General features: G+C 38.7%; 2 protein-coding genes across 3 annotated transcripts; both read right to left on the bottom strand.

Moving 5' to 3' along the window:
- Positions 1–66621: 66621 nt before the first annotated feature.
- On the bottom strand, positions 66622–78571 carry ALDH8A1 (aldehyde dehydrogenase 8 family member A1). The gene is made up of 7 exons (XM_014061832.2): positions 77217–78571; positions 74845–74992; positions 73756–73911; positions 71713–71862; positions 70866–71122; positions 69783–69944; positions 66622–68980 (listed from the first exon to the last, which is right to left on the bottom strand). The coding sequence occupies exons 1-7, from the start codon at positions 77352–77354 to the stop codon at positions 68516–68518; spliced, it is 1476 nt and encodes a 491-aa protein (XP_013917307.2). The 5' UTR covers positions 77355–78571; the 3' UTR covers positions 66622–68515.
- Positions 78572–79098: 527 nt separating this feature from the next.
- Positions 79099–131705, bottom strand: HBS1L (HBS1 like translational GTPase). 2 transcript variants are annotated; one of them, XM_087718429.1, is made up of 18 exons: positions 131489–131683; positions 129520–129585; positions 126997–127125; positions 121292–121486; positions 98377–98485; positions 95686–95945; positions 95406–95571; positions 94077–94194; positions 93577–93723; positions 92797–92871; positions 90404–90521; positions 90200–90268; positions 86911–87015; positions 85283–85373; positions 83501–83609; positions 81438–81538; positions 80682–80826; positions 79099–79733 (listed from the first exon to the last, which is right to left on the bottom strand). In XM_087718429.1, exons 1-18 carry the CDS (start codon positions 131529–131531, stop codon positions 79722–79724), a joined length of 2058 nt encoding a protein of 685 aa, XP_087574555.1. In that variant the 5' UTR covers positions 131532–131683; the 3' UTR covers positions 79099–79721. The 2 variants fall into 2 exon arrangements, with proteins under 2 accessions (XP_087574555.1, XP_087574556.1); XM_087718430.1 differs by lacking the exons at positions 79099–79733; positions 80682–80826; positions 81438–81538; ... (9 more) ...; positions 95686–95945; positions 98377–98485 and adding an exon at positions 116951–120656 and having other exon boundaries at positions 131489–131705.
- Positions 131706–144179: the final 12474 nt, after the last annotated feature.

Raw genomic sequence — 144179 nt, 5'->3', positions numbered from 1 at the left:
TCACCTTTCTGCCATAAAATGTCCTGAAGCAAGATAAGCATTTATTTCAGTGAGAGCTTCATCCTAAGAAGCTGAACATTGTCCTCTCTGACTACCACATGTACTATTTGTTTCATCGTTTAAATTTTGGGGGACCAGGTATAATTATTTCTGATTAAATGTAGTTTAAGTCTTCCTGCTTATGCAGAGTAACACATGGAATTGCATCTGAGACATCTCATTTGTTATCAACTTAAGCACAGTTGCATGTGACACTCCAATGCTGTTTAGCAAATAAATAATCATGTTCCTATTTGATTTGGCTGGGTTTTGGAAGGAAGTGTTCTAGCAGCCTAGCTTTCGTAACAATCCAAAGCAAATAAAAACCAGAAGATGACAGAAAAGGCTGTGGTGTGAATAAGAAACAAACAATGAGACAAAGAAGAATTGGCTACAAAAGATCACTGATATTGATGGTTTTGTTCATCTCACATTAACTATGAAGGGAGGGTCCATAACTGATTAACAGCCAAGGCCTATCTCTCCTGCAGGCTGATTTTGGTTCAATCACTGGCAATTTAAAAAAGAAACAGATAGCTATGAAATGCCTTGAAGGTGCTTCTGCCTTAGACTCTGGAATACCACTGTCATATAAAGCCCAGCCAAAAATGTGAGCTAGGTGGGACCAATTGATTGGCTCCATCAGGGACATCTTGTTATATGAAAAATCTCTGCTGGAATTTCCTGACAGTACTGTAGTAAATTATTATAGCCACTCCCTGCCTTCAGATGCTACTGAAGTCAGTAACAAATGTGAAACAAATATGACTAAGTACATATTTAGTGGGTTTCCAATTAATTTGACAAAGGCCGATCTCCAAAGGTTACAGAATGACAGCCAAGCTTCGGCAGAGATGCAGATAAGAATAAATGTGAGAGAGGGCAAAATATGATGAAATATGAAAAACCCTTCTCAAATTTCCAATCCTTTACCAGATGCTACACAGATAATAATCATGAAAAATTATAGCCTCTCTCTCACTCTCTTTTTCCTTTCCATTCTGTTTTCTTCTTTAAAACATCTGAGTTCTAATTCTCAGGTCACCCAGTTCTTTGCCATTCTCGTGTAATCAACCTGGGAGGGAATGGAACATCAAACCAAAATTTCGTGCAAAGACAGGGTAAACACAATACCTGTTCTTGATTATTCAGAAATAAATCTCCAGTTCTTTCTGGACCAAACTCTAGGTCAATATGCTTGGGATTGTAGTTTGGATTAAAATCCCTGCATGAGGAAGTGTCTCTTGAGTAGAATTCAGCAGATGATTCGGAATTTGACTTTCAATTTAAGCAAATGTCTTTCCTATTTTAAGTCAAGCTGCCAATGTTTTAATGCAAGAAAAGAATTTCTCAGCCTAGAGACCACACAGTGATGGTTCTCTGTCAGAAGGCCACTTGCGATATAGTTTTGTGTAAATTAAGGAGTAGAATTGAGGGTGTGGGAGGTTTTGCAAATCTAAAGACAATGTTCACATTTCCTCTTAAAATTTCCTCAGTGTCTCTGACATATTTGAAAAATTATGGCCTTCTCTGCAAGGTGGGGTGAGTGGGAACTTGGGTATCAGAGATGTTTTTCAGAAGTGAGGCATTGGACCATAGACTGGAGAAATCCAGATTTAAGTCTTCTTTCAGCCTGGGTGATTTCTTCTCCTCGCTGGGGGACTTTGGGCAGTCACTCACTTTCAGGCCAATCTTTTTCACAAGTTGGTAGTTGTGGCGAAAAATGGAGGAAGGTGTGCTGCGGATACCACTTGGAGTTTTTGAGAACAGAGTATACATCTACCAACAAATGGAGTCCTGGGAGCCTATGGAGGGATAAGGGAATGGCCTTGAGGAACAGGAGGAAAATCCGCTGCCAAGGGAACAGTCAGATACAAGAGTCTTGATTGCAGGCTAAGAAAGTAAGACCCTTCCTAGTTCACATAAAGATACAGGGAGGGAAGAGAAAGAACTATAAATTGTGCAAGATTTTGTTGCTATTACTTCACAATAAAAGCAATACTGCTCTATGTAGCATTAGTTTCCTTGTCTAATCTACCTTGAAGGGCTGACAGAGCCATATGCAATTTGCAAGGCTCACAGTGTCCACTTTGATTTAATAGCTGAAAGCAAAGATAATTAAAAACAAGGGGTAAAGTGAAATGTTGTGCATTTATTAATGATTGAGAGCTTCTTCTTTCTGCACTTATCATATCCAAAATGCCATTTCTTTACTTTCTTAAAATTCTTATTTACCACCTTTCTACATACATCAAACTATATGCCACCACATGTGACAGCTCTTTATCCTAATTTTAACTCTATAGATTTTATTCATGGCTATTTGCCTGGCAACGTAATGGAAACCATAAGAGCATCGATTTCCCCCATTCCTACGCAACTTTATCTCAAATTTGCTTTAGGGGCTGGGGATTACCCAGAGCCCATTGGATACCGAGAGAAGGAAGGCTTCCTTTAAGACCTGTGAGTAGAGATGGTTATTATGCAACTATGCAGTGTGGTTCAATATCTATCACACTAATTGTGATGATGAGACAGGACAGTGAGGGACATTGGAAATACAAAGCCATAGTACAGCAGTGCCTAACCACAGCATCCCTGACAGATGACTGCCCAGCTACTGTTTGAAGGCATCCATTGAAATGAGTCCCAGGACTTCCCTAGGTAACTGTAGGGCAGCCCTTAATCTGACAAGGCAATGTGTGTTTGTCTTGTGGCATTCACACAGGGAGAATAGGTTTGCTTACAGAATATTAAGTGAATGGGAGGAATCTAAAGGCTTCCCCCTTCTCTGTCATTTGCAATCAATTTTTTTTCACAGTTGGGCTCTAAGAATACAAATTACCACAACTGGGTGAAAACAGCAGGGTACAGCATTTACATAGGAGAACCAGTATGGTATAAATATAAATTGTATCACTCAATCCATCGTATATCTCTCTTAGTTACACCCCTTCATTTACACATGCGTAAGAACATACTGCACACTTGCAATTTAAAAGTACAACAAACATAGAAGCATGTCCCATACAGTGCAACTGTATGTTTATATTTTATTTTATAAGCTTATATTACTTCTGGTTCCCAGAAAGAAACCTGAAAGCAATTACTGATTACCCTCATTTAATTTAATAGAATCTTATTTACATTTTACATTTCTGTCACTTCTTAGCAGGGAAGATCTCATTTCCAGCAGAGAAAGTATATTTTCAAGAATTCGGTGAAATGAAATCAAAAGCAAAACTCCAATCCAATCAATGTTAAATTGAGTCATAATGCGAGATGTATAAATATACTGTATGTAGAGATGATAGATAGATAGATAGATAGATAGATAGATAGATAGATAGATAGATAGATAGATAGATAGATAGATAGATAGATAGATAGATAAAAAGAAAGAAAAAAGAAAAAAAGAAAAAAGAAAGAAAGATTCCTGCTTATCTCATGTCAGAATAGTTGGTTTTCAATAAACCTGTTTACATAGTTAGAATATTAAGTGAACAGAGTGATGGAAGATAATCTGTAAGCAACTCCAAGATTTATTATTCAGTTTAATGACAACAGTTTCATTCAAATGTTGGAATTTGCTTAGGAGCTGCTCCACATAGTAATTTATAGCAACCCCCTTTCGAGAAACAGATGGAGAAAGATCAATAGCAGCAATTTCTGGTGACCTCTTCCTTTGCAGCTGGGTTGTAATTTTCTTCAATTGCTAGTAAAATCCAGGAATAAATTAATGTAACCATTATCAGAAGAGAGAAAAAGAAAAAACCTGCATACCCAGGAACAACAAATAGAAATATAAATTATCAGCACCTAGGTATAATGGTGGGAGCCATTGGCTTGGTTATGGGTTCATATGAATAGCCCATTCATATAGGTCCACCAAAGGGAAATGCTCACCCTTTGGGGGACCTTATATGAGTGATCCCAAGGGGCAAAAAGGGAAGGAAGTAACCACATTGTGGCATCTTCAACCAGATGATAGAAAATACATGCGTGCAATCAGATCACATGACACAATTACATAATTAAGCCATTTGTGCCATGAAATCTTGAGGTCCATATCATCATTTTACACCACCGAGACTTGATGTAGATAGCTATGATTATGTGCTGAGGACTACTTTTTTGAAACTGAGGAAGATGAGGGAAACGGGACAGATCAGGACCAAATTAGAATGTTATCCCATGTTATGTGTATCATAAAAATTCCATTAAATGAAAATTATATTAACACAACCCTTCTTTCATATTAGCGAGGGGCAGCATCTAACTAGCATTGGCTGATCTAGGAAAATTAAGCAGTTTACCTTAGCAGTTAGATGAGAGACTTTCAGGAAACCTCAGGACTGCCACTCTGAGGTACTGAAGATTGAGAAGTTTTTATTTTTTAAAAAAGTAGGAGAAGCTGGTGGTAAACAATTTCTGTGCCTGGAGGTGTCCATTAAGTCACTAGGAGTTTAACTCCACTTGAAAGTGATATTATCTCTACTTCTGCCATGTTAAACATTACAGCAACTTTTTGAAATAGTTCTAAGAGCCACAGGTTGAGCTTTAATGGAAGAGTCTGAAGTACATCGGCAGTATCCTTCTCTTTTAAAAAAAACAGTTTTTCATGGAACAAACTAGAATCTTCCAGTATGTACCAGAAAGATTAAATAGGGACCTACAGAGGAGACCAAAGGAATCCAAGAAAGTACCAGACAATGCACAGCTTTTGAAATCTTTTGAAATGAAGCACATATTTCAATATTATTTCCTCAGAGTTCAAGCGATCTCATCATGCATAAAACTTGCTACATTGTGCCTAGTGAGGTGTAAGGATCATGTTGTTTTGTCACCAAAGGTGTTCAGTAGTTTAAGATTAGGTGGTACATTCCAGGTTTGTAATGTCTGGTTATGCACGTTTGGGATGTGCTAAAAAGTGTTTTTTACTCTGCTTATTCCATGATCATAACAAGAAGGAAGGAAGGAAGGAAGGAAGGAAGGAAGGAAGGAAGGAAGGAAGGAAGGAAGGAAGGAAGGAAGGAAGGAAGGAAGGAAGGAAGAGGGTGGGAGGGAGGAAAGAAAGAAAGAGGGAGGGAGGGAGGGAGAGGGGGGAGGGAGGAAAATTATCATAACACATAACTCTTCTGCAGCTTCCTAACATGTTTTAGGAAAATAGGAAAAGGCCAGAAATTATTCTCAAATATTCCCAAGAACATACATTTCCCTTCTAAATGTGCTACTGATACAAATAACCAAAATTCTTCTTTGCTACTAGACATTGAGGAAAATATAGGAACATACCTTGAATGCATTTTCAGGTCATGCATTATGTAAAAGCAAACTAAACATTAAAGCTACACAAGCCACTTGTTAGCATATAGGTCAGCCTGAATTAATGTAGTGGCACAGAATTGAATGAGAGCACAGAATATAACATAGGTAAGTAAGAAGAATGTAGTAGATAGTGTAGCAAATATTTCCAGCCCCTCATCTTCCTAGTGGGAAAATATAATCCCTGTCTTGGAGACAACTGGAGAGAGGAAAGTGATGAATATCATTCAGGCAGATTCATCCATCATTCCCTTTTTGCAGCCTTTAGAGTCCTTTAGGAACCATGATTCTTAAAATTCGAAGACACATTTTCTCACCATTTTAAAACAGGAAGCAAAGGAAAATTCTAAAATACTGTAGGCATGTCACAGATAAAAAGAACAAGTTCTCAAGTTCTAAATGCACAAGTGGTGCCCACCTACCCAATTTACAGTCCTCATCTTTCCCACACTCCATAACCCTTAACAAAAACATAGCCTGTTTTATTCCCATTCTGAACTCCATTTCTTTTCAGAGACAGTAAACTTTTCCCCTGGTACAATATTTCTGCACTTCCCATATTTTCCAAAGAGTAAGTAATTTGTGCCATATGGTTTTTAAACAGAAAACTGATTCACATCTTTGTTATGTTTAGATTTAATTGAAGTTACCAGCACTGCATGTGGGCTTGCCCTCAGCATGTGCTGCTGCTGTTTTGCAATCCATCTCTGTGGCTTCTTACGAAGTAACTTAAGGGGGAAATGAAGGCTGACCTTTCTCTTCTGGCAACTTTCTTCACAAGCGACAAAGCTGTAATAGGAGGTGGGGGAAATGTGACTACAATACATTGGGAGACAAAGCCAAAGACAAGCAAATTTCAGGTTCCACAGTGTCAACTTTGCTAAAATGTCAGGTGGTTTCATTATGTTCACTTCGTATGATTTTAATCTTTTTTTAAAAAACCTGTAATTGGGGGATTCTACACATAACATAGATGATATAGGGACACGGTGGCTCAGTGGCTAAGACGCTGAGCTTGTCGATCAGAAAGGTCAGCAGTTCGGTGGTTCGAATCCCTAGCACTGAGTAACAGAGTGAGCTCCCATTACTTGTCCCAGCTTCTGCCAACCTAGCAGTTCGAAAGCATGTAAAGATTCAAGTAGAAAAATAAGGACCACTTTTGGTGGGAAGGTAACAGTGTTCCATGCGCCTTCGGCATTTAGTCATCCCGGCCACATGACCACAGAGACACCTTCAGACAGCACTGGCTCTTCAGCTTTGAAACACAGATGAGCACCCTAGAATCAGGAACAACTAGCACTTATGTGCGAGGGAAACCTTTACCTTTACCTTACAGATAACATGCGGGAGATCAAAGGCTATCTTGTCACCCATGTAGGTTTTGTATCTAGCTCCTTTTTGTTAAAGTCAGATGAGCAGTCAGATGAGGAGACTTGAACTCATTGATAGCCTCACATTGTAATGAACAAGGACACACATTCAATTTTGAAGCTACTAAAATTGTTGGATGAGCAGACATAAAAAACAGCCAGGGAAGTGATTGAAGCCTGGGGAACAACAGGCCCCTTGCCAGTCAACAGGAGTGCTGATTTACCAACAGCCTATCAAGTACTTATAAGGCAAGGGCTGGGCAGTACAAGCAAATGATAGCTAATGACTTAAAAGCCAGCCATCAACACACTCCAATCAACATCTAAAAAAGCCACTTACAACAGGCACTATAAATATCACACACAGAACAGCACACACTCTGCTAGAGAGAAGTTTCCTGAAGAGGGACTCCAGCACAAGTCTGAAAGCTCAGAAGAAAAAACTTCTGGTCCCAGTGACTGAGCCAGTATTGAATCCTGCAACATTATCCTGAGACATGTATATTCACCTTCATCCATAAAGTCCCTGACCTCAGGGTGGGAGATCCAAGAAATATCATAGATAGAATTAGTCATTCTTGTAGAGAATAAATAGCCCAAATTATAATTGTCCTTGGTGAAGGTCTTCTTTTATAGAAGACTCTTTGATAGAGTCTTCTATCTCCTGAAAATGTATGAATGATATAGCCTGGATGAAAATAGTACACCCAAGACCCAAGGCCCTTGTGCAGTGCCCCCCTCCCCACTGCAGTTTTCTGGGGAAAGTTATGTTCTGTGAGAAATACAGAAGTTTCTAACAGATTACTTCTCAAAGGTTATGTTCCATGAGAAACTTATTTTATGAGAGTTCTGAGAGAAAGAAAAAGAAAATCCCTACCTTTCTGTACATCATTCATAGATGGCATAGTAGCTTCCTTTCTTAGAAATTGTTAGCTCTGAACTGCACTTAGTCAAGGGTTATAAGATCTGAGATACGGAACTCCATCTGAGTACCAGATTCCTTTATTGTCATCTAATGGTTGTTCAGATTTTTGCAAGCCAAAAATGATCGCCCTACTTCTGACAGAAAGGATACCCCTTTATTTGTTCTGATCTTATGACATTTTCAAAAGCTAGTCGAAACTGCATGCTAGAGAGCAGAATTCGAAGCTTTCTGACAAGAACTGAAAGAATAAGCATGGGAAAGTCAATTCTTATAGGCAATAGCCTTTTCAGTATTTCAGTTCTTCACCCTCTCCCCGTAGTCATTGGAGCCCTGTACAATTCTACACAAATGTAGCAATAGCAATGGCACTTAGATTTATATGCCACTTCATAATGCTTTATAGCCCTCTCTAAGCAGTTTACAAAGTCATATTGTGCCCAACAAGCTGGGTCCTCATTTTATCAACTTCTGAAGGATGGAAGTTTAAGTCAATCTTGAGCCAGTCAGGATCGAACTGCTGGCAGTCAGCATAGTTAGCCTGCAATACTGCATTCTAACCACTGCACCACCAGAGCAAAAGTAGAGGGAGTTGTGATGCCAGCTCAGTCCTTTTCCCTTATCATTCATTACTGTCTATTGCATCCAGTAGAGCAATGTCAAGATTCTGGAATCTCAGGGAGAATTTCCATGGAAAGAATTCTCCTCTGCAGGCAGCGGAAAAGAGAAAAAGGAAAAGGAAAGTGGGTAGGTCCACAAACTCTTTCAAACATGTTCTTCCTCCTTGGAAGTGAAGCTTATCTACAAAGAGATAGATAGAGCTTTTGTACAGGTTTGCCTTGTGCTCTCTTCTACATCTGAAAGCACAAGACCTCTCCTTCTTCAATGTGGCTTCTTCCCATTTTTTTAAACAGAAATAAGAGACTAAGCATAGTGAGGATTCCAAAACAATTTGCTTCGTTGCTAACATAAAGAAGGCTTTTAAAATAACAACAAGAAAACTATTGGTATTAGTTCAGGCAGCTCTAATTCAAAGGGAGACTCACAGCTGAAATCTTACAGAATGCCCCTATTCATTTATTTTCAATAAGCATACAACACATACAGCTGGAAAATAATTTAAATTACAGCATTCTTTGTTCAAAGGAAACAAGCTTTAGAATGATAATTTTCCAAAAGCTATTTGTGTAGCATTTGAAGTCCATCATAGACTGTGTACAGACTACAGAGTTTTTTTCAGAGAGTTCAAGGCTCCTTCTCTTTCTTTCTTTCTTTCTTTCTTCCTTTCTTTCTTTCTTTCTTTCTTTCAAATAGATTGTAGAAGCTAATGAAAGTGTTTCTTTTCTATAGTTTTTTTCTTAAAGATCTTTTCTATTACTGTGATTTGATATTTCTATGTCTGAAGAATTCTAAATTTTTGGAGAAGAAGATTGCAGGAAAGTAAACCTGGTAGAAGAAAATGTTGAGCAATATTGGTGGGCCTATTTTGTTTTAAAATTTTGAAATTTTCTTCTCCCCTTTACTTTCAAAATGATTAGGATAATCACTGTGTTTGAAAACAGTTCTGATAATCATTGCATATGTTTTCCTTTCATGATTATCTTAACCTTAGCAACCAACTATCTATCAGCAACTTTATCTCTACAAAGACAATTGAAAGAATCTGTTTGCTTGTGGTTATATAAACAAAGTATATGTTATGAAATGTTTTAATGAGAGAGAGAGAGAGAGAGAGAGAGAGAGAGAGAGAGAGAGAGAGAGAGAGAGAGAAGAAGAAGAAGAAGAAGAAGAAGAAGAAGAAGAAGAGGAGGAGGAGGAGGAGGAGGAGGAGGAGGAGGAGGAGGAGGAGGAGGAGGAGGAGGAGGAGGAGGAGGAGGAGGAGGAGGAGCATAGGGATTCTTTAGCATTTCTATGGGGCAATTGTATTTATTATTTCATACAACGTCTTCATAGTGCAATATCCTGCATGGGATATGCTTGATACCAAACAGCATCAGTAGGCTGCTGGATTGTATGTACTGTATGTGTGTAAGAGAATATGCCTTAGAAAGACTTGGGTATTGAAATTGTAATTTTTAACCAGTGTCCCATCCACTTCATTTGAACCTCTATGCAAGACTCTAGGCTGAGCGACCCAGGTTGAAATCAATAATTCTGAAATTTGTTCCAAGTGGATCAGTTGCGTAAGTGTGTTCTCTGTCTAAAGTTCCTTTGCCTGTTTCCTCCTCCCACTCTTGGTGATGTTTTCTCCACTGACCCACTTCTTTTCATTCAGTAAATCTGCTTGCTTCATCATGTGAATGAGAAGGCTTAGTTTATATAAATCCAGTAACAGATCTGGGGACAGCTTAGGAAAAGGTGCCTTGCATAGAGTGCACTTGCATGGCTTAATCTTCCAGAAAAGAAAGCTGGAATACAAAGCCATCTTGGATATTTTTATCTCTAAGGTATCAGTAAAGGACACTTAGAGCTCACAGGCAGCCTGATTGGTTGAGCCCTGTTCTATGTTCATGACTCCATCTCTGTTGCATCCAGCAAGTTCAACAGGAGGAAATAGAGGATAGGTAGAATGATGACAACAGCATTGTAGGCCTCAAGGGACACTGTGGCTCAGTGGCTAAGATGCTGGGCTTGTAGATCAGAAAGATCGGCAGTTCAGTGGTTCAAATCCCTAGTGCCGCATAATGGAATGAGTTCCCGTTACTTGTCCCAGGCAACCCAGCAGTTCGAAAGCATGTAAAAATGCATTTAAAAAATAGAGACCACTTTTGTTGGAATGGTAACAGAATTCTGTGCGCCTTCAGCATTTAATCATACCGGCCATAATACCACCAAGACGTCTTCAGACAGCACTGGCTTTGAAACGGAGATAATCGGGAACAACTAGCACATATGTGCAAGAGGAACCTTTACCTTTTAACACATGCCTCACCCTTCTTGCTCATGTGCTATGATGTCAAATGCATGCATAAAAGGGTTCAGAATTTGCAGGACAACACCCCAATGCTGCTTTTTGTCATTCTGAGAAAAGCACAATCTGTTACAGACAACATCACTTGTTTCCTGAATTCATGAAACAAGAACATATTCGCCATGTATGTTTGCCATCTTGATTTACCTTTAAAGTAAGGTGGGATAAAAATTGACTAAAGAAAAATATTTTTTCCTCTCTCACACATCCAGTACTACAGTACATTTCTAAACTAAGAGCTTAAATGGTATTGAGCTTTTCTAGGGACTCCAAATAAATATTCCCCATTGCTTTCATTCATCTATTCCTGTTCTGTCCAGGAAGGTATGATGAGCCTGTTCCATCTACTAACCTTGTCCCAAAGGTGTTTTTTCAAGAGGCAACTGGTTTTTCTTTGAAGACATTTCGGTTCTCACAACAACATCTATCCCTAGTCTACAAAACAGTATTTTTAACAGTTCCAAGAAGGCTGCACACTCATTTGCACCACTCAGGTAACCCTGGTGACACAGATAAGCCGCCCCCCACCGGTTGGCCTAAATGAATTGTTAAAGCAATGCAAATGACCAGCTGTCTGCAAGGAGTATAAATCCTTCCATTCGCCACCATCCAGCCAGAGCTGAAGAAGCTTCTTGGATGAGCAGCAAAACATTTTCAAAGAAAAACCAGAAAGTCCAGTTGCCTCTTGAAAAAGCACCTTTGGGACAACCATGACCTGGATGACTGAGAATCTCCATAAACATTCTACTTCCCTTGGTGAACCTCAGGCTGCTTTCTCCCCTTGACTTTAATTTCTTTCATTCAAAAATAATGAAATGGAAATAAGATGTGCTACTAGAAAGCTGAAGAGACCAGAGACACGGGAGAGGGCCGGGGTATTACGGTCGTAACAGGGAGGGGCAGATATGGCGGGGACTTTAGGGCAGGCCATTACCGGGGAAGGAGGGTTCGCTACATCACAGAGATCCCTCCTTCCGGCCCTATGAGTCCCACTCCGAGACCAGATGGCGCAAGTAGTCAGGACCCTGGACTCAGGCTGCTGTCGCTAAATGCCAGGTCTGTGGTACATAAAGCTCCTCTCGTCCGGGACTTAATTTTAGACGAGAGGGCAGACCTGGCATGTATTACTGAAACCTGGCTGGGCCCAGAGGGAGGAGTCCCCCTTGTAGAGCTGTGCCCAGAAGGATTTCAGGTGCTGCACCAGCCGAGAGCCCGGAGAAGGGGTGGGGTGTGGCCATTGTTATCCGGGAGTCGTTAGTTCCTCGTAGGGTCCCTGCTCCGGAGCTTGTCGGGTGTGAGTCTCTGCTGATAAAGTTGGACCTCAAGGGTCAAGTGGGTCTGCTGTTAATGTACCTGCCTCCCAACAGCGTTGCAGCAGCCCTCCCCTCGCTCCTCGAGTCGGTAGCCGAGCTGGCAATTGAGTTCCCTAGGTTGATGGTCCTGGGGGACTTTAATTTGCCGTCGCTCGGTGAAAACTCTGATGGGGCGCAGGAGTTCATGGCTTCCATGACAGCCATGGGCTTGACCCAAGTAATCCGGGGCCCAACCCATTCGGCGGGTCACATGCTCGACCTCGTATTCCTCTCGGAGCAGTGGATTGGTGATCTTGGTCTGAGGGGTAACGACATCATACCCCTGTCGTAGTCAGACCACTTCCTACTGAGGCTCGACTTCCGGAGACCAAACCCCCACTGTAGGGAGGAGGAACCGACCAGGTGGTTCCGCCCCAGGCGACTTATGGAACCGTTAAAGTTCCAGATGGAGCTTGGGGTTATTCCTGATACTTTCGCCCACAGTCCGGTAGAGACTCTGGTTGCTGCTTGGCACTCGGCAGCATCGGAGGCCCTCGACCGGATTGCGCCACTACGGCCCCTCCGAGGCGGCGGATCCCGGAGACCTCCTTGGTTTACCGAGGAACTCCGGGAGATGAAGCGCCGGAGGAGATGCCTAGAGCACCGATGGAGGTCCGATAAGTCCGAATCGAACCGAGCAATGGTAACCACCAGCACCAAGGAATACACCAGGGCACTTAGGGCAGCGAAAAGATCTCACATAGCCACCTTGGTTGCGTCCGCTGAGTCCCGCCCAGCCGCCCTGTTTAGGATAACCCGCTCCCTACTAAATAAGAGGGAAGCGGGGGAACCCTTGCAGGGTAGAGCTGAGGATTATGCCCAATTCCTAGCGGACAAAATTGCTCGGTTTCGGTCGGACTTGGACTCCATCCCTGCAGTTCCAGCCGAGGCACAAGAGGATCAAGTAGACCATCTCTGGGTTGAGTTTCAGGATGTTGCCCCCAGGGATGTGGACAAGGCCATGAGGGCTGTAAGCACCTCCACCTGTGTACTGGACCCGTGTCCCTCATGGCTGGTTACTAACAGCAGTGGGGTGACACGAGGCTGGATCCAGGCGGTTGTTACCGCCTCTCTTCGGGAGGGGAACTTCCCCGCCACACTGAAAGCGGCGGTGGTGAGACCCCTCCTAAAGAAGCCATCTCTGGATCCAGCTGTTCTTAATAACTATCGCCCAGTCTCCAACCTTCCCTTCCTTGGGAAGGTTGTTGAGAAGGTGGTGGCCTTCCAGCTCCAGCGGTCCTTGGAGGAAGCAAACTATCTCGACCCCTTCCAGTCAGGCTTCAGACCCGGTTACAGCACAGAAACCGCTTTGGTCGCATTGACCGATGATCTTTGGAGAGCCAGAGATGGAGGACATCCCTCCATCCTGGTTCTCCTTGACCTCTCAGCGGCGTTCGATACCATCGACCATGGTATCCTTCTGCGACGACTGCGGGAGGTGGGAGTGGGAGGCACCGTGTTGTGGTGGTTCCCCTCCTACCTCTCGGACAGGTCGCAGTCGGTGTTAGTGGGGGGGCAGAGATCGTCCCCTAGGCCCCTAACATATGGGGTGCCTCAGGGTTCGGTCTTATCCCCCCTACTATTCAACATCTACATGAAACCGCTGGGAGAGATCATCCGAAGGCACGGGATAAGATACCATCAATATGCGGACGATACCCAGTTGTATCTGTCCGCCCCGTGCCAACTCAATGAAGCGGCAGACGTGATGAACCGAGGCCTTGAGGCCGTTATGGACTGGATGAGGGCTAACAAGCTTGTACTCAACCCAGAAAAGACCGAGTGGCTGTTGTGCTTCCCTCCCAAAGATTCGACCAATATTCCATCACTCAGGCTGGGGGGTCAAATTTTACACCCCTCAGAGAGGGTTCGCAACTTGGGAGTCCTCCTGGATCCACAGCTATCTTTCGACCACCAACTGACGGCTGTGACCAGGGGGGCATTCGCCCAGGTTCGCCTGGTGCGCCAGTTGCGACCCTACCTGAATCGGGAGGCTCTCACAACAGTCAATCGGGCCCTTGTGACCTCTAGGCTGGAATACTGCAATGTGCTCTACATGGGGCTGCCCTTGAAGAGCATCCGGCGACTTCAGCTAGTCCAGAACGCGGCCGCGCAAGTGATTGTGGGTGCACCTCGGTTCACCCACATAACACCTATCCTCCGCGAGCTGCGCTGGCTACCTGTCGATCTCCGGATGCGCTTCAAGGTGCTATTAGTCACCCATAAAGCCCTGCATGGTAGTGGATCTGTGTACTTGAGAGACTGCCTTCTGCCAATTACCTCCCTGCGACCAATTAGATCTCATAGATTGGGCCTCCTCCGAACTCCATCGGCCAGCCAGTGTCGGCTGGCAACTACAAGGAGGAGGGCCTTCTCAGTAGTAGCCCCGACCCTTTGGAACGAACTCCCCGTGGAGATTCGTACCCTCACCACCGTCCAGGCCTTCCGCACAGCCCTTAAGAACTGGCTAGCCCGTCAGGCCTGGGGACAAAGATAGCCGCCCCTCCCGAATGATGAATGAATGTTGCTTATTATTTTTATTATATGTGTCTGCGTCATTGTCTGTATCCCCCTTCCTGATTTTATGTGAGCCGCCCTGAGTCCCCTCAGGGAAAAGGGCGGCCTACAAATGTTAATAAACATTCCAAACAAACATTCCAAACAAGAGCTGCTTCTAGTGCCTTCTGTCTTTTCAAGAACATCTCTAGGTCTCCAGGAATTCTTTTGTGACAGCGAGTAGCTGCCCAGTGATTTGTTTGAAGCTGCCTAGGAAAAGCTAATTGAATTAGAGGGGGGAAGTGAATGTTTTGGGAATCCAAAGGAGTTGGACCACTTATCAGTGTAAAAATTTAGAATGAAGATCCTACATATTTAGGAAGCCTGAAAAATTCACAGAGAATGGAGTATATAGTCAGTGGGTGAGGAACTGGACTGGAGTAAAAAGAATCAAAATCTTCATTGTAGCTGCCATAGCTGTGAAAAAAAATTAGGAATGAAGCAAGTTGCTTTCTGTCTTAGCAGTTCCATAACAGTATTTTGTTGTGCTAAATACTACACTCATAATCGGGGGGGGGGGGAGAGAACCCTGGCTGCCTGAGAAAAGTTGTGGCCATCACCTGACTTACTACAAACCTGGTAATGAATCTAAGTAGTGGGTTATAATAAACTGCCAACATTTAGAGCTGCTGTATATTTTGTCTTGTAATTGCTATGGATGTTTCTAAGGCCCAAATAGGCCCCATATGCTTCCTTAGAAAATAAAATATGGGTATCACAGGACTGCTTCAAAGTGTTCTAACCTACCCATGAAAAGGACAGCTATAAGTATGGTTCAGGGGTGGATTCTGCCTGACTTTACTTCTGGTTTGCTCGTGTTTATGCTGCGTGCATGCATCCCTTGGCACGCGCGCACACAGTTCAATTAAACTTGCTCTGTGTATGCGCAGAACTAAAAACACGATAGCAGTGACTAGGGAACCGGTTCAGGGGCATGGCAAGCCTGGGTCACTGCCAGTTCCAGCGATCCAGGCCGCCATGCCGCTACCAGTTCGACCTGGCCAAACCAGACCGAACCGGTAGGAATCCAACATTGGCATGGTTAGCATAGAGCCTTCAGTGGGGATAAAGGGACATAAATATGCCAGCAGAGGCTTCATTTCTAATTCCTTCCTAGTAACCATTATGTGAATGATTGAGCCCTTGTCAATCATTTCACAAGCACATAGAGAACCTTGTTCTCTGCATACCAAATGAGCCACAGCCGTTCCTTACAAAATTATTACTCTCAAATTTAGTTTGTAAATGAAGATGGTTTTCAAAGGTTAGAGGGAATAATGGATTATGCAATGAACCAAATATTAGTTTGTTTGATATCTGTGGGATATTACTGTAGGTTAGAACCTCACAGTTTTGAAAGGAAGAATTTGGGTTTCATCTTTATCTCTCATTTTCTGTATTAAAATATGAATCATATTCATCATCATAAAAAATCGTATACTGTATATTTTTTGCTTTATCACATGTCCAACTTAGATGATAAAAAGTCCCTTCTTTACTTTTACACTTCCAACATTCATTTGACATACCTTTATACATCTTAGATAGCTTATCTGCTGTTAAATATCAACGATACATCATCTTCCTTTTGGGTCTAATGGAAAAAGACCTGGAGGAAAAATTTGAAACTTTGTTACTATATATGTTGACAGCTGCAAGACTACTGTATGCACAAAAATGGAAGGACACTTCAATTCCTAACATGGACAAATGATTGCAGAATTTGATGGAGTTTGTAGAAATGGCAAAATTGAATATTTTAATTAAAGAAAAGAATACAAATACTTTTATTTCCACATAGAGACCGCTTCTGAACTTTGTGCTTGAAGTGGAAAAGAATGAAACTTGGATTTTGGATTTTATCGATTAGATTCAGAGATCTTTACAGAAATGGCTTGTTCATATTATTATGAAAAAATAAAAAGTTGTGATTTGATGTTAATGCCTTATTCTACAACAATAGAGAACGTCGAAGTCAATGTTTCCTTTTCTTTTTTTCCCTTATCCTCCCTCACTTCTCTTCCCCATCTTCCTCCCCACCGATTTCCTATTTACTTTCATATTTTGTATCTTATTTTATTTTATAACCCAATAAAAATGTTAAACATAGAACTTCACTGTTTTAACAAGAGCTACATATAGCCAATGAATGTGGCACTTTTAAATGTGTGGCCATGCTCATAACACTCCAAAGGGGTTTATTCTAAACAGATGAATGGAAAATGGTGAAGGATAAAACTTTGGTTCAAATTAAACCTAATAATTCATCCTCAAATGTTTTTTTAACTATTTTACTTAACAAACGTTACAGATTTTCCTTGTATGAGCTGTAGATAAAAATGGGAGGAGGACAATGGAAAATTAACATCAGTAACTGTTTTAAAATGTGCTGAATAATGTAGAAGTGTTCCCTGTTTTTTTAAAGTGACTTTTGTTTCCTTCAGTTTTCCATTTGGTTTTAGTGTTATTCATTAGAAGGCATACAGTTTTCCACTTTAATACTTAGTAATATTTGGACAAACATTTACGGTTACCAAATAGTCCAGATTATTTTTAAGGATGATATTGCATATCCTTTCCAGGACATATCCTGGAAACCAGTAAATGTACTCGCCCAAATAATAACATATTTCCAGATGCAATTAAATGAGGATAACTTCTAATCCATATTAGATCAGATCCCTGTTTACTCACTTGTCTGCATTTCCTTTCTGCCAATTAGTAGCCTGCCCACATGAACAGCTCTACAGAAGAATGTGAGATGGCTGATGGCATAGTCATCCATATTTGGTTTCAAGTTAACTCCAACATGGTATTATGAATTGAAAAAGGAGAGTTAAAGTAGCTGTGCTTCTTCCCCTACTTCCTTTTATAGAAGTGAAGTTTGTGTGTTCCTCTAGGAGGGGAAGAAACCACAAAAGGGTAGGTGAAGTCTACCAAAGATTAAGTAAACAACCGTTCATTCTCAAAATGGAGGAGCAAATCAAAGCCTCAGCAACCATACAGCATAAAGCAAAATGGCAGGCATATCCTTACTTGGAGTGTAGCAAAAATATGCTAGTTGAAGCTTACCTTAGTATTTAGTTTGTTGTTTGTCCACCTGTGTGCTGTCCTTATTGGAAACAACATGCCTTATGTCAGCTTTCAACTTTGTTGAAAAAAAATGTGCCTCTTTCTGTGAAGGGCCCCTTTTCCTGGCTATAGTGACGTCTATGATGACCATTTTTCTCAGCTGCTATAATATCTACTTTTGTATTGTATTGTCATCGTTTTTAATTAATTTTCTGGCTGACTTCCAGTTTGGGCGTTGTCTGTGGGGAGTTATTTTTTTTAACAGCTCCGGATCCTTGGCTGCGTTAAGCTGTCTAAACAGCATCCATCAACTGTTTGACAGTTTGATTACCTCTCCTCCGGGCATAGGAAGAGAGGTGAGAAAGCTGTGTTTGGGAAGTGCTCCATTCAAACCCCCCCCAGAACATAAATCTGGGGGTGGAAGGTGTGAGCCACCCTGCAACTCAGTGAACTCTCCGCACCAAGGACTTTTTCTGCATTTTTGCAGAATGAAGGCATACGTCCACCCTCAGCTCAATGATTGATTTATTACTGATTCCAACATGGGCAGACTGATACTGGAGAATTTCTAATTGTATGTATTACAGACTTTAACTCCATTTCTTAAAAACATCCTTCTGATAAACTACCTGCCAGAAAGACAAAGAAGATGGCGCCGAACAGCTTTGTAGGCAGGGTTATGCTCTGATGTTACAGATTTTCACAGAGCTTAGACCATTTAAAGATCATTAATTCAGTAGTGATTTATTACTAAACTAAATAGTAATTGCTGGACAAGCGGCTTGCCTGGATTTAGTAATTGGGTGTAGGAGAAGATCAACTCAGAAATGGCCTTTAAGCAAAAAAACTCAAAAAGTGCTGGCAGTTCACCCGCTCCGGCATTTAAATTACAGTCACTACTCCCCCCCCCAACCCCCTCCTACTCCTGCAGGGGAACCTTTGACTTGAGAAATACTGCAAAAAGAACTAAGTGTGGCCTTAGCTGAGGCTTTAAAAAATCATGCAGCTGCGATGGAAACTAAAATAGAGGAAAAGATATCTGTTGCCCTTAAGGAATTGTTAGAAGAAGTTATGAATTCGGTCCAGATTCGTAATCAACAAATTAGAGACGATATTTTAGAGGCTTTTAAATGCTTATCGGGCTATGTATCAGGAATGGAGGATAAGTTGGAAGATCTTAGTGATTCCAATATTAACCTGGTAACGAAAATGGATGTGGTCCAACGCAAGGCTGATGATGCAGAAAATGAAATTATAATGTTGCAGTACAGACAGATGGAATTTGCTTTAAGGATAAGAGGCCTCAAAGAGAAAAACCAAGAAAATCTGAAGCAGATCTTCTCAGAAGCTTTTGATCAATTGATGGGACGGTCAGGAGGGGATCTTGACTGGCAGATTTACAAGATATACTATGTTAATTCCTGGCTTGCCAGACAAAAACAAAGATACCAAGAGACATTGTGGTGTATTTTGCCATGAGAAATATGAGGAATTTGATATTGCAAGAGTCTTATAAAACAAGTTACAAATTGGGGGTCAGGAAGTGACTGTTTTGAAGGAAATACCACCCAAAATGTTGAAATCAAGGAAAGACTATGCCTTTTTAGTCGATGAGCTCAAAAACCATCAGTTACAGTTCAGATGGGAAGCTCCAGCTGGGTTAGAAGTTACTTACCAGAGGCAAAGATATTATCTTAATTCAGTATGGAAGGCTCAAGATTTTTATAATAATATACTGAAGGCTGGACAACCCCCCCTCCAGGACACAGAGAAAGAGAACAAGAAGGACAGGACAGACAGCAAGATACCCAAGGATTATTAAGCCTGGATCAACTTCCTCTCTCAGAACTAGAAGGAGCAAAGGAGCAAAGACAAACCCGCGTGATTACTAGGCGAATGGAATAAGAGTTTAAAAAGCAACAAGCTTTGCAACAAACACATGCAACCGTCCAAGAACTTACAGGTTTTAGCACAGAAGCAGTGGGAGGAGCCAGGCTGAAAGTCAAACTACAGGATTTTCAGATGGCTCTTAAAAAGCTTCAGGGAGCTAAAGATGATAACTAAGTTCTTAACCTGGAATGTTAATGGCTTAAACTCTCCACAGAAAAGGAAGAAAATAAATCATTATTTGAAACAATTTAAGAACGACATAATTTGCCTGCAAGAGACACATATCAGATTAACTGACCAGAAATATCTGATCAATACAAGACTTGGACAACACTTTGTAGCCTCTGCCCCAGAGAAGAAAAATGGTATAGTTATTTACTTAAGAAAGGACATGAAAGCCGAATTAATTGAAGCAGACTCTCAAGGAAGATATATTGCAATAGAATTGGTATTAGAAGGGGAAAAGATGCTTCTAATGGGAATATATGTTCCCAATCAACAACAAGATAAATTTTACAAAACGCTGTATACTAAGTTAATACACTGGGACTATAGATCTTGCATATTAATGGGTGATTGGAACGGTGTTCTGGATACCAAGAAAGACAAGAAGGGTCTCCTGCAAAATACCCAAACGCGAGTGAAATTACCTAAGTCTTTTTTCGATATGTTGGATGATTTCGAACTGAGGGACATCTGGCGAGAAAGGAATGCAAAAGAACAAGACTTTACATTTTTCTCTGATAGACATCAATCCTTTTCTAGGATTGATTTTATATTAACAACAAATGATTTGCTTTCTAGGGTAAAGAAGATGAAGATATGTTCCAGAGCTTTAACAGATTATAATCCGGTTTGGATGGATCTGGAATTTGGGAAGGAAGCTAGAAGGACTTGGAGATTAAATGAAAATTTATTTAGCTATGAGAAAAATATTAATGAATGTAAAAAATTGTTGAGAGAATATTTTGTTTTTAATATGAATAAGGGCACATCTATGGAAATAATCTGGGACGCAAGTAAAGCGTACATGCGAGGAGTCCTAATAAACTTAAATAGGTTACATAGACGTAAACAGGGGGAAAAAAGAATTGAACTAGAGGAAGAGATCAGGAAGAGAGAACAGGAGTTAATATTAAACCCAGGAGATAAAAAGATTAAAGAAGCAATTACTTTATTAAGAGCACAATTTAATATGCTGATGTCAGACCAGGTGGCTACTAATTTGTTATATGCAAAACATACTTTTTGTAACACAAATAAATCTGGTAGATAATTAGCATATTTGACTAGGAAGAAACAGAAATCTCGCAATATATCGAAAATACATTATAAAGGGAAGGAAGTGTATCAACAGGATGAGATTCAAAAGGCCTTTCGTGAATTTTTTACAGGATTGTACACAAATGACAAAATACAAGGTTTAGATATAGATAGATACCTGGACAAAGAAAAAATACCCATAATTAAAGACGAGCAGAGGGAAAGATTGAATCAACCAATAACTTCGGGGGAAATTTTCCAGGTAATTAAACAGCTAAAGGCATGGAAAGCACCGGGTACAGATGGTTTGACAGCGGCTTATTACAAAAATTTACAATTAGAAATGGTAGAACCCCTTAAGGAATTATTTAATAAGATCCAAATGGAAGGGAAGGTACCCCCATCTTGGAAGACAGCCTTCATATCCCTGATACCTAAAGAAGATCAAGATCTTAGTCAACCAAAAAATTACAGACCTATATCATTACTTAATATAGATTATAAAATTTTCACCAAAATATTAGCAAATAGGTTAATGTTGGTTATTCAGCAATTGATTCATAATGATCAAACCGGTTTTATACAAGGGAGACAAATGAGAAGTAATGTAAGACAAATTGTTAATATACTGGAATACTTGGGAAAGAATAATCAAATCCCTGTAGCGCTTATATTTTTAGATGCTGAGAAAGCCTTTGATCGAGAGAACTGGCAATTTTTAATGAAAACAATGCAAAAGATACAAATAGGAGAGTATTTTCTACAATCAATTAAAGCAATATATCAGGAACAAACAGCACAAATTATAATCAATGGAAGTTTAACAGAATCATTTAAAATCAAGAAAGGTACAAGACAGGGTTGCCCCCTATCGCCATTATTGTTTATTATAACTCTGGAATTATTGTTGAATAAAATACAGGGATCAGATGATTTACAGGGAATCAAGATGTTATTGGTTATAACATTAACAGGAATCTAGCAAGGTTTTAATGAATATGATTAATCAATATGGCCATTTTAAATCTGGATTTAAAATAAATGTAGGGAAAACAAAGATGCTAGTTAAAAACATGAACACTAATCAAAGGGAAGATTTAGAAGGAATGACAGGATGTGAAATAGTTAAAAAGGTTAAATATCTAGGAGTCTACATCCCAATCTCAAACAGGAAACTATATAAGTATAATTATGAGCCACTAGCATACAGCATACAGATAGAGATGAAAAATTGGGGAAAATTACAATTATCCTTGTTGGGAAGAATAGCAGCAGTGAAAAGGAATGTCTTGCCTAAATTCTTATTTCTTTTTCAAATGATACCAATACTTTAAAAAGATGCAAACTTGCTAGAATGGCAGAAGGGTATTAACAAATTTGTTTTGGGCAGGGAAGAAGCCAAGAATAAAACTTAAAATAATGCAAGATGTACGTGAGAGAGGAGGTTTGAAATTGCCAAATCTAAAACTATATTATGAAGCAGTAGTTTTATCAGTAATCAGTGATTGGATTAACTCAACAGATGATAGAATACTTAATATCGAAGGGCATGATTTGGTATATGGTTGGCATGCTTACTTGCTATATGACAAAAAGGTGGATAAGAATTTTAAAAGTCATATTTTAAGGACTGTTCTATTGCGGGTCTGGAAAAAATATCAATATAAACTAAATGATAAGATACTTATGTGGGCAATTTCTAGACATGCAATAGAGAACATAAATGTAGTACAAAAACAGGATGTAACTACATACAGACAGCTTCTCACTTTAGAAGGAGGTGTATTACAATTAAAACCCTTGAATGTACTAAAAGAGGAAAAGGTAATTCAAACATGGTTTCAGTATGGACAATTACAGGCCAGATGGAAAAAAGATTTTTTTAAAAATGGTTTTACGCAAAATGAGGATAATTTACTAAAACAAATTAGGGATCAAAGTCAAATGCATATAAAGAGACTATATAATGTATTAATAGAAATGGATTCGGAAACAGAATTAGTCAAAGACTGTATGATAAAGTGGGCACAAAATTTTGAAGAACCAATAATGTTGGATACATGGGAAAAGATATGGGTAAGAAATGTAAAATTCACACAAGCCCAGAATTTGAGAGAAAACTTTTATAAGATGTTTTATAGATGGCATTTAGATCCTAAAAAAACTGGCCTGTATGTATCCGAATTTACAACCTAAATGCTGGAGATGTGATTGTCTCGATGCTACATATTACGATATATGGTGGACTTGTAAAAAGGTAAAAGCATTTTGGATAAAAATATGGTGGATTATGCAAAATGTTCTTTAAAAAAGGATAAAGTTTACCCCTCAGTTATTCTTGTTAGATATAACTACTAATTGTACTGTTATAGAGACTAACTTGATTTTGTATTTAATAACGGCAGCAAGACTGTTGGTGACGCAATACTGGAAGAAGGAAGATTTGCCTACTATTCAAGAATGGACATTAAAAGTAACAAACCTAGCAGAGATGGCTAAAATATCAGCATATCTCAAGGATCACTCAAATGAGAGATATAAACTGGAGTGGAGAAGATGGATTGACTATATTCAAAATAAATATGGGACTAAGAAATTTCAGATAGTTTATGACTGAAGAAACAAGGAATGATATAATCTGTTTAGAGTTAGCCTAGCAAAGAGGAGTTAAAGCTCAAATGGAAGATGATACTAACTTTCTTTAAGTTTATTTTAGAACATCTTTGTTAAAGATTTATACCCTGTATTTGTTCTGGGAAGTTGGGGGGGGGAAGGTTGGGGTGGTTCAGGGGGAGGGCAGGGGGGAGGTAAACATTTGCAAAAGTTTTTTTTTCTAAACATTTTCAATTTAAAAAAAATAATTTTCTGGCTGTTCACTACCCAGAGTCACTTGTTTGACATTTTTTGGGGGTGGGGGGAGGGTTATAGAAAGTAAGTAAATAAATATGCTATAATATAATTCTATTCTTTTATCTCCTAAAGAAATCTATAAATGGGGGAACAGAAATACATTCTTACCTCACGGATGCAAAGCCTGCAGGCTCCAAATGGCCCCTCCCCAACTTTTGAACCCTCCCCCAAAGCAGCCTCATACCTGTCTTGCATTCTAAGAGTGGACAGGTAGAGTGGAGAAAAATAGGTGCCTTATATCTTGCAGAGGCTTAAGGCATTCATTTCATCCTTTAAAAACTTCTCACGCTGGACTAATGTTTCTTATCTGGCAATCTATGGTGCCTTGATTCTCTGAAATATTTCCCACATAATAAATATTAGTTTCACCTGTACTAATGATATCATAGCATCACTAGCTACATCTCCCTCCTTGGATTTTTTTTTTTAAGTTTAGTCTCAACTGCAAGAAAGTTGCATCCTATGGATGACATTTTCCACAACTCTAATAAAAGACAAATACAAATAATATAATTTTATATCAGCCAAATTTGATTCATTGATTATTTGATTCAGTAAGCCCATCTAATAGCTTCAGGGTGAAAGGCTAGAGAGAAGAAGATCCATTTTTCAGATATGGTACAGGCCAGGAACATCGCTGAGCAACTGCTTCTATGTCTATATCAGAGATGGCAAACCTTTTTTGGCTCGCGTGCCATAAGCAGGGGGAGCGCAGGGTGTGTGTGCATGGATTTGCCTCACCCATAATTCAATGTGCGAACTCCCCAGTGGGCATTCGTGCATGACAGGTGCAACCCCCCATTTTTTGCATGCTTTTTTAGCCCCCCCCCCAGGCTCCAGAGGCTTTATAGGAGCCTTGGGAGGGCGGAAACAGCCCCTCCTGCCCCCCCCCAAGGCCCTCTGGAAGCTTCAGGAGCTTCTCTGAAGCCTCCAGAGCGCAAAAAACTGGCCCTACAGGCAAACCAGAAGTTCGGGAATGGACTTCCAGTTTGCTCATAGGGCCAGTTTAAGCCCTCCGGAGCCTTCAGGGCCAATTTTTTGCACTCCGGAGGCTTGGGAGGGTGAAAAATGGCCTCAAAAAAAGGCTAAAGTCAGCTGGCCAGTGCGTGCATGGTTTTTTTTTTTCTAGAAGCTGACATCAAGATTAGTGTGAGAATTGGCTTTACAATTGAAAGTAATGAAATGAAACTTTATGTTCACAAATAAATCTGTATTGATTTGCCTTTTGGTTATTTGTATTTTGTCATCTACATGCCAGTTTTTCTACTTGTACAGAAGCTCATTCCATATCTATCCATTTTTGAAATAATCAGTGTGTTGGCCAGTTTCCAGTTTCTCACTCTCGCCAACCTTGTGCTACCAATAAAAAAAACCCTTCATTATTACGAAAATACATTTAACTTCTTTAATGACAGAGAGAAATAAAAAAACTCTGCCAAAGGAACCATCTAATGTGTGCTTTCAGAAAATGAAACATTTGACCCAGAAGTCTTGAATTGTAGGACAACCAAATCATACAGGAAAAATCATCTTTAAGATGCTTTCTTTAATACGGCATGGTAACTGGAAAAACGGATAATGGCTCAATGTAATTTTATATGCAGATTTCCTTTCCAGACCCAGCTCATAGTTAACAGCATACCCAGTAACATCAACTATTATTATATTTTCTGAGACCCAGACTTATGTCCCTCCAAAGACTTTCATGTTATTAGGGAGTTTGGCATTTCCCTTGGAAATATTATTTTAGGATTAGCCCCCAAATCTATACAATTTGGGAATAAAAGTATAAAATAGATACAGTTCGGGATTTTCTATGCTATAGTCTGAAAGCGACTTAACAAGTAACACCCCAAATGAACGCCAGGGTGATTGAGGTTAAGAATCTCTAAGAGGGGATCATGCTAAACGACATTTCCCAAGATTCTTAGAAGTATAGGTATATTTTGCAAAACTGAAAATGAACCTAAGAGCTGTGGTTGCACAGTGGTTAGAGTGTAGTACTGCAGACTACTTCTGCTGACTGCTGATTGCCAGCAACTTGGCAGTTCAAGTCCCACCAGCTCAAGGTCGACTCAGCCGCCCAGCCTTCCGAGGTCGGTAAAATGAGATTGTTGGGGGCAATATGCTAAATCTATAAACCTCTTAGGGAGGGCTGCAAAGCACTGTGAAGCAGTGTGTAAGTCTAAGTGCCATTGCTATTAGTGTTTACTAAATAGAAACGCATTAAGGACACTACATCTAATCTCTTTGCTCAATAATTCAGAGTAAAGCATGCAGGCAGAAGGTTTCTAGTGCTAACAACAGTGTTGTATAACAGATGGGCTTGGAGCAAGTTTTTCATTCTCTTCCCAACCCTGACAACCAGCCTCCTAATTTTGTTTTCAGGATCAGTTTACATGATGTATGCCCATGCCTTGGGCTGTATGTGAAAAGTTCTCATATTTTTCAGTAACTGTCATACCATGTTTTGGAAATTCAAACTGAGTTCAGCAACTAGCCAGAACTCTAAAGCACATTTTCTTATTATGATATCTGTCCTGAAAGCAATGGTGTCATCAGGGCAGAAGTCCAGGGCCTAACTTGCTGAATGAATGGGTGATTCATCAAATCTAAGAAGGCTAGTTTATCACCTTTTGGAAAAATGAACTCACATTTTCTAGAGAGCCCTCTCCCTATAAACCCAAAGTGTAATGTTGCTGAACTGTTCCACTGACTAAAAGTGTTTTGCCATTTACTATGTGGACAATTTTAGACAACTCCTGTATTATGTGGTACAATAGATAATAAGAATTATGCCATGCAGTTAATGGAGTTAAATGCTCTGTAAATACAGCCATCAACTTGTACACTGAATCTAATCTGGGTCCTCTCTTTCTCCATGATAGCCTTAAGTCTGCTGGAAGTGTGACTTCAATACCACTACTCTACAATCTAATGGCCACAAGAGTGTAGAAAGAGAATGAGGTGTTTACTCCGTATTCCCTCTTTGTTTTCCAGTCTACTTACTATTTCACAAACTCCTTAGCATCTGCTTAAAGCCAGGAGTAATTATTTCCAAGCATGATTCTCCCAGAGTTTCTTTAGCAAGATTTATGAAGAAGAAAAAGGTGGGATTATCAGAATTCAAACAACTGACTCATTTCCCATCTATAACTAATATATACCACAAAGTACATAAGGTTAGAAGTTTTTCTCATTTTTTATTGCTTTTCTGTGAGCTGAGGAACTGGCAAGTCTCTTTATTGATAAGGAAGGCACTTCCAAGTGGTTATTTATTTATAAAACAGTGTCCTGAATCCTTATCAGTCCGAGGACTGACCATTATCCTGTTTGTCCATGAGACTGCTAATCGTAATGTCTACTTTCTGTCTTTGTACAATAAACATGGGCTTGTTGCTTGCTGATTCATTTCATGATAAGATGTAGCTAGTTAGATCTGCATTTGCCTATTTCTTCCATGTATCTCCTTAAAAAAAACTTTAGGTTAAAGTCTTAAGTTTAAACCTGTTGACTAATCTTTGTCCAGGCTATATTTCCACTCTCAGGAACATAAATATAGAAACACAAATAGCTCTCTCTTCAAAACAACAACAACAACCTGAATTTACACAGAGTGCAACAACAAATTCACAATGTCTAATTTGATGCAGGATATTGTATCTCATGAAAATGCAACATCAACATATAGGTATTAAATTCAACACAATGCAGGCATTGCGTGGCTCAAAAACAGACTCTGGATGGCTCAGAATAAAACCAAATAATATTTTTTTTTAAAAAAAAGTACAATAAAGATAAACGGAACAAAATGACAACCCTAGCCAAAAGCATCCACCCATGCAACATGGAACATTATCAGTTAAAAGACCATGAGTTGGACTATTTGTTGAGGGAAGAGGACACCTTGAGAAATATACGTGATCAAGCTCTTGAAATTGACATTTCTGGCCTATTATTTTTCAAATCTCAGAATACTTCTTTATTCTGTAACTTATTCTCTTCTATACTCAAAGACATTTGCAAGAAATTGCAATGAAGCCAAAATGACAATATGCACACAATGACACCAACATGCAAATATCACCCAGGCCCCAATTTAACAAAATATGCAAGTGACAGTATTTGCAAGATGATGTCACAAGCGCATTCATATTTCCCTATTACAGATTCTTGTGACTCCGGTTGGTGCTCAGACAGGCACCATCATCATGTTCTGTTTTCCAAAAGGACAGCTGAATACATTATGGCTGACTAAATAAATAAATGGATCTCGTGGCAACATAAATGCCAACTAATTACTTATGGTATAAATGTTAACAGACTACAATCCAGCTCCATCATGCTCGGAATAATAGTGGAAAGAACATTATGTATGACATTTCTCCCTCATATTTTCTTCTTGCTTTGGCTGCAACTACATCAGTCTGAAAGCTGTTTATGACAAAGAATGAAGGGTTTTTGGAGAGCGAGGAGGAGCATCACTTAATAAAAGTTTCTATTTTAGACTGGGAACAAAAAGAATGTTCCAATAATAAATTAATTCAGCTGTGCTTCATAAGTACATAAGTGCTGCTTACAGGGATAATGAATCACTTTTAATAAGTTGCATAATAATCAATTTGAAGGCACTAAGAACAAATCTTTACAGTATAACATTTACATCATATAGTAATATAACAAAAACTATAGTCATTAAAGCAACACCAATAATTAAATATGTTCTGATGCTAACAAAATGGCCAGCAGAATAATTCAATTCTAATACTAAATCCAAAAAAACAACAATAAGGACTGTTTTATGAACTTAGTATATGAATTGAATCTTGTGTGCCTTTGTAAAGGATCCAAGTTTGCAGGATGGCTCAAGCTTTTCTTGAGATTGAAATAATACTGCTTTCAACCCCCTTTTTAAAATATGTTCAGGACAGAGTATTAAGAGTTGACTCCAAAACTCCCTCATCAAGAAGCTAAGGGAGAAGATATGGTTGTATCTATGCAACAGGTCAAAAAATCCACCAAGGATGAGGATGCCAAAAATAAAAAGAATATGAGATAAAAGATTGCCCAACTATGAACCATTGTTGTTGAAACTGGGATACAATGATTCAGGCTGGGGGGATAGAGAATGAAGAAAGGTGTTATAGGCCCTAAGCCATATCATGAGTAAACTGGACCACAGATATAACCTGTTTCACTTTCGCAGATGCTATAAATAAGAAGCTTACTGAAGTCCCATGTCAACTTTTAAAAAGTCACTCTGAGAATGACTAACTTGTGCCTTTGAGGCAACATACTATTTTGCAGATCTACTGATAATAGGTAGACTATGATACACTTGCTGTTCAATTTAGAGTGCCTTACCTGAGTCATTTATGAAATAATACACCATCTACCTCTTAAACAAGAAGAAACAAAGCAGTTTGCAGTAGTCAGGCTATAATCAAATTGTTTGCAATTAAATATTGAATGGCCAATTTGCAGCTAATTCTGAGCCAATAAGATAATTGCAAGAGGAGATTTAAAGAGAGAGAGAGAGAGAGGGAGGGAGGGAGAGGGAGAGGGAGAGGGAGAGGGAGAGGGAGAGGGAGAGGGAGAGGGAGAGGGAGAGAGATTGTGATTGATTCATCCAAGCTAGAGAAATTCCACAGGATGAGGAAAACTATCGTGTTTTAGGACTGCAGTAAAATGGACTCATCTCACCTACAATTGATTACCTGGCTATTCCAGTCAAATATAAGCACCAGGCTAAAAAACAGGACACCATGAGTTCAAGTCCATTTTTTGCCATGAAAGCAAGCTGGGTAACTTAGGCCAGTCTCACTATCTCAGCCCAATCCACCTCACAGGATTGTTGTTGTGGGGAAAATAGGAGGAGAAAGGCGTGTTCGATATGGTCATTGCCTTGAGTTACTTGCAAAAAAATAATAATATAGGCTGGATACAAACAAACAAACAAATACCCCACTGGGTGTGGGAGAGACTTCTGTGATGAATCCAATGCTGCAAATTGAAATTCTTCACATGCCTTACGCCTCCCATATTATTTCTTCATTTCATACTACTGAGCTCTGCTAGATACAACCATGTTGAAGAACTAATCCTGCTAGTCCAATAATTTTAATAAAAATGAACTTCAAAAATTAAGTCAAAAATTAGGGGTGCTCATTGGTCACTCTAGTTATTTTAATCTTCTTCAGTCTGGGGTCCTCTGACTTAGCAACTCATTTACTATGAGGGGACCTTTGAACTTGGTTGTTTTCTTGCAAACGTTTCATTGCCCAAACTAGGTAACATCATCACAGCACTGATGATGTTACCTAATTTGAGTAATGAAATACACACACACACCCATTTCAACCCTGAGCTACAAATATTTTCCTTTTCAGGTTGACTATCTGGAAGACAGCAGATTGGGAAGGATGGCATCATCACTGATCAAACAAGTGGATGAAAAGGAACACTTGGTTTTATTTTCAGGATAAGGTTTGACCCATTTGTTCAATGTATCTAAAACAATGAGCTCCCTTCTTTCCTAATATGGAAATGGTTGGAGAAGAAAAGGGTAACATAAAAATAGGAAACTATCACAAGTGTAATGAAATGGCAAAAAAGATTTAAATGCAAAAGAAGGCAATAATATAGAGAACTAAATTGAATTAAATGCAAAATAAAATAATAGAGATTAATAACTATATTATCCAAACCAGCTGAATGATTGCATCAGATTCTTACAAAATACAGATTTTATAAAATATTGCTTTCCTACACTTTCATGCTAGTTGTGAATTGCTGGAAGCTAGTTTACTGGAGACCTTGTTTTTTTTAATATCAATAGTGAAAAAATCAATAGAGATTATACATTAGCGAAGAAAGGACAAGACATGCAAATATTCTACAGAAATGTCCTTGCGATTTTAAATGGTTTCTTTCCATTATTCTTTATAGCACATTAATCAGAAATCATAATTTTCCCTGCTCTGCTTTACATGCGCTGTTAGGTTTTCACATTTTCTTTAAAATTGTTGAGATAAAAGGGAGATTTCTTTTCTCTAAACATAGAGTTTAATTGCAACTAGCAAATTTGAGAACTAGATTGACAGTTTAAATATGTGTGTGTGAGAGAGAGAAAGAGAGAGAGAAAAAAAATTAAAGAGTATTCATTTATATTCAAAACACATTGAAATCTCATCCATTTAAATTATGGCGAGATAAAAAAATGCTTAATTCTGACTGGATGATGCAAATGGATGAAACAATCATTTGTACTGATGGGCAAGTTGTGGTATGGTTTGATTTTAATATGCCTCACATGAAAGTTAAACTAGCTTTCTAATTTCCTTCTGAACTGATCCTTACCTAATTGTACTGAATTTTAACATACCATGAATTTTGCTCATTTCATTTCAGCTTATTTGTCTTGGTCAACAAGGTGAGTTATTTCCCAGAATTAAGTTTTACGTTGAAGAATGGCTGACTCAGAAGCAATTTCATAGAAATAGTACTTTGTTAACAGTGTAACCTTTTTTCTTGCATTCCACTCAGGAGCAAGTGGTTCAAGTGCTGCTTAACATGGACCAGCACAAACCCTGTTATTTTTTTACTTTGTTAACTAAAGTCTGGAAATAATTGTTCCCCAACACACCTATAAAATTTGTTTTGCTAAAAAAAGAATAAGAAGCCAGTCTGAAGGATAAGGTGTTCTGAAGAGTTAGTCATTTAGTACTTTAAAACATATGTCATAATGCTAATACCAGTAAAGATATAAGATCATATTGCAGGATCATTGACTGGAAATGGTTATCGGTATTATTCATCCTCTAATGGTGATAACATAAAGGCTGTTTGTGCAACTGAGTCAAAAGGAATTTCCCAGCCGAACCAGTAGCAACCCACCTCTGATATGTATGCATGCATGCATGCATGTATGTATGTATGTATCTATGTATGTATGTATCTATGTATGTATCTATGTATGTATACAGTATATCTCAGAAGTGAATATACCTCCTCACATTTTATAAATATTTAAGTATATCTTTTCATGTGACAACACTGAAGAAATGAACCTTGGATGGATGGATGGATGGATGGATGGATGGATGGATGGATGGATGGATGGATGGATGGATGGATGGATGGATGGATGGATGGATGGATGGATGGACGGACAGACAGACAGACACACTGATATACTATATGTATGTATGTATATATCTTGGGGAAGGGGTTGTCAGAGTACTTACTAAGCAATTATGCTTGAATAGACTCTAGTCTTCCTCTGCTACAAGGAAATCCTAGGCAGGATACCCTATCTGAAACGGTATAGGGTATCCTGCCTAGACAGGGGCGTGGACTAGAAAACCTCCAAGGTCCCATCCAACTCTGCTATTGTATTGTGTTAAATATTGTCCCGATTTCACATTTGTAAATGTATTAAAAAGTTTTGAAGAGGGGGAAAAAGTAAATACTCATTCTGCTGAACAGGAGATTGCATGTCTAGCCTTTCAAATTTGACCAATTCTGTATAGGCTTCCAAGAAGCTGTTCAGGCTTGCTATGGTGGCAACCTTTAGAAGAAGGCTAGACTTTCATGTAAAACTAGAGAACTTGAGTCTGGCTGCCCTTCAGAAGTAAGATAAGTCAATCTCTAGGCATTATGTATATGGTTTGGTTACTCAGATTCCTTCAGGATTCCATTTAGTCCCATTCAGTTCTCTTCCTGATGTGGCAAACCTTCATCTATCAAGAGGAAAGGTGCACCACAAAATACTTGACTTCAAATGTCAAAACCCCACTCCTTGCATGTTGCAATCCTGTGATTAGTAGATGTTTTCCTTCCAACTAAGGATGTTCAGAGACAGGAAGAGAAGCAAAATTAGACAATTTATCCAACTGGTTTAACACATCTTGACATAAGGGCAATCGTAACATAATCGGTGGATAGTAAACCAAAACTGTGAAAATAAAGGTAGGATGGAGACCAGCAACGGGGGTCAATTGTGCTTCCTTTTTGCCAGATATATATAGGATTAAACTTTCAGTCTCTCCATCCAGCCATGGGAATTTCAGTCTAACTTTGTTGGAAAACAAACAAGACAAATAATCCACACTTCTCTGTCGGCTAATTGTTCCTTAATTTATTGGGGCAAATAATTACAATACTGTTTCAGTTTTCATAATTTCACATGCTATTTCTGCTGCTACTTATTTTGGAAGATTTTTTTTAAAAAAATTGATACCTTATCAATATTGTTTTGACGCTTTGAGTTCTACTGTCCAATATGCTTTTGATCTGATGCAAAAACATTTTTGCAGCCCTATAGATTGTTCAGTTTTGCAATCTTCCTTACACATTGATACTTCCTAAATCCCCTCCTTTTGGGAGAGAGGCTCTGCTTCTCACCTTGCTTTAATTTTTGACTCATTGTGGTTTTGGGGGGAACTGAACCAAGCATGAGTTTAGTAGCCTTCTCCCAGCTGGAGGCTGTCCAGATATTTTGAGAGCACAGCTAGAATTACTGTGATATTTGGATAGCAGCAAGCTGGTCTAGTCTGCTTTACAGTGGGGACTAGACTCAACAGAGAAAAACAGGCAGCACTGCCAAACCATCATGGCTGCCCTTCCTTTATTTTTTTACAGGCTTTCTTTTCTAGCTTTCTTTGACAACCTTTATTGAGGAAGCTGCCTCCCACAGGCAGAGAATCTAACAACACCACAGCCATCTTCAGTTTTCCAACAGTTTCTACTGATGCTGCATTTCTTCAGGGCTTCGTTTTCCTCTTGCCTCTTGAACCCTAGAAAAGGAAGAGGTTGATTCCTTGCAGTTTTAGCCTGTGGTGTTAGAGCAAATTGAATTTAAACCTGTCGCATTACTCAGCTGCCTCTTCTCAGTTATTGAGGAGAGGGAAAACTAATTTTCCTTGTGCCACTGCTTTGGGAGCTGCAAGATAAGCTTCATAACACTATCATTCTTTTCAGCCTATCTCCATTTAAAAACCAGGGAGGTGTATTAATGCAGCATCAACTGATAGGACATATTTTTAGTATTTCCTTCAGGTGACAGAGATATCATTCCTGTTGACAAAACTAAAATGGCACCTCCCCACAGTTCACAAGAAATCCCAGTGCAGGTTGTACTGCTTTTGGCTAGATAAAGAGAAATAGCAATAAATCCATTCTATCAACTAGCTTGCTTCCTACACTGAAATGTCTTGAAGGATACATGGTATACAGACAAGCAATAACTATTCATTCTCTCTGGAGCTAACATAAAGCCTTGTGTCTCCTGTGTAGATAGAATTTTCTGATTCAAACACAAAGCAGTCCTGAGCCCACCTTTCCCTTTGAATTACGATATATCAAGATAAAGAAAGATGTGGGGGGGGGGAGAAAGGGAGAGTTTTCATATAGACAATGTTTAGCATTTTCTTCGTGGCCCTCATAGGGCACTAATATTCTTTGCCTGTCAATATCTTATCTGATATAAAAATGCAAACAACCCAACTGGAAAGCTTTTACGCCCTTCTATGACAGTAAACAAATCATATGTCATATCTTTACAGCAGGGTAGTATTCCACAAGTGGCTGGATTATACCTTCCTTCATTCTTGACCACTGTCTACTGTAGTGTTTTTCAATCTTGGCAACTTTAAGATGTGTGGATTTCAACACCCCAAATTCCCCAGCCAGCCATGCTTATTCCAGATACCAAAGGTAGTAGAGATCACCGCTGCTTTCAAAACTAAAGGTAATTATGGCACTACTATTAAACTAACCAGTGACATTTACAGAAACAGTAAAATCTCTGGTAAACCTTAATATTTTGATGCTGGCAATGAATCAGCCTCCTCTGCTGCATCTGAAGAGTTTTAGCAGTAAGGAGTGCAGCTGAGGCTGCCTATAATATGTACTTCTATCCTCCACTGTAGGGAAATATACGTCTATATCATCCTCGGAAAAAGTGCCACTGAAAAAAGTTGGCTCTCGTGTGTGTGTGTGTGTGTGTGTGTGTGTGTGTGTGTGTGTGTGTGTTCCACTCTGGAACGCCTCAAGCAATTTCAACCAAACTTGGTACACAGCTGACTTACATTCTGAAAAAAAATACTGTGGGGGTAGGACACCCTGAGGAGGGGGATGTTCTGTTAAGATACAGACTGTTGTGCCTTAAAAAGGCTTCTATTGTACTGCTGTAAAATTATTTTTAATGTACAGCGCAGTGGAGTTACTATGGTAACAGCTTCACAGTACTCCACAAGCGGGCTCTCTCTGTTAAGAGGAAAAATCCAACATTAAAAATTACGTTTGGTCCGGACATTTTCCCCCTATAAATAAATATCTGGCAATGCCGGGTTATCAGCTAGTTTTGTATAAAAGTGGTGTGGATTCCCCTGGCCTTTACAGGCCGAATCATCAACTTTAAAAAGGACGCCATTAAAAAAAAGTTTTTATTTTTCTGAGGTGTCGTTCCCAATGTGGCTTTTAGAGGGCAGTGGTTTCCCTCTCTCCGCTCCCTCTCCTCCTGTGCATGCGCATGCCGACGCGTGATGTTTTTCTGCAGGGAGAGCGATGGGCACTGGGTGAGCTGAGGAGAGGCAGGCTGGGATCTGGTTGGGAGAGGGTGGAGATGGGGGTGGCTTTTGAAAGGGTTGGGGGGTGTTGGGGGAAGGCAATTGGGGGAAGGCTGCTTTGCAACCGCCAGCAAAGGCCCATTCCCCCCCCCCGCTCTTGCCTTCTGCTTGCTCCATCCCAGCGGAGGCTGAACCCGCCTCTTATTTGGACCTCCTGCATCCCCCCCCCCAACGGAGCATCCCATTTCAAGCAACGAGGGGTGCCAAGCAGGGCAGGGTTGCAAACACCCCCCTCCCCCCAAGGCTGTAGGCGAAAGCTGCTCTCCAGTGTCCCGTCCCTGCCCTGCCTTCCCGGAGCATCTCTGTGGAAGTCCTTTTTGGCTTTAACGCGAAGCCTTAACTCTGCCCCTGAATCAGGAACACTGGAGAAGCGGGCGCGGGTCGCTGGCTTTTTAAATCAACTTTTTGGAAGGAGGATGGGAGGACGGATGGGGCGAGTACTAAAGGCATCCCGGCTGAAATCACTTTTTAAAAAAGCCATTTTAAAAAAAATCCCACCTTTAAGGTGGTGAGCAGATCTAATGCTCCTTCCGACTCCCCACAATAGAGAAAGGGGGGGAAGTTAGGGAAGGAAAGAAAGAAGGAAGGAAAGGAAAGAAAGAGGGAAGGAAAGAAGGAAGGATAGAAAGAAGGAAGGAAAGGAAAGAAGGAAGGAAGGAAACGAAGGAAGGAAAGGAGGAAGGAAGGAAGAAAGGAAAGGAGGAAGGAAGGAAAGAAGGGAAAAAAAGAGTGACTGGCCTCATTTCATCCAAGCAGGTTTTCATGCCTAAAATGGGACGAGAAACTCCTGATTTCTTGTCTGGTGCCTGAACCACTACTAGGCAAACTGGCTCTCTTATCCATATTTGATCTACTGCGACCAAATATCTTCCAAATCGTGCCAGGAAAGCAGCTCAGCACAGCTGCATTGAGCAACAGGAATTATTTTTACGGCTGTGCAGTTTCTCCTTTTGCAAAACTAGCAGATTAAACAGCAAACTCACCACAAGATTGCAAGTAACTTCTAAAACTTCTCAAATAGCAGTTATCTGAAACTACCCAGTGAGCAGAGTTGGGTGTTGATATTATTGTATCTCTGTATAAAGCCATGAATTTGCTATAGAAGGTCATAGACAAATAGCTGTCCTTTGGGGTCATTACAGGTGTCTGGAATAGAAGAACATGGGTGTTTTCTGATACGGAAGCATTTTGTATAAAATAGAGTGCAACATTGGCTAATAAACAATAGCTCCAAACTTAGTTTTAAATTCATACATTTAAATTCATTGCTATTTTCACATACTATGTGAACTAGACAGTTTTTATATTCCAACACTTCAGGATACAGTGTTAAGCTTATTGCATTGGGAGATTTTGTACAACATTTGCTTAAAATATTTAAGAAAAAAATGGTTGGATATGTTGTTGTTTAGAATGCAAGGCAAGCACACTTCAATTTTAAGGGATTGGGATTATTTCCATATACTGTACAGCTAGACCTTGATTTACAACCACAATTGACCCTAAAATTTCCATTGCGAAGCAAGACGGTTCCTCATTTCATGACCTTTCTTTCCACAGTTGTTAAGTGAGTCACTGCAATTGTTAAGTGAGCCATGCAGTCATTAAGCAAGTTTGGCTTTTCCCGGTCACTTTGCTTGTTTTTTTTTTTTTACCGAACAGAACTTTTTTATTTTTCTTTAAAAAAAAACACAAATATGTCATCATTTGTCAATCATTAAGACATTGAAGTACAATTTTTTTTGTTGTGTGTACCCCTCCCTCCCTCCACCCCCCACCCCCCCTCCTCCTTCCCCCCCCCGACTTCCCAGAACCCGTACACGGTATGGATTTTTAACTAACACAGTCTAAAATCTATTGAGAAAAAAGAAATAAAGAAATTAATGACATTCTAGATTGACCTTAGCTTCTTCTTACTGAACTGACTTTTAACAGTTTAAATCATTTCTGATCTTAAGCATAGGCTAACTGGAATTTCTTAGTCCCGTATTTATTTTGTATATAGTCAATCCATTTTTTCCAGTCTCGTTTATATCTCTCATTTGAATGATCTTTGAGATATGCCGATATTTTAGCCATTTCAGCTAAGTTTGTTACTTTCAATGTCCATTCTTGGATTGTAGGCAAGTCTTCCTTCTTCCAATATTGCGCCACCAACAGTCTTGCTGCAGTTATCAGGTGCAGAATCAAATTGGTCTCTACCACTGTAAAGTCAGTACATATACCTAGTAAAAATAACTGAGGACTAAACTTTATCCTTCTTTTAAAAACATTTTGCATGACCCACCATATTTTTATCCAAAATGCCTTAACCTTTTGGCAGGTCCACCATATATGATAATATGTAGCATCGAGAGAACCACACCTCCAACATTTAGGCTGTACATTCGGATACATAGAAGCCAACTTTTTAGGATCTAAATGCCATCTATAGAACATCTTGTAAAAATTTTCTCTCAGATTTTGAGCTTGTGTAAATTTCACATTTCTTACCCAGATTCTTTCCCATGTATCCAACATTATTGGTTCCTCAATATTTTGAGCCCATTTTATCATACAATCTTTAACTAATTCTGTTTCCGAATCCATCTGTATTAATACATTATATATCCTCTTTATATGCATTAAGCTTTGATCTCTTATTTGTTTAAACAGATTATCCTCAACTTGAATAAAACCAATTTTTTGATCTATTTTCCACCTAGCCTGTAATTGCCCATACTGGAACCATGTTTGAACTACCTTCTCCTCTTTTAATACCTCTAAAGATTTTAATTGTAATACCCCCCTTTCCGAGGTAAGAAGCTGTCTGTAGGTAATTCTGTCCTGTTTTTGTGCTGTATTCATATTTTCAATTGCGTGTCTAGGAATTGCCCACATGGGTATCTTGTCATTTAATTTATATTGGTATTTCTTCCAGACCCGCAATAAAGCATTTCTTAAAATATGACTTTTAAAGTTCTTATCCAATTTTTTGTTGAATAACAGGTAAGCATGCCAACCAAATACCAGATCGTGTCCCTCAATGTTCAATATTCTATCATTGGTTAAGTGAATCCAATCACTAATTACAGATAATGCCACTGCATCATAATATAGTTTTAAATTAGGTAGTTTCAATCCTCCTCTCTCACGTACATCTTGCATTATTTTCATCTTTACCCTCGGCTTCTTTCCTGCCCACACAAATTTGTTGATACCCTTCTGCCATTCTAAAAGGTTCGCATCTTTTTTAAGTATAGGTAACATTTGGAAGAGAAATAAAAATTTTGGTAAAATGTTCATTTTCACTGCCGCTATCCTACCCAGCAAAGATAAGTGCAATTTCTCCCATTTTTTCATCTCTGTCTGTATGCTATGCCAAAGTGGTTCATAATTATGCTTATATAATTTCCCATTTGAAGTTAAAATGTTAACTCCAAGATATTTGACTTTTTTAACTACCTCACATCCTAGCATCACTCCTAATTCTTCCTTTTGTTTAATATTCATATTTATAGCTAATATTTTGGTTTTTCCTAAGTTTATTTTAAAGCCCGACACTTGACCATATTGATTAATCATATTCATTAAAACCATACTGGATTCCTGTGGTTGTTCCAATATTATGACCAAATCATCCGCAAAAGCGCGGACTCTATATTCTTGCTGCCTAATCTTGATCCCTTTTAAACCATCCAAGCCCCGTATTTTATTCAACAATACTTCCAAAGTTATAATAAACAATAATGGGGACAAAGGACAGCCCTGTCTTGTACCTTTTCCAATTTGAAAAGAGTCTGTTAGACTTCCATTGACTATGATTTGTGCTGTTTGCTGTTGGTATATTGCTTTAATTGACTGTAAAAAATTATCTCCTATCTGCATTTTTTGCAGTATCTTCAACAGAAATTGCCAGTTAACTCGATCAAAGGCCTTCTCAGCATCCAAAAATATAAACGCAGCAGGGATCTGGTTGTTCTTTCCCAAATATTCTAATGCATTAATAATTAATCTAACATTACTTTTCATCTGTCTCCCTTGTATAAAACCTGTTTGGTCCGTATGTATCAATTGTTGAGTGACCAACATTAACCTATTTGCTAATATTTTAGTAAAAATTTTATAATCTACATTCAGTAATGAAATAGGTCTATAATTTTTGGGTTGAGTAATATCTTGATCTTCTTTGGGTATCAAAGATATAAACGCTGTCTTCCAAGATGGAGGGACTTTACCTTCCGTTTGAATCATATTAAATAATTCTCTAAGAGGTTCTACCATTTCTAACTGTAAGTTTTTATAGTAAACCGCTGTCAAGCCATCTGTACCTGGTGCTTTCCCTGACTTTAATTGCTTAATTACCTGCAGGATTTCCCCCGAGGTTATTGGTTGATTCAATTTTTGCCTGTGTTCTTCTCTAACTGAAGGTATTTTCTCTTTGTCTAAATATTTGTCTATGTCTAAACCATTAATTTTATCCCCTTTATACAGTTCTGTAAAAAATTCCCAGAAAGCCTTTTGAATCTCTTCCTGTTGAAACACCTCCTTCCCTCTGTAAATCAGTTTAGATATATTTCGAGTTTTCCTTTTTTTCCTAATCTGATAAGCTAACCATCTGCCAGGTTTGTTTGCATTACAAAAAGTATTGTGTTTTGCATATAATAGATTAGTAGCCACCTGGTCAGAGATCAACATGTCAAATTGAGATTTTAATATGTTAATAGCTTCCTTAACCTTTGTATCGTCTGGGTTCATTGTTAACTCCAGCTCTTTTCTCTTAATTTCCTCTTCCAGTTCTGTTCGTTTTAACCCTTGCTTATTTCTATGTGTTTTATTTATATTCATCAAAACTCCTCTCATATACGCTTTGCTTGCGTCCCATACAAATTCCATAGATGTACCCTTATTCATATTCAAAACAAAATATTCAGATAGCAATTTTTTACAATCATTAATATACTTTTCATATCTAAATAAGTTTTCATTCAATCTCCAAGACCTTCTTGCCTGCACTACCCTTCCCAACTCCATCCAAACTGGGTTATGGTCCGAAAGGATCCTAGCTGCAATCTTTGTTTTCTTGACCCTAGAAAGCAAATCATTAGTGGTTAGAATAAAATCAATCCTTGAGAGGGATTGATGCCTGTCCGAGAAGAAAGTGAAGTCACATTCCTCTGCATTTCTTTCTCGCCAAATATCTCTCAATTCAAAATCATCCATAATGTCAAAGAAAGATTTGGGTAACTTTGCTCGCATCTTGGTATTTAGGCGGGAAATCTTCTTATCTCTCTTAGTGTCTATCACTCCATTCCAGTCACCCAATAGTATACAGGAACTATAGTCCCACTGTACTAATTTAGCATGAAGATTTCTATAGAATCTATCTTGCTGTTGATTGGGAGCATAAATTCCCAAAAGTAATGTCTTTTTCCCTTCTAAGATTAAGTCTAAAGCAATATATCTTCCGAAGGGATCTGCTTCTATTAATTCAGCTTTCATATCTTTTCTTAAGTATACAACTATACCATTCTTCTTTTCCATAGCAGAAGCTGCAAAATGTTGACCAAGTTTTGAGTTGATCAAATATTTTTGATCAGTTGACTTGATATGAGTTTCTTGCAAACAAATTACATCGTTCTTAAACTGTTTGAGATAATGAAATATTTTCTTCCTCTTCTGTGGAGAGTTCAGTCCGTTGACATTCCATGTTAAAATCTTAGTTGTCATCTTTGGTTGGTTGAAGCATTTTTAGAGCTTCCTGCACGGCCTGTTTAACCTTAGGTCTAGCTCCTCCCATTGCTTCCAGATTTGTTGTTGTAGATCCTTGATCGATGGCCGATGATTGTTGATGCTGTTGCTTTTTAGCTTGTTTCTCCATACGTCTAGTAGTCATGCGGCTAGGTCTTGGTTCCATAGCACCTTGCACTTCTAGAGAAGAGAGATGCTCCATCTTGTCTGGTGGTTGTGTAGTTTGCTGTCTATCCTGTCCTTCTTGTGGTCTTTCTCTAGGTCCAGATGGTGCAGGGTGTCCGGCCTTCAATATATTATAATAAAAATCTCGGGCTTTCCATACAGAGTTGAGGCGGTACCTTTGCTTATCAAATGTAAATATGATGCCAAATGGTGCATCCCATCTATACTGTATCTGACGATTTCTGAGTTCTTCGACCAAAAAAGCGTAGTCTCTCCTGGCTCTTAACATTTGAGGTGGTATCTCTTTCAAAACAGCCAGGTCTTGACCGCCAATTTGAAGCTTAGTGTTATAAGATGCTTGCAGTACCATATTTCTAAACTCTCTTGTAGTAAAATATATAACGATGTCTCGAGGAAGCTGCTTCTGCTTTGCCAGCCAGGAGTTAACGCGGTAAGCTTTGTCAATTTGCCAGCCTTGATTGGTCCCTGGTCTTCCCATCAGGCAGTCAAAAGCTTCCGATAGGATCTGTTTCAGGTTCTCCTGTTTCTCCTCACGCAGCCCCCTTACTCTTAATGCGAACTCCATTTGTCGGTACTGTATCATAATAATTTCTTTTTCAGCATTTTCCACTTTTTGTTCCACCACCTCTGTTTTCAATGTCAAGTTAGCATTGGCATCATTAAGAACCTCTAGAGTATCTTCCACTCCAGAAATATGTTCTGTTATTACAGTTACAAGACTCAGCATGTCGTCTCTAATTTTATCAACCTTAGCATCAAATTTCTCATACAGCTCCTGTTTAAGTCCTTTTATTTCACTTTTAATTTCTTCTTTCATTTCTTTTATTTCCTCTTTTCTCTCCTGCTTTACCACCTCTCTATTATCTCTAAACTTATCTTCCATTTTAATTGTCTGTGCATTAAGAGCCTCACTTAGATTACTCAGGAAAAATTCTTTCGTTAACACATCCCCAGCAGGGGGTGTAGGAAGCGGAGGCTGCAGCTTTGTGCCAGGCACTGAGGATGTGCCCCTGGAAGTAGAGGGTGACGACTTCAAGTTAATATTTGGTTTTGAGGCCATTTCAAAATTTATCTGCCTGCAGTTAATAAAACTCTATTGCCTGAATATGCAGCTTTAAGTAAAGAGGCTTTTATTTTGAAGTTTAAGGCTTGGCAAAACTTTCAGTGAGTAAACATTGTAACAAGACCATTCAGCAGATTCATCACCATTTAACTTCCAAATAAGCAAGGTTAATGAAGGAGTAAAATTCTTCTATTGTGAAACCAAAACAAATGATAAGCAATCTCTTTTGTTTTGAATTCTTGTGAGGATTAGCAAAAAGTGTTCGTTATTACCGGAGAAACCAGCCTGCTCGGCGCCATTTTAGAAGCCTCTGAGTAAATAATTTTTCGGAGGAGAAAAAGAAAAGAAGCTAAAATGTTGATAAGCAATTATTGTCCACAGTAAACGGATCCAGCTCGTGATAAGAATAAATCAAACAAAACTTTGAGCAGAGTGGGAGAGACCTACTTTGTCCTGCACAAGGCAGTTTGAAGTTCCCAGCACGGACAGCCGTTCTGCCTTGGGCTAGCCCCCCTTTCCTTGTAAGCACAAAAGCTGCAAAAATCGAAGAGCATTTGCCAGCAAAACAGTTTCTTCTTTCCTTCTTGCCTGAAGGATAAGAAAACCTGATAAGACGTCAGATGGAAGATCCTCTAAACAGGTACGTAGCCAGGAATTCGGAGGCAGCTGATTTTTTGCTGCCCCCACCAGTAGGCTCCTCCCAGGAAGTCCCCCCGTCACTTTGCTTGTTGGAAACCAGCTGGGAAAGTGACAAATGGTGATCGCATAATCCTGGATACTGCAACTATCATGAACACATGCCAGGTGCCAAGCAAATTTTGACCATGTGGTCATGAGGATGGTGGAGTGGTCATAAAGGAGAAAAACAGTCACAAGTCAGAAGAGCAACAAAGATGATTAGGGGACTGGAGGCCAAAACATATGAGGAACTGTTTCTGGAACTAGGTATGTCTAGTTTAATGAAAAGAAGGACTAGGAGAGACATGATAGCAGTGTTCCAATATCTCAGGGGTTGCCACAAAGAAGAGGGAGTCAAACTATTCTCCAAGGCATGTGAGGGTAGAACAAGAAGCAATGGGTGGAAACTAATCAAGGAGAGAAGTTGTGAATGTTCCAACACTGAAAGTTTTTAAAAAGATGTTGGATAACCATTTGTCTGAAATGGTGTACGGTTTCCTTCCTAAGCAGGGGGTTGGACTAGAAGATCTCCAAAGTGCCTTCCAACTCTGTTATTCTATTCTAACATATACTGTTTTAAAGAAGCACAGAGGGAACAATCCTCCAGGCTTCAATTATGTTGCACTGTAAAGGGCTTCTGGTCCATTTAAGTGATCACTCTTCCTTTTCAGTTTGTCAGCTTTTAATATTTTGGTTTTATTAAATGAATGTTAGCATTCAGAAGGTGCCTTCACTATGTCCATCTGCCCTCTCCCCATCAAAATTGTGCTCTCCAGGAAATAATTTTATGGGCCTGGGAGGCTGCTAGTATTTTCCATTAGAAAGCAGTAAGCCTTGTCTCAAAATTTGATCTATACAATGTAGATTGTTTTCGGCTTTGTGTGATTTGATTGAGACTCTTTATCAATTGCAGATTGTAAGCAATTGTTTTTTCATCACACCAAAGCCAAAGCAAAGAAACCACATTGATGAACCATAGTACATAAAACTTTTGCTTACCACCAGAGCCCCTGAGAAGGATTAATCACTGATCTCTATTAATTCTAAAATGTTTATTGAAAAGTCCTGCATTCAGAAGGCATACATCTTTAATAGAGGTCTGTTGGACTCTTTCCATAATGCCTAAGAGGGGGAAACCAGGGGAGGGATGCAACCACTCAATGAAATAATTCTTCTTGTAAAAAGCAAAAAATTACAAACATTCTGTATGATTTTTTTTTACAGTTTCAAGTCTGTAGAATTTTGAAAGGAGGTTTTGATAAATTTCCTTATTTGCATCTGAAGAACTCTAATAGCTTAAAGATTCTCAAAATGTAGGAAAACTTAGTAGATGGAAAGTACCTAAATTCAGAAAATAAAGGTGAGGAACTTGTGTGAGGTAGAAAAAAACACATTCAGCCTCTTCTCTTGTTTTTATAGAATTTTGTAGTCACATGAACTAGAAGACCTTTTAGAGAAAGGTAGTTGTTTCATGAATCATGAATATATAATAATTACCTAGAGGGAAATTAAACATAGGTTCTTCAATATGAGACTTTGTTACAGAACAATAGGTGAACAATATAGACCAGTGACTCAGGGGTGAAATCAACCTACCTTTGCTACTGGGTCGCAAATGTGAGCCCACATGCCACCTCTATGCATGCGCAGGACCTTCCACACATGCGCAGAGTGACAAAAATGGGATGTAATGACGTCCGGGAGGGTGGATGGAGCCTCCTGCCACTACCACTGTGGCAAAAACTGTGGCAAGAAAGGTGGTATAATGGGTTTAGTGACCAAAGTTACAATGGTATTGAAAAAAGTGACTAATGACCATTTTTCATGCTTAGCGACCATTTTTCACACTTAGCGACCATTGCAGCATCCTCATGGTCACATGATCAAAATTTTGATGTTTGGTAACAGATTCGTATTTATGATGGTTTCAGTATCCTGGGGTCATGTAAACCTTTTGACAAAGGTTGAGCCGAGGTGGCGCAGTGGTTAAATGCAGCGCTGCAGGCTACTTCAGCTGACTGCAGTTCAGCAGTTCGGCTGTTCAAATCCCACCAGGCTCAAGGCTGACTCAGCCTTCCATCCTTCCGAGGTGGGTAAAATGAGGACCCAGATTGTTGTTGGGGTCAATATGCTGACTCTGTAAACCGCTTAGAGAGGGCTGAAAGCTCTGTGAAGCGGTATATAAGTCTAACTATTGCTATTGCAAAATATAAAATTTGTAATCAAGCCCCCCCCCCCCCCCCCGGTCAATGGTGTCCCTCTTTACCAATCTGAAAATCTGGTCACCTTAGTGTAAATAAATATTCTGTAATCAAAGAATGAGGTTGCAGAAATGCTTCATTTGATCTGGGCTTCAGCCATTAGTACTGAATAACTGCCAATATCCCATTTGCAATCGCCTTACACAATAATGCAAACACATGAAGATTATTTGCCTTGCAGGAGCTAATCTCTGAGCAGATGCCATGTGGAGGAGAAAAAAGCATCTGGAAACTGAAAGTCTGCCAGCTATGGGGATTACCACAGCTGGACTACCAAATAAACTTATCTGTGGTTGTTCCAAATTCTTCAGGGCAGGACAAATGTTGCTGACAAAGGTTTAATTGACCTGCAGAAATTTGTTTCTTTCCTTGGTCTGTTCAAAACAAGCCAGCAATTATCTTTGGAATGCCATCTCAGCAAGGCCTGAGTGAGAAGGTTTTTCTACTGCAAAGATCCAGCTCTAGAATTTACAAAAAATAATAAATATTAACTGTCTCTGATTCAACATTACCTGATTTTAGACTGTGTTTGTTAAAAATCCATAACGTGTACGGGTTCTGGGAAGTCGGGGGGGGGGGAAGGAGGAGGAGGGTTGGGGGGGTGGAGGGAGGGAGGGGCATACAAAAAAAATTGTACTTCGATGTTTTACTGATTGAGGAATGTTGAAATATTTGTGTTTTAAAAGAAATAAAACTTTTGAATACAAAAAACATTACCATAAATTCTTTTCTCAACAACATTATTGCCTCTCATTTGGATGAAGAAATCTTACTGGATACAAACAATATTTTAACTATCCATAGTCAGTCACTACTCTATTCCATGTCTCATTATGCTCAGTTTTTATTTGACTGTTTGACTAGATCAGGGGTGTCAAACCTGATTTCATTGAGGTTTGTGTTTGACTTCAAGGTGCCGGGGTGGCCATGACCAGGGTGGGTGTGGCCAGCTCAACAAGTATATCAAGGTGAACGTTTGTTATTCCACCAAGGCTTATATTATAATATATATAAAACAAATGCAGCCACTCTCCTCCTTTTTATTATATAAACGTATGCAATACCCCTCAGGCCATCTATAAGTAAATCAGTGGTGGGTTTCAAAATTTTTTAGAACTTCTTCTATAGGTGTGGCCTGCTTTGTGGAAATGGCTTGCCGGCCATGTCACTGGGTGGGAGTGGCTTGCAAGTCATGTGACTGGGTGGGCGTGGCCAACTTGTAAAATGTGGTGAAAATCACTTAACAACGCTCTTGCTTAGCAACCAAAATGTTGGCTCAGAAACTCTGGCATTTGATTTGTAGATTTGTGGAACCTCTTCTATAGAAGAGGTTAGAACTGGCAGGCACGCACCCCTGAAGTAAATCCCAAAAAATCAAAATGGTGGCATGATTGGCTGATCAAAGCCTTGCTTCTTTTTTATGGAAGGGTCTCTATTCAAATTACAGATTCATAGAAATTTAACCTGCTTTTCCACCCAGAAATCCAAATCAAATATCCTAGTGAGGGGAAACCCATCAGCTCCCCAAGTAATCAGTTCCATTATCAAATTACTGTTATTTATTACTATACTACATATTATATACCACATACTTCTTAGTATCTATCCAAAATCTGCCTTCCTGTAATTTAAGACTGTTAATGCATTATAACTGCCTGATTAAATCCTGCTGAATGGTAAGCGAGAAATGGGATGGGATCAGGGGGTCAATATCTTTAAACTAGAGAAAGAAGACCCCAAGTGGATCTCACTCTGGATTTGTACTCTGCTTTGGCATATATTCACTTTGATTTACCCACTGCCAAGCTGGTCAGAATACGATGCATGGAAAAGAGTCTCTCATCATAGTCACGAACCTAAGCAGGCCTGATGCCAGGCTACTGTTAAGAGCTCTTCTGAGTTTCATCCAACTCTTTTTCATCATACAACCAGTGGGAGTTACAAGGGGTGTGCTGGGCATAAGCCAATCTGATGCAGAATGTTGCTGATAAAACCGAAGGACGTGACCAAGCTAATATCAGGCCAAGGTTCTATTATGATAATGATGGCAGTTCAGTAAATCAGGTCAATGCACTTAAAGGTAGTGCTACCACCACTCGAGCCAAGACCAATAGCATCACTTTGTTAAAATCCAAAAGCAATTTGAATTTGAATTTCTAGTTTAATGCAAATTAGACTGAAAATTCTGAAACACTGAGGTGACAGGCCATAATGGTTTGCACTAAGGGGCTTCACATTGCCTACATTGACAGTGTACTTGAGTGGAGACAACCTAAATAACATCTGATAGAATAAGCATAGTAGGGGTGATAGAGTTGAAGGAGTTCTATGAGTTCAAGGAAGATAAAGATAGTCTTTGCTGCAGGCTAGGGGCAGAGATCTCTCGGAAACAAAAGGAAGAGAAAGAATCTCAAAGTTATGTAGTCAGCAGAACTCTCCAAAAACAGTCAACATAAAGATGTAATTTTAGAAAAGAACAAGTAGGCCACGTAGCCAAAATTTCCAGTATGGACTGGAATGTACTTCTTTTCATATTTTCAGCCAACCAGATAGCTATGCTCCTTTTCACAATAATCAAAGGGGGTTTTCATGCCAACACCACCCATCTCCAAACCCCACAATGCAATTTGAAGTTGATCTGCATTCATTGCGAGTAGGCAGCAATATAAATGTTTTAAAAAAATAAATGTCAAATTCTCCAAGTCTCAAAATGCTAAAAAAAAAAAACCATGCAAGGAATATCATGAGCCAATCAATGTGCATACCCAGCTGTATCAGGAAGAAATGCCACCCAATTACTCTTGCACCCACCAAGTTACTGCAAATCCTGGAGCAACAAAAAACACCTTACCTCTGCTCCACGGAAAACATAAATAAAATGAATTGATAGTGGTTCCCCATCTACATTTTAGTTCACACTGAGTACATACTGCTGCCCAAAGTAGCAATCTGACCGCTTCTTAAAAGAAAGGACATTCAAATTTCATAGATGCCTATCCTCACACATATGTATCCCATCCTCCTGAATGCTCTGAAAGTGAAAGGAAACCACTTTGTGCAGCCAAGTGCTTTTCTTATACTTATAAACATTTGTACTTGCTACTACAGCTCTGAAGCAAGGAGAGGAATACGTTCTAATACCACTAATAGGAAGCAGAAACAAAATACTGCAGCTCAGAGGGAGGATGTGGTATAAAGAGGAAAAGGGAATCTTTTCAAGTGTTGTTTCTTTTGTAAATTCTACAACATTTCTCCTCCTCATTCCTGTTCTTCTGGAAAGGCCATTAGCATAGTCAAGAGCACTATGGTCACTGCCAAAGCCTCTGGCTGTTTTCCAAAACTTAAAAGAAAATGGAAAGTCATCTCTCATAAAGAGCCTCTTTCCTGAAATATGCCAAATGATTTGCATGTCCCCTTCACTCACTCCATTTCAATACCCGCCGCAAATGACTATCTTCAAATCTTGTGAATTGGAAAATGGAGAAGAAGTAGTACTAATTATTTGTATATGGTTTACCATTCAGTTATCTGAATTCTTTCATGAATGCACAGTTTGACATAATGCTAGGGTGGACTATATTAAGACCCAAGCCTCTATACAGCTTCAGGTTGTTGTTGTTGTTGTTTTTTGAGGCCTCCGTAGGGCCTCTAACCACATGTGTAAAATTGAGATTGTACGGATTCCTAACATTATGAATCAGGAAACATCTGAATGGTGTTAAGATATAAGTTGTTCTCAGAAAGGCAGAAAATCTAAGGTACTCCTTAAATCTCTGACAGAAATAAATAAAAATCCACAATTCCATTTCTGAAAACCTTGACTCCTGAGAAGTATTGTTGATTATGGCACCCAGAATTCAAAGGATTGTTTGCCATTGGTGTAAAAGGTGGACTGATTGCATAGATTTTCTTTGTCTTTCCATATTTAAAAATTATCTAGTACAACCTCCATTCATCCATCCATCCATCCATCCATCCATCCATCCATCCATCCATCCATTCATTACAGGCATTTTTAACAGATTAACAGAGTTGGAAGAGATCTTATACATCATCTAGTCCAACCCCAACCCCACCCCTTCAAGCAGAAGACCCTACACCATTTCTGACAAACGGCAGTCCAATCTCTTCTTGAAAGTCTCAAGTGATGAAGAATTTCTCAATTCTTATGTCATTTTACTGAGTTGACAACACAGTTCAATGGGCAAAAACTCATCTATAAAAATATACTTAATTGTGATAGGTGTAACACCTATCACATTGTGTATACATCTATTACAAAAGTCTAAGTATTTCACTATGGAAAATACCAGGTCAAAGCCATTGAATTAGCTTAAGACAATTTGTGGAACTGGTACCCAGTCGTAATATTTCTTCTGATGTTCAATCAAGTCAACATATTATATGATAAACAGACTTCTAAAAAGAAAATTAGAAGCAAGGGAGACAATTTAGCACCCTTTAATAAGATTCCCAATCTCTGATCTCTGCTTTTCAGTTCCTTTCATCTTGCTTCACTTTTTTTTCCTTGAAGGAAAAAGAGATGCCTAAAATAGCGAAAAAAAGATGCTTTTAGGATTTCCTGCCACTGCTGCTGCCAAGAGATAGTGTGAAAAAAAATATGCATTACATAACATTTTATAAGCATCTTAGCTATTCAGGATATTTAATCTGTAAAGACACGCTGTACTTTGGGACTTCCTTAATGCCAAGGTTATCTATTAAAGGAATAAAGCCTATTGATTTCACTTCCAAAAATGTTCACTTCAATATTTTTTTACTACAAATATGACTAAAAGTAATGAACAGCAAAAATTTTGAAGTTCTCAAAGGCAGTATAACTAATTTACTCCAGTTTTTATATAGCTTTATTGTACAGTATATATTGAATACTGTATAGTAATATAAAAATGTGGTCTTAAGCAAACCTTAAGCAAATCTTATTTTAAAGCAACTGTGATTAGGACTACATTTTTTAAAAAAAGCCAAATGGCAAGACTTTTGGGACATAACCAAAAACTGGCTAAAACTGATCAAAATAATCCCAAATTTATGGACAGATATATTTGGATTAAACTAACAGAGTCAATCCATTTCTATATTTAGCATGGAATCTGCCATGCCAATAAGCTCCCACAATTAGAGGTTTTTTTTGTTTTTTATAGTATTTATTTAATTAAAAATAAAAGTGGAAACTGATACATTGTAAAGCAAAGAACCCGAAAGTAATAATCATTTTTATTTACAGGAATGTTTCAAAGCCAAACCAAAGTCCCAAAGTGCTCTTAGAAAATAAAAAATGTGGTTATAAATGTATTTGAATGCTTCATTTGGACGTGTACCCACCTACCCTGAAAAATAACACAAAATAAGCAAGACTGTAGATAACATCCAGGGGCAACATGGTCTGTTTTTCTCTGAGGATTGGCTGATATGTAACTGGGCACACCTACCATACAAAATGTAGGTATTTTGTAAGAGAAGTCATGATATACTCTACACATTCCAAATGTTTTAATTCCCTCCCCCCAAAAATATATTCTACAGCTCAATTAACTGAATATTGGGATCTATGATTTTGAAGTAGTCAGGAATTTAATATATTTGTTTGCTGCATAGGCTTTTGACAGTTAATTTACCCCATATGCCAACCACTCTTTTAAAAAATATCCTCTCTCTGCACCTAGATGTGGGCAAAATGGCAGGTTAAGAGTTTATGCATTCCACCTAAATCTATGTAAGCTGGTGGGAATGGCAGCCGCCACCCTTAGAAGAGACTCAATTCCACTTTACAAAAACATCAAGTGGGTGAATAAGACTTTTCTCTCAGCCTCAGTTCTATTTCTAAAGGCTATACAGGTCCCATCCCAAGGAAGATACACCTGGTGGGATCCAGAAGAATGGCCTTCTCCGTGGTGGCTCCCTCTGGAATATCATTCCCCCAGAGATTAGAATGGCCCCTACTCTAATGCTCTTCCAGAAGGCGCTGAAGACCTGGTTCTGCCACCAGGCCTGGGGAACCCAGAGCGGGATGGAGCCCATTAAATGCCTCATGTGATCAGCTTTCGCTGGGGCGGGAGATGGGGGTGATTTTATTACATTAATTTATTTGATTTTTTATTAGTTTTACTGTTTTTAAATGTAGTTTTATATTCTGTAAGCCGTCTTGAGTCACCATGGGTGAATAGGTGGCAATATAAATTTAATAATAATAATAACAACAACATTAAAGATTTAGTTAACATTAATGTGTGCAAATTATTTTAATAGATGGGTGTATAAATAAAGTGGCTATTTATTACCTGTTTGGTTACTTAAAGAAGATACTCAGAGATGATTCACACCCTGATCAGTGTCTCTTTGCACTTCTACCATCAGGCAGAAGACATCAAAGTATAGCCAGCCAAACAAATAGGTTTAACGATAGTTTCTATCATTGGGCTGTGAGACTTTTAAATACAACCACAATCACTCCATCGCTAGTTTTTTTTTCCTTTTTCTTTCTTTTTTCGTTTCTGCTATAATGTTGCACCAGTGAGGTTAAAACCAATTTCGTTGTATTTAAGTACAATGACAATAAAGATTATACTATACTTCTCTCCTGACTACACCTTTCAAACGATTGAGGATTGCAGTTAATCTATTACACTTTATTTGGAGATATTGTTGAGGAAAGTGTATTGTAGACCAAACCAAGCAGGTCCGATGTTTCTTTCATTCCAGTTCAAACAGTGATCTCTTTGCTGAGAGCTTTTCAGAGTCCAGCCTGCAATTAGTCCATTAAAGAAGGAACTACAAGCTTTCTAATACTGCAGAGCCATCTAGTGACTTTTTCCAGCAATTACACTTTAGCGATTGTTTACAAATTCTCAAACCTCTTACTGAAACGTGTTAATTATAGTAATCATACACGGATATTGTCATTTTGATTACACAGTGTTCTTTCCTAAACTATTGGAAGTGCCAGGATTGAAAGTAAAAATTAGGTGAATCGACCTTTTTACTAGAGTACTTGAAGCCCGGCAGACACTGGACAGCCATCAGTTGGAGATGATCTAATTCTTCTGAATCAAGCAGGTTGCAGGCTAGATTACTTATCATTCCTCCTCCTCCTCCTCCAACTAAATGATTCAACTTATTTATCAACATCAAAGATCACATTTTGTGACTATGATTCACAGCCATTTGGAAATCATTAAAACAACCAATGACTAATAATTCATTTTGTACAATAGGTGTGATTTTTCCTGCCCGATATTAGAGAGCAGAATAGAGAAGATGCAATATACATAAAAAGTGGGGTTTTAATCATACAGTACTGGCTGCCATATGATCACATCCTGCAGACACCTTTGGCCAAATGGGAAGAACAGAGTCCAGTCCTACTTTTGAACCCTCCCACCCTTGGCAGATGTAGCAGAAGTCCCATCCTGGTTTAATAATGTTCTTTTTTAGTGCTACCATATTTGGGGGAAACTATGTGTTTGACAATATGAGATCTATTTTTGCTCCTAATTGCTTGTATACTGTATATAAAGAATTTTAAAGTAGGAGTATCTATTAAATAAATACATATTTGTGACTCAAAAAAGTGTTACACTAATGGCAGTGGAAACTTTTATTTATTTTATTTTTATTTATTAATTAAATTTGTTTGCCACCCATCTCACCACATGCAGAAATACTCATATGTGGTGAGAAGCAAACAGCTGAAGACAGTATCTTCTATCCAAATATTTCTATTCAGGTATCATATAGGAAGCAAAATAAGTGTACGAGGCCCCAAAGTTGCAGTTGTTCTTCAAAAGTCTTAGATGCAACTTCTCGGTCTACATGTTGCTATCATGGTATCATTTTTTTGTGCTTGAGAGTGTGTCCGCAGGGACCGTGGGTAGCCAGAAGAACTGAGGCGGAGATGGGAATAAAGGCTAACAAATTTTATTCCCTAACAAATACAGGCTAACTTTCAGAACCGGCTTTTAGACAGGAACGCGCGCTGCTCGTTTGGACAGCTCCCTTTTTATACAGGAGCTGTCAAACGACCAGCCAATCGGGTGTCGAGCGCTTCCCGCTTAAACTCTTTATTTTAGCGCATGCTCAGAATGTGACACTCCTTCCCCCTAAGCTCGCGCAAGCGTAGTCTTGTAAATATGCTGGACGCCGCCTGATTCGGCCGGACGCTCGAGGTTCTCCCGCGCTTCCTGGCGACTCTGGATGCACGGCCGAGGACTCTGCTTCGGATGATGGTGATCGTCCGGGCCGGCGAAGAATGAAGGATGGTGCTGGCCCACCAAGTAAGTCGCCGCTTCGGTTTGGGGCACTGGCTGCTTGTTCTTGTGCAGCCTCCTCGTTTCTGGGCCCCGCGTCGCTCGCCGGAGTTGGTGGGTCGGACGCCGGAGTTGGTGAGTCAGTCGATGGCTGCTGGTCGGTTGGTGGTTGGCGTCTGCTCCGCAGCTGGTCGCAGTGGCGTCTCCAAGTTCTGCCGTCGTGGAGCCTGACCCTGTAGGAGCAGGGCCTGGTCTGGTCAGTCACAATGCCCGGTAGCCACAAGGGATGCCCTCTGTAATTCCGGGCATACACTGCCTCCCCCTGGGCGAAGGATCGGGCACCCCCATGGGAATCTACGGGAGTTGAGGTGGAGTAAGCAGGGTGCATGCGGTCGAGGGTTGTTCGTAACCTCCGACCCATGAGCAGCTCAGCTGGGCTAGTATTGGAGTCTGATGATGGGGTGGAATGGTGGGCGAGCAAGAATGCGTCAATGCGCTCTTGCCATGGAAGGTGATCCATTTTGGCGAGGGCTTCTTTGACGGAGCGCACAGCGCGCTCCGCCAAGCCATTACTAGCTGGGTGGAAAGGGGAGGTGAGGGTGTGTCGGATGCCCTGGGAAGCCAGGAACGCCTCAAATTTGGTAGACGTCAACTGTGGTCCGTTATCGGACACCAGCACGTCGGGAAGGCCATGAGTGGCAAATAGGTGGTGAAGGGTCGTAATGAGTGCGTCTGCGGTGGTGGAGGGCATGTGGACGACCTCAACCCATTTCGAGAAGGCGTCCACGGCAATGAATAGCATGCGGCCCTGAATGGGGCTGGCAAAGTCAACGTGCACGCGGGACCAGGGTGTGGATGGCGGTTCCCATGTATGGGGCTCGGCTTTGGGAGGCAAGGCCTGGGCGCCCTGGCACTGCGGGCAGCCCACGACATGGGCAGCTATGTCTTGGTCCAGCTTAGGCCACCACACGCAGCTACGGCCCAGGGCTTTCATCCGGACAATGCCGGGGTGGGCGTGATGTAGCTGACGCAGGACGGTAGTCCTCAGTGAGGCCGGCACCACTACTCTGTGGCCCCAGAGGAGGCAGCCGCGCTGAACAGACAGTTCCGCCAGGCGGGATTTGAAGGGAAGGAAAACAGGATCCACGGGGTCTTTTGGCCACCCTCGCCTAACCCAGTCTAGCACCCGGGAGATTACCTGATCCCTTGCGGACAACCAGGCAATGTCGGCGGCAGAAGTTGGTAGGTTGAGGTCGTCAATTAGGAATACTGGGGCGACAGGAGCAGGGTCTTCAGGGGCCTCCGTCAGGGGGCATCGGCTGAGTGCGTCGGCATGGGCAATCTGCTTTCCCCGGCGGTGCTGCAGCTGGTATTCGTAGGATGCAAGGAAAACAAACCAGCGTGTCATTCGTGGGGACAGAACCTGCGGGGCAGGGCGGTCACCGGCCAGCAACCCGAGAAGCGGCTTGTGGTCGGTGACAATCAGGAAACTGCGGCCATATAAATAGTGATGGAAACGCTGTACCCCGGCCACAATGGCGAGAGCCTATTTATCGATTTGTGCGTAGTTGCGTTCGGAGGCAGATAGGGTATGGGAGAAAAATGCTATAGGTACCTCCGCCCCACTGGGTAGCTGGTGGCAGAGTACGGCGCCAACCCCATAGGGTGAAGCGTCGCAAGCGAGCACTAGAGGCAAGTGCTCGCTATACTGGACAAGGACGTCGTTGGAAATGAGATGTTTGACAGCTAGGAAGGCGGAGGCTTCCTGTCGGCCCCAAACCCAGGCTGCACCGGAGTCAAGGAGGCAGTGGAGTGGCTCCGCGACAGACGCCTTATGCGGCAAGAATACAGCATAGAAATTTAGTAGGCCTAAAAAGGCCTGGAGTTCAGCTCTGTTGGTCGGTGCCGGGGCTTCCACGATGGCCTTGGTTTTGGCAGCCGTAGGGTGGATGCCGCGGCCATCGATCTGAAACCCGAGGAATTCTATCTGGGGCACTGCGATTTGGCACTTGTCCCTTTTTACTTTGAGGCCGACTTGTTGGAATTTTCGGAGAACCTCCCGCAGGCAGGCCATGAGTTCCTCCAGAGAGGTTGCAGAGACAAGGACGTCGTCAAAATATGGGACGATGCCTCGGAGTCCTTGGAGCAGCCTCTCCATCAAGCTTTGAAAGAGTCCTGGGGCGATGCTGACCTCAAATTGTAGTCTGCGGCATCGGAACGCGCCCCGGTGCGTGACGATGGTCTGTGCCTCAGCTGCCTCATTGTCCACGACTAGTTGTTGGTAGGCCTGGGCGAGGTCGAGCTTTGCGAAGATGGATCCCTCGCCCAAGGTGTGGAGAAGGTGCTGGACCACCGGCACCGGGTACGCGTTGGAGGGAAGGGCGCGGTTAATGGAGCAGCGGTAGTCTGCACAAATCCTCACGCTGCCATCCGGCTTGATAGGCAGCACGATGGGAGTCTCCCATCGTGCATGGTCCACTAGCTCCAGGACGCCTTGAGCCACTAGCTTATCTATCTCGGCGTCCACTTTCGGCTTGAGCGCGATAGGCACCCGGCGAGGCTTCATCCGAACTGGTTGTACGGAGGGGTCGAGGTTGAAAGACACGGGTGTGCCGGTGTAATGGCCAAGGGTGCCATCGAAGACAGCAGGAAACTCATTGACCAGGTGGTCTAGAGCCGATGTGCCAAGGTGATGTATGCCGCTGATCTGCAGGCCGAGGGACTGGAACCAGTCAAGGCCGAGAAGGCTGGGCAACCTGCCCTCGACTATGATGAGGGGTAGCTGGCCATCGAACCCCTTGAAATGCACTCTGACCCTGTGGGTGCCGATCACCGGAATCAGGTTGCCCTGATAGTCTCGTAATGTCAGGTTACAGTCTTGTAGTTGGCGCTTTGACAGCTGGGGCAAAAGGCGTTTAATCGTGCTCCAGGACACAATGGACGTAGTGGAGCCGGTGTCCAGCTCCATTTCACAGGGCCTCCCTTCAATATTGACAGTCAGCTGAATCTTTTTCTGCAGATTGTGGCAGGAGAGGCCCTGATTTGCGTTCCGGAGGATGGCATGGCAGTCCATCCTAGGTTTCTTCGGGCTTTCCGTCCGGTTCCGCGGTTGACGGGACCGATCGGCCTGAAACTCTGAGGAGGACATGGGCTGCGCAGCTCAGCACACCCAAGCGATGTGGCCCTTTCTGCCACACCGCTGGCAGAGGGCTTGCCTAAATCTGCACTCAGCTCTTTCGTGGTTGCCTCCGCAACCACTACATGCAGATTTAGGGTCGCCCTTCCGCCGTGTTACGCTCTTTTTGTTCGCCTCATAAAGGCGGTTGATGTCCTCCTCTTGCCCTTCGGCGTCCGATTCATCGCTCTCCGTATCTGGTAGACCGGCAGCTGTGTTGAACATATTGGCGGGCTGTGCGGTTGGAGTAGACCGGCTCTTCGCAATGGTAGCTAGGGATGCCATGGCCATTTCAGCAGCCCGAACCTCATCGAACGCGGATTGAAATGAGAGGTCTGCCTTCGTCAATAACCGCTTTTGTAGTTTGAGGTCTCTGAGGCCACACACCAGGCAGTCGAGGAGGGCCTCGTCGAGATCATGAAATTCGCAGTGAAGGGCGGCTGATCTTAGGGCGGCGACATAGGCGCTGACTGACTCTCCCTCGGCTTGGCTGAGTTGATGGAATGCGTGTCGGCGGGCTATCTTGGACGGAGACGGAGCGTAATGGCTCATCAGCTTTGCCATCAGGACAGGCCATGGCACGGCCTTGATAGGTTATGGGGCTGTGAGAGCCCTGGCGGTGTGGAAAACGTCCGTGCCACATACTGACAGGAAAAATGCGCATTTCCTTTCATCCGTCAGCTCGGTGAGGTCGTGAGCGACCAGAAAACATTCGAAACGGGCGGTATATGACTCCCACGTTTCGGAGCCATAGTTGAATGGCGCGAAGTTTAACGTGGCCATTCCTGTCAGTGAGGCAACGTCTCGTCGCGGCAGGGTTAGACTGGAAGCGCGGTTCTAGTGACTCAGCGAGTGACTTCAGCTAGCTCGCACCTCAGTTTGGCGATCCCATCCTCGTCGCCAGTGGTGTGTCCCCAGGGACCGTGGGTAGCCAGAAGAACTGAGGCGGAGACGGGAATAAAGGCTAACAAATTTTATTCCCTAACAAATACAGGCTAACTTTCAGAACCGGCTTTTAGACAGGAATGCGCGCTGCTCGTTTGGACAGCTCCCTTTTTATACAGGAGCTGTCAAACGACTAGCCAATCGGGTGTCGAGCGCTTCCCGCTTAAACTCTTTATTTTAGCACATGCTCAGAACGTGACAGTATCATTTTTTTGTGCTTGAGAAGATTAGAAAGGGTGGCCCACAGCCAAAGATGCAAAGGTGAAATGAGTCCTCACCCTCCCCAAAGTTGTGTATTCCCACCTAGGAGGATATGTTGAGTACCCCATTCTCCACGATATGACAGCAAGGAAGTAGACATCTAAGAGGGAAAGAAGCTCACTGTTACAGGCACACCCACCTCCCATTCACAATGTGATAAGAAGGATGTGATTCTGCCTTTTTACTAATGTGTAAGCTTTTTGCAGTATTATTTTAAAGTGGGATGAGATAAATAACGAATGCTTTAGTACATGCTCCTCCAGTTTTCTCCTTGCCCCTGTAGTGTTAGTAAACTATAGTATGACTTAGCAAAGTGTGCTAAACTGAAGTATATTCTTATTCATTTAATTATTGGGAAACAACATTGAAGCCCAAGGATTGAATTAAGAGATCTGAGTTCAAATACCAATTCAGCTTTGCAGCTTCTGAGTGGACTTGACATCTTGTTTCATGTATAGGAGGTAATAACTCTGGGAAACAAATATACTACAAAATGGAGTCCTGGGGTTACATCTATTGACACAATAGCTCTAGGTGAGGGGTGTCAAACTGGTGGTCCACGGCCAGATGCATCATGCATTGGCCACACCCACCCCTGGTTTAGCGAAGGGCGTAAAGTTGTGATGTCACATGATGATGTTTTGTCATGAGTTTTACACCCCTGCTCTAGGTTCTACACTAACCCCATTGCATGTGGAAGAAATGATAAATTTGAATAACTGTAGTATGATCCTTCATTTGGTTATACCTATCCAACCCATCCAAATTTCCAAAGTGAGCTAATAGCAATATATAAGCACTTAGACATATATACCACTTCACAGTGGTTTACAACCTTCTCTAAGCAGTTTACAGAGTCAGCATATTGTCTCCAACAATCTGAGTACTTATTTTACCGACCTTGGAAGAAAGGAAGGCTGAGTCAACCTTGAGCCTGTACCACCATCGCTGTAATGTAGTAAGCAACTGGGATAGGGAGGGGGCTGAAGGAAAGAAAGTCAGGGAGCAGTCTCATTGCCTTTTGATAAATGGATGTTTTATGACTGTTCCTGCTTCTCTTATGGTGGGTATTTGTGAATGAACCGGTCCTTTCCATGGCAGCCATTTTGTGAGAAATCTGAAAGTCATCTGGTGCTTGTGGGGATAAGAAAATCAATTATAGGGCAAGGTGACCAGACATCCCGCTTTTGGCGGGACAGTCCCAATTTTTAACATCCCGCGGCGTTTTTAAAAAGTCCTGATTTTTGGAAAGAATGCACGACAACAATGTTCCCTCTAAGGTGCGTGGTTGCACGGCCGCGCACATGGCAAGTAAACACCGCGCAGCAGTTTCCCACTGCTGCACAGTGTCATTTGCCGGACATGGACTGCAGTCTCTGCACTCTCCAGAATGGCCGCGGAATCGCGAATGACACCCCCTCCACCTAAACAGGAGTCTTGACAACATTTTTTTTTTAAGTTTGGGCGGAATTGGTGCAATTTATTATGCGGCTGTACGTGGGTGGCACCTCCTGATTCTCCGCGCTTCGGACCTGTCAACAAAGCCTTTCCCCACCCCGTGCCGGGAGCTGGGTCCGGTCATCTCCTCCCTGCCTTTCCTTCCCTTTTTATGCCCTGTCTCGGACGTGCGGACATGCATGCTGTGGACTCGCCCGCTTAGACACCGAGGTTGCTGTGTGCTTAGCTGTGGCCGTATCTCCTCCCTCTTTTTCCCCTCCCCCTTGGTGCAGTGGGCTAACGCCGGCGAAAGGAGTAGGGCAGATGGCATAGGAAAACTGGGTAAATTATAAACCACAGATTTTAATCTTATTTAATTTTTAGTGGTATCAAATTTAGCTATAAAGTGGCCTTACCTGCTTTTTTTTTTCCTGGGCCTGCTAAATTCTGGTCCCTGGTGATACAATGAGTTAAATGCATTCTGGCCTGGATTGCCTATTGTGCAATTTGTGTCATGGACTTAATCATTTTAAATTCCATAAAATATATTACAATACTATTTTTGCGTTCTATGATAATTTTTGTTGCTCCATGGACCATATAGACCAAATTTTTAATCAAGAACACACACACACCCCAGTCAATGGTGTCCCGCTTTACCAATTTTAAAATCTGGTCACCTTATTATAGGGGGACAATGGAAGGGAATAAATTAAACTAGGGATTGACTGATAAATCCTTGCACTGGAACACTCTGAACTTTAATGTTTTTTGCTATGCTAAAATTCCACTGGTGGAGGTTAAAAAGCTATAACTAGAGTGGTGAAAAAGAAATGCAGTTAAAAAAAATACTGTGCTGCGCTACTGTTTATCATAAAGCAAAGGATGGACACGAAATTCCACAGCTTGTCTTTGCCCTTTACTGATCAATCATCAGTGAAATTTAAGCCACTCTTCTGAAGTGCTATCTTTAGAGCCTCATAAAGAATTCCTAAAATAGCCAATTTCACACCTGATAATTTTCAAGGAAACAAATGTGCTATTCAGAGGAAGATATAAATAGTCCTCCAGTTGTATAATACAATTCCACATCCGGTTGTTAAAAATGGGGGAAGCAAAGACCTGATGTATTTGAGAGCAGCTAATTTTCCCTGGGAAGTCATCTTTACTTGAGTTGTTCTTCTGATTTCCAAGTTAAATCCTGAGCTATGTATATTCTCTCCTATTGCAAATATGGTATTTTCAAAATATTTTATACATTCACTCATCAGTAGTGCTTGGATCCGTTTAGCAATGAATAATGTTTGAATGTATGTTTAATGAATGTTTATTTCATTTATATGTTGCCCTTTTCCCCCGAAGGGGGACTCAGGGCGGCTCACAACTCAAACCAGGGAAGGGGGGATACAGACAAATTAACAACAACACAAAAACAATACATGATTTAAAAACACACAACAATCATACCATTCGAGGCGGGGGCAATAAATTGAGGACTCATCCATCCACTATTTTTTGCATCTCAGAGCAATCCTAAACTTTGATTCCCATCTTATCTATCCTCAAGGCACATCTGGGGAGGTGTCATTCTATGCTGCTGACCATACACAATAGCTACATTTTAGAACATCAGAGCACTGATTTGTTGCACAGAATGTGTTCTAGAGCAGGGGTCAGCTACCACTGCTCCTGAATAATATTGACTCATAGAGATGGAAGGGATCATGGAGGTCTTCTAGCCTAATCCCTGCCCAAGTCCTTATACCAACCTGACAAATGGTTGCCCAATCTTTTCTTGAACACATCCAGTGATGGAGCGCAGGCTCCAGGAGGCAAGCTGTTCCATTGATTAGACGCTCTCACTATAAGGAAATTCCGATTTCTAGGTTGAATTTCTCTCTGACAAGTTTCCATCCATTGCTTCTTGTCCTGCCCCCCAAGTGCTATGGAGAAGAAATCCTCTTTTCTGTGGCAGCTCTTCAAGTATTGGAAGACCGCTATCGCGTCTCTCCTGAACCTTCTCTTCATTAGGCTGAAATACCCAGTTGCCATTAAGGGTTTAGGGTTTAGCCTCCAGACTCCTTATCATTTCTGACGCTATTTTCTGCACTCTTTCTATGGCCTCGGCATCTTTTTTGAATGTGGTGACTAGAACTGAATGCAGAATTCCAAGTGTGGTCTCACCAGTGCAGTGTAAAGAGATTGTCAGGGTTCCAAGTAATAATACCCCCAACAAAATCAAGATTCCAAGGCAGGCATTTTTTTTTTCAAAGCTTGAATTTATTAGAGATTCATATTGGCACATCTGGGAAAAGCCAAATATGAAGCCCACTGGTTTTCCCCACCCAAGGTAAAGTCAAAGTTCCTTCCCCTGCATCCACATAGGCTTCACATGGTCCAATCAAGTTGCTGTCCCAACTGTAGTTGACTCCCAGTCACGCCTCCCCAAGTACAGGCTGAACGTCCTTGATTCCCAAGGAAAAATAAGTTGTTATGGCTATACACCCCACATTGTCTCCACCCCCACCCCCACCTCCCCCGTTCCCACAGCTTGCCCATCCACTGCTATGGCAGCCCTGGAGATTCCAAATTAAAGATGGCTTCAGGGCTGACAAAGGTATTGTCGCTTCCTGTGCTTTTGATACTATTCCTTTATTGATGCAGCCTAGAACTGTATTGGCTTTTCTGGCAGCTACAGCGCATTGCTGACTCATTCTTAAGTGGTGATCCACTAAGATGCCTAGATTCCTCTCACAATTACAATTGTTGAAACATGTACCTCTTATTCTATACCTGTGCATTTGGGGTTTTCTTTTGCCTAAGTGTACCTTTTGCCACCTTCTGACAAGCAAAGCAATGGGGAAGCCAGATTCACTTAACAATCATATTGCTAACTTAACATCTGCAGCAATTTCACTTAACTGTGGCAAAAAAAGGTCATACATTGGGGCAGAACTCACTTAACAACTGTCTCACTTAGCAACAGAAATTTTGGGCTCAATTGTAATCGTAAGTCTACCGGTACTTTCTCCAAAAACGAATTCCCTTAAAACAACGGCCTTAACAACATTCTCAAAGGACACACACCTGGCTCCCAATTGTCTTCAGCGTTAGATGTGAATCATACCCATAAATGACCATAATTTGAACTCTATTTCCTTTCTCATTATATCACACGGCTGATTTCACCTCCACCCCGTTTCGGATCACTTTTTCCTGGCAACTGCAGTTCAGTGGAGCACAGTACAAGTTATGAGGAAAAGGCTGCTAAGAATCAGGACCGTTTTAGAAAAAAGCCTCACACATCATTTCCACTGGATGATAGCGTTCATGGACAATTGGAAGGTTCTTTTATTTTAAGAACATTTTCTCAGGCTCATAGGATTTATAAAAAGGGTAACAAAAATAAAGCAGAGAAGGTCTTCATTTTTCCAAATGTTTCAGCAAGACCATGAACCTGAACTGGTCTTTCTAGAGTGGTAATGACACAAGGGAAGGGGACACATCCTCAGGAAAGGGTGCAGCCCTTGTTATCTGACAGCTGCCCCCAAATCACAATTGATGTTAACCTCTGTGAGACTGTTCTGGGAAAGAGGGGGCAGAGAGAGCACAAGATGAGAGAGCTGCTCCTGACAACATAAACAAAAGGGAACATAATTTATTGTCCCAGCATAACGTTACACTGCAAAACAATTTGCAAATTTAAAAAAAAAAAGATCAAAAGAATAAAACAATAAGTAAAAATAGCAACCTTCTGTGTAAGGGATAGAACAATCTCCAACAATATTTTTTTTTAAAAAATCACACAAAAGACACATGATCAGAAAACTCTGCAATCCCCAACCCCTGGCTAGGTGATATCACAACTAGATCATCATTCTCCATGAAATAATCCCCACCCACCTCAGTTCTACCTGGATAGCCAGTAATACAGATATGACATTTCCAATGGAATTAATTTATCAATGTCTCCATATAAGTACATTTAGTCAATTCTATATAGTTGACTAAAACCACCCTATGGAGAAAAGTTAAACTTTTCTCCATAGGGAGCATATGCCTGCGATCAGAAGCAGTGCAGAGAAGGCCCAATTGAATCAGTATTAGCTCAGTTAGTATAAAAAGAAAAAAATATGCTAATTAGATGGGCTAAAAGCAGAGGTGGTATTCAGCAGGTTCTGACCAGTTCTGGAGAACCGGTAGCGGAAATTTTGAGTAGTTCAAAGAAGCGGTAAATACCACCTCTGACTGGCCCCGCCTCCATCTATTCTCTGCCTCCCGAGTCCCAGCTGATCGGGAGGAAATGGGGATTTTGCAGTAACCTTCCCCTGGAGTGGGTTGTGAATGTAGATTTTACAGTATCCTTCCCCTGCCATGCCACCAAGCCACACCACACCCACCAAGCCACGCCCACAGAACCGGTAGTAAAAAAAATTGAACCACTGGCTAAAAAAAATTCCTTTTGTTTTCCGCTTTGAAGAATAGGTTTAGCTGTGTCAAAGTATTTAAGATAAGGAAGAGAAAATAGGAAATTGGAATGAAGTCAAGTCTCAACTGCACAATTGCAATTACATAATATTTAATACCCAATAGTTTCATTGACACCCAAATTGCTTGCCAAGTTAGGACAGATAATTTCCTTTTTCTCTCTACTCTCCCAAGTTAAGTAAAACTAAGGGAGAAGTTGGGTTAGAGGTACACAAAAGTCACTACTAAACAGATGGAATGACCAGAAGCATTTCTCAAGATTGTGACTGTATTTGCATTTCTTTTGGTCAAATGGCAAGTATTCTGTGATTGACTTGCATTGTTAAATTAACTCATGGAAGAGAGCCTGTTTAGATAAGCTATGTCTTCCTATTTACCCTTGCAAACTGTGAGATAAAATCGTACCACCACCACCCTCCCGATTTGTGATAGCAGGCACCCAATGCCTGTTAGACACTTAATCCTCATAAATATTTAACCTTCCTTTGCTGATGCCCAAACTGAACAAATCTGGGAGTGAAGAAGGAAAGAGAAGCTGCAGGGCTACAAAACATGTCCACTGCAAACCTTTTGAGAGTTGCATTCTGGAGACCAGAATGGAAGAAGAGTCTCTGATGCTGTAACTATTTAATGGGGACAATTTAAATAAACATGATGCTGTTTGATTTGATCCTGGCACCTCTCTTATTGTCCTCCTTCTTCGGCATCCATCCTGCACATTCCAAATTGGCTGGCAATACAAAATATCAGAAAGTAGCATATGAGTTCAGAAAGAATCCAGTCACTACAGAGATAATCAGAACTTTGCTTTCTGATTATCCCTGTATAAGCCTGTCCCATGTGTCCAGTCGGCTTGAAGCTGGATGAGGGCAAATGAAGTCAATGGTAGGAAGGCCCCAAGTCCACTTCCATTGGAATTCTATGAGGGAGCCAGTGAGGTGTTGTGGACTGCAATATTGGGAAATCCAGGTTTAAATCTTTCCTCAGCCACGAAGTTCCCAGAATGACTTTGGACCAGTCACTATCTTTCAGTCTACTACAGCATTTAGGAGTTGGAGGGGGGACGGGGACCCATGGCTATTGCTTTCGATTCCTGACAGAAAACTATGTCACAAACAGTGGTATGTTCATACCGGTTTGGAACCGGCAGCGATCCAGGCCTACCACGCCCCTGAATCAGTTCTCTGGGCGGTGCCATAGGCGCCGCCATGTTGTTTTTTGCTTCTGCGCATGTGCAGAAATATTTATTGCACTGCACACGCGTGCACAGAACCCACCCCTGGTCACAAATATATAGTGTAAGATCATTTTCTCTGCATTATCATTGATAAGACAACTTTAGAAAGAGTTAAGTAGAAGCTAGATAGCTCTTTCTCTTTGCTTGAAACAAAACTAAATCATATTTTGCAAAACTTTCCAGTCACTGGATGGCAGGAAATAGAAATAGGTGCCCTCTAGTGGTCTAGATATCTTTTGCATCCAGGTATTCTTATGAATAGTTTTTTTTTATTATTAACAATAATTAATATTACATAATTAATAAGTTTAATATTAAATTTATTAATTGTGTTTGCCTCTCATTTCACCTTAAGGTGACTCTTAGTTATCTCTAGATATGGTACATGATTTTTGGAAGTTCATCCAACTGTATGATCCTATGAAAAGAGAAACGTCCCAGAGTGGATCCAGACTGGATGATACTAGTCTGTAGTACAGATAAAATATCCATTTTGCTTTCTATAATTGGTTCAGATAATATACTAATGGAACCAGTTTTCTCAGTATGTGAATTGTGTGTAAACATTTAAAAATGTGCAATTGACAATGTCAGTTCTAGTTCATATCTTACCTCAGGAAGTAAAAATTAGATCAGCTTGTATTAAAATGCAGTCCAAGTATTTCCTCCCTTAATCTGTAGGAATTTTGTAGGAAATGCAATTCTTCTTTTAATTTCTCCTCATATGCATACTAATAATTTGCTGGATGAAACTGCCCAACTCCACTGGCTTCTCATATATTTCATTTTTTTTTTTAATCCTCTTGTTTAAATCAATTTTACTTCTGAAAACAGTGAACTTGAACGGAAACATGAGTATTAACAATGCTGGCATTGTTTTGAGCAAAGACCTAGATATATCATTTTGAAATCTTTGCATGATTGTGTACATGTCTAGATTCAGGACATAGAGAATCAACTGGCAATAACTGAATAATCAGACTGGCATTAATTTGCATCTGTAGGAATTAAGAGACGAATTGACACGTCAGCGTGACATAAAACTATTAAACCAAATCCTCATGATGGTTATGTAATTTTGTTGGATAAGACAGCTGTTGAAAAAACTGTTAAAAATTCAAGATTTTTGCAAGTATTGAACGGCATCTCATAAGTAGGTCTGTTGTGATGAATCGCTTCACCCTCCACTATTTAGTTCTAAGGTTTCCCCATCCCTAAAGCAAGTTTATTTTCATCTTCTCAAAACAGAAGGTTGCTTTAACCAAATTTGTGTGTGCCTGTGCATAGGTCATTAATGCACCTTGCTGCTCCTAATGGATGTAGAGGGGATGTTCAATTGACACTATATTCATTATGGGTCTTTTCTATTTCAATGTGCTTCCATTCCCTTTTTTCTCCCATCCTCCCTACAAATGGCCCTAAAATGGCCTTTCCTTACTGGTTAGATGTCAGCCCCTACTTTGGCTGACATAGTAACAGGGTGGGTGGGGGCTCATGATATGTGGGGGGGGGGGAATACTAGGTACTGGAGGAGATATCATGGAGGGTGGTTTGTCTCACCATCTGTGCATGCTGATGGCTTATGTTTGGGCTTGATCAAGGTCAACTGTCTCTGCATACCAACTGAACGAGGCTGCTTGAAGATGCACCCCACATGTCCCCTTTGAGAGCTGGAGATTGAACATTGGGTTGGGGTAACTGGGGGGAGGGTCTTGGGTAAACGTTTGATATGTACAAGTTTACGCTTTTTTTGCTTCAGATCTTGCTTCAGTTGTTTTCATGTACAGTAAAAGTACCTTTTTCTCTATTCATTTCTTAGATGCTGAAGGAGGCACACTTGACAAGAGATCTCAAGACTGTACAAGATAGCCCTGTGAAAATTTCAATCCTGTGGGTGGCTGCTGTAGAAAATGTTATGCAGTCTGTTCTCGATTTACGACAGTTCATTTAGTGAGTGTTCAAAGTTACAACGGCACTGAAAAAAGTGACTTATGACAGTTTTGCACACTCACAACCATTGCAGTATCCCCATGGTCACGCAATTAAAATTTGAACACTTGGCAACTGGTTCATATTTACAATGGTTGCAGTGTCCAATGAGTCATGTGATCATCTTTTGCGACCATCTGACAAGCAAAGCTAATGGAGAGGCAAGATTCACTTAACAATTGTGGCAAGAATGGTTGTAAAATGGGACAAAACTCACTTAACAGCTGTTTCACTTGGCAACAGAAATTTGGGGCTCAATTGTGGTCGTAAGTTGACAACTATCCATATTCCACATTACAGATAATTAGGAAAGAGAGAATATTAAAGAATCAATTATATACAGCACTTTATATAAACGTTAACAATACACTACTTTACAAAACAGTGTTCAGTGTAGTCACTGTCTCAAAATTGAGCTTATAGACCAGTAGACTCTGGAAAGGTCTACTAAAATTATCCAAGTTAAATGAGGTAGGACAGATGGTGATGAAAGCTGGGTACTACCGTTTGAATTATGCAGTGAAGATGAATATTCAATTTAAGACTGCTAAAAGGAAGCCCCTTCACACATAAGCAGGTGGAATTCTTTACCTTCCAACTTGGAAAAGCTTTAAAAAATTAAACATGGTGAACAATTCTGTTTATGGCACCATATTTTAGTTTTATTTTCAAAGATAGCATGGTTCCCAAAGTAGTTATTGAAGAATACAAGTGAGAAGAGGGATGTCTTGCTTGAGTTCCCATCAGCATCTAGTTGGTTGTTGTGGAAAAGGCATGCTAAGCCAGATAAAACTCATCAGCTCTTTTGAAGTTAAAACAAAGCTAATGACAGACTCCACTGTAAAGTCTCATATACCATATTTTTCAGAGGATAAGACACACCTTTTTCCCTCAAAAAAGAAGCTGAAAATCTGGGTGCATCTTATACACTGAATATAGCACTTTTTGCCTCCTGAAACCCCGCCTCCTTCACCAAAATGGCCATGCATAATCTTTAGGAGGCTTTCAGAGTGCTCCTGGTGGCTGGGGAGAGCAGAAATGAGTAAAAAATGGGCCGTTTTTTGCTCAATTCCCCCCCCCCACTGCCCCCAGGAGCACTCTATAAGTTTCCTAAAGGCTATGCATGTCCTTTTTTGACAAAAAAACAAGCCTGTTCTCATGAAAAACAGGCCATTTTTTTGCTCATGGGGTGGGGGTGGCAGGCGCAGTCTACAAGCCTCCTAAAGGCTATTCATGCCCTTTTCTTTGGAAAAAAAACAGGCCTGTTTTCGTGAAAAACGGGCCGTTTTGGGGAGGTCTGCAGAGTGCAAAAACGTTTTTTTAATTTACCTCTTCAAAATCTTGGTACGTCTTATACTCTGAAAAATACGGTAATTACTTTCATATGCTCCTTTCTACAGTACTCTTAGCAGACATACAAGTATAAACCATGATTTTTCTCAATATATCAAGAGAGACAAGGCAACACACAGAGACCTATGGCACTAATTACTTCCTATTAGTTGGTTTCAGTATATTTTATGGTAACTGTTTTCACCTCAGTGAAAAATTCATATGAATCCTTAGCTCCCTCTCTACCTATCCCAGAGGCTTTCATTCCCCCAAAGGGCAAATTCAGATCTCTGATAAGCCAACAATTGGTCCACACCAATCCAGACTGGAGTCTTTTAGCAACACGATGAATCCGGCCTACATTGTTTGACCAGACCGTGGCTGCCAGGCCATATTTGACTCCATTGGCTCTCCTAATCACTTCCTCTTCTGTGTCAAACACCATTACACAAGCTACAGGACCAAATATCTCATCCTGGATGCAACAAGAATCATCATCAATGTCTGTGATAACTGTGGGAAGCAAGAAATAGCCATTTTGGTTTCTTGGAGGAAGATCCAGTGAATCTATTCCCTCTCCACAAAGAATCGTGGCCCCTTCTGCCCGAGCCTGCTGGATATATTTCTTCACCTAATAGGAGCAGCAACAAAACAAGGAGCGTATTTAGAGAAGACAATAATTTTAAATTGTTAATAAAAATAAGGAAATGAAAGACCAATACATATGAATATACTCTCTCACACCTACATATTTACTATATAAAACCTATATCTAGACATATTGTATGAATTAGTTAAGCTCTTGTGTTTTACATGCTATTTTAAATAACATTAGCTGTTTAAAGGTTGATTTACTTTAATTCATTCATTTAAATCGTATACTAAGAAAATGCCAATGCAATTTTATCACTGGAACATTATTTCATGTAGCATTATTAATTAAACTTTAAATACTGTATTACATCAAGAAAGATAGAAAAATCTTAGACACATTTGAAGCTATGGAAGAAGAATCTGAAATGTCTTCTTCAATTCTGCTGACAATATATTCGAGAAGTGAGTTAGTAAGAGAAAATATCAGGTTGTTTCCAACTGTGTGCACCCAGCAGTGAATCTGACATCACTAAGGAGATGTTTCAACTAGTCATATTAAGTGCACACAATAAAAATATATGCAAACTTGACAACTGGAAAAATTACTTAATGGAAAAAAAGTTTTGATGAGGAAGCTTTAGGAAATACCCTTAGCCTGAAACAACTTAAAGCAAGTGTTTTAACAAGTGATTAAAACAAGATCTGTTCTTTGTCTAAAAATCAATACCAAGATATAAGAAAATCTCTATCATCATATATGGCGATACTTTCTCAAATGTGGAAGAAAACATATTTGCAGATAATTTAGCAAATTGAAAAATATTTTCAACATCGTTTACCTTTGCTAAATGATCTTTACTTATCAATGCCCCCATATCAGTTTTGGGATCTGAAGGATTTCCAACTTTCCATTTTTTAACAGTTTCCACAAACCTTTTCAAGAATTCTTTAGAAATGCTCTTCTGAACAAAGATTCTGCTGGTACATAGGCATATTTCACCCTGGCAAGATCGAACAATGTATAGACAAGGGAGAAATTCAATAAGGAGTCATTACTGAAGCATGAGTTTTTAAGTTCTTTACAAAATATATTAGTATCAGAGCAAAACTCTCTTTAGTTCACCAAAGGAAGAATTTGTTTTCTGGATTTCAGTAAGAGCAGGACAACTCCTTAGATTTACAATTATGCAATTAAATATAATTAAATATAAATATCAGCAAGCTCTTATATAGTTTGTTGTTAGTATCCCTATCCATTTTTACCAAATAACAAGGAGCATTCGGGTGGAGAGGAACTATGATTGAATAGGAAATTTTATTCCTTCTAAGACTACTGCTTTCATACATAACAGGCGAGAAGAGAAATCATATTTTATCTTGGCATTTCCAAAGAAGAGTGCACAGGCTACAGAAAGACTAGTTGTCTCCCCTCCTAGTACCCAGTCCCGGATGTGAGGAGTCCCAAGGCAACAAAAGACATGGGCAACCCATTTAAGGAAAGTAAATCACTGAATTCTCTTATACTGGATCTGATATGTTGAATCTTTTGGGATATTCTTTGTAGAACAGTAGCAGGGGGACTCTTTGGAGTGGCAAACTGTGAGGATATGAATAAGAAAGAGTTATTCCAAAACAAATTCTGATAGAAAAAGGGAGCTTGCTCATCCATCATTTTCAAGGAATATCACAACCTTTACTTGCCATACGCTAAATAAATAGACAACATTCACTGAAAGAGGATGCCATGTTAAGTCAGATTTTTTAAAAAATATTATCATTATTTATTGGAATTTATTAGCTGCCCAATTCCAATAAGTAAAAAATAAATCATCTGATTCAGAATAAGATACTCAGTCTTTATATTAAAACCTGTCATGAGGAGCCAGAAGCGGAAGGATGAGCAAGCGGCTATCTTTTTATACCTGGTTAGCAAAACTGGACTTTACAGTGGCAGGAATACATTGATCCAAGTTGGCATCCTCAAAAATGATAGCTGGGTTTTTGCCTCCTAGCTCCAAGGAAAGTTTCTTACAGTACAAAGCAGACCTTTGGATGATTTGTTGGCCAGTGAGTGTGCTCCCAGTGAAGGAAATCAGAGATACCGCCGGATGGGAAACAAGAGCATCTCCAGCTTTGGACCCACTTCCGAACACGACATTTATCACACCCGGAGGAAAACCTTGTAGGCAGCAGAGGAGGAAAATCACATAAACAGACCGAACACCATAATTATGTAGTACATTCCGTTTAAGTGGCAAGTCAGAAACATATATATTGAATACAATACTATGATCCTAACTAGAGTGGTTCAGTGGCCTAGAGGTAGAGCTCTCGCCTCACAATCAAGAGGCTGTGAGTTCAATCCTAGGTAGACACTCTGTGGATATATCTGTTGAACAAAACTCTGCATTGGTGACAGGAAGGACATCTGATCATTAAAACACTCTGCTAGCTCCATTCAGTTTCCCAGACTCTGCAAGGGGTTATGGGGTTGTTAAAATGATGGCGACTATGATCCTAACTACTTTTGGTATATATAAGGGTTATACTGTATATGATGGAACTTCCTTGCTTGTTATATGATATCTTTTCAATCTATCTATTGTTCAATCTATAATCGGGTTCTAAATCATGCTATCAATGGAATATTACCTTGATCATGTATTTGATGTGTAAGCTCTTTGAATCCAAGTGTTACCTACTTCTCTCCTGAATCACTAATATGTATACTGCTTTAATTATTTCAATGGAGCTACTTTTCTGGCATACCTGCTTTATTCAGAAGTTTGCACATCATCCAGGCTGTGACAGATGTCATTTCACTTGGTTTGGCAATTACAGTATTTCCACACATGACAGCAGGGGCAATTTTCCATGTCAGTAAGTAAAGTGGCAAATTCCAAGGACTAATTAATCCAGCTTTCAAAAAGATAGAAAAAAGGAACAAATCTGTTTAAACATGAAGCTTGATACATAGGAAATCCATGGCCCCCTTTTGATACCCAGTTAGATAACAGAGCATAACAACTCTTTGTAAGCTTCAGTAGTCTTTTGCTTCAGCACCCAATCTATGTACTAAACCAGCAGTCACCAACTGATGGTCCATGAGAAACTTTTGATGGTCTGCAGAAAAATTAATTGTATTTTTTATATTGCACTAAATTAGGGGTCCTCAAAATATGGCACCTGGGCCTGATATGTGCAATGAACATTTGTGTTGCTGCAGAGAGTCTCCCCCTTCTGGGTCTTTTTGTATGGTAAGGAGGGGGGAAGAAATTCTGACTTGGGGTCTGCTTCAGCCTTCTGATGCGGAGCTTTGGGCAAAGGCTGAAGGGAACTGCCACTGGTGGCAAAGAGCCAAAGGGCCTTGTTCCAGTGGGATTGCATCAAGGTCTGGAACTGGCTGATCATCTCAGTCCTCTTAGCCTCCAGGCGCTGGCACTTGGCCATGCACTCCTGCAAGTCTTCCCTCTGCTTGGAAAGCCTGTGCTAGTAGTCCTCAGTGAGGTGCTCCTGCTGAGCCTACTTCTCGGTCAGATCCAATTTGAACTGAGCCAGCTGTTTTGCCAACTCTTTCTCATGGTGGCTGCTTAGCTCCAGCAACTGCTTTCTGTTGGGACCCTAAAGAGCCCGGTCGGGCAGATGAGGAGTGGTGAGTAGAGACTGGCAAGGCGCCCATCGATGTGAGTGACATCGAATTGGCCATGCCCACACAGTCACATAACCGCCTTGCCACGCCTACCCAGCCAGTCATTAGGTAGATCATATTAGTGGTCCTTGGAAATAGGTAAATGAAAATGTTGAATAATAACTAGTGTTCAGGTTCTATAAGCTATTGATTTGAATAAGCTATTGAGGCAAAACAAGGCAAGCCATCCCCCAATATCAGGTTTGGCTCATTATTAAAAGTATAGCATCTTGCCAATTAATTATATTCTAATTGAGTGAGCTAATTATAATGGACTTACCTATGTTAGAAAAGGCATGGAAAATTTCAAGCTGTGCTTTATATTAGAAGAGAACTACCAGATTTGAGATATAAAAGTCCATATGATCACTAAACTACAGGAAAAAAAGACACTGAAAAGTGAGTGATGACATCTAGTGGTCACTAGATGCTTGCAACTCAGAACCACTTAAACTACAGGTAGTCCTAGAGTTATGACCATTAAGGTCAGCAACGATTCAAAGTTATGATATTGTTGGACAAAGGGATTTACAACAACTCCTTGGAGTTCTGGCCATTGCAGCATCTCTACAGTCAGATGATCATGAACTGGGTGCTTGGTCATCTGGCTCATGACTACAATATTGGAATGAAATGCTGACACATGATTGCAATTTTCTATATTCCCTGCTGGCTTCCCAGAAGCAAAGTCAATAGAAAAGCCAGCAGGAAGTTGGAATTGTGATCACACGAGGGCCTCACTACAAACTACATGCCTTTAAATGGCATGCCAAGGACTACATTCCTCAAACTAGTGAATAAAGCTAGAACAAAACCTAATTTCATTTAATTCATTTAAGAGGATATGATTAGGCGGCAGTCATATGTTTAATATTTCCCCCCTTTTGTTATATTAAAAATAATAATTTGGTGACAACGCTGGGGAACAATACCCATGTTTTGTGGGCCAAATGGAACTGAGTATCTCTGGGTTAAAACAAGAAGGAAAAAAAATTAGTTCCAACAACTGTATATAAAATAAGGCAATATGCACAAGCTAAATTTACTAACATTACCCTAGTCCTAAAAAGATTATTTTTTCCTTTTGTTGAAAAACCACCTGCAGCTCTTTGACAAAGACTTACCAATTCCCACTGGTGACCTTTCAGTATAGTGCATGCAGCCCATGTGATCCATCTGTGTACATTCTGTTGTCTTATGAAGGATAGATGATGAAAAAAAGCGAAAATTATATACTGCTCGGGGTATGTCCACTGTTCTGGCAAAAGAAATGGTTTTTCCTGGAACAGAAGGATATTTACCAAATAATTTTATACTTGCAGATGTTGCTGCAATACTTTTGAAATGTACCAATCACAGATGTGGATTTCTGCTGGTTCGCCCCGGATCAGGTGAAACGGTAGCGGTGGCGGTGGGAGGCTCCGCCCATCCGCCCGGATACTTTGTGCAAGCGTGCGAATGCTCACGCAGGCATGCACATTCAAGAGCGAACTGATAGTAAAATAAATTGAAATCCATCACTGACCAATATTTTCAATAGGTTTTATGTTCTAAACAGTTTTTGTAAGAATTGTTTTTAAGCAAAGAATGAAAGTTGTCTAATTATTAAGCAGTGGAGGGGAGAAGACAATCTAAATGTTCAAAAGTAAAACTTCAAAAACACAAGAAAGCAAGAGGATTATTAAAGGATTATGGAAAACCCATGTAAGTGTTTCTGGCCACATTTGACCATGAGAATACATCTTTAGATTTTAAGTTTCTCTGCTATCACATAGAAAACAAACAAGAATTCTGCAACAATACAAACAAGGAGATCCATCCCTAAAATATTTTTTGTCCATGCAGAAATTTAATTATTCCCAGCATGCTATATCTGTCTGCAGTTACATTAAATATAAGGAGCTCATCAAAAAGAAACAACTGTAATTCAGCACCTGAATATATAGCTAGACACCATGATTCAAAACCAGATAAATCAATAAATAAGGAAAGTTTTTATCTTTAAATGTGAATGTGAGAAAGGGCCAAGTTCCAATTTGTCCATTCAGACAAGGAATAGGCAAGTTGTTTGTGTTGTTCATCTAAGGCAGTGATGGCTAACCTTTTTTTGATCGCGTGCCAAAAGCAAGGGGGAGGGCAAGGGGGTCGTGTGCGGGTGTGCCCATAATGCTATGTGCACAACCCCCCTGGGGTCAACAGGTTTTCCCCTTTACCTTGATCTTTTGATTCTGCTTGCGCAAATGACTCCAGATTTTCTTCAATAAGGTCTGCTAACTTGCTCATTATTTTTGACCTTTCCTGTGGACTTTTGGCAGACCATCCTGGGAAAGCATTTTGGGCAGCTTTGACAGCAGCTTCCACCTTAAAAATGCAATTGGTAAACACATGTGTCTACATGAGCAAAAGCATGTATGATGCTAGACGTTAACAGAAACTAAGAGAAAGCAGAAAACAAATACCGCTTCTTTGGAGGCCAGAGTTCAGATCCCCTGCTATGTCATCCTGGGTTAGATGAATAATAATCTTTATTTATAAACTGAGAGGATTTTTGTCATCCTGATCGATTACAATATAGTATACTGTTCCTCCTGGGCAAGCTTGATCTAGACCAGTGATGGTGAACCTTTTGGGCTCAGCATGTCAAAAATGTGGAAAATACCTAACTGGATGGCATTGCACACTCCTCTCCAACAAGAGAAAATATTTTCTATCTCTTCCCCTCCCCCCATCTCCCATTTAAGCCACACTTAATAGCAACACTCAGTGACAGTGCACTGGCTGAGCCTGAAGTAAAGGCCTGAGCTTTGTCTTTAGCCCTAGGGCTACTGCTGCCATTTGAAAAAGCCCCATTGTTCCGTTCCCGAAGGTGTGATTGCTTCCATAGCCCAGTGCTGCCATACATCCCTTGCCTTTAGGTGGTGCTCTCTTTTTTTGTTGACAGGTCCCTACCACCTACCTGAGGCTGCTCCAGGTCGCATAAGGCCTTTATTCTTGAAGCAGCTTTGGAGAATGCTCTTCCACAGCCTCGGAAGCCTCCAAAAGCCACACAAAAGCATGCTCTGTTCTCACATGATTTTTGGAGACTCAAAGACCACGCAAGAGCACGACCCTCTCACATAACTTCCAGAGGATCAGGAGGCGATGAGAGAGACAGCCCATTCCATGTGGCCTCCACAACCTCCCAAACTGAGTGGAGTATGCTTTCAAGAATAGTTATTGGGTGTTGGTTAACACTGGTGTGTCAGACAAAATGTGCCTATGACATGTGTCATAGGTTCGCCATCACTGATCTAGACATGACTGCTAAAGGTAGAAACTAAACAGCTCTTTGCCAAATGTATTTGAAGGGTAAGACATACCAATTAATATATTGACACATATAGATACATGTATTTGTATGTGTTTTTATCATCCCTTCAAGCGGCATTTTTGTTCTCGTTGGGTATTTTTTACTTATTTTCCAAATTAAAATTCAGAACTACAGCCACTAGGCAGCACTATTGAGCTTTTACTCTTGCAGAATTCTGCAGAGTTGTCACAATGTCTTTCATTTTAGGCAAGGCCATATTATTACTGACTTGCATTTTCAAACTAATCAGTAACTGAAATTCTCTGTGCAGGGTACAGTAGCATTCAATGTGCTACACCTGCATGCATTCATGCCTAGCATATGGCCCTTTCTCAAAGATTATCTAAAATTTTCTAGCTAAGATAAGAAATATATATATATAACAATACCATGAATTTAAATATAATAAATCAATTTAATTCATTATTTAGCTGAATTCAAACTAATTCAAATGTTATGCTTGAACTTGTCTTGCTGCTTTCTTTGTCCTGATCTTTGATATGTGATTCAAAGGTTAAATACAATGCTGAGGGTGAAACATATTGGATACCCCAAGAAGCTTAAAATCAAAATTCCCGCTTTCTTGTCCTGCTGACCACAGTATTAAATGAGCAATCATGATTATTCTTTAAACATATTTTTCTATGTATCTAATATACAATCCATTTTCTGTTTGCATAAGAAAATAAGAGGGCAAAGGTCCACAGTGTAAGTTTAGAAAAAAATGCTAGTTATACTTCAACCACTATTTATGTATACTTAAGCAAATATTTGATTGACTGGAATTAAATGCTAAAGGTCAAAGTTAAAATTGTAAAAGTGTAGAATAGTATTTTATTTCCAACCTCAGTGATTAGATGGTACAATTATTATTTTGACTGGGCCTTTTAAAGGAATCAAGCAGCCAATAAGGAAAGCTATATTTTTTCTTTTCATTTTGCCTTGAAGTTTGATACAAATTCCCACATACTGTAAAAGAGACATTTCAAAGGAAATGGCATTGAACTTTGAGCTGCTGATCTAGGGCTATTGCTGCTAACACAACACTGTGTTATTATACTGAAATATAGCCTTATCTCCTATAGGCAAAAAAACATAATTCAATATAACATTAAAGCTAGCCAATATTTCAGGATGATTTATGTTCACAATTATTACAAACACCCCATGCAATGTTTTTGTACAGCTCTACAAAATAACAAAAAAGTTTTAATATAAATTTCTGTAGGAACTCACCTCTTCCCTGCCGCTATCGGGTACTTTGCAATATACTTCACCAATAGATGGGTCGTAAGAATCTAGATATGAGGAATATGGCACAAACCGGCCACCGATATAGTTCTCCAAAATCAAGTGAGTCTGAGGGTGGGTCATTGCAATTCAGTTTGCACTGTCCAAGCACTGCTACTACATTTGCGATTTGCAGAGCACACTTCTTTATTTGCCAGCTTCAACTCCTCCTCTTTCAGCAATTATTGCTAGACTGATCAAAAGCTGACATGCATCCACAGCCAAATCAAATGAACTATAACTATAAACATTGTGGAAATAATGTAATCAGTATAGTATTATTTGCTTCATAAAAATGGCATTATAAAGGATTCCACGTCAACCTTAATGCTGGCAGTAATTTTGAGGGTTTATTTCATTTTTAGTAAGCTTGATTATTGTACTGTAACACACGATGTGTAGTGGATAAAACTATACCATACCCAGGAAAAATGGATTAGATTGTTGTTTTTTAATTCCTTCCAAGCCTTTCTAGGAGAGAATGCAATTTATCAATGAGGTTTGGAAAAAAATAAAAAATAAAAGTGAGGTGTCATGGGCAATCTCATTCAAGGAAGACATAAAGTGTATTTAGAACCGTTGATTACAATAGATTATAGAATGATTTCCAATTTCCAATATTTGTTATTTACCCTATTTTTCAGAGCACCTTTTGCCCCCCAAAAAGAGGGTGAAAATTTGGGTGCGTCTTCTACTCCGAATGTTACATCAGCCATACCGGGGGGAGAAGTTGGTGTGGTGGCGGCAACGGCAGCAATAGCGGCAATGGCGAAAATGGATGGCAACAGGCAGCTGATTGGCGGTGTTCTGGGAGGCTGATCCAACCACCAATCCCCGCCGCTGCCCAGGGAGCCTGCCACTTGCTCCCAGGCCGAAGCTACAGCCACCTGAGCTGCCCCAACACTGCCCGGGGAGCCAGCCTCATCTGCTCTCAGGCGAAGCGAAAGCCGCCCGAGCCTCTCTGCCATTGCCCAGGGAGCCTGCCACCTGCTCCCGGGCCAATGCCTGAGCCGCCTAACAGATAAGCACCTGATTATAAATGGTTAGGGGTCGCAAGGGTCTTCTAACTTGACAGCTTTAAGACTTGTGGACTTTAAGTCCCAGAATTCCTGAGGTAATATGACTGGATGAGGAATTCTGGGAGTTGAAGTCCACAAGTCTTAAACCTGTCAAGTTGGAAGACCTCTGGGTTAGGCTTAGGATTAAGGTTAACACATTTGTAATGGGTTAGGCTTAAGGTTTAAGGCTTATAGCCTGTTTGCAGCAATGGTGGGATACAACCGGGATGCCCTGGTATGGGCCTGCTGGGAGCACCAGGTACCATTCCGGTCAATTATGACTTTAATTGACTTTACATGGTTGTAAAAGGTATACATGGTTATAAAAATTATTCTGCTACACTGGCATTTTATTAAATAATATATTACTACACATTTGGCTCAGAATACTTTTTTCCTTGTTTTCTTCCTCTAAAATCTAGGTGCGTCTAATACTCCGGTGTGTCTTGTACTCTGAAAAATACAGTAATTATTCCTGTTTTCTCCATCTCTCAGATGTACTCAAAGATGAACACTATTGAAACGAAGAAAGCTTTACGTAACGATGAATATATTTTTATGCAGAAAGACTACATACTTCAATTCTCATACTCATATAAAAGTATACCTTATAAAGTTATCTGTTTTGACTGAGTTTGGGGAGTTGCAATAGGAGCTTTCTTTTAAGTACAACAATCAGATAACTCATGTAGACAGTATGTTTTGTTCCATCAAAACCAATTCTTTTTGTCAGGATTTTAATTTATAAAAGACTATGGAAAAAGCCAAAATTATGCTCAGATGACTATTTTATTATACTTCTACAATTTAAAAAATAAAATTAATCATTATTGGATAAGCTATATCTACTCAATTATTTAAATAAAATAATGAGGATGGAAAGAAATTAGGTTGTAGGTGCAGCATTACATAATGTTTTCTGAAACAGAAGGAAACAGGATTCTTTGAAAACATAGTTGTATAAAACTTCAAATATTTTAGATCAATTGATGTGTAATTTATAAAATACCATGCAGCAAAGCATCAGCTCTCCCTAAAAATTGTAAACAAACTTTAAGGCTGGAAGTAACATTTTTTTCCATGATGAATCATCATTCTTTAATACATCATTCCAATCAGTTTTTGAAAACGATCCACTAGAACTATTGATGGGATGACATTTTAGTTTGGGAATATGCTGAAACTTGTGCAGTGAGAAAGTGCAATGAGTATTTTCTTGCTGGCAAATTGTTCTACAGCAACAATGGCCTTGAAATGTTTGCAGAGTACCCAATACATAATTGCCAATACATAATTGTCTTTGTTCCTTCAACGGATACAAATGGATTCCTCAGAGAAGTATATTTGAGCTTATGATTTCATTTGGCTGGATTGCAGATGTCCTGGCACACAATCAATCCTTAATCTAAAATAAAACAGAAATATAATTGAACATTTTTTTAAAAAAACAATCCTCTGTTATACTATGAGAACAACTTTCCCTCCAAAAATATACAAGCCTGCAGTGTAGATCTATAATGTTGTATCAAGTACAGACAGATACTGGTCATTACAGCTAGCCAGGCATATAGAAATGCAATATTAGACTTCTTGGATTCCAGTTTTGTCTCACCAAGCTTATCAATCAATTCAAGTTCAATATTTTAAAATTAAATATCAATGCATATATGGCCATAGGTAAAATCTAGGGCCCATCCAGCATGACAATCAAATCAGACGATATATTTTCCTTAGGTAATTTCAAAGAAAGATCAAGATCAGGAGTGTATACCCATTGCATGCATTTTTCTAGGGAAATGGTTTACGTTCCTCTCTCTGCATAAATTGGTCCTGATTCAAACTAGGAGCCTTGTGTATTTACACTGAAATAAGTTTAAAAATGGAGGCAGCACAAGACATAATGATGCATTTGCATCCTGAGATAAGACAACCCAGTTGCAAACAGGTACATAGCTAAAGAAGAGTGGATTGATTCAACCTAATCTACAGATTAAAATCTTGCAAAAAGCAGATGCAAGTGCTAGGTAACCAATCCCTAGTTATAAACCATCTTAGGGAAAAAAGGAAGATGACAAAACAGAAGAGAACATTTCTAATAACAATTTAAAAGATAAGTTTTGGGAACTAAAAATTTAACTATTTCTACAGTGCTTATATTTTATTAAAAAGAAATGTATATTTCATTAAAAATGTTTAACAAAATATTTTAACACTAACTATATTAGCATTGTCAGATCTGGTTACTCAAATGTTAATAGTGCATATACGTTTATTTATTAAAAATGGTTAACAAGAGACACAGCCTATGATTTCATAATTAGCATTTATAAAAGCATTCACAAAAATATTGTACCTCCACAACTACTCCTGCTGCTATAGTGGATCCTCCGTAGCGCAACATAAATCTCCCAAGTTCTTTAAAGTCTTTATAAAGCTCCAAAGCAATAGGTCTTTGGGTCTGTAGTTCTATTAAAGCATTCTGCCCTTTTGTCAGACACCTACAAGGGAAAGAAAACTTGTTAAGAATTATATTACTATGAAAGGCAATTTGATTGTGTATGCTTGTGTTTCCAGATATACAGAACAGAAGATTCAGTATAGTTTCCACCTAAAATTGTGCTAAGAGCATCATGTCCCACTCCTAAACAGAAAGGAATTGCAAAATCTGATGATATTTTGATGATTCTCTCATTTCAAGTTTATTTTTCCCAGAAATCCACACACACCAAGGAATTCATAAGCTGGAAGCAGCCAAAGGTTAATCATAATGTACCATGTCTAAATCTTATCAAATCACATCTCATTTTGAAATCAGAATTTGTCTCAATGTACCATTTATAATTTACTTATATAGCAACACCCTTTCAATAATTCAGAAAAGGCAGCATGCAAATATATCCTATACTTCATCATTACATTTGTCAATACGAATAAAACACTCTGTAGGCACTAATGTTAACAGTAATTATTTAAAATATATCATGGTCACTGATTTTACATTCAATTTCTACAAGTTTTAATTAATTCATAATTTCAATTTTTGAAATATTTTAAACTATATTAATTACATTTATATTTGTATATTAACAAATTACCTTAACATACTTACTTAGGTTTTTTCTTGGCAACTTCACCACTGCTCTTATGAAGCACACTCAGCAATTTTCTAATAGTAGCAGGCTCACTTACAGTTTGAAAATGTAAGAGCACCTAAAATAAAATTTAATTTTAATTGACATTGTCAGCAATTGACAAAATACAAGTTTACCTGAAAAAGAAAAGTCTATGAATACAACATAAAAAGACAATGGGAGATTTTGATCAATTCTACATTTGTATTTTATTGTACAATATAAAGTTACAATTTCCTATTTTCTCTCTTATCTGTATTTTGAAACTCTTCTGAATTATTACAACCATTCTGTCAGTGAATAAAGTTAAGGTAGCACTGAACAAATGATGGTTATGACCAGTCCTTAGAATTCTGGCAATCCCAGCACACCTACAGTCACATGATTTCTATCTGTGTGCTTGGCAACCAGCTTGCATTTACGAACAGTTGCAGCACCTTGCCATCATGTGTGCCATTTGAGATTTTCTTTGCAAGTTTCCTCTGAAAGTCACTGAGGAAGTCACAGTGAGAAAGTCACTGAGGAAGCTGGAAAGGTAAGTCTCCCCATCCATCCATCCATCCATTCTCCCGCAGCCCTTCTAGTCTCACGCCACACCATCCACTTGTGCATCTCTGCACATCCACCCTGCGCCTTGCCATGGCTACCCCACTATTTGTGTACCTGTGTGTACCTCCAAGCCTCATTGACCACCCATGTCCCCTTGTTTACTCTTCCCAAGCCTCATCGTGCCTCTCACACACCCTTCCTGAGCCTCAAATCTCCCTCACACCCTTGGGCACATTCCTGTACCCTCCCTGAGTCCTGGTTCATCTCCCTCGTACTTTCATACATCCCCTTACACCTTTGTTCATCCTTCCTAAGCTTCGTGCATCCCTGCACATTCTCCCTGACGCCTTCCCACCTGTTGTGGCCGGCCAACAGAGCTGGCAGCAGATTTTGACAGTGAGGAGGTTGGAGAGGAACATGGGCCAGTCCTGGAGTTTGGGAAAGGCTCTGACAAGTGCTTTGCGTCAGAGGCAGAGAGGGGGCCAGGGCTATCTGGTACAGTTATCAGCTGCCTTTAGAGTCAGACATCAGTGAGGCAGACAAACAGCTGGAGCCTGTTCCCAGTGTGCACATGTGCAGAGTTGCCAAAGGGAACAGCTAAGTAACAAGGAGTAGAGCCACAGGTGGACAGGGAATGACATCTCCCATGGGGAATAAAAGAGGAGCGAAAGGGGAGGGGTGTTTGCAGGAGACAATTAATTCATTCCTGCATTCTTGCCAAGTATTGTGACTCTGAAAGATATCGGTGGGCCACTCTCCAAGCCTGATAAAGGTCGGTAATTGTGAGCTGTCTTGAAAGACTGGGGGCCAGGACTTTGCTAGAGAGGAATTCACTGTAAATTAAATAAAAGGGGTTTATTGGGACGAGGTCTTGGATTTGTGCTGCTGGGTCAGAACACCACCTGCCTTGCTGTGCCTCCACATCCTACCAACCTCACTGCACCTCACTTTCATCCTTACACCCACTCCCCTCACTCACTCACTCTCATTGTGCCTCCCTCACACGAAACCTCCCCAAGCCTCCCTCACAACCTCAAACACACCCTCCTGCCCCCACTCTGTCAGCAGCCACTTACCTATCACCTATTACCTACCTTAGCAACGTGATTGCAAGCTACTTGGAACTTGCAACTTCCTGCTCGCTTCTCCACTGATTTGGTTGTGGGAAGCCAGCAGAAAGTTGTCTCACCTAACAAGGGTAAAATTTGGTTGATGACAATAACTAGGTCTCCAGAGCTTGCTGTTGCTAAGTGATTGTGCTTTATGACTGCATCATTTAATGAAGGAAAATCCGGTTACAATTGCTGCGCTAAGTTAAGGATTACCTGTGTCTCAATCTTCGCCTAGAATGCTATTATCTCTCTTATTTTGTGCTGAGAATGGCAAGAAAACATTGGCATGTAAAGTTCTTTTGGCATCGTAAGTCCATTTTAAAAGGTAGGAAAATGATACTTAAAATATAAATGAAATCCCTAACAAATTCTACACTCACAGGAAATCCTTTGGTGATGGGTATTTCAATATTAAAGATAAGAACACGAGCTCTGAAGCGTGTGCAGGTTTTAATTGGCTCCTTGGGACAGCAAAATATAAAACCAACACTGCAAGAGATAACAGAGTAACACATGAAATATACACTGATAATGACTCTCGCTATATATTTTAATGATACCATGACATGCCATAACATAAATCAGCTAGCCCAGTTTATGGGCCAGACAAAAAACAAGGCTGGAAGAATCTTCCCTTCCTATTGCCCTCTGTCAACATTAACATTTGCTTTACAATAATTAATTTCAAAGTGCTCCCTGAAGCAATAAAATAGCAAGGTTTAAAGCATCAGCATACATGTTACAGATAGAATGGCCATGCTATCAGCATACAGAAGAATGGGGACAGGATATTGAGTAAGAAAGGGATGATGAAATTTTGCCTTAGCAAAACTATCAGTCATGACATTAATACATAAATTAAATAACAGTGAGGCAAGAATACATTCTTGTTATACTTTTGTGGGAAAGGATAGATTCAGTTACTTTGCTTTGTAAGTGTACTTTACAGGTTGTTCTCGCTTAGTGACCACAATTGGGACATGTAACTCTGCTGCTAAGTGCCATGGTCATTAAACAGAAAATGACAATTGCAACAAACTGTTGTAATTTTGAATAGTCACTAAATGAGGTGGTCAATAAGCAAGGACTATTCGTATTTGAGTGGTGATACCATGATGCAATGCTATTATCAGTCTAAGGAGGTCACATGATCACATCAATTGATGTGGCAGGTAGTTTCCTCTGAGCCAAAGGGTGCCCTTAAGTTCATAATTATTACAGAAAACATGCATTAACTAAGAGAAAGAATGGAGGTTAAAAATGAATTTGTGCAGCTGCTTAAAGCCCTGACTCTTTCGTACCAAGTTCATACAATACTCAGAAGAGGCTTCACGTGCAAATTGACTGCACGACATGGGGACATAGTATGGCAGGCAGAGAAACATTTTCTATCATGGTTTACCAAATGTCAATCTGTGCCTGATATGGAGTTCGGCACATTCCCCCACACAACTTGTCAAAGCAGCTCACCTCCTCCAGACCAGTCTCCTCTCCCAAACTTTTTGGCAAGAAGTCTGAAAGAGGCAGAGTAGGATACCAGCTCCTGTACCTGTCCAATGTTTTGAAAGAGTGAGTGGTATCTCTTCTACAAAGCTTGCCAAAATGTAGTGGGTCCTCCACAAACAATAGCTTGTTCTCTATTTCTTAGAAGCAAAATAGTCCTGCTGCATCACAAAGCACCTCTGAGGGAGTGTTTCACTCAAAACTTTGTTGAGTGAAATACCTCATTAGAGATACACACAGTTCTCCTGTTTACTTCAGTCAGTAGCAGTGTCCTGTTTCTATTCCTTACTTGCCTGTAACTGTTATTCAGCAGCAAAGAATTTAAACACCAGTATTATTTAAGTATTCTTGAGTATGTTACTTTATATACGGTTTCCTGCAGATTAAGATGAATACTGTAGGGAATTGTGAAGTATCCCTCATTTGTTTTGTTTTTTTAGTGAAACAACTGGCAAAATCTAATTAGGAAGAACACTGCCAAGTTCAAACTGCATTTTGCAAGAGTTAGTGAATCTGCACCATTTTAGGTGGAAAGACGCAGGTAAACTTCCCACATGCTTCTTCTGCATCTGGTAAACCATTCATGATCAGGGACAACGGTTATAAGAGGTTATGTTAAACATAAACGGTTGCTTAGTCAAACTCTATTTTGCACTCACTTGATTTTGATGATATCCATGCCAGTCAAAGTGAGACTAACGTGATCTCCAGCTGCAGCCCAATCCACTGGCTGCTCATGTAGAGCAATTCCTAGAAATGAGTAAAACCAGTACTAAATAGTGAACTACTTTGGTTTAACAGCTACAAAAACTGTTTCTGCAATTCTGCTGCATCAACTGCTATTCCTCAGTTTTCAGTATGAATGAAGTGATATTAAAGCTTGTGATATGAATGAAGTGATATTAAAACATTTTATTTTCACATATCTCTATTATCTATAAATATTTTGCTTATTCATGGTTTTCTGCAAGTCACTGCACTAGGCTTTTATGAGTGTAACACAACAAGTATGCTCTCCACAGCTTTTTAGACTGAGTTATCTGCTTTCATTTTTCCACAAATAAATGAAAACATTTCTGTGTGTCTTTTCATGTGGACATGTGTGTAATGCAGGCCACAAAATTGTATTCTAAAACCCCCTTCATTATTTGAAAGTATAATTGAAGAGTTTCTGTGATATACAGATAACCAGATGCAAATATGAAATCTCATACAGAAATCTTTAGATCCTTTTTTCTTTCTTTCTGAATAAACTCTGGATAGGTAAACTAGACACAAAAAATCAAGCAGATATAACTCTATGTCAGGGGTCTCCAACCTTGGCAACTTTAATACGTGTGGACTTCAACTATGAGAGTTGAAGTCCACATGTCTTAAAGTTGCCAAGATTGGAGACCCATTCTTTATGTCTTCTCAATTTTAATTAATTTATTTTATGCATACCGTTAATTCAGTATACAAACCTGTTTTTTCTCTTGCACATTTATTGATAGCTGAATTATAATGTTATGCTTCATTCTAGTATCATGTGTATCATTTAAACATTCCTATCCAAAACATTTCTGTCGAAGAATTAGGATAGAATCTTATAATTTTAAGAAACACTAAGTACATAATGTAAAAAATACAAAAAAAATACAAAAATACAAAGGCAAAACCTATGTATCTCACAGGGAAAAAAGAATCAGAAAACAGAACAACTAAAAGACTAGCAAGCATAATATATACTTTAAATAAATACATATAACCATGAAAATATTTATTTCCTTTATATGTCATTATAAAATTTCTAGACCAATCTAAAAAGACTTTAAATATTAGGCCAATCATGCATCAACAGCAATAGAAGCAAGAACACAGAAAAGGCCAGTTGGGCCAGTGAAGCACAGGGCAGCAGGGTCTCCAAGTGCAGGAGAGCAAGGGATGGGGCAATTGCAGCTTCCTGGACCATGACAAGCAGCCCCAGTGCCGTGTGGCTCTGGAACTGCCTGTCATCCAACAAGGCAGAGGGCAGAGCTGGAGGGGCCAAGCCCAGGATGGCTTGGGGTGCATATTCACTTAACAACACTCAGTTCTTTGTTAATAATGGCAACTGGGACTGCCAGGATTGCTGTCACATGATGTCTTGCTTTATGACATCGCTTAGTGACAGAAATTCAAATCCCAATTGTGGTCATATGTCAAGGATTATCTATAAGATTTTGCTTTTGATAATTTTAGTTACCAATTTCTGAAACTCTTTATTGTGTAATCCAAGAAAAAAAAACCTTCGATCCATATACTATACCTTTTACAGTGCAAGTTTCATTAGGAGGCATGACAAGGAGTCGTTCCCCAACTTGGACATATCCTGCTTCGATTTTACCTGTTACACAGAATCCTGATCCTTGATCTGGAACAAAATATATTTGTTTTGAGAAAGCAAACTGAAGATAAAGTAATACTATTGATTTTAACTCAAGACTAGTAAAGGTTTAGTTTTCAAAAGAATAAAACTTAATCAGATTAGCTTTATAATGAAAACTGAACACCAATTACAGAATTTTTTCCCCTGTGTTCTTAGCTATACATGTTTCTCTCCCTCTCTTCCTTCCATTGTTTCAAACTATGTTTACTGGCTCTGAAGGGGATGAGGTTCATTGTATGTGAGCAATGGCGAACTTTTTTTGGCTCGTGTGCCATAAGCGGGGGGAGGGCAGGGGGACGTGCATGGGCGTGCCGCATCATAGTGCAATGCATGACACACACACCAGTGTGCATGCACGCATGACAGGCGTGACACACCCCTCCCCATTTTTTGCATATTTTTTTCACCCTCCCCAGTCTCCAGAGGCTTTATAGGAGCCTGGGGAGGGCAAAAACAGCCTCCCCTGCCCCCACGGAGGCCCTCCGGAGGCTTCAGGAGCTTCCCTGAAGCTTCCGGAGCACAAACTGGAAGTTTGGAACGGACTTCCGGTTTGCTCGTAGGGCTGGTTTAAGCCCTCCAAAGCCTTCAGGGGCCTTCCGGAGGCTTCCCTGAAGGCTCCGGAGGACGAAAAATGACCCTACGAGCAAACCGGAAGTAACTTCCAATTTGCTTATAGGGCCATTTTTAGTCCTCCAGAGCCTTCAGGGACCTTCAGAAGGCTTTCCTGAAGGCTCCGGAGGACGAAAAACGACCCTACGAGCAAACCGGAAGTAACTTCCAATTTGCTTATAGGGCTGTTTTTAGTCCTCCAGAGCCTTCAGGGACCTTCAGAAGGCTTTCCTGAAGGCTCCGGAGGACAAAAAACCACCCTATGAACAAGTTGGAAGTCATTTCCGGTTTGCTCATAGAGCCGTTTTTAGTCCTCCAGAGCCTTCAGGGACCTTCTGGAGGCTTCCCTGAAGGCTCCGGAGGAGTAAAAACATCCCTACTTCCGGTTTGTCCATTGGGTCGTTTTTCGTCCTTCGGAGCCTTCAGGGAAGCCTCCAGAAGGCCCCTGAAAGCTCCGGGGGGCTTAAACCGGCCCTACGAGCAAACAGGAAGTCCATTCCTGAATTTCCGGTTTGCCCGTAGGGCTGGCTTTTTGCGCTCCAGAGGCTTCAGGGAAGCTCCTGAAGCCTCCAGAGGCCTCTGGAGGGGGGGCGGGGAAGCTGTTTTCGCCCTTCCTAGGCTCGCGTACCCTGACAAATGGCTCCACGTGCCACCTATGGCACGCATGCCATAGGTTCGCCATCCCGGTTGTAGGTTGTTCTGTTCTGTTTTATTTTATCTCAAACTTTCAATAATAAAAAATAAAATAATAACACTTTGCCTTCTGAGAGCCAGTCTGATGTAATGGTTAAGGCTTCATTCAGGCTAGATAGAAACAAGAGACTGGGAGTTCTAATTCCACCCTAGGCATGAAGCCTGCTGTGTAAACCTGGGCCAGTCATTCTCTTTCAGGAATGGAAAGCAGGCAATGGCAAACCACTGCTAAAATCTTGCCAAGAAAAATGAAAAGACCTGTGTCCAGACACTCACAGAAGTCAATGCTGATTCAAAGACACAGACATACATTTGGCTCTTTGCAATACACTTTTAGTCCCCAATATTATACCTAAATTATTTACTTTGAGACAGGATCACACAATTTGCTTTAACAATTCATAAACAATTTGACACATTGTAAACAATTTTGAAATAAAGTTACTATGCTGGAATTTCTGCTTCCAGTCTACTCACAGATTTATTCATTTGTTCAAGTATGGTTAAGGATGTTTATAGAAGCACTTCTTGGGTTATGACCATTTGTTTAGTAACCACTCAAAGTTATAATGGTGCGGAACGAACGGTACTTATGACCATTTCTTAAGAGTTCCAATCATCACAGCTCCCTGCAGTCACATCATCATCATCCAGTTCATGCACAGTTCATGATTAGGATTTGCCTGCTGACTTCCCACTCACAAAGTAAATGGGGAAGCCTGCAAGAAGTCAGAAGTCATGATCACATGAGATCCTCACTTAAATGACCCACGGAGTCCTCCAATTACAACAGCAATGAGGACTGCTGGAATTGCTGTTGCTAAGTGAAACTGTCATGTGATGGTGCACTTTGGAACTGCATCATTTGGCAACAGAAATTCTGGTCCCAGCTGCCATCATAACCAAACGACTACCAGAATTAATCTTACTGAATTAAGACAAAAAGATCCAAATTACTTTTACATGTGTTTGTTTTCTATGCATAGTGAAATTGTTTGGGGAAAATATTTTTTTTCAAAGGAGTATCATTCCAAAAATTGTTAATAGATATATGGAATTTTTAATGGTGTGCAAATAATGTTGTGCTGCTATCACAAACACCAAAATGAGCTCTGAATCCCCTAGCCAACCTATTGTTCTTAGAAAGTTTTAGGGATTAGCTATACAAAAAAAAAATAAGTTTTATAAAGAGAGCTGGATTGCATGTCTGCTGGCTAAATGATCAGTCAAGGATTAGAAAAATTATGTCCTTTGTAAAGTGTGACAGCTGATTTGAAAGTTATCCCCAGATGTCTCTAGGGATGTGCAAAATATATCTCTGTATGAATAGAACATTCCAAGGAACACTGTGCTACCATGAACAGATAATCAAGGACAGATTTTGAAATAGCTGCAAAATCTTGCAAAGAATATTGTTGCGTAAATGATTTAAAGAGAAGCGTTTTCTAACATTCTTTTTGTGAAACACTTGTTTCAGATACTTTACACAACTCCAGTAAATTGTTTACAAAAAACATTTGGTGAGACCTTTAAAATATTTTTATTAAAGATTATAATTGCAATAGTAAAGTCTAATATGAATTAGAAGTAAGGAAGTAAGGAAGTAAGGAAGTAAGGAAGGAAGGAAGGAAGGAAGGAAGGAAGGAAGGAAGGAAGGAAGGAAGGAAGGAAGGAAGGAAGGAGGGACAAATCTATTTTAACCTTGATCAAATAAATCAATTTTATATTCCTTCCTTTTTCTTCTAACAATTTTAGTCCATTCAAATAATATACAACTTGTTTTTTCATTCCTTTTTGCACCTTCATACAAGATTTATCCAAACTTTAACAAACATCTTTTGTAAACCCATTTAGGAAGACTACATACCTTTAAAAACATCTGATACACATAATCTGAATGGTTTATCAACTGATCTTTGAGGTGGCTTGAAAGAATCTGTAAATAAATCAATATATATATATATATATACATATTGTGTTAACAGATATATATATATTACTTGAATGTAATATGGCTTATTGGCACTGTGTTTGCAACAATTTTCAAAACTTCAAAGATGTATATACTTACCAATTTGTTCCAGCAAACATTTTCCTGTGTACCATTTTGCCAATTCACTTGTTTGACTTTTTGTAACAAGATTTTCACCGCCAAGTCCACTGGTAGGGATGTAAGCTACATCTGATTCCTAATTGAATTAAATGTTTATTTTGCAATGCAAAACTAATAATTAACTCTATATTATGAAATGCAAGCATCTGAAATTCAAATTAAGCACAATTGCTTTTTCAGGAAAAAGTTTTTAAAATACCATATAATAAAGTTAATTGATAATTGTTTTAAATTTAGAGACAACTAAAACCACTTAAAAAAGCAATCGAGCTGTAGAAATCATTCAAATTACTGTTTCTTGCATTGTTGAGTGCATCATATTCTGCTAAATTTTCAGCATGATCATTTGTGTGCTTGTACCAAAGGCATTTTTGTCCTGACTGATAAAATTTCTGAAAGGTGATCTGGAGCAATTTTTGAAAGCAAATGGAACTTTTCTTTGGATCATGCAGCCACCATAGATTATAATCATAAGGCACAATCTATGCTGGGAAATGGATTAGAGGAGTATAGCTCACTCAGTTCTCAAAAACATCATGGCAACTTTCAGTACCCTCAGTCATTATACAACAATCTGATTTTGAAGGCACTGATTTGTAGTTGCTCTTGTCTTTCATATTAGGACAGTGATGGCGAACCTATGGCACGCGGAGCCATTTGTCAAGGCATGCGAGGCGCTGCCCTGTCAGCTGGCCAGCGCATGCCAGCTGAGTTCACCCTTTTTTAAAGCCATTTTTCACCCTCCCTAGGCTCCAGAGGCTTTATAGGAGCCTGGGGAGGGTGAAAAGGGCCTCCCCCCCGCCCCCAGGGAGGCTTCATGAGCTTCCCTGAAGCCTCCAGAGCACAAAAAACCGGTCCTACAGGCAAACTGGAAGTTCGGGAACGGACATCCGCTTTGCTCGGAGGGTCATTTTGACTGCTCCCGAGGCTTCAGGGAAGCCTCCTGAAGGTCCCTGAAGCCTTCGGAGCGCTTAAAACGACCCTCCAAGCAAACTGGAAGTGACTTTCGCTTTGCTTGGAGGGTAGTTTTGACTGCTCCGGAGGCTTCAGGGAAGCCTCCTGAAGGTGCCTGAAGCTTCCGGAGGGCAGGGGAGGCTGTTTTTGCCCTCCCCAGACTCCTATAACACTTCTGGAGTCTGGGGAGGATGAAAAAAGCATGCAAAAAATGGGGGGAGCGCCTGTAGTGCGCGCATGCGCACTGGGGGGCGATCATACATTGCATTGTGGGTGCGGCACCCCCGCACACAACCCCCCTGCGCTCCCCCCACTTATGGCACGCGAGCCAAAAAAGGTTCGCCATGGCTGTATTAGGACATGACCAGAAGATGGTATTTGGGAATACCAATCCTTTGCTGTCCCCAGATGGCTGTAGGCTTTATCTTGTCCAGGGGTGGGTTGCTGCCGGCAGTACTGCCAGTTCAGTGCAAGGAAAAATTTTGAATCAGACCTGTCTATCTAAGGGGACACTTCTCCCATTAACAACCTTCTTAGGCATTTACCATATTTTTCGGAGTATAAGACGCACCAAACTATAAGACACAGCAAGGTTTTGAAGAGGCAAATTTTTAAAGAAAGTTTTTGCACTCTGCAAACCTCGTGAAAACAGCCCGTTTTTGTGAAAACGGGCCTGGTTTTTTTTTTTTTTCAAAAAAAGGGCATGAATAGCCCTTAGAAGGCTTATAGAGTGTTCCTGCGGGGGCAGGGGGGCAAAAACGAGCAAAAAACGGCCCCTTTCTTGTCAAAAAAGGGTATTAGGAAGCTTAAAGAGTGCTCCTATGCTAGGGGGGCAAAATTGAGCACAAAATGGCCCATTTCTTGCTCATTTCTGCCCTCCACAGCCCTCAGGAGCTCTCTGAAAGCTTCCTACAAGTTCTACACGGCCATTTTGGTGAAGGGGCAGGGTTTCAGGAGGCAAAAAAATGCTGTATTCAGTGTATAAGACGCACCCAGATTTTCAGCCTCTTTTTTGAGGAAAAAAGGTGTGTCTTATACTCCGAAAATACTCTAAAAAATACACTATTTATTTATTTGTTTGTTTGTTTATATTTACATTCCACCTTTATTATTTTTACAAATAACTCAAGGCAGTGAACATATCTTTCTCCTCTATTTTCTTTGAGTGGCCCAAAGTCACTCAGTTGGCTTTCATGTGTAAGGCAGGATTAGAACTCATAGTCTTCACATTTCTGTGCCTTAACCACTAGACCAAACTGACTCTTTTTTTACCAGGTTCTTAATTGTCAGCTAAGAATTCTTAACATGATATTGCATGTATTTACATTTTTATTTTTTGTATTCCATGTTTTACTTAAGCATTTATTTTTTCTTTTATTTTATAATCTTTTGTTTACCTTAAAGCCAGCTTGCTTAAGGAATTGTCCAAGTTTATTAACAATTTCCTGAAATCGTTCCTGTTGCCAATTGACCTATAATATAAACATGATATTTTACTAAGGAATAGAAACATATTTGGACATTACTCTATGAATTGAAAAATGAAATGAAGAGATAATGAAAATAATCTCTTATCAACCAAGAAATATCACAATCATTAAGAACTTCCCCCTTGCTGCTTTCCTTTATCAAATGAAAATGGCAATATAGTAGAAAATTTGATGTGTTAACAATTTAAAATGTATTCATGTACCAGTTCAATTAAAAATGCATGTGAAGTGGACTAAACATTTCTTAAGGAATGCTATTAATTGCATCTATATAACAACACAGTATGATTACAGTATTCTAGGAGGTTAATTATATCAAGCAATGTCTCATATCAAAGCAAAATTTAAGAACTAGATTTGAATTCTTAATTTTAACAGTATTGCATTAATAACAGTATAACAAAGCAAAAAAACTAATGACACTGAAGAAATTAACAGGCTAGCATCGGTGTGCCTAATCTATCATTTAACAGGAAACGCAAGCAAATACTTTATTAATATATCTGCTTACACCATTTTCTTCTATTTTAGGTTTTAGCTATCTTTTTTCAAAAGATACTATAGATTAACTTCAAAGTGAATATTATCTAAATTTTTTCTCTTCCTCTCTCTGTTCTCTTCATGCTTCTTGGTAAAAATAAGCCTATATTTATAAAAGAAGTTTTTTTAAAAAAATCAAGGCAATACCTGATCCATTTTATTGACTGCAACTGCTAGCTGTGTTACTCCCAATGATCGAACTAAAAGACCATGTTCTCGTGTCTGTCCACCAGTCTCAAAACCAGCTTCAAATTCCCCTCTGCTGGCATCTACCACTAATACAGCCACATCAGCCTAAGGAAAACCACTTGATTAGTTGTATTTCTTGGGTACAGGTTAATCGTACAAAGTCTAGATACATCTAAAATGCTTTTGCCTTTTCTTATTGTTGCCTTATCATAAAGATAGGCTTACTTAAATCACTTCAAATGAAACACAACATTTCTCATTTTGTTGATAGAGTTATAATGTGCAAAAATAACATTACCTAGTATTGGGTAAGAATAATTTATTTCCTCTGATTGTTACAATATAATTTGCATCCATGTTGTAGTATGTACAATATGGGAAATCAAACTGCCAGTGAATAATACAATTCAATCTAAAAGTGCTTTATGTATGACAGATGATACTAGGAAAGGCTTTACCTGGGCAGCTCCTGTGATCATATTTGGAATGAAGTCTTTATGGCCAGGAGCATCCATTAGTGTAATAATTTTTGTTTTTGTCTCAAATTTCGTCATACCTACATCCATTGTCACTCCCCTGCAAATAATGACAAGGCATACGATGGATCCTTTATAATATTTAAAATCAATCTGTATATCCTATCTTCTTTTTCTATATATAACTTTTATTATAGATTTTCATAGAAATAAAATGAAATGATATAAAGTAAGATTAAAAGAAAGAAAAAATATGAAAAATATGAAAAGTAAGAAAGTAAGAAAATATAAAGAAGCAAATTCCAATCTTAGTATCTCGCCTTCTTCTTTAAAGTTACATGTCAACACACTGCTTCCCATATTCAGTTTTTTTAAATCTATAAATCACCAGTTCATTTTTTCCCATTTTCAGCAAAAAGTCTGTAAGAGGTTTCTAGTCTTTCATATATTCATATCTTCTTGAACAACTAGTGTCAACAATATCCCACACATTGTGAGAATTAAAACAGGAGAGTAAATAAAAAATAAAAATATTATTGAAGTAATAGTAGGGCTTTCAACCATCATATTTAAAATCAAAATTACATGATATAGCTATGTTAAGAAAGTTGGTCCAATAAGTGATTATGGTTAGGGGTAAGAGCATATGATATCATAAAACCAATTATAATTGTGATATGAATAAATATTCATTAATCTACCATTTTAGCCTACATGCTACATTATATGAACAAGTTACCACTACCCAAGGGAGTTTTGACCCATGTATCACTTTCCGCAATTCATTTCTAATTCTGCAATGGAGATTCAAATATTTCTAGAGGTAATCTGGTACCAATAGCCAAATAATAATATTTTTCTAATTGTTTCTGGATCTACTCTGGGATCCCTTAGTAAAATAAAATTTCCTGGAGGCATAAATACTACCTTAAAATTATGTATAGTGAGTTTCTTGTAAAAACCATAGCTTTATATCAGAATTAGACAGTTTAATCATATATGATTGAATATATATATACACATACATACATACATACATACATTCATACACACATACACACATATATATACATATATACACATGTGTGTATATATATGTGTATGTGTGTATGTATGTATATACACACACATATATATATATATATATATATATATATATATATACACACACACACACATATACATACATACATGCATACATACATACATATATATTTTCTGAGTACACAGTACACAGAAACCTCAAAAACAACTTTGCTGTTACAACTGCTACCACAGCCAATTTTCATGTAAAAGGTTAGTTTTTCTCACCTTTCTCTCTCTTCCCCTGTTTCATCTAAAACCCAGGCATAAGCAAATGAAGCTTTTCCAGCTTTCTTTGATTCTTGCTCGTATTTGTGCATTGTTCGCTTGTTCACATTACCCAGAAGATACAACAAATGACCCATTAAAGTACTTTTTCCTGCATCAACATGTCCTAAAAAGAAACACCACATTATCACTGATTAATTTATTTTAGAAGACATTCTACGCCTGTAACTGAAAAGAGGAACTACATATATTTTTCATTTTTGCACCAAAATAAATATACCTATTACTACAAGGTTAAGCAAATGTTTTCCTCCTTGTCTCTTCTCCAACTCAGCTTTTATATCTAATTGTTGTTTTGATTTTGCAGACTTTTTCACAGGAGTTGGTACCACTGATGAGTCTTCTGATGCTTGAATGGTCTGGGAGGGAAAAGTTGATTTAGGTAGTATCTCAGCTATCCCCATATTTCCAATGGTATCTCCAGCAGAGAATCCTTTTTGTGGTATAAATGTATTATGTCCATTCTCTTCTACATTTGCACTACAAAAAGCAGAGAATGAATGTGAGAATGCACATTTCAAAAGACTACAGATCAAAATAAAATGATCTATATATTTATTTACAATCTCAGATGGAAGAAAAAACAATGACAGTGAATTAACCACTGTGTAAATATTTGGTAAGTTGTTCTATATATAGAATTATGGTGAAAAAGTGTATTACTCTATTGCTTTTCTAAGCTTCAAATAAGAGGCAGAATTATGTGGGCGTTTTTCCCCTTGCCGCTACAAAAAGCATTCAGATAGCATACAAAATTATTCTAACCATACTAAATTATTATTTGATAAACGTCTTCCTCCATTTACCCACTAAGTTTCTTGTCTTGATATGCAGTCTTAGGAAAGATGAACAGCATGTCATGCATTAATTATGTTGCTGTAATGAGTTATATACAGCTGCTTCTGAAGGGACAAGCCTTATGGGGACAGCCCACATGGAGTTCTCATTCATCTCAACCAGATATTTCTTATATTCCAAGGTGTGGAGCAAGGAGCAATTCTAAAATGTATTATTGTTTCAAACTTGAAATAATACTATATGTTATTTCAGTATATATGGTGGGGCACTTTAGAAAATATGTGTGCTATAGTGGAATTACAATAGCATACTTATAGTTGTTGTAAATACTAATTATAAGTAGAAATATAAAAAACTCATATCATGCTTTAAAGCTAAAAATCTGCCTCTTTGGGAAATTAAGTTTTACTTTTGTCTTACATTGTCATTAAAGTCCCTTAATCCAGCTTTTAAATTTAGAAAATAATAAAATATATTCAGGATCTCTTCATCTTAACCTCTATGGCACAAAATATCTGTGTTAAATTAGTCTGGTTGTATATTCTGGTTTAAAAATGTGAATTTTAAATACATATAGAATAACTAAGCTTCATTTAGTCTTGTATTTTTTCCAAGAATGTAGGAGACCAACACAGAAGGCAAGTTTCAAGCAGGGGAAAATGTGCAGCTGTGTTGCAGCTTCAATTAACTAGTCAAAATATGAAATGGTCTGCTTTTTGTGAAGCAGGAACCCAATGATATTCAGACCTATAGTATGAATTAGCAGTTGGTGGCATATTGTTCACATTTGATGCATTAAGAAATCCTGGAGCTTTTTTCCTTTATTTTCATTTTTTTATTCTGGAACAAATTAATGTTTCTATCCGGTTGTTTCTCTCAGTGAGGCCTTTAAAATACAGTTTTCCTTCCTTCTATACTACTTGCTGGTATCGAATATAAGGAGATTTTTGTTGGTGTATGAATTAGAACTTTCTCTTCACTAAACATTTTGTCTTTCTCTCATGATAAGCTTTAATTTAAAGTTACATTTAACTATAATATGTAACTCTCTACTTTGCTATCCAAATAGTAAAAACTGGATTATGTGCAGAACAGAACTCAATAGAGCAGGCAGATTGTGGACAGGCCATGTCCAGTCTAAGCCAAGATTGGTCTGAAAGGAAGAGGTGGTAAGATAGTGAAGCCAACAAGTAAGGTGTGGTTGAACAGAAGCACAGCAGAAGCAATGGCAGCATAAAATTAAAAGGAAGAAGGGGGGGGGAAGAGTAAGAACAAAAGAGATAAGAAAAGCAAATGCACATACCACAAAGAGGAGAGAAAAAAGGGGTGAGGTGCACCAGCCCTGCCCTATTCATTCCATTAAACTCTTTCATGTTCATTTTAACTAACATTTAGAACGACTTAAATGTTCCAGGATTCTGTTCAACTACACTATAACCTTGCCTGAAACTGTTCAGCTGAACTTCAAGCCACAATATGTTTCTTCCATGCCAAGAACAATATACATTTTCTCCATTTGTAAACACACCGCCACTAGAGACTCAGAATGCACAGGTTATCTATCAAATTCTTAAACAACGTACTACATGTAGATGAAATAGTCATCTACAAGAAAATAGGACATAATAAATAAGATGTAGTAAAGTAGATACTGGTCCATCAGTTAAAAGGAACATATATTGCACTGAAAAGAGAACATATATTATACAATGTGGTATAGAACATGGACATCTGAAGAATGACCCAAATCTCTTCCCTCTCTTTTCTGAATTGATTGCATTTCACATAAATTAAAAGAATTTAATTTACAATGCTCTAATCTGAATTCACCTCAGAATAAACTGGCAATCTAAGGAAAGTTATTTTAAAATGACATTGTTCTTCTACGTAAAATATGCAGTGAAAGTTTTTTTTTTTAAATTCACAAATGCAAGATGTCTTTTATGTCAACTTAAACAAATGAAACAAGAAGCTATGCTATTTATATATGCATATAAGCATATATAATAATAAATCTTTATCAAAAAGCAGAACAAAACAAAAGTCATTAGAGGTTCACTATTCGAAAAAAAAGAGCTAGCAGAAATGTATTTTGAGGGGAATAAGGGTTTACCTTGGGACTTCAAAGCCAGTAGCTTGCTTCTTTCCAGATATGGTCATTTTGGTAACTTTTGGCACAATGTCAGAATCTGTTCTGATAGCTTGAGAATCTCTCACTTTTCCTAGCAGAATGAGAAAAAAATAAAACCATAACAATAGAGCAAACTGAGTAGATATCTAGATTGGCCTGCACAATAGATTGAAAACAGATAATACAAAATAGCTTCTTAGAAATTTAGAACAAGAAAAATATATTAGGGTGGACATATTAGATTCTGAGTACATGCTTTCTAATTTGAGATCTTACAAAGATCTACAGAATCCTAGGTCTTGTATGAAATTGGGTAAGTAATGGTGAAATCAATTATCATGCTAATCTGTCTCCACTATGACTTTTCTCTTTCTCTCCTTATTATACAACCCTTTCTACCAGTTCCTTATAGAGATTCTGCTTGGAGGATCTGATCCATAAACAGGAATTAGGTATCAAAAATGTGTGTGTGTGTGTGTGTGTGTGTGCGTGCGTGCTGGTCTTGTTGTATTCGGGTCTTTTCCCGTGTAAGATTGAGATTGTCTTGGCAATGTCTCAGCGAGGTATATATATAGCATTTTTTAATGCAGTGTATGAATAACAGGGTATGTCAGTTACACAAAGACTAGAATAAAAAAAACCTTTGTAAATATTAACACATGAACTCATAACAGTAACTATAATATGATAACACTTTTATTAAATATAATTGTAATAGTATAACCAAATAATTTAAACTGGTTTTTTTTAATAACTTGGCCTATTTACATTTTATAAATTATCATACTTATAGTTGAAAACTATCTGTATTTTAATACAGACATTCATAGTCTTTTTTCCTCTAATTCCTACCCATTGTCTCTAGTCACTCATAGAAACTGGAACAATATATTTCAGATAATTGCATTGTCTTGCTTCTCCCTTTGACTCAATATTGTCCAAAATAGATTGTTTAGGTCAGCGGTGTCAAAGTCGATATCATTGAGGGCCGGATCAAGGTTGTATTTTACCTGGGGGGAGGGGATGTGGCTGGGGTGGATGTGGCCAGCTGGACGTCACTTGTGTCAGGGGCGCCTATAGTGGCCCGAGCGCTCTGTCAGCGAAAACGGGCTCCAGAGCTGTGTTTTCAGCTGGGATGGCCTCCTGAAATCCTTTGCCAGAGAAAACAGAGCTCAGGATGGCTGCATGCAGCCCTCACAAGCTCCGTTTTCAACTGTGATAGCCTCCTGCAACCTTCTGCCAGCAAAAATGAAGCTCCATTTTCACTGGCAGAGGAACCATGAGCCAGTCCTTTGCTGTTTCCATGGTGGCCCCACGGACCGGATCTAAGCACACCATGGGCCAGATTTGGCCCCTGGTCCTTGAGTTTGATACCCCTGGTTTAGATCATATACACCCCTTTAAATCATATTAATATTGTATTAGTTTTTTTGAAGACTTTTGTTCTTGTTTATTTCCTTTGTAATAAACTACATCTTACATGCCTACTATTGATCATGTTGACATTTATTCTTGTTTTGATTATAATTTTTGAAATGCAAATACCATGATAGATATTAGTATAAGGGGAAGAACAATCTTGTTCAAGTCAATTGGAAATGGACAATTTCTAGTGGAAATATACTGAAATATAGTTTCTAGTTGTAATATACTGATGTTAAATAGTTAGCTCAGAATGGGAATGCAGGTCTGTACAACTTCCAGATTATTTCAGCCTATATATTTTTCCAGTTTAAAAAACAAATCCCTAAATTCTGAGGTTTTGGAAATAATGTTCAAAACAAATATTTAACAAATTTGTGAAATTTATTCTAGGCACAGAATGTGGATCTCCTTAATTCAATTTATGTTTGCCATTATAATTGCTTCTACGTGGAGGAAAGTTTGCAGTGGGATACCTCAAGGTTCTGTCTTGGGCTCAGTCTTCTTCAACATCTTTATAAATGACCTACGTAAGGTAATTGAAGGAACACTCTTGGAAATGACCCAAGCTAGGGGGAATTGATAACATTTTGGAAGATAAGACTCAAGATTCATAAGGATTTTGACAGACTTGGGCTGCAGTTCAGGGTGAGAAAAGTAGGGTCCTGCATACACACAGGAAAATCCAAATGCACAGGTACATTATATAGGCAGTACTTGGTTCAACAATAGCATCTGCGAGAGGGATTTAAGTGTCCTGCTGGACCACCACTCATCAAAGTATGAGATAGCAGTGTGCTGCAGCTGCCAAAAAAGTCAACGCAGTCATAGGCTATATGGACAGAAGGAGAGAATCAAGATCATGGGAATTGATAGTACCACTCTATACTGCACTGGAAAGGCCACACTTGGAATACCATGTCCAGTTCTGGTCACCAAATATAAAAAAGATGCTGAGGGTCTAGAAAGAGTGTAGAGGAAAGCAACAAAATGATAAGGGTTCTGCAGGTTAAATCATACATGAACAGCTAAGGGAACCAGAAATGTTTAGCTTAACACAGAGAAGGCTTTACGGGTGACATGAAAGCTGTCTTCCAATACTTGAAGGGCTGTGCCAGGGAAGAAGGGGTTAATTTATTCTCCATAGAACCTGAGGGCATGACAAGAAGCAAAGGGTAGAAGCTCGATTCAGCATGGAAATGAGGCATTTCCTGACAGTGAGAACAATTAGTCAATGGAATAGCTTGCCTCCATGAAATGTGGGTGTTCCATCACTGGAGGTTTTCAAGAAAAGAGTGGACAACCACATGTCTGGGATAGCATAAGGACTGCTACCTTGAGCAAAGAGTTGGACCAGAAAACTTCCAAAGTCTCTCCCAGCCCTATGACTCTAATTCTAAGAATGTTTTTAAATTATTATTGTCCATCCACATTTTTTTCATTTTCCTATTTAACGTCTGCTGATGTAGATTATACCTTATTGCAGAATTACAAAAGAGTTAGCATTGCACAAGTTGCATCAACAAAGAGGGATCCTTCCCACCTATTTACCTCTACTTCTAAATCATGTTTGCTAACAGTGAACTGAGCTCAGAATCAATGTATCTGCCTAGAAAAGACTTAAGTCAGCATTATACTAACCACTCAAAAATGTTCAGCTCTTTGCAAATCATTTCTAAATAACTTTCCAAGCAAGAATGAGTTATTTAGAAAAAGGTTATTTCCTAAACAGAAAGGGGGTTTCCAAGTAAAAGCCCTGTTTGCTTTCAATTACTGTTACTTTACAAAGCTCATATATTGTTTTATATTGTTTGTTTAAAATGAGCAGTTCTGATCCTTCAATGGTAACAACTCTATAGTAACTATCCAGGCAATCACCTGGCAGCAATTAACAGCTAAAAAGACTAAAAGTCCTCTGGGACTGATAACAGACAAGAGGACATCTTCACATTTTATATGAGCTCTAAATAGCAAACATTTAAAATATTGTTAAATGATTTAAAATAGAACTGATCTTCCAGTTTAGCATAAATGTCAAAAAAAAATCTTAACAGGAAATATCCCATGGAGCAGGCCCAAGAATAATACAAATCATTCTAGAAATTACTTTAAATGTTTCCACTTTGTCAATAAATGTACTAACTGGAAAACACTCCTTAAAAGATACAAAAAAGCATTTACTACAAAACATAGAAGAGATAACACTGTCCTGCTCACAGGAATAAAAAAAGAGGAACAGCAATGACCTAAAATGGCATGTTCATAGACTCATAGAGGTAGATATCAACTAGTCTGATCAAATGTAAACCACTGTTAAAAGTATTTTGGATTGATTACTATTTAACATCTGTTTGAAGACTTCAAATGCAGTGAAAAATACCACTACTTGAGGCAAATTAATCCACTGGTTAACTGCTTTTACCATCAGGAAATTCATCATACAGTTTCTTTAGCAATTACAGGGGAAAAAATGGAATAATATGTACAGGTTTGTGACCATAAATATGTATTATAATAAATACTAAATACTAGGTAGACCTAATATTTCTCCAAAATCTAAACTGAGAGCTTATATAGTCCACGTTGATGTTCTTCAGTACAATCTCTGTTGAGCACCTGGTTCGTTATGAGTATGTAAAACTGAAAGTATAAGATATAACGAACAGATACTTTTACTACCATTTAATCATGTTTTCAGAAATAACATATTATCTGACACTAAAACTAACATTATGATACCAGAGGATGGTGCTATTGTTTTAAGTTTCATTATCTTACAAGTAAATTATAAAGTTCTAACATAACAACTGTATTTAGTACTTTGTAAAATTAGATTTTAGGTATTTAATAGTAAGTGTTAATAAATAAATACTATTTACTTTATACCTGAGATGGCGAACCTATGGCATGCGTGCCACAGGTGGCACACAGAGCCATATCTGCCGGCACGCAAGTTGTCAGCTCCAGTGCACATGCGCATGCCAGCCAATTGATTTTTGGCATCCTGGAGGGCTGGGTGAGGCCATTTTTGCCTTCCCCAGACTTTAAGAAAGCCTCTGGAGCCTGGGGAGGGTGAAAGCGGCCTCTCTCTCCCTTCCACCCCCCGAGGAAATACCAAGCTCAGCTTAGGCGAGCAGTGCGGCGTGCATGGGGGAGAATGTGTGTGAGGGGTTGTGCACGTATGCACAGGTGGGGGCTCACTTTGTATTATGGGTCCCGGCACACACACATGCTATTGCGTGCATGCATTTTTGGCACCCAGCAACAAAAAGATTAGCCATCACTGTGTTATACTATTAGACTGGATGTGACTTGTCTATACATACAAACGAATACTGTAGTTAAATAGTTTAGACAAATCTGTTTAAAGTAAAATTTACTCAGAATCCACACACCTTAGAAGTATACAAATACAAACAGATGATCAATTGCACCTACTGAAATATGAAATAGCAAAATAACTGTTTAATTAAAAAAAAAAACATCCAGAGGGGGCATGCATTACTGTAGTTGGGAATGAATAGCAATAGCAATAGCAATAGCAGTTAGACTTATATATCGCTTCATAGGGCTTTTAGCCCTCTCTAAGCGGTTTACAGAGTCAGCATATTGCCCCCAACAACAATCCGGGTCCTCATTTTACCCACCTCAGAAGGATGGAAGGCTGAGTCAACCCTGAGCAGGTGAGATTTGAACAGCCGAACTGCAGAACTGCAGTCAGCTGAAGTAGCAATAGCAATAGCAATAGCAGTTAGACTTATATACCGCTTCATAGGGATTTCAGCCCTCTCTAAGCGGTTTACAGAGTCAGCATATCGCCCCCACAGTCTGGGTCCTCATTTCACCCACCTCGGAAGGATGGAAGGCTGAGTCAACCCTGCAAGTAACCTGCAGTGCTGCATTTAACCACTGCGTCACCTCAGCTCATGAAGAAATGAGCCAGGGGTTTGAACTGTTCAAATAAAAAAATACTTTTAGCAGTAGCAAATCCTAGAAGGTAATACTTCCATTTTGGCAAATATATTATGGATACGAAACTTCATATCCTTTCTTCTACCAAACCAGAGGTTGGTTTCTACCGGTTCAGCTGAACCAGTTAACTTGGTGGCTTGGGTCGCTGGAACTGGCAGCGACTCAGGCCTGCCACGCCACCGAACCGGTTCTCTCGGATCTTGTTTTTGCCTTCTGCACATGCATAGAGCAATTTTTGTTGCATTCTACATGCGTACACAGCGCGCATCAAGCACTCGCGGGGGTAGCAGATCCCTGAGCAAACTGGCAATAGCGGCAGCCGGAACCCACCCATATACCAAACATGACACAAGTGATAAACTTTTCTCAAGATCAATAAACACATACATAGGCAAATCACAGAAGTACCCTTTAGAAAAGTCAACATTATGTAAAGTAAATTGCAGTAAGCCAGAAATTAAAGGTTGCCACCTTTATATATAAAAAAGGAAATCTAACTAAATGTAACTTAAACTAATATTATTCAATATATCACTTTTTTCAGCATATTATTTCTGTTCTTGCTTCCAGTATAACCATATGAACAGGATTATTAGACCTGGTTGTCAAAATAAAAAATTATCACTGAGTGATAGAAAAGAGATCAAGGAGATACTAATTCTTGATTGCCGTTTTATCAATTGTCTGGATTTTTGCACCCCAGATCTGGTAATCCTATTTTTGAGAATCTCAAAAAGTTCCATCCAACGACAAATTTCTTCATCTTCTCCTTTCAGCTCATTCATTCTGTTATATTCATTTTGTAATCACAACCTTATTCATTATCAAATCATTCAGAAAAGGCCCAATGTAAAAGATGGCTTCCAGGCCTGACATATTCCAATGTATTTCTATTATATTGACATTAATTTTGTTAATTCAAATGACATTCATTCATTATTTCTGACTCTGTTTCTTTACTGCACAAATTACTGGGATAATTCATTTCCACTGCATTCATTTAGATTTTTCCTAACATTTGTATCTCTCACTTCATAAAACAAAGTGGGTGGTAGCATGATCCAAGTGATTTTTGCTTCTCCCAAAAACATACACTCTTTGCAAATGACAACATACTACCATAGCCAACATTTTAGCAATGTTTATTAATCCTAAAATTTCTTTCTCCATGTTCACATCTTTAGAAAGTATTTTAGCAAATATAATTCATGTACCTGCTCTAGATTTTTGCAATGCACAGGTATAATATTCACTCACTTTCTTTTTCAACCATGGCTACCTTGATCTTTTAAAGCATTATCAGATCTAAACGGTTGCATCATATAATCTAATATTTGCTACAAATGATTTAAAATCTCAGTCAAAAACAGAGCATCACTTGCATACAAAGGAATTCACATCTCAAACTAACATATTTCTAATGTAGTACAGTTGTTTATTATATGTTTGCAGAAATATATAAAACAGCCAAAGAAACATCACATGTTGTTGTTTTATTTGTTATTAGGTGTTGAAACATTTGCTAAGCATTCTACTTGTTTCCATTGACTGGACATCCATCCATTCAGCATGCTCAACAATCAATCTTCAATTCCACATATTGCAAAATATTCAACATCTAAAACATTCAAAAATTCAAGCTTCTTCATTTTCTTATATATTTTTCCTAATTCAAATAAAATCCATTAACTTTTCATATATTCATGCATTTCTCAATGAATTTCTAAGAGCAAAACTGGCCTATAGACCAGTTTCTAGCGTGAAAAAGCACTCTATTTCTCTAATTTTGCTCATTAGTGCAACACTCAAACACTTTCACAGAAACAGAATTTTTTTTCCAGATACATTTTAAAAACATGGGTTGTATATGGGTTTTGCAATCAACTTGGTTACATTTCCCTCTATTTCACAGCACACTTCCAATTGTCAGCACTAATACACTTCTCACACAGAAGTTAAACAAGTTACAGAGCTACTCCATAGGTAAAAATCATCCAATATTTCTCCAGTTACACTGTATACATTTGCTATCATATTATTTTCAACAATATGATTCAACATAATTTCCTTTTCTTTTGACACATTAATATTAAAATATATATTTCAATATCCTTCATTGTATCATTCTATTTAGTTGTAAATTGTTTATTTTTTTAACTGGGTACATAAATAATATTTACAAGCAGACAAAGATTGTACAGTTACTGCTCAGTGTAGCTTTAATTTGAAACTACCATAGAAAACATTAAGTTGCATTTAGGTACATTAACTTTTTTTAACAATATAAGAATTTAAATCTCTGAGCTAAGTACTAAATTCTATATTAATTGTTTAAAACACAGAGAGGAAAAAAAGTGAGGAAAATCTGTGGTTCATAGACTGATTGCCTGCCAGTCAGTATTGACTCTAGCTTTTTTCAAGAGGCAACTGGACTTCCTGTTTTTTCTTTGAAGACGTTTCACTTCTCATCCTTGTCTCGATAATGGAAAATGGAAGGATTTAAATTCAAATCCTTCCATTCCCCGCCATCCAGTCAGAGCTGAAAAAGCATCTTGGATGAGAAGCAAAATGTCTTCAAAGAAAAATCAGAAAGTATAGTTGCCTCTTGGGACAAGCATGACTTGGATGACTGAAAAGCTCCATAGATATTGACTCCTTGACTTATGAATGTAATTGAGCCCCACAAATAACAGTCAGAAGTTGTGATGATCATTAAACAGTTCACTATGTGACCGAGACCAATTTTACAACTTTTTGCAGCAATCATTAAGTAAACACTGCAGTCATTAAGCATGCCTATTTTCACCAAGTGGACATTTTTCCCCCGGAAACCAGAAATAAATGTCAAAAACTGGCAAAACATGCCAAAAATTGCAGTCACAAGACACTGAGATGCTGCAAATGGCTGTAAATGCTAGCCAGTTGCCAAGCACCTAAAACACAATTAGGAGACTGCTATAGTGTGGTGATGTCACCATCAAAACTTCAAAAATGAGTCATAAGTAGCTCTGGGGAATTCTATCATAACTTCAAGCAGCCAATAAGCAAACAGTCATTGACAAGGACTATTTGTAGAATGCCTGTTTAATACCTTGAAGATGTTTTTGGCAAGATTTCAAAAGTAGTATTCCCATTGTGGTTATTATAAACAACAAGAACAAATGTTTGATTCCTTAGCTTCTTTTGCACTTAAAAGCCATACTCTAGATATTTAAATTTGCCTTGTTGTGTAACATGTAAGAAAGGCATTCTTGCTCAAATGTTGTTGGTTTTTTGTAAATGTATGCCATTAATTTTTCCATTACTGCATATTTTTCAAGTTTAAATTGTCATTATCTTTGACAACTTACCTCTTTCCCAATTTATCTTTGCGGACATAAACATACAAATCTTTGAAATAGTTCTTCCATCATTCACTCACTTTAGTTTCATTGCAAAGCATGTTATCATTTTTATCTTTAAGTTTTACTCATTCTGTTTGAGTCCATTGATGCAATGGAAGAAGACAATAAGATCACATCTGGACAAAGTTTTAATTTGTTGTTTAATTGAGTTGTATTATTTTTAATGATATATTAAATATTTGGTGCATTTATGCAGCTATTATAGTTTATTATTATTCTACTTTGATATTTTGTTCCATTTTTGTTGCATTATAATAATAAAGAAAAAAATTAAAACCTGGCCACTTTTATGGCACTTTTTCAGAGAAATTACTAAACCTCAGCTCTCTTTTATTCTTGACTCAAAGCTTTTTTCTATACTCACTTCTGTACACCTTCTGTACTGTCTAGTTCTATCCATTCATGCCGCCTAAAATGCTATGGGTCTCCTGGAGTCAATAAATTAGTAAATAGACTAAATTATATTAAATTAGCTCAGATTGCCTTCATTTAGGACATTGTTCATCCCCCCAATTGTTTTAAATTCACTCTTCACTGGAGCACAGCAGCAAGTATGACCAGCCTATGCCTAGTAACTATTCAGCAATATAGATAATACAATTTATCCATACCATCCATATCATCCATCTTAGATCTTTCATCATAATTGAATATATTCATTTTCAAACATAATTCCAATGTAGAAGATTAAATCACTATCTTCCAGATTTATCATTTTCCCTTCATTTAGTTTTGCAAATGCACAATGTTTTATTTTTTGAATTCATATGATAAATTCATGTTTTTTATTATGTGTTCCATTTCTAATCTTCCATGTACTATGGTCATTATCAGATATGCTTATAGATGCTGATCTTTCCTGCTTTCAGATTTTTGGTCAAAATCTCCACTGAAGCCGTATAACACTTAGTTTTAGCCATTCCACATGCAGCATTCAGTACTAATGTTAAGGACACAATGCCAGTGTGGGAAAGCTAGTTTTGACTCATGGTTCTTTGTGCAAAGGCATGTTGGTTTGATTTTTATTTGTATGTCATAGTGCCAGTAATAGTGCTAAGTTAATAGAACATTTAAAAATACTGAATAAATGTTTCCACTATCTACTATCTAAACATGTTAGTTATAGAAACAAATACTTGAACTCTAAATCCAAAATTGTGAACACTGACATAAATCTAATTTGCAAAAAACAACAACAACAACAACAACAAAAAACAACCCACCTAGTTGCATTGCCCCTCCCAGATCCGGGTATGGCAGGCCTATGTTCACAATGGTTCTTGTCCTTTCTGAAGGGAAGATTTCAATCAATAATAAGTTGGAGCAGTCATATTTGTTGTTCTTTTGATGATAATTTTCAATGCTTTTGCTTCTGTTATTTAACATTATTGCTATATTTGGGGGGGGGGGTCATTCACCAGCATGGTCTTAGATACTATGGAATATGCAGAGAGCCAACTATACATTTTGATCCAGGATGAATAGACAGTTTGGGAGAAGTCCTATCCTGGTGCCTGGAGGCTGCTAGAGTCTAGATGGGAAAGTAGAAGCACAGATCTAATTCCAGCAAAACTAAGTGGCTTTGGTGCAGAAACCTAATTACAGGGATATTCCATCTTTGTTGTGGACGGGACTACACTTTTCATGTAGAAGTGGCTCATAAGCTGGGAATGCTTTTGGATTCACAGGTCTTGCTTAAAGAACTGAGGTTCCTGACAGCTAGAAGAGGGAACCACACGGTCAGTTATACTGAACTTGACACTAACAGGGATGAAATGGATAAAGAAGTGAAGGTTATAGGAACGTTCGGAGGGAGTAACCATATTACACAAGGATTCACCATAATTCAGGCAAGAGTAATCAAACGAAGAATAGGGTTCTAGATTTTAAGAGAGCTGAATTCAACAAATTAAGAGAAAGAATAGGAAAGATTCCTTGGATGGAAATCCTAGAGGGAAATAACAGTTCAAGATGTTTAGGAGACTCTGAAAAACAAGATAATAAAGAGAAATAAAAACAAGAAATATCTGAAAAGACCAGTGTCATTGCACAAAAAGTTCACTTGACAAGCTGAAGGACAAAAAGGACAAACATGATAAAATGTTACAAGAGGTGCTTGTAACTAGAGCAGAATACCAACAAATAGCCCAAATTTACAAGAATGGAGTCAGAAAGGCTAAAGCTCAGAATGAGCTAAGACTTGCAACAAATGCCAAACAGAAGGACGGCAGAAGTACTAAATTCCTTTTTGGTATCTGTCTTTACAGAAAAGGAAAAAATAGCCCTATCTGTCAAAAGTTGTACTCTGAGAGACAGAAGAGGAATGTAGGTCAAAAATAAATAAGGAATTGCTTAGAGAACATCTAGTTGCTCTGAACAAGTTCAAGTCTCCTGGATCAAATGGTTTAAATCCCAGGTTACTGAAGGAGTTGGCAGACATAATCTCTGAACCACTGAGTGAAAACTTTGAAAGCTCCTAGAAAAGCTGCCCACGGCCTGGAAAAGAACTGAGATGGTTCTAAACTTTTAAAAAATGCTGCGCATATAGTATATTTAGATGGCAATAAGGCATTTAATAAAGTAGACCACAGCCTACTTCTGGGAAAGATAGAATAATGGGGGATAAACAGTACCACTCCCAGATGGATTTACAGTTGGCTGACCAACTGAACTCAGTGGATGGTAGTTAATGGAACTGCATTTACAAGGAAGAAAGTAGGCAATGGGCTTACTCAAGGTTCTGTCTTGGACCAACTGCTTTTCATTATCTTCATAAATGACCTAGATGAGGGGATAGAAGGGGAACTCATAAAAGTTGTGGATGACACAAAAGTGGGATGAATTCCTAACACTTTAGAAGATAGACTCAAGATTCAGAAGGATCTTGACATATTTGAGTATTGAGCTCTATCCAACAAGTTGCAGTTCAGTGTCGAGAAAAACAAGGTCCTGCATTTAGGCAGGAAAACCAGATGCACTGATACAGGATAGGCAGTACACAGCCCAACAGTAGTACTATGAGAGGAATTTAGATGTCCTGGTGGACCACCACTCAAGTATGAGTCAGCAGTCTGCTGCATTACCAAAAAAAAAAGCCAATGCAGTCCTGGGCTGCATGTACAGAGGGCTAAGTATCAAGATCAAGGGAAGTGTTAGTACTGTTCTATACCACACTGGTGAGGCCACGTTTGGAAAAGAGTGCCCAGTTATGATCACCATAGTATTTTAAAAAATGCTGAGGCCCTAGAAAGAGTACAAAGAAGATGTATGACTGTTTTTCACATTTACAACTATTGCAGCATCCTCATGGTCATATAATCAAAATTCAGATATTTGGCAACTGGCTCATACTTATGCCAGTTGCAGTGTCCCATGATCATGTTCACCTTTTGCAACTTTTTAACAAGAAAAGTCAATGTGAAAGCAAGATTCACTTAACAACTGTGGCAAGAAAGGTTGTAAAATGGAGGAAAATTCACTTAGCAAATGTCTCTCAGCAACAGAAATTTTGGGTTGTAAGCTCAATTGAGGTTGTAAATTGAGGACTACCCGTATATATGTTTGCCTGAAAAAAGAGAAGACTGAAAGGAGACACAGTAGTGGTCTTCTAATACTTTAGGTTTGCCACAGGGAAGAGGTTTTGATTTATTCTCCATACCATCTGGGGATAGGACAAGCTCATCAGAGGAAAATTTAACTTGGAATGGAGAAAATTCCTGTCAGTGAGAACTACTAAAGAGTGGAACAGGTTGCCTCTTGAAATTATGGGTGCTCCTTTGCTGGAGGTTTTCAAGAAAATAAACCATTTGTCCTAGATATTATAAGGACTTCTGCCTTGGGTAGGAGGTTAGACTAGAAGACCTCCAAGGTATCTTTCAACCCTAGTATTCTATGATTTTAAGATTGTGTAACTGCGAGGATTCATTATATTTCATTCTAAATGGCGTATCTTTGAAGATCATCCAGAATCTTCAACTATACAGAATTAAGATGCTAAAGTGATGCAGTTCCAAAATCTTTCCAATTAATATGCTGCTTTGAATGCTGCATATTTTGTTCACCAGCTTCTGGGTGCAATTCAAGGTTATCATTCTTAAAGCTCTTAATGGCTCAGGACCTGGGCATCTTCAGAACACCTGCCCCTAGTGATATTTGTATGTTCAATATCTGCTCCAAATCCATTCTATAAGAGACTGGCATCCACATAGACCAAGGAGTTGAGGTTTTTTTTTTTTTTCTATTTGCAGGTCTCCTCTTTAGAACAATTTACCTCTAAACTTCACACTAACCTCAACACAGTTGAGTTTTAGGAAAGCCATAAAACGTGGTTTTTAAAGAGAATGAAGGTAAAGAAACTAATATGAGTTGGAACCTTCATCATGGGCTGAGTTTGTTTATTGATATTTGATATCATAGTTTTTTTTTGTAATTTTATGTTTCTGATCATTGTTCTTTTGTTATATGCTTTTACATTTTTAGTCTTTAAGAAGAAAATATAAATTGCTTAGACCCAACTTGGAGCAGCATATAAACTTCAGTAAGTAAATATATGTATTAATAAAGCAAATATTCTGAATATCTTCGGCATTTGTTTAAAAAAGTTACATATGACAAATTGCAAAGCTGTTTCCAGAGCTGTTAAAAGAAATATAGAAAGCTATCAATGCTTACCTGGAGTGAAATGGTAATAATCTAGGATGGATATAAAACCTTATAAAACTAAGTTTTCCATCTAATCTTATTATAGAAATATGAGTTAAACTCACAAGATTGTTGTTATGTGTCTGTGGGATTCCCTTATCAGATAGATATTTTTCTGCAATGGGACTTCCAAATACTAAAACAAACCTTAGATGGAATAACCATTAAAAATAAATTTTGTTTCAGTTAAATTATCTTACTTTGAACCTACTGGTTTTTTTTAAAGATGTAAATTATTGGTTGATATACCTATCAAATAAATCCACTATCACTTTTCTAAGCAATATTCTTCCAAAACACTGTATGCTGGCTTTAACACTGCAAACCAACATCTTAGGGAAATTATCTTGGACTGTCATTTTTTCCACTGTAGGTGTATATAAACTGAATTTCATTTTTAAAAAACGTTTCTCACTGCTTCTGACATAAGCCACTTCCTTTCAGAAGCCCACACACAGCTGTATCAGACATTCTGTGACTTGCAAATGTCCCAAGAGACACTTTTGCACAGGCATTCTGTTTAGTGCTCCACATTTTATTGCTCTGAATAATGAAAAAATGAATAAACTATTTCAATATTTACATATTTTTAATTACATTATTTTGAATGAGGACTTTTTATTTGCAACTATTTTTGTGATCCATAAGACAGAAAAAGATTTCTGAATACTAAGAGTTAACACCGCTTGTTCAGGCTAAGTAGAAGCTGTAATTTCTCTTAATCTTACACTAATAAGAAATAATAAAATAATCCACTGCAAGGCAATTCAAATTCTTCACCCAAAAGTTATGTAAAGATTTACATAACTTCTCTTACTCTGAATTATTATTATTTTGCATAGTCAGGTTTTGCTAATCATATTAGTATATATCTCAGAAATCTAAACCTAACGTTCAATTATATTTTCAATTCCTACAGTTTCAATAGATTTTGTGCACACCTTTTCAAGCTTACTGCTGTACTCATTTAGTTAGTTTGCCGAGAAATGTAGGACATATACAATTGTAAGCAGAATGTTGATAATTGTATATGAACATAACAATATAAGAGTTGTATGCCTGTCCATCTTATGTAACATAATCCAAGAACAACTCATAACAGTAATAAAAGAATAAAAACAAATAAAGCATAAAACAACAAAAACAGAATATCCCTGGTACTCAAATCTAGCACATATGAATATATATATTTATAGATGTTCCCCAGAAATCTGCAAGCAGTTGTAGTTTGTGCAGGGGGTTTTCTCTACATTTAACCACATAAATAATGGAGGTTTAAAAGATGGGACAAGACAGATTGCTTGAGTACACTGTTAAGAAAGCATATCTGTTCTCCAAATGTGTATGAAATATATTTTTAAATATTATGAATGTAACTATTAAAGGCACATGGGCATTTAGTTTAGGATTAGAAATACACTTTCATATATCATGTTCAAATTTCCATTAAGCTTTTAGGCATGTTAGTCCTACTACAAGTATATTATTTAACTTTGTAAAAGAAGGGAATTAAAATGTTATTCAGAATTAAATATTAGGATTTCCCACCATTATCCCTGATTCAAAGAAAAACATAGTGAGGATATATTTGAAATATAAACAGAAAGAAAAACATCTCTTCAGAAGTTTCTTCTTTTCTGAGTGTATGAATATCTTTCTGAATGTCAGGAACATCTTTGCAATGTGTCTGTGTTTTTCTGCTTTTTGTACATTCAAATCCTATATACGTTTCCTCCTCAAAAAACATACGTTTCCATGAAAATAAGACAGGGTCTTATTTTCTTTTTACTCACAAAATATGGCTTGGGCCTTATTATGAGGGGTTTATTGTTTTGGGGTTGCCGGGCAGCTGCTCTTTTGAGAACGGGCTCCCAAAGAACCGGGCACAGCCTCATGGGTGAATGGCTGTGTTGTGCTGTCGCAGCAGCGCAACACAACAGCCATGAAGCGACCACGCTCACGAGCAGCCACACGGCAAACCCTCTTTCCAGCTGGGTACAGCGCCATTCACTGACCTAGGGGTATTGCCAAGCCACGTGAGCGCCTGTTCGCCGCCGCCTCCCAGCCTTACCATGCCCAGCCCAGCTCTCCCTGCAGAGCCAGGGCACCTCCACTGCCGACGCCACCGCCATCCCAGCATGGCTTTTTTGGCGGCTTCCAAACTGAGTCTTCCAGCAATGGCCACTCTGGGCGTACGCTCTATAGTTGTGGGCTAGCTGCCAGCAGAGCGTACAACCATAGAGCATACGCCCAGAGCGGCCACTGCTGGAAGACTCGGTTTGGAAGCCACCAAAAAAGCCATGCTGGGATGGCGGTGGCAGTGGCAGAGGAGGTGCCCTAGCTCTGCAGGGAGAGTTGGGCCAGGGCATCATGAGGCTGGGAGGCGCATGAGCGAGAGTGGAACAGCCACTCGCGCAACCCCCCTCTCCAGCCGTGCAGAGAGCTATTCACTGGAATTTCAAAGACGCCAAGCCGCAGGAGCCGGGCGGCGACGAACTGGTGCTCACATGGTTTGGCGATACCCCTAGGTCAGTGAATGGTGCTGTGCCCGGCTGGAAAGGGGGCTTGCCAGGTGGCTGCTTGTGAGCATGGTCGCTTCATGGCTGTTGTGTTGTGCTGCTTTGACAGCGCAACACAGCCATTCGCCCATGAGGCTATGTCCGGCTCTCTGGGAGCCCGCTGAAAAGAGAGCAGCCACCCAGCAACCCTCCTCTTCAGCTGGGCACATCGCTGCTCACCAACCTAGCGGTATCCCGAAGGCACCAAGCAATGCGATCACTTTTGCCTCCCCCCCCGTTTCCCGCGGCTTGGCACCTTCGGGACACTGCTAGGTTGGTGAGCGGCACTCTCCCTGGCCGGAGGTGGGGGGGTTGTCCAGGAGGCTTATTTGCAGGGGAGAGGTTATATTGTTGCCCACCAGAAAAATGTGGCATGGCCTTATTATCAGGACATGTCGGATTTTCGGAAAACACGGTAGTAATCTGAACACATTTGTAAGGACTGAATCTAAGATTTTCAAAAATCAGGTCTTTTAGCATTCAGTTCTGTTAGGATGGTTTAATCAAGAATTAAGGAATTACATAATAATTATTCAATTACATGTAGAAAAAAATTAATTTCTATTTTCTGGAATTCTGCATACTTAGTTACTGCTATATAAAAAAAATAGTTTGCCACTAATTGGAATACTGAATAATTTATCTAAAGAAATAGTCACCCAGAGTTGCCTCTAAATGGAATGGGCAGCAGACAAATATAATAAAATAAATAATTGCTAGGAAACGAGTAGAAATTGATCAGAATCTTGTACAAATGGACAAGCATATAATCCTCAACAAATTCATATTTCAGACTGTCCTTTGTCCCCACCTAAATAAAAAATTTAAACATAACATAGGATACATGAGACAAAATGTCAAGTGTGTATTAAATACCTTCCAAAGATAGCAACTATTTCCCATTCTACCATGCTCGCACCTAAGGATGCTAGCTCATTCCCAGCATCAATTACCTATAAAAAGCTGCATTAATTAATGGAAGTTCACAAAAGAATGTGAGCCAACTGATTAAACTTTAATTTTATTATGAATATAATTCATGAAGAAAATTACAAGCCAATTTTACTTTAAAACACTGAATGCATAAAACAACTGTGATCCTGGCTTCAGAAAACTCTGAATATTTTTAGCCCATTTTATATTCCCCAAATAAGCATAAAAGTTTTTGTTATAGGATTATTTAAGCAATCTTATTCTTCAAAGATACACACAACTAAAATTGTACTACATTTATCCACATAGAGTATAACTTTAAAACATTAAAATATTAATATAATGTGAATGCAAAAACCACATTAGATTCCTCTAAAATGCAACTATCCCCCACTTTTTAAACATGATTTACAACTTGATCATTATTTACAATAGAAGGCCAATATCCACATACAACAATCTACCTATTCTTCAGTTCTATAGAATGCTGCTCTATAAATCAGTATACCCCTGGGCTGCCTTTAAATTGCAGGTTTAAGTACTGGAGGATAAGTGGATAAATAGTTCACTTAACAGAGATATGGCACAGTAAACTCATGGCCAGTGTGTATACTAAGTTTGTGCATCCGAACGTTGCGCAGGAAAAATAAAATGTATTAAAAAGCAACAATTGCGACAAAAAGATTATACTCACAACATGTAAAGAATATTTAACATCAGAAATATTTTCAAAACTTAATGTAGATTAAAACATTCTAGGAAACAAATAACAATCATAAGATTAAGAAAATAAAATGTCATCTTGGACACATTTGTTTTCATCTAAATATATACATCAATAACATATTTAAAAATTTATCATATATAAATATAATAATTGGGGCATACCAGGGGTTGTGACTTTAAATATATATGTGTGTGTGTGTGTGTGTTATATTTGTGCTGATAAATAAATAAAGGGAGACTAGTATAGATCTATTTCAAGCTATTTAGCTCTCATCAGCTAGCCGAGTGACAGATAATGCTTCCTCCCATAATTGGGGCATACCAGGGGCTGTGACACTAAATATATATGTGTGTGTGTGTGTGTGTGTGTGTGTGTGTGTGTGTGTGTGTGTGTGTGTGTGTAATATTTATGCTGATAAATAAATAAAGGGAGACTAGTATAGATCTATTTCAAGCTATTTAGCTCTCATCAGCTAGCCATACCCTTAGCTGATGAGAGCTAAATAGCTTGAAATAGATCTATACTAGTCTCCCTTTATTTATTTATCAGCATAAATATAACAAATGTAACAAAAAGGCAACAGTAAAAAAAATATTGGGTTTCTGTCTGGATGGTCTCTTGTGACGAGCCGAAGGACAGAGAATGGAAGTGTGACCTTCCTCCCATATTTGGGCATACCAGGGGTTGTGACTTTAAATATATATAAATATATATAAATATATATAAATATATATAAATATATATAAATATATATAAATATATATAAATATATATATATATATATATATATATATATATATATATATATATATATATATATATATATATATATATATATATACACACACACACACACACACACACACACACATACAATATAGATGTTCTACATTTAGATAAATACACAACATTAAAACAATTGTGCGGTTTATCCCTCATTTGCATTAATAAGTGTGTACAGCTGCCTAACAATATCTCTCAGAGACCTTTTCCTTACTTTCTCATCTATTCAAGTTTCTCTATGGGAAATAGAGAAAAATCCTACATTTACAAAGATTGGGAGACCTGAATTGTGTAAGAATACATGGCAGAATTATATGGAAATTTATCAAAAGTGAAAAAATAAAAACATTTCATGGAGCAGAAAATTATGGAAAAGACATTTTTCTCACTCTCTTAAAAATGTATAAACATTGATATTTAACAAGTTCCCTGAATTGCAACAAATAATTTGTTTTGACATGCAATTGAATGAAATTTGTATTTTCACATGCCTAAAAAGTATATATTACATAATCTCTCTCATATATATTATGCACTCACACATGCACATACATATATAAAATTGCCAGTTATAGTAATGCAATATTATTCCACTAAGGTATCTACTAAATATAAAGAAATATATATTTTGTATTAATGGCAGTTAAGGAGCCTTTGAACAAAAATGTATTTTCCCTCCTGTCTTTCTATCCAATTCTACAACCTCTTCTGAAGAATCCAAATTGTTCTAATAAAGCTGATGACCTGAGTTCCCTTTGTTAAAATAACATGGGGAATTATAGGTAGAAGTTCTATATTTTTTTTTGCCCACTGCACAAGGGAAGAAATGAAGGAGCTGTGTGCACCAATAATTTTTAAAAAAATATATAATCCTATCAAGGTTCAAGTGTCCAAATATGGCCATATTAAGCAAAATTAGGTATTTAGTCATTTACTAAGTTTTACTAAATGGAGAATAAGTATATTTATTAATCAATGTAGAAACAGTGTGTTTTTATTAGTTTCAAATATTTTTAAAGAACCACTTTATATATATATATTATTTTTTAACAATGCATCTAAAATGTTTAACAGACACCTTTAATATATTTCAATATATGCATATATACAGGTAAGAAATACACAGTCCAGAAAAAAAAAGTTTGGCAATAGTTCCTACAATGTATACCTATTTGGGCAAGCAAAAAAAAAGATTACTTCAATAAATGAAAAAATAAAGAAAAATATTTTTTTTAAAAACTATTAATGCCCAATGATGCATATACAACCAGCAATTTGATATCAAAGATCTAGATTTTTCTGCCCTTCCCCTCAAGATTCTCCTTCCCAAGCAAAAATGGCTGGGTGACTTATCATATAAGCATTATTTTATGGAATAAGAGAATTTTCAGATTGGGTCACTTCATACAAACAGTGCAATATTTCTCCAATCACGTTCAGGCAAGTCCATCTTCTTTTTGTAATCCTCAAAACTTTTATCAATAATCTTCAATTGCCCCCACTCAATTGGATTCTCAGTGGGAAGTAGATTAATCACATAACCTTCCCTTCTATTCTTACATCATTGGCTATACAATATTTCAGGTGAAAAGGGGGTTTATAATACTTTCTTTTAGAACTTATCTAAAAGCCAGGGTGGTTTTCAAATAAGCAAAAACTGCTTCCATTAAAGTTTATAAATTGTTTACTACTATGCCCAACAGTGTTTATACACTGTTGCAGAGTCTTCATTACTTAATTTTCAAGATGTATGACAAAAAGATGGAAGAAAAGTCTAATTCATAATATGATTTGTTTTTCATTTACTTATGTACAGATCCTTGAAAAACAACACAAAAATGACAAACTGCAGTGGACAGATTTTCATTTTATGCTAAAATCAAAATAAACAAACCATATTGTAACTCAGATTTATGAATTAATAGGTAAAGGGTAGAAAAAGAAAGATACATGTCTCAAAGCATTTAAGCGGCATATCAAATATTAAAAACAAAATTGGTGAATTACTTGTAGTAATATATTTTTTCAAGAATTTGTTCCACAATGTAATTTTTAAATCTGAAATCATAGAGTTAATATTGTTCTTTTTTAGAACTACTGCATACAATATTTTCTCCAAACAATCAAAGTAATTCAGTAAGCGGTAAAACAATAATAAGACTAGAATCCAGTGCATCCTCAAAACCTTTACTAAAAATTGAGCTACCCAATATAAACTGCTTTTATAAAATCTATTCCAATTTGGATTCCAAAATAAAACAGTTTAAATTTCAGAAATAATCAAAATTAACATTGGTTCATTGCACTACCTAGTGAATGCTTTCTTTTGACCTGATTTTATAATATCATCAGGAGATGGTGATTTGAAATCAAATGGAGTGATTGCTATTAAGGGTCCAATTTCATTAACTTTTGTTTCTTGTATTTGCCTGCTATACAAAAAAGCTTTATGAATATTTACACTTTGATGTTTGCATCTCTTTGAAGGATAACGAAGACATAAAGTTATAGCAAAAGTGGAGGGTTTTGCACACAAAGCTTTTGCCCATGAAACAGTGCCTTTTAAAATAGGTGACCTCACTTTTTTTTTGCTTTTCTTGCTTACTTTAGTTAAAAGCATTTGCTGTCCCTGCTTTGAAAATAAAGTTTTAGTTTCTGGAAGCGTTGTATTTAACTGCATTTCTTCAGGCTCTGGTGATAATACTGATTTTCTAATAAGTACACTTAAATCAATATCTGGATTTACAACTGAAGGTTGCACCTTTTTAGCTAAATGAAATTCTGAATGGCAGTTTATTATTTCAGGGCTGTCCACTGCAATAGATTTTGCAATTAAATCTGAAAGTGATAAACTCTCAAGCTCTTTTACTGGAGATAACTTAGAATGTGTCAAGGAAGATAAGGATCCTGAGAGTTCTGTCATGCCAGATGATACTGGAAGATGGTTGACTAGCTGAGACAACGGTGAATGTTCTAATTCCATATCTGTGAGGTCTGCTGAGGGTAAATTGCAAATATCATTCAATGAGCAAGACTTGCTTGAATTGCTTTTTTGGTGCTCCTGCAGGAGATCAGCCAGTGATGGACTTTCAGACATTGAAAATGCTAAGCTGCTAATCTTTGAAGAATTGCTGCTGCACCCTTGAAAGCAACCCTTGTTTTTGCATTCAAAAGATTCAGTCATTTTATTAGATGTATCATTTATATTATCTAGTTTTAAATTATCAAAGTAACTATCCAAGCAGCTTTTGGGTCCACAATCATTTTTTTTCTGTGGCATGATTAATGAACCAGCTTGTGCATCTGATGAATCACCTGTTTCATTAACTATGTCTTTTAAGTCTTTAAGGTCTTTAAACTCAGACCAACTCCAAGAAGTTTTTTCTGACAGGTTTTCTTTAAGCAATTCAGCCCACGAATTATAGCAAATGTCATATTCAGTGCAAGATTCCCTAGTTGTAGCACTATTGCTCTTAGCTTGTGGGAGAGTGTCATACTTGATGGATTCACTGCCATCACTTAATGATAAAGGAATAATTTCAAAGGATTTGCATGAAGATGTGAAAGTTTTCTTTTTAGCAGGGGTTTTCCAACATTTGGATCTGAAGATAATTTTATCACTTGGAACTGAAGTATTGTAAGTGGATTCAGAATTGACAACTGGACCGTTAAAACTAAAAGAAGAACCAGTGGAATCAGAAATGTTTTCAACCAAATTAGTCAAGTGATTAATATTAGAAAATATTTCTGAACAAAATAAGCCTTACCTTACAACAGCCAACAATTCCAAGACAGATGCAAGGTCACAGTAATGATAGTTTCAATTTGCAAGCAGGAAAGGCAACAGCAAAATCAAGAAAAAAGAACATGAAAGGCATTTAATTAACAAACATTATTGAAACTGTATTTAGAGTAATACATTATATATTCATGAATTCAACTTCACGTGTTCAATTTAATTAAAATTGCTATTAATTAATACAACACACAGTTTGCCTTCAAATTATATTTACAGGATGCACTATATATCTTTGTGAGACTAAGATTTAATTGTATGCCAAGTAGCACTTTTGCACAGCTGTATTAGATGTATTATTTAGCTACTCAATGTATAGAAAGAAAAGTGCTTTTTCTTAGACAATCAGTTTGAGGTACTGGCTAAAGAAACTAGGAGATGGTGAGTTCAAGCCCAGCTTCAGCCACAAAGCCAATCAAGTGACCTTGAGCCAGGTACTCTTTCTTAGCGCTATGAAGAAGGTAACAGCAAAGTGCTTCTGAAAATGTTGCCAAGACAACTGCATGAACTTGCTCATGTAAGGAGTGAAGACTGACTCCCATACATAAAAAGTGCCCTTTTAAAAAATTTGTTAATTCTGAAAATATAAATATAAACGTACCTTTAGTTGGCTTTCCTACAATTACATTATCCTCATTCTTGGTCTTCCCATTTTGCTTATTGTCTTGTGCAAGGATAGAGTCCAAAGCTTTCTGTATATCAAAGTTTTTGCTGAGTACTTCTTCCACCAGCATTTTTTCTGGCACTGAATCTCCAAGAACTTCTTTCATATGATCAAGGCATGAATTTAGCTGAGCTAAATAATGGGATGAAATAATGAATTATTAGCAGGGAAATCTTGCAGAAAAAATCATACAAACAGCTGAAAATAGATATTTTCATTTCTTTTAAATAATCACCACCATTTTTATCCAGGAAGAAAAAATACAGATTTCAAGCATTTTTAAGATATTCCATAGTACATTTCAGATTGGAAGCATTTCAGATTGGAAGGCAATAGGATGTTTTGGAGCAAACCTGGGCATACATGTAGCTTCAACACTGAACTTATTATTCAATATTTTAATACTTTTAATACTAATATAAAATACATTATATAAATAGATTAAGATGAGTACAAATTTGAAGATCAATGTATTAGTCAAAAATGTTTAAAAGACACACAAAGTAGAGTAATCAAATTTCATGCTACAGTCAAATTTGGTATCATAGTTTGCTTACTCCCAGTTTGGTGTAGTGGTTAAGGTGCTAGAAACCAGGAGACTAAGTTTTAGATACCCCTTACGTCTAACTTTGGGCCAGTCATTCTTGTTATATAATGTGACCTGATGGGAGATTAGAAGACAGGTATATTAAGTACCATATTTTTCAGAGTATAAGACACACGTATTTCATGAAAACGGGCCTGTTTTTTGTCAAAAAAATTGCATGCATAGCCTTATGGAGGCTTATAGAGTGCTGCTGGGGCTGGGGGGAGGCAGAAAATGGCCCATTTTTTGCTCATTTCTGCCCTCCCCAGCCCCCGGGAGCTCTCTAAAAGCCTCCATAAGGGTATGCACGGCCATTTTGGTGAAAGGGACGGGGCTTCGGGAGGCAAAAATGCTGTTTTCAGTGTGTAAGACACACAAAGATTTTCAGCCTCTTTTGGGGGGAAAAAGGGTGTGTCATATCTCCAAAAAACACGGTATGTTCATCACCTTAAGATGATAAAGATATATATATTAAAAAGTATATTTAAAAGGTGGGCTGAAACTATAATGTAGAACCACTTCTTAGTGGCTCTGGGTTTTGGGACTTCCTAGTTCTGGGGACGGTCCATCCCTTGTTCTGTTCCAATGTAAGATATAATATAACATAGCATAATATAACATAAGTAACGTAACATAATTCAGGATAATAATATAATATTAGATTATTATTTCTCCACCAGAGACAAATTCCTTGTCTGTCTAATCACACTTAGCCAAATAAAGTATTCTATTCTTATTATTTTCTATATATAAAATGTTAAATATTATATTAAAAATCAAAAAAATGAACAAAAAAAGTATTGAGAAAAAAGGAAAAGTCAGGAGGAAACCAAGATAAAATTGCAACCAAAAAAGTAAAGAAAATAGAAATAGAATAGCTTACAACTTTCTTTGATACAGATATTGATTAAAAAAAACATTAAAACCCCAAATCAAAATTTCATTTCTTTCAGCTTCTCACAAATACTCTGAGTGGTTTTCAAATATAGATTGAAAAATCTTTTGAAATGTTTTTGTATATGATAATAGTATCAACACTTTTATATGTACAAACTTAAAAGGACTTATACCTACAAAAAATGGATGGTAAAGTTGATTTTGTTTTAAACAATTTGGAGAGATGACAAAATTGGCAGCTTTGATTAAAGATTGTTCAGTTATCCTGGGCAAACCCTGTGTTCAATTTGAGCACTTCCCGTTCAAAGAATAAATGGGAGGCATGGCAGGAGCATTTCTGCATAGTTGCATTTGTGTGCCAATTGCAGCTGTTCCTGGCCTGGGAGCCCTGATCACATGTTTTGGTATTCTCCCAAAAGGATTCCTGCAATGTGGTCTTCATGGGACTGCCTTAGATGTATTAAAAGAGGAAAAGGTAATTCAAACATGGTTCCAGTATGGGCAGTTACAGGCCAGGTGGAAAACAGATCAAAAAATTGGTTTCATGCAAGTTGAGGATAATCTATTTAAACAAATAAGAGATCAAAGTTTAATGCATATAAAGAGGATATACAATGTATTAGTACAGATGGATTCCGAAACAGAATTAGTTAAAGATTGTATGGTAAAGTGGGCTCAAAATATTGAAGAACCAATAATGTTGGACACATGGGAAAGAATTTGGGTAAGAAATGTGAAATTTACACAAGCCCAAAACCTGAGAGAAAATTTTTACAAGATGTTCTATAGATGACACTTAGATCCTAAAAAATTGGCTTCTATGTACTCGAATTTACAACCCAAATGTTAGAGACGTGGTTCTCTCGATGCTACATATTTCCATATATGGTGGACTTGCCGAAAGTTTAAGGCATTTTGGATAAAAATATGGTGGATTATGCAAAATATTCTTTAAAAAAGGATAAAGTTTACTCCTCAGTTATTTTTGTTAGGCATAATTACTGACCGTACAGTGGTAGAGATTAACTTGATTTTGCACTTAATAACAGCAGCAAGACTGTTGGTGGCGCAATACTGGAAGAAGGAAGACTTGCCTACAATCCAAGAATGGACATTGAAAGTCACAAATTTAGCCAAGATGGCTAAAATATCTGCATACCTTAAAGACCACTCAAATGAGAGATATAAACGAGACTGGAAAAAATGGATTGATTATATACAAAATAAATACGGGACTAAGAAATTCCAGATAGCCTATGCTTAAGATCAGGAATGATTTAAATTGTTTAAAGTTAGTTTAGCAAGGAGGAGCTAAGTTCAATGTAAAGATGTTATTAATTTTATATTCTTTTATTCTCAATATATCTTAGATTGTGTTTGTTAAAAATCTATATCGTGTACAGGTTCTGGGAAGCCGCGGGGGAGTAGGTTGGGGGGGTCGGGGGGAGGGTGGGGGGAGGGTGGGGGGGAGGGATATATCAGGTTAGACGAGATGTGTTAGATCTCAATGTAATTTGACACCACATGTATACTGTTTCCTTTTTTTTCTTTTTCTTTCTTTATCTTATATTTTTATTACTATTACTATTTTTTTCTTTAAAAATAGGATAGGCTAAGTATATTGACATGTAGCGGAAATACACCAAGGAGAGGAGGAGTGGGAAAGAAGAAGGATGGGCAGAAAAGGATAGGAGAGAAGGTAAGGGGGGAAGATGAGAAGGATAAGGAGGAGTGGATTGTAGAGAGAGGAGCAGTAGAAAGGGAGGGGAAGTAGAGTAGAAAAGGATGATGGAGGGAAGATAGAAAGTTGGAGGGTGGTAGAAGAAAGAGGTGTATGAAAAGCAGAAGAGCTATAATTGGTTTCTATTTTGGGGGGCATTGTTGACAAGAGGAACTGATGTAATTATTACTTAATACTATATGATATGGGCTATGTATAGTATACATGTGAGTGTGTGTTATGAAAAAGGAAATAAAATATTTTAAACCGAAAGTATTTGGAAGCTTCAGCTTGTAAACAATGCAGCAGTGTGGAGTTATACATGCATATCATAGGCACATGCAGGACCTAGTGCATAATTTTATTTTATTTTAAATATAATGGAAGTTTCTACAGACAAAAGTACGGCTGTGCCATAGGTTCACTTGTGTCCCTTATTGTGGCCAATCTCTACATGGAAGAGGTAGAAACCAAGCCCTGAAAACTTTTGCAGGATTTCTACCCCCTCACTGGTATAGGTATGTGGATGATACTTGGGTCAAGATTAAAACACAGGAAGTGGAAGCCTTCACCAAACACATCAACTCTGTGGACAAATACATTACATACGGACTGGCTTTCCTGGACTGTGAAGTGCACATTAAGGAACATAGAGCCTTAACACTGAACTTTACAGAAAACCCACACACAAACATCGGTATTCGCATTTTTGATTCTCACCATTCACTGGAACACAAAATAGGAGTGATCAGAACCTTACACCATTGGGCTAAAAGTTTACCTACTAGTAAAGAGGGAAACGAAAAAGAACTAAAACACATCAGAACTTGTGGTTATCCTAACTGAGCTTTCATCAAATAATAAAAAAGAGCCAGCAAAAACTCCTCCATTACAGGCAAAGAATAGAACAACAAACATAGTAACGTTGTCATTCCATACATGGCAGGAATATCTGAAAAGCTGAGGAGGATTTTTGACCAATCCAACGTACAATGTACATTTTAAACCCAAGAATAACTGAGGCAGAAGTTTGTTCACCCCAAGAATAAAACACCCAGGCACAAACTGAGCAATTTGATATATGCAATACAATTCAGTGAAACATATGCACGTGTACATTGGTGAAACAAAACAACCACACCACAAACACACAGCACAACATAGAAGATCAAACCCATCAGGACAAGATTCAGTGGTCCATCTGCATTTGAAAGACAAAGGTCACTCTTTTGAAGGCAGCAAAGTCCACATTCTGGATTGAGAGGATCATTGGAACACCCCTCCTTCAACAGATGGGAAGGAACAAAACACCACCTATCTTCAGTTTACAACACAGCCTTTGCAGCAGTTCCAAGAAGATTCTGCAACCAGTTGCATCCTGATTCAGCCCAAGTAGTCTCAACAGCTCTCAGAGCGCTAACGAGATGACTGCAAAGAAATACAATCCTTTCACCCCCCCCCCCCAACCATCCTATCAGAACCTATCCTTCCATTCTCCCACAATCCAGTCTCAACAGTTAGTACCCATCCTTCTATTCCCAGCATCAGAACTGTTGAAGCTTCTTGGATGAAAAGTGAAACAATTTCTTCTTCTTCATCAAGGAAAAATTAGTCCAGTTGCCTTTTGAAGAAAAAAAACAGAGACACAACTGTGACCTGGATGATTGTGAATCTTCACAGACACTCTGCTCCGTAATCTCCATTGGATGGCAATGACATTCTGATTTTAATTCAAAATGCTGGTAGTCAACTTTGAGGATGGGTTACTTATGAGACTATCTCTCCACAATTGTAGGTATCCATCCATGCTCCAGGTTCCATCCATCAGAAGAGTCTTCCAGCTGGATCCATGGATTTTTTTCCCCTCTCATCATACTCAACCGGCGCAATATCAGTCACTTGGTGATCAAATTTATCCCAACCCACTGACCTTTAGGAAGGCTTTGAAGACTTGGTTTTGACATCACACTTGAGGCCATGGAGGTATCAGATAGCCACTGGATGGCTATATTAATTCTTGTGATGGGTTGGTTTCTGGCTGGCATAAAGTACAAATTACAGATACTCTAGTGGCAGTGGAACTACTAGCCCCTTTATAGAAACTGTAAAGTTCTTAAAATCATACATTTACTAGAGTGAGCTAGCTTCTGAGTAATTTCTGAGTATTTTTCACTGGGAATTATTGAAATGATGTGATGTAACAAGGTAGATTAAAGGAGTGTGATACCAAGTCTCCTTGCCCCATCTGTCTGTCTTTGCACCTTCTATCATCATTTGCTTAGTGTTAGAAGTTTTACACAGATTCTAGTTTGTTACATCAGTTCTTTCAAATGCAGATGTCAACCAAGTATATCAGTATATCAAGTATTTCTGAAAACCAATAAAGAACACAATGTACACACATTAAATGAAGGAAAGTTATTATTATTTGTATAATACCTTTTTCAAGTCCAGTCAGCTGGTGACTGGAGATAAAATTGCTATGTTCAGAGTCTTCATAATCATGTTCCTCTAAAGGTTCTGCAGAGACTGAAGTTTTATCTCGTTTTGAATAAATAAACTGAGCAGCTACAATAAAATAAGAACAGAACAAGGATCATCTGGATGATATATCCATAATTAATTTGCTTTTCTATTCTTAAACTTTTGATGTCTTTTCAAGAACTACAAATATTTATTATCAATTCACAATAGATATTTTTGCAAATCTGATTCTAATTTCCATAGTTTAATACTTGACCATTTATTTAATTATGAGGCTGGGACAATTAGTTTGCCTTTTAAATGTTTCATAGAATTAAAACCTTTCATTACAGAAGATGAAAGAATATTTGTTCTTAGCATAATCATATGGTATTAATAATTCCCAAAGTCATTTTAAACACATCCTCTAATTATATATGAAATTTCATTATTTCTATTCCTTTTGCTCTGATTGAGTGGGTATGAGAAGAGATATACATGATACTAGACTTTAGATATACAATAGTGGCCAAAATTGTGGAAACCTTTTGGGAAAAGTGTGTTGTTGTTTTTTAGAGTACCATAAAATTATATATCAATGGAAAGATAATTTAATCAAGAATGCAATGCAACAAAGTTTGATCAATTATCTGGATTCTATCAAGTTATAGCCAAATACCCAGAAAAAGGAAGCAGAACTTGCTTAGGTTAATATCAGGTAGCTTTCCTTCATCTGATTGTAGTCAATGAGCATGAGTGTTTAGAGAGCCAATCAGCTGTCGTCTTGTTTTGGCAATGAGACAATCAGATCACAGTAGGATTCAGTAAGTAATATCATGTATTGAAGCTAAGAGGACGACATTTTTCAGCGTGTTATGTGATCGCTAGCAAGTTGTGTTCTTTCATTTAGTGAGCTTGTAAAACGTAATAAAATCAAAGTAACGGTGCAATGAGTTGACTGGTCACCCAGAAAGCAATGTAAAATAGTATTATTAAGTGAGCAAGGCTACCGTTAGAATTAGAAGAAAAAATGGTGGAAGCTTAACCAAAGGTGGCATTTCTAAGTTTTTGAAGAGGTATAAGGAGACTCAGTCACTATAAAACCACACTGGTAAAGGCAGGAAAAGATGCATAACAGCAAGTGATGATAAAAGAATTAAGAAACTGTGTCTATGTGACAGAAGAAAATCATCTGGGCATATACAAAATGAAATGGTGCAATGCAATGTGAAGTTGAGTACAAGGACTATTCAGAGCAGACTGCAGGAATTTGGCCTAAAATCTAGAATTCTATGAAAAAAGCTGCGATTTTAATGGCAAATCCTTCATAAAGGTTATTGCATTACATTCTTGATTAAAGTATCTTTCCATTGCTATATAATTTTATGGTACTACTCCAAAAAAAGTGGTGTAATTAGCCATCAAACCTTAAAAATATTGTACACTTTTCCCAAAATGTTTCCACAATTTTGGCCACTACTGTAGATAGGAAAGCCTTACCTTACAACATTTGAGCAGTAGTATTCTTCAAGTAAGATGATTTTACCAGATATCAACTCCAAACCAATTTCTAAAGTGCTCATAAGCAAATAAGCTGTACTGGGAATTTTTGCCTCCATTCATTATTCCATTCTTATCAGACTGTATGCCAAGTTATTTTGTATACATCTATCCATCTATATACTACTAAAACTTTGCCACTCTAAAATGTCTGTTTAACTGGGCAAAATAGTACATCATTGGGAAACCTTTTTCAATCAAGGTACTTCAAATGAGTTAACTTACAGAAAAAGTTCAAAATCTAGGTCTTATGATGCCTATGGAATTGTAATTTGGAAAATGTTATAAAACATTTTATGTCATAAAAATTACCATAAAGCATTTTATGACATAATGAAAAATGCCATAAGATTTCCTGTGAAACTTCTAATGTTTGACTGTACTATGCAGTTCAACCTGGATTACTTTCAAGGCAGATACATCTTTAAACAAATGCCTGAATTTTTAAGAACTTTTCAAATATATTAGAAGTTCTACCATGTTGAAGGTATTGAGCAATCTGGTAAGGAATTATCTCTGAAACAATGACTCAACAGGTCACGGGTTCTCTAGTTCAGAGTTCTCCAACCTTTCTGGGTTGGTGGTCCAGAGGGGGGATGGGGCAGGCTCCTTTATGCGAGCATGTGCACATACAAATGGAGCTGCAGGCGTTCATGCGACACAAATGGTGATGCAAGCATGTGCAACACTTGCAGTGCTAGTGCTCATGCAATGCTCGCAACGCTAGCGCAAGTAGAGGGATGTACGTGTGCACTGTCCAGATACTCATGTGTCCCAGTGGCCAACAGGTCATGAATGGGTAGTGGGCTGCGGCCCACAGGTTGGGGACCCCTGCTCTAGTTCATTCCAGTTCCCATACTACATAGAGGTAGCCTAAGGCTACACATCAAATGTGCAAACCTACACCATAAAACAATAATAGCAAAATGTAATGCAAACCTGTTGATGGTGAGATGCAGTAATCATCTTCTACAGACTGACCATAAAGGTCATCATCTTCAAAATCTGAAGCACAAAAACAAAACCAACCTTCTCATAACTGTAATTTTGAATAATAGTCTTATTTTATTCTAGCAAGTATTGTGATACATTGTAATTAAATAGCATTTCTATTTGAGTCCTTTTAAATATATGCATTAAAGACAATTTAATTCCTGGAACTACTTTTATTTACAACTTCTTCCTGAATATACATTAGATTTTTCTAGATTTTTCTTATTCCAATACATTTATTTATTAACTTGTAACTTGCCCATAGAAAACAATAAAAAATAAGTACCAAATTCTGCAAGAAAGGTTTCAGACATTTTTAGCATTTTTTATTTTTCCAATATAGTTTCACTGTTTAAAACAATATACTCTGGTTAATGAAATAAGCTTGAACCAGTGTTAATATTAAGTATTAATATAACGTATTTTTTTCCAATTTCAGAATTTGAAGTATTTTCAAAGTTCAATCTGAATATTTAGATATTGAAAATAAGCCAATCTCAACAGATCAGGCCAATTCAAGTGCTTCATTTCACAAGCAAAAGCCCTTTCTCTACCTGATAGTTGCAACTAGGAAGCAGATATAGTGGCAGAGGGTACCTGTTTTACCTAGGCATGCATGCTGCATGCACAGAAGGTATTCCTTCTGGTGTATCTGATATATTTAAAGTTCTCCTGAATTTCAGAGGGCATGCAAAGAGAAATTAAATGCAAGTAGACAATTGCTTGATAACAACCTTTAAAGCCGATGTAATACCATCACTTGTAATAATCTAATAGGAGCATAATACTTCACTTTAAAAATTACTTATTTTCACAGTCTGAATGGAAGTATTACATTCCTGAACTTGGGATCAGGATTTAAAATATTGTTCTCTTCCGTTTATGTTGAAATAGTGTAGATAAGAGTCACAATATAAAAAAATAACAACAGGGATGAAATAACAATTATGTTTAAAATAAGATATGTGGGCGGACTAAAGGATCCTTTTGGTTGGTGACATGATTTAACGCAGTAAAGTACTTATTTAAAAAACTGAAAAGGCACACTTGCAAATCACTAAATCAAGACTTAGAAATAAAGTTTAACATTCAGATTTAAATCTCTAATTCAATATGTGCTTGCCTATGAATCCAAAACCTGTTTTAGGTGCAGGCATCTGAATAGTTTCTTAAATGTATCATAACGTGTCACCACAGTTTGAACGAGCTTAATGCTTAACACTCAAACAGAAGCAAGTAGTCTTATTATTACATCTGGTTTGCTCACTTCAGTGTTGCCTTTTCAAGATGTTATCTCCGCTTCCTTTTCTACACAGGCAACCAAAGTCCTCCCCTACCCTCAGCTGGGAGATAACACAATCACATCCACACACGACCCTCCGCCCCCATCTTTTTTTTTTTTTTTTTTGCTTCTAGCATTCATTCATCAAAGACATCCCACGGGGAAACTACGGGGAAACGTCGAGTTGTTTTTAAACCCCGTACTTTGTTGACGTCCATTATCACACGGAAAGGAAGCAGCTGTCAGATTGAGCAATGGGAGGCCACTCTGTCGGGCTTCAAAAGCACCGGCCTTTCAGTGCACAAGACGGACTTTCGGGACAAGGGAAAACGGGGGGGGAGCCACTTTTTTTCCGAATTAGCACCTATCCACGTAAACCGGCCTAGTTGATAACAAGCAGCCCCGTCCCTTCGGGTTCAGGAGCCGGACCAGCTTTGGCTCCTGGCCGTTTCCCGCGCTCTCCTCCCCACCTCCCACTCTCCCCACCCGCAGAAGCCAGGCTGACCATTAGTGACGTCACTAACGATCCTCGCACCGGCCTTGGAAGGCAGGTCGGAGCCCTCTCGGGAGGAAAAGGGGCGCTTCAAAAGGAGGGCAATAAGAAGTTCTCACAAAGACAGCAACTCGCTCTACCTTCGTCGTAGTTGTAGCCACGGACGTTTCTGTGCCGGGCCATGGCGGCGAGTTGAGGTAAAAAAGAGAGAGGCGAGGCCTCCGAAACCCCCCTCAAACTTGGGTACCGTAGCAACCCCGTGCCGCCATATTGTTGACTTGGGCCTACTACCACCGCGCCCCGCCTTCAGCTCCGTCGGCCTTTCTGCGCCTGCGCTGACCTCCCTTTTCTTCCCCCGACTGCGCATGTGTGACCTCGATGCTTTTCTTTTTTTTGCCCTCCCGCCCCCTCCCCTCAACGATTGTCGACTCACGGAATAGGGGAAAGCCGGGTGTTGTAGTGCCCCCTTTCGGCCGGGCGTCGTTCTCTAGATTGCATCGGGTCAGTGGCTGTTGCGGCCAAGATTCTCGAGCGGAATTCTACGCAATTGCCTCGTTCGTCGGAGGGGCTGCATGTTTTGTTTTGTTTTGTTTTGTTTTGTTTTTTTCCCCGAAGAAAATCATTCTGCTTTCAGCTGCAAAATTCTGTCTTCATGCATCTGAGAGCCCGGATTAAATGGTGCTGTGCCCAATTTAAGATTCAGCTTGGAAAAAAAGTGTGTTGAACCTTCAGAGGTTCAGGAGCACTGTTTTCCACAGGGCTACGTAGCCCTTTCTCCAGGTTTTCTTTCTGGAATTGCTTGTGAGCGTGGCACACCTTCGATACAGGTAGTCCCCGTTTTACAACAGTTTGTTTAGCAACCATTCAAGGGTGCAACGGCACTGAAAAAAATGACTTATGACCGTTTTTCATACTTATGATCATTGCAGCATCCCGTGATCACATGATCAAGATTCAGAGAGGAAGAGCATTTAAACTTATATATCGCTTCACAGTGCTTCACAGCCTTCCCTATGTGGTTTACAGTCAGCATATTTCCCCCCAACATTATGGGTCCTCATTTTACTGATCTCGGAAAGATGGAAGCCTTAGTGAGAACCGAACTGCAAGCATCAGCAGAAGTAGCCTGCAGTACTACATTCTAACCACTGCACCACCCTGGCTCCTATGCTTGGCAATTGACTCATATTTATGAGGGTTGCAGTATCCCAGGCTCATATGGTCATCTTTTAAGACCTTCTGATAAGCAAAGTAATGGGGAAGCCAGATTCACTTAACAACTGTTACAGGTAGTCTTTACAACAATTCATTTAGTGACCGTTTGAAGTTACAACATTACAACGACCATTTTTCACACATGACCATTGCAGCATCCTCATGGACACATAACCAGGATTCAGACGCTTGGCAACTGCTTCATATTTATGATGGTTGCAGTATCCCCAGATCATGTGATCCCCTTTTGCAACCTGAGAATCGCAAGGTTTAACAACCTTACTAACTTAACGCCTGCAATGCTTCACTTAACAACTGTGACAAGAAAAGTTGAAAAAATGGGACAAAACTCACCTAACATGTCTCACTTAGCAACATAAAAGTTGGGCTCAATTATGTTCATAAGTCAACTACCTGTACTAATTTAATGGCAGTCATTCACTCAACTGTGGCAAGAAAGGTCATAAAATAGGGAAAAATTCACTTAACAACTATTTCGCCAACAGAAATGTTGGATGCAGTGATGGTTGTAAATCAAGGACTATCTATTTAATTTCACAATGTTTTCAATTCCTGCCAGATATTTCTGATCACAGTTTAACACTTGTCTCAATTGCATAGCACTGGGTATGTCACTATTATCTAGCAGAGTATCTCTGGCTATAGAATGGGATAATATATTATCTGATATAGTTCTTGGAAAGAAAAAGAACATGGTAAGAGATTATAATTGTCATGCTAAAGACAATGTTAAGAACACAGTACTTTAATAAACTATTTCAGAGTTATAATTAAGGATTTCTTTCACCACATCAAGTTACAAAGGACAATAGAACAAATTATATTATTTAAATTTATCTAATAAAGTTTAATTGTTCATTATAAAACAAATATACTACCATTTAAAAACTAATCATCTATGTCAGATTCTTCATTTTATAAACCAACTTGAAGCCCTATCTGATCGAAATTTGTGTCTGCAGTATGATGATTCTTTTATATCAACATCTTTGCCATTCTGACCTTTACAAAATTATGTTAATACCTCAGAGTTGGGTGGATATTAAAAATATGCAAAGTCTTGATAATGAGGCACATTATCACAAATTTTAATTGTTTACCCCAAAAAAACTCTTCAGGCATTTATGAATATATTACTCCTTTAAGAATCATTATACTTAATGTTTAGTGCATGTGACAAACACTCATGCTGTTATACATTATAAATATTAACATATATTCCACTACATTGTTTTTCGTAAAAAAAAAAAAAAGTAAATTGTGAAATAGTTTCAGCTGGACAGCTTGCGTAAGTCATTACATCTTATACGTCTTCCTTGTCTCAAAGGAAAAAAAAAATAATAGTCATCTGATGTAATCTCAGATTTTATGTTCCATATGAAGTTTCTCCAGAGTTGGTTATGTTGCACCATTTGAATGTTAAGCTATTTCTAAAGTCTTGGTAATGAACAAGGATTGAAAATCAAAAAGTGAGGAAAGGAAAATACTCTCGAGTTCTTGTTTAAAATATTGTTATTTCTGTACTGACTTTCTGGGCAAAATATTTTTCTCTTGGGTTAATTTCACTATAAAACCGAAGTAACTGAAAGTTTTAATGTCACAGCAAAGTAAAAATAGTTGCTGCTGCATTCTTATTCATTTAAAATATTTAGATAGGAAACTTTGTTTTGATGAACAATTATGTATTTGTGATCTTTTTATATCATTTGTTTTATATTGATATGCAGGTAGTCCTCAACTTATAACCAGTGACTGAAGTTACAAAGATGCTGAACGAAGGGACTTACGACCTGTGTCCAAAGTTATAGCCATTGCAGGGCCCTTCTGTCACATGATCAAAATGTGGGTATTTGGTTGAATTCCCCCACACACACACTTTTGACTGCAAAAGCACTGAAACTGCCCAACTGCCCTATGTCCCCCCAATTGTGCTCTTTGGCCTTGGGATGAGTCCTCAGCTAATAATTGGTAAAATTTGCTTAATGACAGTAATGGGGATTGTCAGAATTGCGGTTGCAGTTATGTGACATCTTGCTTTATGACTTCATCACTTAGCAACTGAAGCTGTAGTCCCAATTTTGATTTTAAGTTGAGAACTACCTATAGTAGTTCTGACATTTTTCCTGTGAATTTGGACACAAGAATTCTAATTTTGCAGGTAGGTTACCACCTAATGTAACCGTACTCACATTCACTCTATTGTCTCTGTCCATTTGTGGTTCTTGAAAAATCTTGACTGAGAGGCATCATACTTTATACAAAAATAATGGAAAAAAACATGTTTTCTGCCTGTACCAGCTGAAAGCAAAATCTGTGGTAACAACTGTAATCTAAAGCTGTACTATTGAAGGGCTTCTATTCATAATGTAAAGAATTGTGTTCAAAATTACAAAACCTTTTTTAACAATATGCAGACCATTTGCTCATTTCTAGATTGCTGCTTCCTTTTTCTAGCTGTCATAATACAGGAATGCAAGCTCTCTCTATATGTATATCTTACTTTAAATCAGTCTTCACTTCCATATGTTCCACTGTGCACACTTAAGAGTATATAGAGGGATTTGGATGAACCTTAATTTCCTGCTGAGATGTGCTTTACTCATAGATAGATTAAATTGGAAATATGCTAGTTTGTAGAGTAAAATAACTATGAGAAAACAAAACAAGAATAAATATTAACTAATGATGCCTAAATTTACTTTACCCCTTTCTCTCCTAATCCCTTTTCTTTTTACGTTGTATCTTTTAGATTATAAAACCGTAAGCATGAATTGATTTCTTATAAACTACTCTAGAAAGTTTTTTGGCTACAGGCCAGGGTAAAAGACAATAATATTTTTTTAAAATGTTCAGTATCCAGTAATGAAGAGGCCAGGTACATTTTCTTAATTTACACAATAAGATTATTTCACACAGATTAATATTAAAGCACTATGTTGCTTTATAATAAAGGCATAAGGCATTTAAACATGTATTTCAGGACCTGAAGATGAAATAGACTTTCATTCTGCAAATGATTTTTTTAGCCAAGTTTTTGTTGAAAGTGTTTTAAATCTTCTATTGACTAAAGTCAAAGTATGAAGGATTGTATCTCATCAGTCACACATAACCCACCATGTCTTATGTTGGCAGCAAAGAATAAAGAGACAATAGAGCTGTCTTTGTTTAAATATTTAATTGAGACACCTGGATGTAACCTAAAAAAAGGGAACTATATAGCTTTAAGTTGTCAGATATAGATGGATGGAGTAAAAGAACCATAAATAGGAAGCACTTTTGTAGTATTTTTTCATCAAAAACACATGTATGGAAAAAATACCCCTTGGCTGGGCAGCTACTATTAGATAACACATTCATAAATGCTTGTATTTAGGCTATATTGTAATGCCATTGTGACCAAAGAGGTAAGAACTCTCCTTGTCTCCAGTATATTACATACATAAATAATTATTGTGGCAGTTAGGCAAGCTTAACCTTCAATGTCCTACGGGATTGGGCGGCATACAAATTTATTAAATTATTAAAATTACTAATGTTTTTGAATGAAAATGAGAAGCAATCATATACATTGTACATAATAGCTAAAGAAAATCATACATTATTCTTAGTGTTACTCTATTCATTACGACATTTACTTTTGAATAAACGTGAGCATAGCCAAGCTCCACTAAGAATCCAATGCAGCAAAGCTTTAGAATTTACTTCTTACATTAAACCTGTGGCTTTAGTTGTACTTTTACCACAGTTTCTCTAACAAATTCCTTGGATGTTGCTGTGTGGAAATGCACTTTATTGAATCCTGTCTTTGCTGTCACTCTTTTCTGGCATCAGTGGAGCCAGGTGACAGTAGAGCTTTGGAAAAGGTTGAATTTTAAACATGCTAAAAACAAAATTTATCCCTGGTGGTAAAGTACAGTCTATATTATGACCATTGCCATCAGTATCAATTTGTAACTCATGCTTGTCTTGATGAAAGTAGTACTGTAGATGAAAACATGTGGTTAACAAATAATGTATATCTGAAAAAAGTGACTTATGACCATTGCAGCATCCCCATGGTCATGTGATTTACATTCAGATATTTGATAACTGACTCACATTTATGATGATTGAAGTGTCCCCAGGTCACGTGATCACCTTTTGCAACTTTCTGACAAGCAAAGTCAATGGGGAAATCAGATTCACTTAACAATTGTGCACTAATTTAACAACTGCAGTGATTCACTTAACAACTGTGGCAAGTCGTAAAATGGGGCAAAACTTACTTAACAAGTTTCTCACTTAGCTACATAAATTTTGGGGTCAATTGTGGTCATAAGTTGAGAACTACCTGTAGTTTGTCACTACATGTGTTATGAGATTTATAATGTTTACATAATGCTTCATGATGTAAGACAAAAAGATGAAATCAAAAATTTCCTTACTAAATTCTATGGTCTGGATATAAAGTTTTCAATGGTGCACTGTTATGAAAATTCAGTTCAGTTCAGTTCAGTTTATTGTATTTGTATGCTGCCCTTTTCCCCCGAAGGGGGACTCAGGGCGGCTCACAACTCGAACCGGGGAAGGGAGATACAGACAAAAATTTAAAAACAAACATAAGAATATATAATTTAAAACTCACAACAGTCATACCATTCGAGACGGGGGCAACAGCTCTTTAGCCCCAGGCCTGTCGGAACAGCCAGGTTTTGAGGGCTTTGCGGAAGGCCTGAAGGGTGGTGAGGTTTCGAATCTCCACGAGGAGTTCGTTCCAGAGGGTCGGAGCAGCCACAGAGAAGGCTCTCCTCCGGGTAGTTGCCAGTTGACACTGGCCGGTGGATGGAATTCGGAGGAGGCCTAATCTGTGGGATCTAATCGGTCTAGTGGAGGTAATTGGCAGCAGGCGGTCTCTCAAGTACCCAGGTCCAATACCATGAAGGGCTTTATAAGTGACGACTAGCGCCTTGAAGTGTATCCAGAGACCAATAGGCAGCCAGTGCAGCTCGCGGAGGATAGGTGTTACGTGGGTGAACTGAGGTACACCCACGATCGCTCGCGCGGCTGCATTCTGAACAAGCTGAAGTCTCCGAATATTCTTCAAGGGCTGCCCCATGTAGAGCACGTTGCAGTAGTCCAGTCTAGAGGTCACAAGGGCGCAAGTGACTGTTGTGAGGGCCTCCCGGTTCAGGTAGGGACGCAACTGGTGCACCAGGCGAACCTGGGCAAATGCCCCCCTGGTCACAGCCGACAAGTGGTGTTCAAAAGTCAGCTGTGGGTCCAGGAGGACTCCCAAATTGTGAACTCTGTCTGAGGGGCATACTGTTTGACCCCCCAGCCTGAGAGATGGAACACTTGGCAATTAGTAGGAGGGAAACACACCAGCCACTCGGTCTTATCTGGATTGAGTACAAGCTTGTTAAGCCCCATCCAGTCCCTAACAGCCTCGAGGCACTAGCACATCATGTCAACCACTTCACTGAGTTGGCACGGGGCGGACAGATACAGCTGCGTATCGTCCGCATATTGATGGTATTTTATCCCGTGCCGTCGAATGATCTCACCCAGTGGCTTCATGTAGATATTAAACAGGAGGGGGGACAGGACCGAACCCTGCGGCACCCCATAATTCAGGGGCCTAGGGGTCGATCTCTGCCCCCCGACCAACACCGACTGCGACCTGTCCGAGAGGTAAGAGGAGAACCACCGTAGGACAGTGCCTCCCACCCCCAGCTCCCGCAGTCGTCGCAGAAGGATACCATGGTCGATGGTATTGAAGGCCGCTGAGAGGTCAAGGAGCACTAGGACGGAGGCGTGACCTCCATCCCTGGCTCTCCAGAGATCATCAATCAATGCGATCAAAGCGGTTTCCGTGCTGTAGCCAGGCCTAAATCCCGACTGGAAGGGATCTAGATAATCAGTTTCCTCCAAGGACCGCCGGAGCTGAAAGGCTACCACTTTCTCAACAACCTTCCCCACAAAGGGGAGGTTGGAGACTGGACGATAGTTGTTTAGGACGGCTGGATCCAAAGATGGCTTCTTCAGAAGGGGTCTCACCACCGCCGTCTTTAAAGCCGGGGGAAAGAACCCCTCCCGAAGGGAGGCGGTAACAACCGCCTGGATCCAGCCCCGTGTCACCTCCCTGCTGTTAGCAACCAGCCAGGAGGGGCACGGGTCCAGTACACAAGTGGAGGTACTTACAGCTCCCATGGCCTTGTCCACGTCCTCAGGGGTAACAGCTTGGAAATCAATCCAGTGATGTCCTTCCAGATTTTCCCCTGGTGCCTCGGCTGGCTCTGCGCAAATAATTCTCCAAATCCATCCACTATGCTTGATAGTAAGATTTTGTGTCCTTGGAGGAAGCATCTTTTATGTTAATTATTCTGTCTATGAATAAATAGCCTATTGAATGAAACAACAATGACAAAGCAGTTCAACCACGTATAAGAAGAAAATCCAAGAATTCCTTCAAGAAAGCTGATCACTATTTTAGTTTAAAATTGTATTAAAAACAAAAATCTTCAAAAACAAACAGCAGCACTCTGATACATTAAATAATTACAAAGAACACCTTAGGATTCCCAAAGAAATAGGCAGCATTAAGAATTACTAACACTCAAATACGATGCTGGCATCTAAAATACTGACTGCATGAACCTGTCTAGTCACTAATCTTGCTGAAAAGCCTTTCTACAAAGATCACTTCAGAAGTGGTGGGGAGTGTTCAGAAACAGACCCTGTTACACATAGTGTCAGCACTGGAATACTCTATTTTTATGCACTAGTTTCTTTGTCATTATAAGACAGATTACACCCATTTTCTTAATTGTAACAAACCATTACTGCTCATTCTGAGGTTTTCTACCTCTTGTGATATTACTACATAGTTTAGTTGTGCTCCTCCTGTTTATTATAAATGCAGGTAATCCTCGACTTATGAACACTTTTGAGCCCAAATGCTAAGTAAGACCACTGTTGTGAATTTGCCTCATTTTACAACCTTTCTTGCTACAGTTGTTAAGTGAATCACTGCAGTTGTTAAATTATTATCATGGTTGTTAAGTGAATCTTGACTTTGCTTGTCAGAAAGTTGCAAAAAGTGATCACATGGCCCTGGGACCCTGCAACTGTCATAAATGTGAGTCAGTTGCCAAATGTCTGAATTTTGATCACATGACCACAGGGATGCTGCAATAGTCCCAAGTGTGAAAAATGGTCATAAGTCACTTTTGTCAGTGCCGTTAAATTTCAAAAAGTCACTAAATGAATTGTTGTAAGTCAAGGACTACCTGTACATTGTGATTCAATACTTAAACATGTGGTGTTTTAATTTTCACACAAATAAAATGTCTTTCTTGAAAGTCAAAGAAGAAATAAACATCAGACATTAAAGAAATAATTATTCTGCCAGCAGTTAGATCTTTCCAAAGCTGAAATCCTAAGGTGTACTCCCACTGAGCACAGCAAGACAAGATTCTGTATTCACATGTTCAGGATTGAGTCAATTATTCTGTTTAACTGCTGAAACCTTTTGATGTGAGAGGTTTTTGTTGTTGTTGTTAAAAGATACGTTAAGTGTCAGCTATGAACAGGTTGACAAGACTCAACATTTTTAAACACTATTTATACACAGTCACCTTAAATCAGCAACACAAAAAGAAAGTTACCTAATTTGGGGTAATGAATGGATAGAAGAGTAGCACATTTGTTGCAGACCATGATGCTACAGCTGTCAGCCTGCTCAAGGGATATGTACATACTGTGTGGTTAGCTATAATCTGTCACTGACTCACCATTCATACACTTAATACTGTGAATAAATAATTTTTTCCTGTTAGAAAAATATGTTTGTAAGTATCATCATATGGCAAATCGCACCCATAGATAAGTATCAGGAACAACAACTAGGAATGCAGAGCTGTGTTCATTTTTATTTTTTCTCACAACAAAACCGTGATTCTTTTATGTTAGAAAATTTGCATATTTTATAGCACAGCATGCAAAACAGTTGAAAGTTCATGTGTCCTCAGCTGAAAGTGTTAATCAATAGTCAACCAGGAAATTGCCAAGGAGTTACTGGCAGAACATTTGCTTTAGGTTCAAGAAAACACTGTTCTGTTTCAGATCCTGATTCTGGAAACAGCCTCATTTATTTTTTTTTAAACTTCCAAAAGCAATGTTATATTGCCATACACCACTGGCAAAATGTGTGAAAGCCATCAGATGAGTCGATTTCATTTTGATTTATTGTTTAAAATAGAGCTCTGACCAGGATTCAGTTTTGCTGAAGGGTTTCCTGTTGCCATTGTTCGATAAATTAAATGCTTTTCTTCTTGAGAAGGACTGTGACTTCCAGGGAACAAATGGGAAACTGAAGATACCTCTGCAAAAAATGTAACTGAGACCAAGGCAGATTGAAGAGTCAGTGAGTAAATTGGCTCTTCACAGACCTTCTCCTGAGGAGGAGAGGACTTGAGATCACTCAAAGCTACAGTAGCTACAGAGAGTTGCTACTTGAGAAGCGACAGCAAGACAGTGGTCTCCAGTGACTTTAGAGCTCTGGGAGATAAGAGAACGCCATCTTTGCTCAAACCACAGTTGGTGCCTTTCCAAAGGGCACTAGGTTCTCATATTTCCTTTTTTAATCACTTTCTGAATTTACTTGGTAATTGCTTTTTAGCTATTAGAAACCTTCGGAATGACAAGTTTTTACAAGTTTTTCCTTAATGAAAAAAGTTTTAAATGCAAGTTTAAAGACTTAAAAATATATTTTGTTTTTGGAATAAATAGCAAAAGGGTGATTACAAGATTGATTCTGAAAAATTGCAAACAGACTAAATAAAGGTCCAGATCAATTTGAAATAAAATTTTGAAACTAATTATAAGAATCCTTCCCATCAGAAAATGTTTTGAATTCTTAAAAAAAAAGAAAAGGATGGGACGAGGTTGGACACTAGAGGGAACTAGAAGGGACTAAAGATTGACAAGTAAAAGCAAAGAGCACTTATATTTGACTTACAAGTTCCACAACTTAACAATTGAGCCCAAACTTTATGATTTTAAGTGAAACGTCAAGTGACTTTTGCCCCATTTTATTATTTTTCTTGCCACTGTTGTTAAGTGAATCGTTGCAATTCAGTTTTTAGTTTTTATCTTTCTAATTCTAATGTTTAATTAAATTATTATAAAAAGAGAAAGAGACTGGAACACATTGTGTTCATTCTGTTACCATGAAAAGCACATATATTAGGATGGTGCTTAAATAAATATCTGCCACCTCTTTGTTGTTCCTCCTAATTGAAAGACTGAATACATGATAAATTTCATAAGAACACTACTTTTAATTTACAAATATTTAACAAAAATTCATGTTTTCTAATGATAATAAATTAAAATAATTTTATTATGGTCATTAAACAGCACAAATAAAAAAGGACAAAATAGTTTTCAAATATCCAGAACATCCAAAAACTAATAAGGAGGAGTGACATAAAATTCTTATTAGTTAAAACTAACCTAACTCTATAATTATAGAGCCCCTGTCAAATCTGAGGAAAATACAGTACAGTACAATACAGTACAGTAGCTAACGTAAAAAAAAAAATGACCATTGGATGATGCTGAGGTAAAGCCTTTCCCTACCCAAACAAGTTTGATTGCTTTTAATTATGGCAGTCTTTTCTAAAGATGTATGATAGCTAACTGGCTTAAAGACACTAGAGAAGGTCTGTGCTCCAGCGGTTCAAGTGCTAACACCGCGTGACAGGTTGAATTTATCCTGTCACTTGCCTCGCCTTCTGCCAACCTAACAGTTTGAAAGCATGCTACTGCAAGTAGATAAATAAGTACTATTTGGGTGGAGAAAATAACAGCATTTTGTGCAGACATAGAAACCCAACTGATGCCAGCCTGCCCAAATGTGACACCCAAACACAAGGTAGCATCGGTGTAAGAAAAAAGTCCTGGATGACACTGCAGAACGCTATTAGACCTTCTGATATGGAGCTTATTCACCCCCAATGGTGCACTTCTGCATAGTGAACAAGCATGAGCCAAATAGACTATCAGTCTTAGGCAGCCAAAAAACTATTCTGTACTAATACTGCAATCTTCTGGTTAATGTCCTATCGTCATACTCTAAATAAATAAATACAGGTAGTCCTCAAGTTACGACCACAATTGAGCCCAAAATTTATTTTGTTAAATGAAAACATTTGTTAAGGGAGTTTTGCCCCATTTTATGACTTTTCTTGCAAGAGTTGTCAAGTGGTTCATTGAATTTGTTAAGTTAATCACAGGGTTGTTAAGTGAATCTGGCTTCCTCATTGATTTTGTTTGTTGGAGGGTAGCAAAAGCTGATCACATTAATTATGTGTTGTTTTTATATGTTAAATGTTTGTCCCCCCCCCTTGAGTTGTAAGCCGCCCTGAGTCCCCCCAGGGAAAAGGGCGGCATATAAATAAACTTTCATAACTCATAACTCATAACTCATCACATGATCCTGGGAGACTGAGACTATCATAAATATGAGTCAGTTGTCAAGCATCTAAATTTTGATCATGTGACCTTGAGGATGCTGCAACGATTGTGTGATAAAACACATTTTTCAGTGCCATTGTAACTGGAACAGTCACTAAATGAAGTTAAAGACTACCTGTAATTCTTTTAGAAAAATTATATAAAATATAATTTTTATATAAAATTATATGCCACCCCACAGAACTTGGAAATCTTATATGTTATTGTGGGATTAATATAAGAAAGTAAGAATTGGTTGTACTGTTGGGTCATTATATCCTGTTTTATAAGTCAGGAGTGAAGCAATTAGGGTATTTTGGGATGCTGTGTAAAACAGTACAAAAGAATATGTTCTATAGTTTGTTCTTGTTCTGAGTCATAAGGACGTACTCTTAAAGGGTAAGGATCTGTTTGTATCTTCCAACAAGGAGTGTGAAGGGTAGTGCATTACGTCAGGCTAAGCTAAAGGCCCTTCTCTGATTTGGAATATTAAGATGCGTGAGATACTTGGCTGATGCCAAGATGTATCTCTGATTGTCCATTATGGTAAGCTGAGTAATATTTCCCACATCCATTTGCCAGTCTATATCATACAGCTTGAGTGTGGTTCATGCCTGCTCATAGCCCAGAGATAATAGATAAGTAGGGGAGAGACTTATTATAAACTGCTTATTTCCACCCACTTTGAAATTTATCTTCTAATACCAGCGCCGCTAGGTCTGTAGGGAGAAATATCAACTTCACCCAGCAGAATAGCACAGCTTGCAAAATTCTGGTCTCCATTCTAGCCTCCATGCATAATGAGGCATTAGAGATGCAGTGTGGAACTTAAGAATTTAGCAATAGCAATAGCAGTTAGACTTATATACCGCTTCATAGGGCTTTCAGCCCTCCCTAAGCGGTTTACAGAGTCAGCATATTGCCCCCAACAACAATCCGGGTCCTCATTTTACCCAGCTCAGAAGGATGGAAGGCTGAGTCAACCCTGAGCCGGTGAGATTTGAACAGCCGAACTGCAGAACTGCAGTCAGCAGAAGTCGCCTGCAGTGCTGCATTTAACCATTGCGCCACCTCGGCTCTTTTTCTGGACCTGTTCTA

Source organism: Thamnophis sirtalis, unplaced genomic scaffold, assembly GCF_051295495.1.
Source record: "Thamnophis sirtalis isolate CommonGarterSnake01/CBP01778 unplaced genomic scaffold, rThaSir2_p1.2 scaffold_6, whole genome shotgun sequence".
Classification (NCBI taxonomy): Eukaryota; Metazoa; Chordata; class Lepidosauria; order Squamata; family Natricidae; genus Thamnophis; species Thamnophis sirtalis.
This window is presented reverse-complemented; position numbering and strand designations above follow the sequence as displayed.

Excerpts from the sequence above, each read along its gene's own strand:
- HBS1L (XM_087718429.1), bottom strand. The coding sequence starts at position 131,531 with ATGGCCCGGCACAGAAACGTCCGTGGCTACAACTACGACGAAG. Across the intron at positions 87,016-90,199 it reads TGTATCAGATGTTTTTAAAG|ATCAAGGATCAGGATTCTGT; the intron begins GTATGTAGTCTT and ends ATTTTGTTCCAG. Across the intron at positions 81,539-83,500 it reads CCATCACCAAAGGATTTCCT|GTGCTCTTACATTTTCAAAC; the intron begins GTGAGTGTAGAA and ends ATTTTATTTTAG.
- ALDH8A1 (XM_014061832.2), bottom strand. The coding sequence starts at position 77,354 with ATGACCCACCCTCAGACTCACTTGATTTTGGAGAACTATATCGGTGGC. Across the intron at positions 71,863-73,755 it reads AAGGTCACCAGTGGGAATTG|CTGGATTAATTAGTCCTTGG; the intron begins GTAAGTCTTTGT and ends TCTTTTTGAAAG. Across the intron at positions 68,981-69,782 it reads GTAAAGATCATTTAGCAAAG|GTGAAGAAATATATCCAGCA; the intron begins GTAAACGATGTT and ends TGCTCCTATTAG.